Raw genomic sequence first — 144179 nt, forward strand, 5'->3', positions numbered from 1 at the left:
TTTGTCAAATAGCAATTATTTGAACATGCAGTCAACAATTTCTTTAAAATAAAGATAAAAAAAAGAAACTCAGAGGAATTAGTGGACTTGTTTTTGAACATGCTTTTTAAATCTTTAGATTAGAAACCTTGTAAAAAAGTGAAAAATATCAGGGGTGCCCAAATTTTTTAATCCACTGTAAATACCCGGAGTACACATTACTCTCAGTGGGCATCGAAATCCCCCTCTGACCAATATGTGCATTAAATAAAAATAAAGAGGTAAAAAAGTATTTGGGTTTTTAAAGACAATTTCTTTAACTGTCTATTCTGAGAATTTTTTAATGAAGAAATATCGGACAAAAAATGAACACTGTATTAATAGTATTTTAGTGGTGTGGACTTGAGTAGATGGGAGGGGAGACTGTATGGACATTTACAGGTAAGTTCCAGTGATTTTTATTTTATTTTATGTTTATTTTATTTAATTTTTTAATTTTAAGTTTTTATTTTTAAAAAATCAGTCATTTTATGTTTTATTTTATTATATGACTGCAATAAGGATACCTGCTACCTGATCTTAATCTATTTTTTTTTTTTGGTGAATGTTTACAATCAATTCATTAATCAATCAATCAAGCAACATTTATTTTGATTTGGAAGTACATTGAGGGCAACCCTCATTTTCAATGTAGCCGAACATTTACAAATACAGACTGACATAATAAAATATTAATTACATTTAATCATTTAAAACAACAGTAAATAAAATAATAAAAATAGATAAAATAAAAAAATGAATTAGTATAAAACTATGATAACAATATTAAAACTTGGTTCAATTGATAAGGAATTAAGATCAAAAGCAACTTTTACATAGTACAACAAAAATACAAATAAATAAATGAATTAAAAATAATAGTAATAATAATAAAATAAAGTTAAAACGCAATAATACAAAACAAAAAAGGAATCTTAACCTAAAATTTACAGATTTAAAGATTTTTCGCTTTTTACTTTTTTTTTTTTAACATTAATTTGTTTAATTTCCCAGTTACTGCTCCTTCTGTCCAGGACTTTTATCTTCTCACACGAATACGTAGAAGCCACTGGGTGTCACTAGTGCACCATGGGTGAGATTCTGCACAGGCCCAGCCATATACTTACTATATTACCCTTTAAAAATATACTATATTGTCCTTTAATAACTATATTATCCTTTTAACATAATATATTGTCCTTTTAACATACTATATTATCCTTTTAACATACTATATTATCCTTTTAACATACTATATTATCCTTTAACATACTATATTGTCCTTTTAACATACTAAATTGTCCTTTTAATATACTATATTGTCCTTTTAATATTATATATTGTCCTTTTAATATGCTATATTGTCCTTTTAATATATAAATTACTCAAAATGTGATATATTGTCCTTTTAATATACTATATTGTCCTTTTAATATACTATATTGTCCTTTTAATATTATGTATTGTCCTTTTAATATGATATATTGTCCTTTTAATATATAAATTATTCAAAATGTAATATCACTAATATCACTAATGTCACCCCGCTGCTCATTGAGCTCCATTGTCTACCAGTTGATGCTCGCATCAAATTCAAAGCTCTTACAATCGCCTACAAGGTGATGACAGAACAGCTCCTTCCTACCTGCACTCGCTCCTGAAGGCTTACGCTACCTCCCGGCCGCTGCGCTCCTCCAATGAACGTCGCCTCGCTTTACCAAACATTCACACAAAGCAATCCAGACTGTTCTCATACAGAGTTCCCCAATGGAGGAACAAACTACCTTCTACTACCAGATCAGGAGAATCTCTCACTATCTTTAATAAACTCCTGAAGACAGAGCTCTTCAAAGAGCACTTACTCTCTTAACACCTCTAACTAACTACCTTCTACTACCAGATCAGGAGAATCTCTCACTATCTTTAATAAACTCCTGAAGACAGAGCTCTTCAAAGAGCACTTACTCTCCTAACACCTCTAACACACTAACTACTTCTAACCTCATTTCCTTCTTCCTCTCCTTCACTCCTCTATCCTATTATTCCCCTTTGTCCTCCTTTTATCCCTATCCAAAGATGTTTTTCCTTTAAACTTATTTTACATTGTACTTGACTATTGTAAGTCGCTTTGGACAAAAGCGTCTGCCAAATGTAATGTAATGTAATGTAATGTAATGTAATGTAATGTAATGTAATGTAATATATGAAATAATATTTCTAAACACTGAAATTTAATTTAGGATTTTTTTCTACATTATTATTTTATTTCCTCATAGATATAAGTACCTCTTACCAGTTTGTTTTTCTGTAATTATCTTTATTGTAATTAAATAAACACTTACATTTTTTTATTTTAATTGTATTAATTTTATTTTTACCACCTTTCTGTGGTAAAGTTGTTGATGAGAAATGACGGATTGTAACTTTGTAACTGTATTTTATGGTAATTCTCATAGCAACAGTTGCCCCGCTGAGAGAGCGGATGGCGCTGTTGATTGGCTGCAGTAAAGAGTCGGTAGTAAACCCTGGAGCGGATTATTTAGTCCGGATCCGGATCTCCTGTAACTGTAGAAACACAGCGCGCGGGAGGAGGAGGCAGGATTTAGCAGGGCTCAGTTTTAGGCGCTGCTGCTGCTGCACTTGTTGTTCCGCTGATGCTGCTGGAGTGAGGAAGTGCTGAAGGAGCGACAGCGCGCGAGGAACCGCCGAACCGACACCAGAACCGGCTCCAGAACCGACACCAGAACCGGCTTCAGCACCAGATCCTGCTCCAGCGTCGGAACCAGCTCCAGGACCTGCACCTGCTCCTCTCGTATTCCTCCAGTACCTTCTACAGCACCAGAACCTGCTCCTGGACCTGCTCCGCTCGTATTGATCCAGAACCTTCTCCAGTATTAGAACCGACACCAGAACCGGCTTCAGGACCAGAACCACCTCCAGAATCTGTTTTAGCCCAGAACCTGTTTAGCTCATATTCATCCAGCTCATATTCCTCCAGAACCTGCTTTAGCACCAGAACCAGCACTAGAACCGGCATCAGGACTTTCTCCACAACCAAAACCTGTTACAGAACCAGAAACCAGCACTATAACCGGCCTCAGAACCTGCTCCAGCACCAGAACCTGCTCAGCTCATATTCCTTCAGAACCTGCTACAGTACCAAAACCTGCTCCAGAGCCTGGTACAGCACCGGAATCTGCTCCAGAACCTGCTCCAGACCCAGAACCTGCTCAGCTCATATTCATCCAAAACCTGCTACAGTACCAGAACCAGCACTAGAACCAGCATCAGGACCTTCTCCACCACCAGAACCTGCTCCAGAACCTGCTACAGCCTCAGAACCTGCTCCAGAATCGACGCCAGAACCTGCTTCAGCACCAGAACCAGCACTAGAACCGGCATCAGGACCTTCTCCACCACCAGAACCTGCTCCAGAACCTGCTACAGTCCCAGAACCAGCACTATAACTGGCCTCAGGACCTGCTACAGCCTCAGAACCTGCTCCAGAACCTGCTCCAGCACCAGAACCAGCACTAGAACCGGCCTCAGGACCTTCTCCACCACCAGAACCTGCTCCAGACCCGGGTCAAGTGTCAGGTAGCTCTGTGTTTGGGTGAAGGTTAAGGTCTGAGTGTGAGGGTGAAGGTGAGGGTGTTAAAGTGAAGGTGAATGAGGAGGTGAAGGTGAAGGTGTGGAGGTGCTGTTACAGTGATGGAGGCTATCGGGGTTTTGGAGTCGAACCCGCTGGAGGACTACGAGCTGCTTCACAGAATCGGGAGCGGAACCTACGGGGACGTGTTTAAGGTGGGTGATGGTCTGGAGGTCACAGTATTGGGCCAAATTCATATTAAAACATAAACAGAAACAAACAACAAACCTAAACAAACAGAAAAAAGAAAAGTGGGATTCAAATAATATTAAAAAGCTTCAAAATATCAATGGGTTTATGAAATTTCTCATGTTTTTTATTTGTCAAAACATTTGGTGTGTATAAAATTATATGAGGCCAAATAAAGTAATGTTTAGAACAAGGTTATCTTTTTAGCAATTTTTTTTAATTTGCTATGTAATATTTACCTAAAATTATAATTAAATTTGCTATAAATCTTTTCTTGTGGTCAAATAAATGGTCATCAAAAATATTAAGTCCACTTAAAAATGATGAGTTTCTTTGATTTTACCAAATTGAAAACAAGAGGAAGATGGATGATCACAAGGCAAGCCATCAATCCATTTTTTGCACCAGGAGTAAAGCAGCATAAAGTTATCCAAAAGCAGTGTGTAAAACTGGTGGAGGAGAACATGATGCCAAGATGCATGAAAAAAACTGTGATTAAAAACCAGGGTTATTCCACCAAATATTGATTATTTCTAACTTTATGAATATGAACTTGTTTTCCTTGCATTATTTGAGGTCTGAAAGTTCTGCATCTTTTTTTTGTTATTTCAGTCATTTCTCATTTTCTGTAAATAAATGCTCTAAATGAGAATATTTTTATTTGTAATTTGGGAGAAATGTTGTCTGTAGTTTATAGAATAAAACAACAATGTTCATTTTACTCAAACATAAACCTATAAATAGCAAAATAGCAAAAATAACGTGTGTGTGTTGTGTGTTGTGTGTGTGTGTGTGTATTGTGTGTTTGTGTGTGTGTTGTGTGTGTTGCTGTAATCAGGGCTTCCTGTGGTCTAACAGAAAGAACACACACTCATCTGAGTCTGACACTAAACAGACCAACTTTCACAGAATCACTGTTCTACTCTCCAACATTTCTCCCAAATATCCTCATTTAAACACGTTTAAATTAATTTAAAAACAATAATACTAAAGTTTTAAGAGTTCAGAAATCAATATTTAAATAACTAGTGATGGGACGATACACTTTTTTCAGCTCCGATCCGATACCGATATAAAACTGATATAAGATTGCCGATACCGATACAAATACCGATACTTTTAGTTTATTAATAGTACTATGATTAAGGTTAAATAATGAGGCTGAAACAGACCACACAGCCCTTTTAAGAGTATCCACAGGTGCATTTAATGTAAATGCATTCAAAAGTCATTTATTTGACACACAGGTGAGCTCTGACTTTGGTGGATTGCTATTGTAACGGTGCAGCTACCTGGACATGTCCAACAAACTCTTCTCAGCAGAGGAAACTGAGCTGCTAATGGAAATACTCTACAAATGGAGTAATAATACTACAGAGAGAGAGAGAGAGAGTGAGACTCTGGCTGCATTAACTCAATGGCCTATAGCCTGTAGTGTGTTTATAACTTCCTGCACGCTTTAAATCACGTGCAGAAACAGGAAAACACAAAGATAAGACCAAATAGGGCGTTTAGCAGAGTTGTTAACAGCGTGGGAAACACAAAACCCACAGCTGAAACAAATAAACTCACCATATACTACCAGTCAAAAGTTTGGGTACACCTCATTCAGCGTTTATCTTTATTTCTGTATTTAATATATTTTTAAATTTGTATTTTACACATATAGAATTCAGTAGTAAAGAGTATAAAAGTGTTATTCCTCCACATTATGATCACCCCTGATCTAAACCTGATAACCTGAGATAGTGATTTAATTGGGATGAGCTGGAGCTTCACAGACTGAAGGTACTGAAGTAATTGAATGTACTGAAGTTACTAAAGTTACTGATGGTACTGAACATACTGAAAGTACCGATGATACTGAAGTTACTGTAGGTACTGAAGTAAATGCAGTAACGAAAACACAGGTACTAAAGTTACTGAAGGTACTGCAGGTAGTGCAGATACTAAAGGTACTGAAAATACTGAAGTTACAGCAGGTTCTGAATGTATTGATGTTACTGAAGGTACTGTGCAGGTACAAAAGTTATTGAAGGTACTGGAGTTTCTGTAGGTACCGCAGGTACTGCAGGTGCTGAAGGTACTGAAATTACTAATGATACTGAATTTACTGAAGGTATTGTTGGTACTGAAAGTACTGCAGGTACTGATGGTACTGAATGTATTGATGGTACTGAAGTTACTGAAGGTACTCTAGGTTCTGAAATTACTAAATGCACTCCAGTTACTGAATTTACTGATGGTACTGAAAGTACTGCAGGTACTGATGGTACTGAATGTACTGCAGGTACTGAATGCATTGATGGTACTGAAGTTACTGAAGTTATTAAAGGTACTGAAGTTACTAAATGCACTCCAGTTACTGAATGTATTGATGGTACTGAAGTTATTAAAGGTACTGAAGTTACTGAATGTACTGCAGGTACTGACGGTACTGATGCTTCTGATGGTCCTGATGCTTCTGATGGTACTGAATGTACTGATGCTGCTGATGGTACTGAATGTACTGAAGTTACTGAATATACTGCAGGTACTGAAGTTACTAAAGGTACAGCAGGTACTGAATGTATTGATGGTACTGAATGTACTGCAGGTACTAAAGGTACTGATGGAGCTGAAGGTACTGAAAATATTGCAGGTACTGAAGTTACTAAAGTTACTGAGGGTACTGCATGTACTGATGGTACTGAAGATACTGAAAATATTGCAGTTACTGAAGTTACTAAAGGTACTTCAGGTACTCAGTGTTGTGTGCCTTCTTGCAGCTTAGCGCTGTGATGACGCCCTACAGTTAGTATCGCTCTGTGTGTTTTGATACTGAAAATACTGACGTTATTGAAGGTACTGAAGGTACTGAAAGTACTGAAGGTACTGAAAGTACTGAATGAACTGAGTGTCGTGTGCCGGCTGGCAGCTCGGCGCTGTGATGATGCCCTACAGTCAGTATCTCTCGGAGTGTTTTGATACTGAAAGTACTGAAGTTATTAAAGGTACTGAAGGTACTGAAGGTACTGAAGGTACTCAGTTTTGTGTGCAGGCTGGCAGCTCGGCGCTGTGATGACGCCCTACAGTCAGTATCTCTCTGTGTGTTTTGATACTGAAAGTACTGAAGGTACTGAAGATACTGAAGGTACTGATGGTACTGAAGGTCCTGAAAGTACTGAATGTACTGCAGGTACTCAGTGTTGTGTGCAGGCTGGCAGCTCGGTGCTGTGATGACGCCCTACAGTCAGTATCTCTGTGTTTTGATTTCTCAGAGAGAGAGAGATGTAACAGGATGCGATTCGCTCGAACAGGAAAGAAAACAGGAAATGAGTAAAGCTGCTCATATTCTCTCTCTCTCTCTATTTCACCTTTCCAAGCGTCTGATTGGCTGGCACTGTCGCTGTGGGTACAGGCTGGCAGCTTCCCACTCTCAGTGTGTCTCAGTGCCCGACGCCTGAACCAGGAGCCAATCAGGTCCTCGAGCTCAATACCGATACCTCACACACACCGTATACACATATATACACATATATACACACAGTATGCACCAACACAGTATATATAAACACACACAATGCAGTCACAGATCTGTTATCTCTACAATCAGTTCTTGAGACAGTATGCACACACACTCACAGTACACACACACACACACACACTGTACATATATACAAATACACAGTGTATTATATTGAAATACAGTCTTTTTTGGAGATTGTAATTATAAATACAGCACTATACCATATTATCATTTTAATATTGCATATAATGATATTTAAACATTGATCAAGTGTTTAAATATCTTATAATTATTAAAAAAACATTTTTATATTGTGATATTTTTAAGGGTGGGGCAAATTAGCGATATTGTGATATATCAGATCAGTTTTCATTTGGGATAAATAATTGATACGTGGCAAAAAAACGCATCCCATCTCATCCCAACCCAACCCAACTCCAAATCATCACAGCTCCAAATCATTTCAACCCAACACAGCCCCAACCCCACCCAACTCCTCCCATCCCAACCCCAACTCCAACCCAAACCTAACTTCAACCCAGCCCTAACCTAACCCAACTCATTCCAACCCCTCATCCCAACCCATCCCATCCCATTCAAACCCAGATCATCCCAACCCAACTCATCCCAACTCCAATCCATCCCATGCCAACCCATCCCCTCCCAACCCAACTCATCCCAACTCTAACCCATCCCAACCCAAATCATTCCAACTCCAAATCATTCCAACCCAAACCCAACTCATCCCAACCCAAACCTAACCACAACCCAGCCCCAACCCAACTCATCCCATTCCGACTCCAACCCAATTCATCTCAACTCCAAATCATCCCAACCCAACACATTCCATCTCATCCTATTCCAACTCCGACCCCAAACCCAACCGCAACTCAAACCCCAACCCAACTCAACTCATCCCATCCCAACTCCAACCCAAACCTAACTTCAACCCCGCCCTAACCCAACCCAACTCATCCCAACTCCAACCCCAAACCCAACCCAACCACTAACTAAGCAGGAAGGCGGAACTTGTTCAGACCAGAAAAACCAACTACTGGTGTAAAAACGCCCAAGTCAAATAAAAAGGCTTTTATTGTCATTATATCTGAGTACAGGAACACAGTGTAATTAAATTACGTTCCTCTGGAACCGACACAGGGTAACATAGAACAACAATACAATAGACTACAAAGTGCAGCTGTGTAATGAATGTTCAACATAGAACTACAACAATACAATAAAATACAATAAATACAGACAAGAGGCAATATATAACAGACAAATCGAGCGTTCCTGTGTGGACTCAATATGTCCCAGTGTGAGTTCCTGATTGGCTGAGGAATGCTGTGTGATATAAGCACTTATGCTTCATTAATAACCAGCTGGAATCAGGCTGTGTTTGTTTGCGGTCGGCTGATTTTCCTTTTTCACTAAAATAAGAATAACACAGTTACAGTAATAGTTACATTAGTCCATCTGACCCTGTGTTTCTGCAGTGCTGCACGGTGAAAGTAAGGTGGTGAAACGTGAGTTCCTCTTTACGTAGATCTTCTCTTTCATTCCGCTTTCAACATCACTGAACCTCTCAGTTCTGCTGCCACCAACCGCAGGCATCCAGCCAGCCGAGCAAAACACTGAAAATAAAGTGATTATTTACAGCATGCTTAAAAACATCAGTCAAACCAGCCTTCTGTAGATCAGCAGCTCTGTTTAACTATCACTAACATCAGAATTAAAGAGATTATATCATAAACATGTTAGATTTAGCTATTTATAGGTTTATGTTTGAGTAAAATGAAATTTGTTGTTTTATTCTATAAACTACAGACAACATTTCTCCCAAATTACAAATACAAATATTCTCATTTAGAGCATTTATTTACAGAAAATGAGAAATGACTGAAATAACAAAAAAGATGCAGAGCTTTCAGATCTCAAATAATGCAAAGAAAACAAGTTCATATTCATAAAGTTTTAAGAGTTCAGAAATCAATATTTGGTGGAATAACCCGGTTTTTAATCACAGTTTTTTTTTCATGCATCTTGGCATCATGTTCTCCTCCACCAGTCTTACACACTGCTTTTGGATAACTTTATGCTGCTTTACTCCTGGTGTAAAAATTCAAGCAGTTCAGTTTGGTGGTTTGATGGTTTGTGATCATCCGTCTTCCTCTTGATTATATTCCAGCTGTTTTAATTTGGTAAAATCACATTTTTAAGTGGTCGCTTTTTTTCCAGAGCTGTATATTCTGTATATATTATATATTCAATATTCTAAAAAATATTTACTGCATAAATGTTTTTTTTTAAGCACGGTATTGATTCTTAATTATATGTTTATATGTAAAGATTGGTGTCAGAAGTGGTTCATTCAGTTTAACCCCCACAGTATCAGTACAGTATCCCAACTTTTAAATATAATTTTTGTACAATGACTGTTTTTTTTTTGCTAAATTTTGTTTTAAACGATCACAATTTAACACAGTATATTGAATAATAAGACCTATATCGTATCAACAAAATCTTGCCAACACACAACCCTAATTTAAACAAATTTAGATGAACTTATTCTTATTATTTTTTATTAAATCACAGACAGAAAATAAGATATGCATAGCAGGTGCAGTGTTACAAAATGCTCATCTTATGCAACATAGTTTATATATATATATATATATATATATATATATATATATATATATATATATATATATATGTATTTAATGTATTTGTAGCTTGCCTAGCCCTTGTTATGTAATATCAATTTATTGTTTTCAAACAAAAAAATTAAAAATGACATAAAAAATTTATATATATATATATATATATATATATATATATATATATATATATATATATATATATATATATATATTAAGGACGACTGTTTTAAAATACAAAAATGTCTCATTTTTAAGTTAAGAATAGTGTTTACAGAAAGTGTTTACAGATATTTTGACCGGAAGTGCCAGTAATTAATAATAATTTACCCAAATATTTTTAATAATATTAATAATTTATTTTCATTCATATTAGCATCACTGCAATATTTGAGGACATGTAGGGAAAGCTTTCAAGTTCTGTTGTAGAATTTAATGCAAACTCATGATTAAAAGCCTCAGCAGACAGAAGAATGTAATAGTATCTTGATTATAATTATTAATCATGATATATCTGACTTGTTTTCTCCTGTTTGTTTTGTTTTCAGGCTCGAAGCATTAAAACATCCGTCATCTCAGCCATCAAGGTGGTCAAACTGGATCCCGGTGAGCCGTAATTGTGTTTAATCTGAAATGTTAATGCTTAAATAACTGTACATATACTCTCACTATACTGTAAACTCTGATGGGTGTAACCTGGTGTTTATGTGGGTCTGGTTTAGCAGCACAGCGCAATAGATATGGAGGAAGTAGTGAAGAAGTTCTGCACAGTTAGTGATTGTTGCAGAGGGTGCTAAACGTTTGTGCAAATGTATAATCGCCTTAAGGCCCTATCTTACCCCCCGCCAACAGTCTATTTTCTTAAACAGCAGCAGTTCTTCTGAATATATCTACACTGATGGGCGTGGTGTTCTGGAAATGAGGTGTGTTCAGGTACATTTCTGGAGTTTTGCTTGTTTATCTTGGTAACAGAAAACACAGGAGCTCCACTGACTGAATACAACCTAGACAGACGCCAACAGTCAGACGTTCATCGCTATCTCGGTAACACAGGCGCTGTGCCGAGCCGAGCGTACACCCCCACTTATTACACACACATGAACACACAGCAGCACAAACCCAACTTTTACATCAACAATAAACAGAATAGTAAATAAAATAACATTGCTGTTCCCGTAAATGAGCTGCTGGAGCTCCTTCACAGCGTCAACCAGCAGCTCAGTTTCCTCTGCTGAGAAGAGTTTGTTGAACACGTCCAGGTAGCTGCACTGTTACAATAGCAATCCACCAAAGTCAGAGCTCACCTGATCTACTCTTAAAGAGAATGATGAGCTCTTAATTAAAGAGACACTCTGATTGGCTTATTATTTCACGTTACGCCCAAAATTAACTAACCACGCCCATTATTAATTAATTAAGAGAATTAGTACATGACTTTTGCTTTGTTGTGTTTCGAGACGAGCAAGGTGTACTTTTCCCTTCGTTACAATAGCGAAGACACACTGACACACTGCCCTAAATCAAGCTGCACAGCTCACCTATAGGTCGATAATGTAGGTCGATAAATAGTCTGATTCCATAGTTTTTTTTGTTTCGTTCATTTTAAAATGTCTAAAAATAGTGTCTCTAGTATGAATGAATATCATGTGAGCTGGTTTTTGTCAAAAAAAAGTGCTCTGGTGATCCGGTATAACACTGTTTTAGGAAATAATAGGATTTCGGCTCTTGCTCATGAATAATCATACATGCAAAAACATATTGCCTCTGATTGGCTAACAGCACTCTGATACCAGAGAGACGGACAACAGTTAGAAATGTTTAAGATAAAGACATTTTAACACCAATAACAGTGTAACTTTGTAATGTCATATGTTACTTTACAACATGTGTAATAATGCCCTGCTAAGTGCAGTTCAGCCACTGACCTAGTCTTAGAGTCTCTGTAAAACACCAAATCCACCGGAGATCCTATTTAAACCTATAGTTACTTACACACAGAGGTGGGTAGAGTCCAGGTCCAAAAAGTAAAAATCCAAAATCTTTTAACTAGTGTAAACAGAACTGTTCTAAACATCTAAACACCTACCTATCTCAATAGTACTTGGCTGGTGGCGTTTTTCCTCCATAGACTAATTCTAACCATTTGTTCCTTAGCTCTGAATTACTGGGTAAACTATATAAACACTGATATTTTTATGTTAGGGTAAAATCTCCCAGACCTAGAATCAGATATGTTTTGATTGTTTTCTCCTCTTTTCCAGACTGTGGTCCGTTAATCCTGCTTTAACTCGGGTTAACAGGGCTTTGCTTTAAACAAAACATTACAGCAGGGGTTAATCAGCGCTGCTGAGCTCAGATTACAGATTACAGATTAACGCTTTCTCTGCCTGGTTCTCTGCAGGAGAGGACATTTCCAGCATTCAGCAGGAGATTACCATGATGAAGGACTGCACACATAAAAACATCGTGGCCTATTTCGGCAGCTACCTCAGGTTTGTTCTACTGTCACCCATCATCCTCAGCAGCAAAATGTGAATTTTATGGAGCTCAAAAGTTTTCACACCAGCACTGTTCAATCCGGTTTAACCCTTAGAACCAATTAGATTTTACATCCAAAATTGCACCTTGTGTTCTCATCTTATTTACTCAGGAATCCCTTCACACATAAACATAATCTATTAGCTAGGTTAGCTAATGTTAATTACTTTATTTCAGTGAGGAATATTTTAGCTAAAGTTAGCTAGGTTAGCTAATGCTAATTACTTTATTTCAGTGAGGAATGTCTTAGTTTACTTTAGCTAGGTTAGCTAATGTTAGCTACTTTATTTCAGTGAGGAATGTTTTAGCTAACATTAGCTAGGTTAGCTAATATTAGCTACTTTATTTCAGTGAGAAATGTTTTAGCAAATGTTAGCTAGGTTAGCTAATATTAGCTACTTTATTTCAGTGAGAAATGTTTTAGCTAACGATAGCTAGGTTAGCTAATGCTAATTACTTTATTTCAGTGAGGAATGTTTTAGCTAATGTTAGCTAGGTTAGCTAATGTTAATTACTTTATTTTAGTGGGGAATATTTTAGCTAACATTAGCTGGTTAGCAAATGTTAACTACTTTATTTCAGTGAGAAATGTTTTAGCTAACGATAGCTAGGTTAGCTAATGTTAACTACTTTATTTCAGTGAGAAATGTTTAAGCTAACGTTAGCTAGGTTAGCTAACGTTAGCTAATTTATTTCAGTGAGAAATGTTTAAGCTAACGTTAGCTAGGTTAGCTAACGTTAGCTAATTTATTTAAGTGAGGAATGTTTTAGCTAACATTAGCTAGGTTAGCTAATGTTAGCTACTTTATTTCAGTTTTAGCTAACGTTAGCTAGGTTAGCTAACGTTAGCTAATTTATTTAAGTGAGGAATGTTTTAGCTAACATTAGCTAGGTTAGCTAATGTTAGCTACTTTATTTCAGTGATGAATGTTTAAGCTAATGTTAGCTAGGTTAGCTAATGTTAGATACTTTATTTCAGTGAGGAATGTTTTAGCTAACATTAGCTAGGTTAGCTAATGTTAGCTACTTTATTTCAGTGATGAATGTTTAAGCTAATGTTAGCTAGGTTAGCTAATATTAGCTACTTTATTTCAGTGAGAAATGTTTTAGCTAACGTTAGCTACTTTATTTCAGTGGGAAATGTTTTAGCTAACGATAGCTAGGTATATTATTGGCCCTGATGTTAATATGCAAAATACTGAAAGGCATACTGTATTTCTGAGATTTGGATCAAAAAGGTTTAAATATCTGCATCAGATTTGTAAAATATTTTTTTCCAACATTAAATTTCACCACCATAGAAATTTAAAACTTGCAAACTTTTAAGCTCCATTAATTTGATCTTGTTTTATAAATTCAGATAATGATGATCTCCAATTTCCACAGAAACAACAAACTGTGGATCTGCATGGAGTTCTGTGGAGGAGGATCACTGCAAGATATCTACCACGGTAAAGATCCGTCTATCTGTCTGTCTATCTATCTATCTATCTATAGGTCTGTCTGTCTCTCTGTCTCTATATCTGTCTGTCCTTCTGTCTATCTGTCTGCCCGTCTGTCTGTCTGTCGGTTTGTCCTGCTGTCTCTCTCTTGCTCTGTCTGTCTGTCTCTATATCTGTCTGTCTCTCTGTCTGTTTTCTCTCTCTCTCTCTCTCTTTGTCTGTCTGTCTGCCTGCCTGCCTGTCTGTCTGTCAGTTTGTCCCTCTGTCTCTCTCTGTCTGTCTGTCTGTCTGTCTCTATATCTGTCTGTCCCTCTGTCTATCTGTCTGTCTGTCTCTCTGTCTGTGTATCTGTATGTTTGATGTGTTGTTTCCATGGTGATGTTCAGGTGTAGATCAGGTGGTTCAGGTGTATTTCAGGGTAACAGGATGGGAGGGACCATTAGACTGAATCCCACCCATCCGGCCGTGGTGACCTCGCAGGCTGGTGTGTGTGTGTGTGTGTGTGCGCCATGTGGGGGACCTTGTGACCATAAGAGGTTTTGTATTTCTGTACTTTACAAATTGAACAGGCTTTTCTGATCTGTAGGCGAGCTGTGCATAGTGTATCGTGATTTAGGGTGTCAGTGTGTCTTTGCTATCGTAACGACGGGAAAAGTACACCTTGTGTGTCCCGAAACACAAAGCAAAGCTCATGTACTAATTATAAGAATTGAATTGAATTAAATTGAATGTACTAATTCTCTTTATTAATCATGGGTGTGGTTAATTTTGGGCGTAATGTAAAATATGAAATGAGAGAAAACTATAAGCTTTCTTAGAGCGATCAGTGTAACTTCAGTATTACAATCAATCAAACATTTTCAGTCAGGAGTAGATTGAGGGTAACCCTCACTTTCACTGCAGCTGAGCATTTACAAAATTACTGGACACAAAAAATTAAAATTGTAATAAAATCAAGTATTTCATCACTTAAAATAGGGAGCTAAAATAAGGAACTTCATAAACAAAACTAAAAATAAAATATTGAATGACAAAAACTTAACAAAAAAAATGTAATTTAATTAGAAAGAATTAAAAGTATTATTAAAAATATGTATTTTTATTTAAAGCAGTCGTATTAAGAGATGCATAATTAGAAAAATAATAAATAACGAACACCCTTTTAAAACATTATACAAGACCAAACTTAATAAATAAAGTTAAATTAAACTTAAAGACTTGAAAGATGTAACAAACATGGTTGAATAAATTATGTTGTACCAAGTTCAAAATTAATACAAATATGTGTTTGAAAAAAATAAACTTAGTGTTTTATTTTATTTCTAAGATGTCAGTTATACAATTGTGATACAATATAATTGTAAATATAATTAGTTTTTAGAAGTTTATAGAAATAATGGCCCTTTACTTCATAACAGCTATAGTTTTAATAAGTTATATAGTTACGGAATCTATTGTATATATAAAGGGCTTAAATTAATACATTTACACTATATTATGTATATGCAACTTGCTGCCTCCTGTTTAACACAGTGGTTCGGACAGCAGCTGGACATCACTAATCTTATATTAAAGAGGATTAAATTTGTATGCTGATGATTTTCTCTCTCTAAATGAGGCCGTTGTTGTTTTTGCAGTAACTGGACCCCTGAAAGAGCGGCAGATAGCGTACGTATGCAGAGAGACACTTCAGGTAAGAACTGTGTTCCTTCTAGAACTGCTGGAACTTTTATTTTTAATGTGATATTACAAAAATCATACACACAGCTCTGTAAAAAATGAAGAGATCACTTCAGTTTCTGAATCAGTTTCTCTGATTTTGCTATTTATAGGTTTATGTTTGAGTAAAATGAACATTGTTGTTTTATTCTATAAACTACAGACAACATTTCTCCCAAATTACAAATAAAAATATTCTCATTTAGAGCATTTATTTACAGAAAATGAGAAATGACTGAAATAACAAAAAAGATGCAGAGCTTTCAGACCTCAAATAATGCAAATAATACAAAAAAATTCATATTCATAAAGTTTTTAATCACAGTTTTCTTCATGCATCTTGGCATCATGTTCTCCTCCACCAGTCTTACACACTGCTTTTGGATAACTTTATGCTGCTTTACTCCTGGTGTAAAAATTCAAGTAGTTCAGTTTGGTGGTTTGATGGTTTGTGATCATCCATCTTCCTCTTGATTATATTCCAGAGGTTATTAATTTGGTAACATCAAAGAAACTCGTCAATTTTAGTTGTTCTCTTATTGTTTTCCAAAGCTGAATATATATCCGCGCTATATTGTGTTATGGTGCGTACAATTTAATAACAATTTATCCCATTTCTTCTTTTACAGGGATTACATCATCTACATGAAACAGGGAAAATGCACAGAGATATAAAAGTAAGAGTAAAGATCAGTGTGTAAACAGTGTGTGAACAGTGTAGTGTGTAAAAAAAAATTCGTCCTGATCCGCCCCATAAACAATCACCATGAGCCAGAGCCTGATTTAAACCCCACATTATTTTAGTAAGTACAGAGTTAAAACTGAGCTCTTAAAACTTATAAAAGCCTACGTCCAAAAACACACTAAAAAAACAGCAGTACGGCTATACACTGCACAATCATTAAACTGAAATAGACCAACAACAATAATATAATTCACAATGACTTTCCTTTAATCTAATATAATTAACAAGGTTTAAGAATATAAAACAATTTCTTGGTAAAAACAATTAAACTAAAGTCTTTGTGAAGGTTAGAAATGAAAAGTTTTTTAATAATTTAGTGAGTTTTAGAGTTTGCTGTAGTGAATTCTCTGCTGCTCTGTAGTTAAAATCAGTAGTTAAAAAAATATTTTACTGATTTTAATTTAATAAAAACTCTAAAACTGATCTAAATCAGTGGACCAGATCTTATAGTTTAGTTCTTAGAGGTTTATATATATATATATATATATATATATATATATATATATATATATATATATATATATATATATATATATATATATATATACAGTACTGTGCAAACATGTTATGCACCTGTGTGAATTTTAAGTAAAGAAAAAGCTTCTTATCTGTTCAGTAAGTTTCTGTTTATTATCTCAGTAAAACACATTAACTCAGCATTACAATAAATACAGACAGCAATTTTACAAAAAGCAAAAAGTTTTCCTTAAAACATCAAAACATCTCCTAATCTCTCCTCCTCTTAATCTGAGTTTAATAAAGTTATTTATTTCTAGTTCTCATCATATTAATCAACACCTGGTTTGGTAAATTACTGATAAATGTGTTACAGTAAATCAGGTGAGCTGCTGGATGAGGAGCATCCAGGAGAAATCTGGAATCTCTACACTTTGTTCTTCAGCTTAATCGGCTCACAGGATATAAAACATACTTATAGTTAAAAATGAGAATTCCTTCTTACGTTTTACTGTATTTATGTGTATTTGCATCTGTTTAAATCATATGTGGTGCTTTTTATCCAGGTAAAAACACTCATATTGCTGAGATAAATGGATTAGTGTCATTTGCTTTGGTGCCTAAAACTTTTGCACAGTACTGTTTATGTTATAATCATGTGAGAGGCCAGAGCTGTGTGTTTATAACATTATTATAACTTGTGCAACTTTTATTTTAAACACAGTTTGATTTGTTACTTTGCTATACTGTGATTATCACAGTATATAAAATAAATATTATACGCATTAAAAAACAGACGCCTACGTCACAACTGTAGAAGTGTGTACCAGTCTGTGGTTGGTGCTGCCTGTGTTACAGGAGCACAGCGCTGCACTGTGTAGATTACAGATTAGTGTTGTGTAAGGATATAGCAGGATGATTTTACAAGTGAGTGAACTTCATTAGACAACAATAGGCGTGTGTGTGTTAGTGAGTGTGTGTGTGTAGCGTTGGTCTGATAGCGTGTCTGCGCTCATTGTGTCACTTTTGGTCTTTCGCAGGGAGCCAACATTCTTCTGACGGAGCGGGGAGATGTTAAACTGGGTCAGTATGGGTTTACCCCGTCTCAGACACACACCCCCATTACACACACACACTAATTCACACACACACACACACACACACACACACACCGACTCACACACACATACCATACAGCTAGAGCCGAGTTTGCGTCAAAAATTGCGTCTAGATTATTCCCACTTAGGTTGTGTCATTTTGTATCGTACACAATTAAAAAAATATGTATATTTTAGTTCTAATTTGTTCCCATTTTCTCCCTAATTGATACGGCCAATTACCCCACACACTGTATCAGCAGTGAACGGGGCATCACAGAGAGGGTTCTGATTGTCCTGTTCTCTACAAAGAGTCTGAGAGTCAGCCAATCAATTTTTAATGTGGGTGGGATGCGTTCAGGAGCATCCTGGATCCCATCAAAACTCATTTCACCTCACACTACTCTAAAGTATATCCATATCTGGTAAAAGCACAGCGATAGAGCACAGCGCTAACAGCGTTCGGAGGAAAGCGCAGCGACTCTGATATAGTGATTCTGATACATCAGCTCACAGATGCAGCCTTGTGCTAATGATCCACATCACCCTAGGAGTGATGAGGGATAAGACAGAGCACCATCTACTGTACTGTACCCACCCTGAGAGAAACAGCAAAGACAACTCTGCACTCTCAGTGCTCCGGCAGCTGATGGCAAGCTGCATGACCGGGATTCGAGCCAGCAATCTCCCGATCATAGTGGCAGCGCTTTAGACCGCTGGGCCACTCAGAGCCCCCTTCGTATGCACTTTTATCCTCAACATTTTTGAATATGGTTAACGATGCTAATATTATACCCTGAAATATGGTGCCATATAACCCCTAATTATTATCACATCAGGGTTCTACTTTTTTACTGTTTTACTGTTTTTATCAAAAGATTTTTTAGAAAAAATTCAACTTAAATCAACTTTATTTCTAGAGCACTTTAAAAACAACAACAGCTGCAACAAAGTGCTGTGCATAGCAAAAAAAAGGATAAAAACAAACACTAGAAACTATTTTAAGACAAATTAATATATAAGTATCAATAAAAATAGTTTACATAAATCTATAAGACAAGTAAAGTAAAAGTAAAACAGTAAAACAAAATAATAAAACCGAAATAAACACAAATAAAACAAATCAAACAAGAATAGAGTCTCAAATTGGGTTAAAAGCCAAGGAATAAAAACTAGTTTTTAGCCTGGTTTTAAAGTGGATATATATGGAGATATGTGGAGTTCTTTATTAGCATCATAACATTCTGGATCATTGACTTCTGATACTGTAAATCTGATAAAATTCTTATAATTTTTAACATTTTAGTTAGGGGTGTGTCATATCATATCATATTGTATGCAGTAATACAATTTAATTTTCATTTTGTTGCACTTTGGTGCATTCTTGATTTTTTTTTTCATTCAGCGTTTGTCTTATTAGTTAGATTATTAGTTAAATTACTCGTTACTGAAAAAAATGGTCAGATTATAGTAACACATTACTAGGTAAGTTACTGACATCACTGTTCAGGAACACCTGAGATTAAATACAGTGTAGATTGAACAAAAAAAAGACAAAAATGACCACGACTTTCTCAAGACTGAACTTTTAGCACTACAACACTACCAACTCAAACACACCAACTCAACTGATCCTCTTCTTAAATTTTACTTTTGCTTTTCTTTATTTTGTGTCCTGCAGCGGATTTTGGCGTGGCAGCGGAGATTAATGCGTCCGTCGCTAAGCGAAAGTCCTTTATCGGAACGCCGTACTGGTGAGTGATTGAAGAGACTATACAGTAGTAAAGTAATATATAATGTTCTTATTAATGTGACTTTTCTAATTAATCAGAACAGATAAAGATTTTGCAATGCTAAAATCACTATTACAAACTGTACAGCAGGCAAGACTTTCATTGTTTTTTACTTTTACCCGATATGGATATACTTTAGAGTAGTGTGAGGTGAAATGAGTTTTGATGGGATCCATGATGCTCCTGAACGCATCCCATCCACATTAAAAACTGATTGGCTGACTCTCAGACTCTTTGTAGAGAACAGGCCAATCAGATCCCTCTCTTTTTTGCATATGTTCATTAATATGCACATATGCACTCTCCAAACACTGTCTCACTGATTGGTGGAAACTTCACACTAGACCTCAAGCAGTTTGGACTGTGTGTCTCTCCACTCTTCCTCCAGACTCTGATCTCTTGATTTACTTTAAATGAAATGTAAAATTTACTGATGATCAGTGATGGTTTGGAGAGTCATGTCTGTCATCTGCTGGTGTTGATCCACTGTGTTTTATTATCAAGTCTAAAGTCAGTGCAGTTTTTGTTTTCCCACAAAATCTTACAGCACTTCATATCTTACAGCTTCCCTCTGCTGATAACAACTTTTACGAAGATGCAGATTTCATTTTTCAGCAGGACTTGGCACACTGCCCACACTGCCAAGAGTACCAATAGGTCTTACATAATATTAAAATTTTCTGAGACACTGATGTTTGGGTTTTCATTGGCTGTAAGCCATAATCATCAACAAGATAGATTACTCCACAGATTACACCACAGACAACACACTGACTTGACACAGAAGTGGATTTCCTTTTCCAGCAGGACTTAAATCATATTCAAATTTTCTGAGAAACTGACTTTTGTTTTTTTTATTGGTTGTAAGCCATAATCATCAACAATAAAATAAATAAACGATTAAAATAGATGTAAAATAGAGTTTTTTTGAACTGAATTACTAAAATTACAACTTTTCAATGATATGCAAATTTTTTGAGATACACTAAAAAGATATAATTTAAAAAAAAATAATTACATAACCAGGTTTACACGCCTGGTGTCGTATAAGTAAATTTAGTTAGCGATATAAATGCTAAATCATCTTCTGAGTTCAGAAGGTAGATTACTCTTTACTACACCACAGACAACACACTGACTCGACACAGAAGTGGATTTCATTTTCCAGCAGGACTTCTATAATATTAAAATTTTCTGAGACACTGATTTTTGGGTTTTCATTGGCTGTAAGCCATAATCATCAACAAGATAGATTACTCCACAGATTACACCACAGACAACACACTGACTCGACACAGAAGTGGATTTCATTTTCCAGCAGGACTTCTATAATATTCAAATTTTCTGAAATACTGACTTTTGGGTTTTTTATTGGCTGTAAGCCATAATCAATAATCAACAATAAAAGAAATAAATGCTTAAAATAGATCACTCTGTGTTTAATACATTAATATGTAATAGATTAAACTGAATTAAACTGAATTTCTGAAATAAAGCACATTTATAATGATATATACTAGTAAATATATTTTTTTATGTTTTTATTGAACATGTGTATTGTGCTGTGTGTGGTGTGTAAGGATGGCTCCGGAGGTGGCGGCGGTGGAGAGGAAGGGTGGGTATAATCAGCTGTGTGATATCTGGGCTGTGGGCATCACCGCCATCGAGCTGGCAGAGCTTCAGCCGCCCATGTTCGATCTGCACCCGATGAGGTGAGGAGGATTACTGTGATTACTGCATCACCCTCAGCATCACATTCAGCATCTACTCACCTACAAAATACACACTTATATCTTAACATATCGCTCTGTAAATCATACTAGAACAGGTTATATATTGAACATAAAAACATTTATTAAAGCATTTTAATGGTTAAATTATAGGAACAGAACTGTAAAAGCTAAATATTTAAAGACACTTCTAAAAAGAGCTAGGCTAGCTTGTTTAATTAGTAGTAAAATAAATTGTAATAAACACGACAGTATTCTCAGAGTAGTTTTGAGAAAGGTATAATGTGCTGAGTAAAAGTTTAATACAGAGCTTTAGCATCAAACATGAGGACGCTTTAAAGGGAAGAAATTAGTATTAGTCTAGCTCCATATTCCACATTCACATGATGTAAATAATAAATTGTTCTCTGCGTACTAGTGTTAACTTGCAAGTTTTTCACTCACATATACTCTGTGATGTGACAATTAATCTGCTTTGATTAGATTTTTATTTACTGTTAATAATGAATTTTTAAATCGCTGATTGTTTGTTTGCAATTTATATTAATGCGCTATATGTGCTTCATTTTAGTTTTGTGGTAGATTTTTTTTTTTGTTACACTATTATTACTTATTACATTGTACAAAATCTTGGTAAGTTACTGTTTATAAAATAGACAAACAGTGGTATATTGCGGTATGTTGAAGTAGTATGTTCTTGAAATGGATAAAAAAAAAACCCAGCATTTTGTCATATCACCAGTAGTATTGTTATCGCAAGAAATACCCTGAAATATTGTGATATTAATGCCATAATGCACTAACGTTAATTAATTGCATTAATAATGCAATACCGTTGCACTGATGTGTAAATTCTCTCTTCCAGAGCTTTAATGTTGATGTCCAAAAGCAGCTTTCAGCCGCCCAAACTGAAGGACAAGAACAAATGGTAAATATATATATACTCAGCTTTTTCCTGCTCTGTTAGATATATTTAGTATATGTTCTCTGATCGAGGATCATTTCTGCTTTATGAAGGTCCACAGAGTTCCACAACTTCCTGAAGAGTGCGCTGACCCGGAGTCCCCGGAAAAGACCCACAGCTGAGAAGCTTCTTCAGGTAAGTTCCATCAGTTCCATTATAAACCATGTTTATTATGTAAATGTATGCTAAAAATAGCAATTATGAGGTAAATGTATGATTAGAATAGCACTACTGATGTAAATGTATGATTAAAATAGCACTACTGAGGTAAATATATGATTAGAAGAGCACTGATGAGGTAAATTTAAAACAGAGTATCACGGCTGAGGTAAATGTATGATTATAATAGCAATTCTGAGGTAAATGTATGATGAGAATAGCAATTCTGAGGTAAATGAATGATTGGAATAGCAATTCTGAGGTAAATGTATGATCAATATAGCACTGATGAGGTACATGTATGATTAGAATAGCAATTCTGAGGTAAATGTATGATAAGAATAGCAATTCTGAGGTAAATGTATGATTAGAATAGCAATTCTGAGGTAAATATATGATAAGAATAGCAATTCTGAGGTAAATGTATGATTAGAATAGCAATTCTGAGGTAAATGCATGATTAGAATAGCAATTCTGAGGTAAATATATGATAAGAATAGCAATTAATAAATATATGATAAGAATAGCAATTCTGAGGTAAATGTATGATTAGAATAGCAATTCTGAGGTAAATGCATGATTAGAATAGCAATTCTGAGGTAAATATATGATAAGAATAGCAATTCTGAGGTAAATATATGATAAGAATAGCAATTCTGAGGTAAATGTATGATTAGAATAGCAATTCTGAGGTAAATGCATGATTAGAATAGCAATTCTGAGGTAAATGCATGATTAGAATAGCAATTCTGAGGTAAATGTATGATAAGAATAGCAATTCTGAGGTAAATGCATGATTAGAATAGCAATTCTGAGGTAAATATATGATAAGAATAGCAATTCTGAGGTAAATGTATGATTAGAATAGCAATTCTGAGGTAAATGCATGATTAGAATAGCAATTCTGAGGTAAATGCATGATTAGAATAGCAATTCTGAGGTAAATGTATGATAAGAATAGCAATTCTGAGGTAAATGTATGATTAGAATAGCAATTCTGAGGTAAATATATGATAAGAATAGCACCGCTAAGGTAAATGTATGATTAGAAAAGCACTGATGAGGTCAATTTATCAATAGAATAGAAATGTTGAGGTACAATATAATTTTTGAGTCATTTTAGTGTTTTCCCCTGTATTATATGAATACATGTGCATGAATTTGCACTGGACAAATATTTTTTGTATGATTTAATAATAGAATTCGCTCTATTATTCACTCTTTCTCTAAAGCACGCCTTCGTTACTCAACTCTTAACCCGTAACCTGGTCATCGAGCTGCTGGACTCCGCCAACAACCCTGATCTTCACCAGGCTCAGACTATGGACGACAGTGATCTTGATGTGAGTGTGTTTGAGGGTGTTTTCACACCTGTAGTTGGTTTATCTGGTCCGAATGAGTTAACGAGAGCATTTCCTCTGGGGTTGGGTTTGGTTTCACAGTAGGAAAACCACAAGTGCAACAATACACATCACAAAAAACACATGAGCATGTTCTCTCCTCTTATTGGTGAGAGATGTTTTCGGCGGGGTTAATAAAATAAATACAGGTTGACAGTTCTGTGTTCTGGTGTTGTGCCAAATTCAGCACCCCCGCCAGGAAAAGCACCCCCTCTTGGAGCGCATTTCTAAGTGAAGTTAAAACGCTTTTATCAGGAAGATGGTGCGTACAACTGCAGAGAGAGGGTGCTTTTTATGGCGGGGGTGCATATTTCAGCACTACTATGGAGCCGAATTCATGAATTCAGCACCCCCGCCAGGAAAAGCACCCCCTCTCGGAAGAGGCTGGAGGTGACATGACTATTTTTTATTATTTCTTAGGAGTCAGCGTAGCTTAGAACAGTATCTTGGGTATTTTAATTATTAAAAAGAAAAATTAAAGCCAAGAAGATGTATGTGCGCACTCCCAAGAGGAGGTGCTTTTTCTGGCTGGGGAGCTGATTACGGCACAACACCGACCTTTCACGTATTTAAAGTAATGGCATTAGTTAATAGTAGTGCTGGATAGTGCTGGGCGATATAACGATATCGATTTGTTTCGCGATAATTTTTCCCTCGATGACGATGATAAGCCTGTGCAATAGAATTCGATAAACATTCATTTCCATTTCCGTCTAAGTGGCGCGGCAAACAACGAAAACACAACGTGTAATCAATCCAGAAGACGCTGGAGCAAATTAATAAATAGTTAAGAAAATTGTAATAGTTATTCTCATGCATGCAACAAAAAACCCTAAAGAATAGTGGAGTATGGCCCGACACACGCAAACAACCATAGTGTTTGTACTTTGGGAATAAACGGCCGCACTGTTCAGCACGTTTTAAATAAATTTTAAGTAAATTTTAAGCACTAAATGTAATTAATTCAATTTATATTAGGACCTCGGGGCAGGTGCTGCAAAAATGTGTATGTGGGGCGCGGATTAAAGGAAGAGGTTTTTTTGCGGAGCGGTAACAGGACAAAAACACCTTAAGAATGATGTCTAAATGACTTTCCTCTAATCTAATATAATTTAACATGGTTTAAGGATATAAAATAATTTCTAAACAAACGAACTTTTTAATATTGAGCTTATGGCCCAAGTGCAAAAACACAAAATCATTTATCATTTAGATTATCTGCCTGAACGCGAGCCCGAACCCGAGCTTGAACGCCAGCCTGACTCAGGCGCTGCATGAACTCGGGCCGGTCGAGAACACCGCTTTCCTCTCAGATTAGGCGGAAGAAAATGGTCTTTTTTTTAATGTAACAAATCACACTGTGATTTTTGTGATATTTCCCCAATTACAGCTCAGCTGCGCGTTTAAAGCTCAACGCATGAATTAATCGGTGCGCTGTGCGCCGCGCGTGCTCGCGGGGGATTTGACGCGTCTGTCAAGCAAGTTAATGGACCGTTTTGGGGGCAGAGATTAAGAAGTACAGCAGGTACATCTCAGATTTGTAGTTTAATGCTCTACTAAATTACTGGCTTTAAAACTGGCTCATGATATGGTCGGTTCTGGCTGGATTTTTTCCTGCCTACAGGCTGCATTTGACGGAAAGCAGCTCCTCAGTCAGACAACAGTGTCAGCATACAAATCGTGTGCGTTTCCTACAGGACAAACCATTTAAAAGTGCAGATAAACTCATTAAAAAATCACACAGTGTCTGTCTGGCTTAAAATACTTTTAATAAGGTACAGCTTTTAAATTAATAAATCAACATTCATTAAAAATCCGTGAGAAGTTCTGTATGCTAAATGACAAGCTAAGCTAATAAGCTAATAACATTTAATAATAACAGAAAAATAGATATGAATTTGGAAAATAACCAACTAAAGTGAGCTCAAAATACAATAATAAATATAATCTAACGAATTTCAAAATATAAATTAGAAATATTGAACTTCAATATTAAATTCAACTTCAACTACAAAAAACGCAAGGACCGATAGAACATAACGAACAGAAAAAAATAAATTTGAAATTGGAAAAAAAGTTCAAAATGCTAAAAGAAATAAAACCTAACGAATTTCAGAATATAAAATCTAAATATTGCACTGCAGCAGTACAAAAGCCTAAGTGCTTAAACAAACAAACCAAAAAACAGCCTATCACAAATCATTTTTTGAGCCCGACCCAGCTGAGGAAAAGGTGGGAAATCTTTTTTTTTCCGGCTGGGTCTTGGAAAACTTTGTGGTGAATTAAAGGGGCCGAGTTGCAATTTTTGTTTTACTTTAATCAGTTTTTAATCCGTCTTTTTAAAAACAAATATTCCAATATTGGCTGCCAATCAGTGCCCAATATTCTGAGCTCAAAAAACGCTATTCGGGCCAGCCCTACTAATCTAATATAATTTAACATGGTTTAAGAATATAAAATAATTTCTAAACAAACGAAATATTTAATATTGAGCTTATAGCCCAAGTTTTTTTTTCAGTCATGGAAAATTGGAAAAAATTGGAAAAAAGCCCGAGTTCACTACTAGTATACTGCCAAATATCCGGAGCTCAAAAAATGCTATTCGGGCCAGCCCTAATAATTATGGAGATACAGAAAAAAATATTGTGATAAAACTTCCATCACTCCCTTATTCTCTCACTAATAAAAACAAACCTTTAAGTGTGACACAAAGTGATTTGATTTATATCGTGATACATATCGATATTGACTGATATGGAAAACTATATCGTGATAAGATTTTTTCCCATATCGCCCAGCTCTAGTGCTGGACGATATGGCCAAAATTTATATCACGATATATTCCTTAATTTCGGTCGATATGATATAATTTCGATATCGATGTAAATACTTTAAAGGCCTCAGAAAAACCGCTAAGAATAAATGGAATGCAAATGAAATCTGTACCGACTACTGTCTAAAAATGTAATTTAAGTCTTTAAAGCCTCCTCTCGCAAAATACTATATAATACTTTAGAAATAAAAAAAATCGAAATAAATCAATGCTTACTTTTATATAGGCTGTGGAGGCTGATTGTGTTCAGCTCTGCAGCCAAATGATGCCGGAAAAAACGCCTGTCCGTGACAGATTCTGTAAATAATTCATATCCATATATTACAAAAATGATATCACCGTTATTGAAACATTTCTTATCGCGATAAATACCGTTATCAAATTATTATCCAGGCCTAGTTAATAGCATATAGCGATTTTTGACACAAAAAAAAACTCTATTCTCTCTAGTTTTATCAAAACTTTTTGTTTTATTATTTACCATATTTACTTTTGTTTATTTGCAGTTTATATATATGCATGCAATAAATATGCCTCGCTTAGATTTGTGGTAGATTTTTTGCTGTTACATTACTACATTATTTTTGGTAAATTTTTTTATTTTGCTACACTATTATCATTTTATACAAAATCTATTGTGATTTTAAATTAAGATATCGGTGCCTGAGGTTTACCTACGCTATGGGATTTAAACAGTGGTTTTTCCAGATTCTACCAATGAAAAATGTGGAGCTACTTTGAGCTGGATAACGGGTAAAATATGCCCCATATCGCTCATTCTAAAAGCCTGTTTGGGCACAGTGCAGAGTTCTCCTTTAACTCTGACAGAACTGAAACAGCATGAATCAGAGCAGAGTCATAAGTGGAGCATCACGTGTCGTTGCATCAGATTAGTCAAAGCAGATTAAACTGTATGGGGTGGGTGTGGTTCAGTGTTTGAGTGAATAAGCTGTATTTTCCGTGTGTGTGTGTGTGTGTGTGTGTCCACAGACCTGCAGTGCTTTTCCTGATAAGATAACATCATTAGGGAAGCACCTGCCTGTTCAGAGAACTCTTTCTGAGGAACAGTGTAAGTATATCAACAGTTATATATTATATATATATATATATATATATATATATATATATATATATATATATATATATATATATATATGGATAATATAAATTATTTAAAAACATTTTTGGGTTTTAGGGCCAATTAAATGTATATATATATATATATATATACATTTATAAAGGAAAAAGCTGTTACAAAACTTCAGTATCATTAAAATATTGCTGCTGAGGTAAATGTGTGATTAGAATAGCACTGCTGAGGTAAATTTATGATTTCAATAGCACTGCAGAGGTTAATGTCCAAATATAAAAGGACTGCTCGGGTACATTAAGGATTTAGAATAGCACTGCTGACGTAAAGGCATGATTGAAATAGCACTGCCGAAGTAAATTTATGATTAGAATAGCACTGCTGACGTATTGTATGATTACAGTAGCACTGCTGAGGTAAATGTATGATTAGAATAGCACTGCCGAGATACACGTTTGAGTAGAATCAAACTGTCGAGGTAAATGTATGATTACAATAGCACTTCGGAGGTTAATGTGTATGATTAGAATAACACTGCTGAGGTAAATGTATGATTAGAATAGCACTGCTGAGGTAAATTTATGATTAGAATAGCACTGCTGAGGTGAATTTATGATTAGAATAGCAGTATTTTGGTTTGTTTAACACTTTTTAGTTACTACATGATTTCTTATGTGTTCCTTCATAATGTGGATCACACAAACTTTACTGATACTGTAAATTATTCAGTTTTTGCAGTTATTTGGCTGAAAAGGACAAAAAAGGAAATCAGCAAAATGCTGAATATTTGTTGAGTCCCTAAAATTATCCCCTTGAAAAAAAGCTTCTGTAATAAAATTGTTGTAAAATGACAATGATATCGCTATCACAATTATTTCTGAAAAATGTACAGTACCCTCCCTCACATTACTGATTTTTTCATGGTTGTGTGTACGTGCCAAATCCGTTTTTTTTTTTTTTTCTTTCAAATCAGATTTGAGTCACGTTCATATGTGTTCCTAAATCAAATACGTACCCAATCTACGGACATGCGACATGAATTTGAACGGTCTAATCATGCAGAATTCATGCATCTCTTTGCTTTTACGCATTAGCATTAGCATTAGCGCTACGTGCTTCTCTCTCGTACCCACACTGCATCTCTTGGTGCAGCTGTGCAGCTATAGCTGCAAAAAAAACAGCAAAAGCAAACCGCCTGTCCTTTTTTCTCCTCCTGGACCTGAGCATGAACTTCAGAGCAGCTGTTTACTCTCCACTCCAGCAAAAGATGCTCCACATATGAGCTGCTAACTCATCCATTTCCCTTTATAAAGCTACGAGTCTCTCCTCTCTCTAATATGAGGGGTTTTGTTGTTGGTGAAGAAGGAGGCGTTTATACAGGTATCAATGTGCAGCATGTGAGACGATTCAGGAACAGATTCGTTCACATTACACACAGATACAGATCACTTACATTTACAGTGAATGTGAACCGACAAGATCTGAGTAAATAATCAGATTTGAGCAACGTGGTTTGTAATGTGAACGCAGCCTATGATACTGTGCCTCATGTGTTTATATTCTACACTCAGTTTAATCAGTTTTAGTCCGTGTTCTCGGTTTGTAGTGACAGTGCTGCCAGCTGGGTGATATTACCGATATCATAGAGGCTAGCAGTGATAGGTCAGTGATGCCAGTGGGCGTGGCCTCTCTGAAAGGCAGGAATGTGGCATTATCTACTGAGAGGTGTGTGTTAGTGTTTGGGAGGATTACAGCGTGCCGTGGCGGCGTGCCAGAGCCATCAGGACACTGATCACTATTGTATCTGAGCGCCCACTCTAATGCCATGAAGGGAGGCATTGTGTGTGTGTGTGTGTGTGTGTGTGTGTGTGTGTGTGTGAGAGTGTGTATGTGTTTGTGTGTGTGTGTTAAAGAGACAGTATCACTGAAATTTACCTGCCTTTCTGAAGGACAACTTCACATAACACAATACATAAACTATTTATCTTATAGTGAGCCATCAACCGTACCGCACCGTGTAGCTTTGCTATCGTAACAACGGGAAAAGTACACCTTGCACGACTCGAAACACAAAGCAAAAGGCATGTACTAATTCTCTTAATTAATTAATCATGGGTGTGGCTTATTTTGGGCGTAACGTGAAATAATAAACCAATCAGAACCAGGTGAGCTCTGACTTTGGTGGATTGCTATTGTAACGGTGCAGCTACCTGGACGTGTTCAACAAACTCTTCTCAGCAGAGGAAACTGAGCTGCTGGTTGACGCTGTGAAGGAGCTCCAGCAGCTCATTTACGGGAACAGCAATGTTATTTTATTTACTATTCTGTTTATTGTTGATGTAAAAGTTGGGTTTGTGCTGCTGTGTGTTCATGTGTGTGTAATAAATGGGGGTGTACGCTCGGCTCGGCGCAGCGCCTGTGTTACCGAGATAGCGATGAACGTCTGACTGTTGGCGTCTGTCTAGGTTGTATTCAGTCAGTGGAGCTCCTGTGTTTTCTGTTACCAAGATAAACAAGATAAAACTCCAGAAATGTACCTGAACACACCTCATTTCCAGAACACCACGCCCATCAGTGTAGATATATTCAGAAGATCTGCTTTACAAAAGGTTTAAAAAGATTATTTATTATGAGCATTTATTAAATTGAATTGAAATAAAGTGCAGTTATTCTATATAATACTGTAATTTATTATTTGTACAGTAAAAGAAGAGAACCACACTTGTGTAGTGTGGTTTCTAAAAGTGTTTTTTGGTAAGAGTGAATAAAGAATTCACTGCAGTGACCTTAAACTCATATATGCTCCTCCCCCTCTTTCTCTAGTTGATCAGGTGAAGTTTGGACCGCCCATGCGTAAAGAAACAGACCCCTGCCCTGATTCTCTGGTGAGAAGAACACATGTAATGTTCATAACACATATAATACTTTTGCAAACTAGTCCTAGGATTTTTGTTCAATCCTCACAAGTTTTAAAGGTATCAAAATGCGAACCTCAATAATTATCAAAACAATGTTTTGGCCCACCGGGGCTCTATTCATAAATATATCATGTTTTTATGAATATCATCTCAGCGGACAGCAAAAATGACACTGATTGGCTAATGGGGGGCAATGTAGCGCACCAATTTACTCTTTAATGAATAACTTTTGAACCACAAGACCTACTCTCAAAATTCTCTTTATATGTGATTCACTTTGGACTATCAAGCTCTGCTGCAATTGTTCATAATATGCGTAACATATATAATACTTTTGCGAACTAGTCCTAGGTTTTTGGCCAATCCTTACAAGTTTCAAAGGTATCAAAATACTTAGCAAAGTGTGAACCTCAATAATTATCAAAGCAATGTTAAATTTTGTAATTTTGAGTGTTGGTTCTACAGGGCACTAGTAACAAACATCATGTATATCTCATTTAGAGTGTGATATTTTGACATATTAATGGTTGAACGTGAAGTGGATTTTTGTTTGATGACTTCAGATTTGGTACACAAAAAGAGTTTGTAAGTAAATAATTAACAAAATAACGTTGACATCTGTAAACAGTATGGTAGACATATGGAAATTTATCCTTCTGTGTCAGAATTTTTTTATTTAAGTAGCTGAAAACTTACAAACTGAATGATTAGGAAGATTTAAACAGAACATCTCAGTGGACAACCAAAAAATGACACTGATTTGCCAATAGGGGGGCGCTATAGCGCACCAATTTACGTTTTAATGAAAAACTTTTGAACCATAAAAACTACTCTTAATTTATATTTGTTTGTAATTCAGTGAAATAGAAAATACCAACAATGGTTAAACTTTTGACTATTAAGATCTGTCCCCAATTTTCCATAATAAGCGTAACACACATAATACTTTTGCGAACTAGTCCCAGGATTTTTGGCCAAGGCTTACAAGTTTCAAAAGTATAAAAATACTCAGCAAAGTGTGAACCTCAATAATTATTAAAACAATGTTGAAATTTCAATTTCGACAGTATTAGTTCTACAAGGCAGTATTCACAAATATCATGTATATCTCATTTAGAGTGTGATATTTTGACAAATCAATGGTTAAATATGTTTATAGGCCTCGATTTTACAAAGTTAGAAACTTTTGGTTCTATCAAAATATGAGATTGAAACAAGATAACATATTTAGTGCAAATCTAAAAAAAAAAAAAATGACCTGTTTTCAGCACTGATTCTCATTATGCTAAATGCAGATTGCTAATTATGGTTATATGTATTTTATTATAATAGTTTTTTAACATGTTTATGTTTCATTACTAGGGAGCGTATGATGAGTGGAGCTCTATGAGTGATGAAAAAGATTCTCCGTAAGTTCTCCTCTCCTCCCTTCTCTTCTTCCTCTGGCGTAGTTCTGTAGTAACTGATAAAGTATATACCTTTAATGTGTGTTTTATTGTTTTATTGCTTTATTTGGATCCTCATTAGCTGCTATCACAATGGCCGCTATTATTCATGAGTTCCAACTGATATAGCATACATAACAAATATTAATCACACATCATACTGTATTTTTCACAGTATAAGGCACATTTAAAATCCTTGGCTAGCACTGCTGGAGCAGTATTAGCATTACCTGCTAACCGTGCTAAGTGCTAGCTCTTTCCCCGTTCAGAGGTGAGTATTATAGGCCTGTAGTCTGCAGGTTTACACATGTACTGACTTACCTGAATACTCAGGGTTTCTAAGTGTAGTGCTGTCGGGCGGCATTAGACGCTAACCACGGCTAGCGCTATTCGTGGTTAGCCGCTATTGCTGATGCTAATGCTGCTCCTGCACCCAGCCTTAATGTAAATCTGGATATCTAAGCTTAGTGTAAATAAACAGATGTGCTTTATTCCCCCAAATAAACAGTTTTCAGTAGAGAAATGAGTGTAGATTAACATCCAGCACTCGATTAACTTTAAAATAAAGTAGTTTTTTAAGAATTATAGTTTTATTTACTGAACTAAGCATAGCTTTACAGGTCTCCCCACCCAGCGGTGAGACCTGCCGAATTAGAAGACAAAAAACATGGCGACACCCCTGTTCCTTACTAGTGTTCTAATCCAGTGAGCTTTATAATCCAAAAAATATGGTAGTTAAATGCACGTGACAAAAGAATACTAAATAAAAAAAATAATAAAAAAAGCTCTAAAAACAAAAAGAAAAAGACAACTATAACCTATAGTTGAACACTATATGTACACAAGTTCAGACACAATACATACACAACATAAGGATATTGTGTGTGTGTGTGTGTTCTTGAGGAATGTGTTCTGAACTCTGTTGTATTTGTGTGTTTTTTTATTGCAGGAGTCTTTTAGAATGTGTTGAGGAAGCGTTGCTTGAGAGGTAAGAGTATATTTTAATTTCAATTTCATTTCTATTTATTTAACCAATAGGCTTTTAGACAACATTGTGACAAAGCAACTTTGATCTAAATCAAAGTATCAGGTGTAAAAGGTGGTGTGAACTAGGGGTGGGTGCGATAACGATACTCTGGGCGATATGATAAAACACTGAATTAAAAAAATATATATTTTAAGAATACACTACTGCTTCAAAATGAAAATGAAATGTTATTATTGCATACGATACAATATGATATGGAACACCGCTAATAACTGAGACATTAAAAAAAAAACAATAATTTAATCAGATTTATCTGAACAGAAGTAAATAATCCAGAATGTCATAATAGTAATATTAATAATGCACTCCAAATAGGGGTGGGCGATATGGCCCTAAAATAATATCACGATATTTCATGGTATTTTCGCGATAACGATACTCTTGGCGATATGACAAAACACTGAATTAAAAAAAAAATTGAGAATACACTACTGCAACAAAATTTAAACGAAAATATATTATTGCATATATAGACCTTAAAAAATACAAGAATTTCATCAGATTTATAACAGAATTCAATGATCCAGAATGATCAGTCATGATACTTATAATAATAATAATAATACCCTTAAAATATCTTCATATATACAGGATTAAAGTAAACTAAAATATACATATATAGTCTCTAGATATATAATGGGAAATGAGAACATTATGATAATTTAAATTAGGTGTAGGTAATATGACATTATTTCAGGGTATGATATTATTAGCGATATTCAAAAATGTTGTTGATATTATTGTGTACGATACAATATTGCACAGCCCTACCTCCAAATACCTCCATATATTCAGGATTAAAGTAAAATAAATGATACTGGACATATATAATAATCTGTCTCTAGTAGATATGTAATGGGAAATTTTTCCCATACATTTTTCTTTTGATAAAAACAGTAAAAAAAAAAGTAGAACCCTGATGTGATAATTAGGGGGGGTGGGTGATAATGACACCATATTTCAGGGTATAATATTAGTAGCATTCACCATATTCAAAAATAATATGGTGTACATATATTGTATAATCATATCTAAAGGACCTGAGTTTTGTCCCAGAGACTGTAAAAAAAGATGGACGTTGTGTCTCCGTTCCCATTCATTCAAAGAAAATGAAGCCAAAGTCTTCCTCCATGTTGGGGATCCTGAAACCCGAGTCTGTAGAGCGCAGTAGAGACCAGAGGAGGGAGAAAGACTGTGGAGAGACAGCCTACTCATTTAAATAACCCCGCCCCTGAGGGCTGCCTCGAGGTCACAGGCTGCGGAGCGGAGCGGAGCTGACGGTCTGTTATTGGTCCCGCCCATAACCAGCCCTTTTACAATAACCACACCTTTTTGAATAGAGCTGAATAACGTTTTAAAAAACGAATTCTGTGGGATATAAAAATTTTACAATATAAGCAGAGGTTACACTAAAGCTGCTGCATTTAAATAAAGGAGGTAGAATTACAGTATATTAGAAAAAAACGTGATTGAAAGTTGTTCTGTTTTGCCATTGAAACCTATGGGGATGGGTGGGGTTACACAGCTTTCTGAAACCGAACAGCAGGGGGCGCCCGACCTGTGGTGCCTTCACTTTTGAGAGATGATGCTCTGTCCAGCTATACACAGTCTGTGTTTTGTCCAATCAAAAGCGATGTTTTCAGTCCGGATCTACTGGACCAGAATCTGGTTTGTCTGCAGTGTAAATCTGGTATTTAAAACCTTGTATTTCCTTGTTTTCAGGAGTCTGACTATGAAGAGAGCGCCCTCTGCTGATGTAGTGGATCTCGTAAGCCAATTTTTGTCTTTTGTTTGTATTTATGTTGTTTTTTATTGATATTTGCTGGTATATTTTAATAGTTAATAATAATAAATCCTACTGTGTGTGTTTGATATGCAGCGCTCTCTATCTGAAGATGATAATAAGTGTGGAACAGTGAAGAGGATGATCTCGCCGCCGCAGCCGGCTAATCATCCCCCGCCCGTCAAACAGGATAAACAACCCTCCGGCCTGTCTCTGGGTATCTGCAGATCCTTTAAAAAACTTAAAAACGCCTTAATTTCATGTAGCTTAAAAAAGAATAGGCCTTACCGTATTTAACAGACTATAAGGTGTACTGCATTAAATCACTACAAGTAAGGATGCTACATCGAAGTGAGCAAGTGAGTCGCCATGTTTCCCTTCTTATAGTGAAGCTGAGGAAGGTTCTAGGTAAACAAAACACTGTAATTCTTAAAAAATAAGGTTTCTTTTAAAGTTAAACAAGCACTGAATAATAATTTACACAGATTTCTCTCCTAAAAACTGTTTATTAGAGTAAGTAAAATGCTTCCGTTTACTTACAGTAAGCCTAGGTTGGCAGTATTTTGTCTAAGTTGAGTTTTCAGTGAAGTTTCTCCAGCACTAAGGCTTGGTGCAGCAGCATTAGCATTAGCCGCTAACTGCAGCGCTAGTTATCAATCAGCTATTGGTTTATACCATGTAGCTTTTTTTTAATAATGCAGTTAAATATACTTGCCTCTGAACGGCATAAAAACTAGCGCTGCGGATAGCGCTAATGCTAATGCTGATGCTAATGTTGCTGCACCCAGCCTTACTGAGGGAGAAACTTCATTGAAAACTCACCCTTATAACGCTTTTAATACTTAAGTGGAGTGTCTTTACTGCTTCTTAATACCTGACTGGTAGAATTCATACATAAGGAGCACCAGATTATAAGGAGCTCTGACCATTTTTGAGAAAATTTTAGGACTTAAAATGCGCCATATATTCCGAAAAATACGGTAATTTGTCTTAAATAAATCTCTCAAAAGTATTCCAAAGACAAAAACTATTATGGGACCCTTGGTTGTTTTTTTTATTACATTTTTAAATGTTTTCATTTCTTACGAGGCTCCCCTTACAGGACTGGAGGACATGTTAATTGCTAAAAGTAAAGGGTTCGTGCATTGCATTATTAAAAGTTAAATACAAAATAATAAAAAAATTAACTATTCTACACTAAAATAAGACAATACTGTGGTAAGTTAATTCACCAAATTTGCCAATTTTGCACTGGAACCTATGAACTGTTCTTTTTTTTTGTGTTCTCAGTTTTTGTTTGTGAAAATCTATAATAGTATATTAAATTATATTATATTTGTATTATTATTTTGGAATATTAGTTTGTCAGATAATACAAACAAGGAATCACAAGTCTTAATTTAGTTTTTTAATTTAAATTTATTATATTTATTTTTTCCTCTTCAGATTCTTTACCTCACATCGGCTCTACGCCTCACACAGACACTAAACCCAACCCACTGAGTGAATCGACGCTGCTGATTGGCTCAACACTGTCCGATCTCTCGCTCCTGGCTAACTCCAGCTTCTTTAGCGACTCCTCACTGTTCGATGATTCTTCCAGTCTTGGCTCCCTCTGCTCGACTCCAACTGAGGGTAAAGTGCAGCAAATGAAGTGGTCATGTAATGATTTACGCGATTGTCTACTTATTTTTATATATATATTTTCTCCTAAATCCTGCATGTGTGTCCATCAAAAGTGATTTCTGAGAGAGAATATACAGCATGAGCCTCTGTTCACACCTGATATGCATCCTGGGTGATTTGAATGGCTTTCAGTTAACAGCTGTGCTGAACTCATCAAGAGTTAATTACTTAAATTTCTTGTCTCTTTTTTCTTAATGTTTTCAGTGTAGCCAAGCATTTACAAATACTGGGATTGACATGGCAAAGGAAATAATAACAAAATTTAATCATTTTAAAATAACAGTAAATAAAAGACAAAAAATAGATAAAAATTTGAAGTAGAATAAAAAAAATGGTTTAATTGATAAGAAATTAATATTAAAATAAGATAAGATTAATACAACAAAAAAGCAGTTTAAATTAAAAAAGTTAAATCTAACGTTTACATTATATAATATAAATACAAATAAATAAATGAATAATGATTAAAAAAACTAATTATAATAATAGTATTAATAACCATAAATGAAAATCAAAATAAGTTAAAAAGCAATAGTACAAATCTATTTAAAAAATTAATATAAAATAAGGAAATAAAAGAACTAAGAGAAGAACTAAAGTTGAAAAAAAGTTAAAAATAAATAAGATTAAGTAAAACAGGTACTAAGAGGAGAGCTTAAATAAGGAATAAAAGTTATGAATTATATTTGGAAGTATATTGAATTACATTAAACTAAAAATGTAATATACTGTATTGTACTTTTTAAAAAGTATGATCAGAAGTTTTGAAGTTTACTATCAAAAATTTGATGAAAGCATAATATTAATGTGCTAAAATGTATTTTAAGTAAATACTTAAATCAATATGTTCAATTAAGTAGATTCTGCTCCTTAGAGCAGAGTGATACTCATGTTAATGTCAGGTGTGAACAGGATTTGTACCTGAGTGTGATCACTGATGTGTGTAATGATGTGGTGAACAGGATTATCACGAGGATCTGTAGCAGTTGATCCAGGAGGAAACAGGAGTCGCTCTCCTCCCCGTCAGCCTCTCTCACCTGAGTGGAGCACGCTCCGGAGGAAGACTGAAGACTCGGTGAGTATCAATCATCTGATCAGATCTGATTTATCTGATCAGATCTGATTCATCTGATTCATCTGATTAGATCTGATTCATCTGATTAATCTGATTAGATCTGGTTCATCTGATTAATCTGATTAGATCTGGTTCATCTGATTAGATCTGATTCATCTAAACAGATCATCAGAATGAATCTCCTACTGCAGGGGTTCTGAACCTGGTGGCAGTGTGCTGAGCAGTTTGGGTTATTCTCCTCTGTGGGAAGTAGCTGTATAGTTATACAAAAAACATTGCTAGATTGCTAGACTTGTTTTTTTGTGGAAATGACATTTAGAGAGAGTACAGTAGATTATTCTGCTGCTTCTCCATTAGCAGCCGGAGCAGGGTGCCAAATATACAATGATAATTGGGGGGGTCAGGTATTTCTTCGGGGTGTAAATGGAAAACAGTGCAGAGCAGGCTTTCACTAAACCTGTACTTCACTAAACTGAAGCCTTACAATCCTTACAGTGTCTCACGTGTCTACAGCACGTAAAAGATAAACCCATTACATCAGCTAATGTAGCACATATATACCACACAATAACCTTTATACTCATAAATATATATTATACACTAAAATCCACAGTTAATCCTGCACACACACACACACACACACACACACACACAATGCTACTGGCTACTATTTTTCATCAGCTTTCTCTCTATTACATTTGAATTCAAATTCAACAGGATCTCTCCCACAGGAATATTTTGTTATTTAGTTCTAAATAAAATAATAAAAAATAAAATAATAAAATAATAATAGAAAATAATAATGTAACTGAAAATCCCTGTAGATAAATAAGGATTTCATCCCTCATCTCATTCACATATTTTGACACTGGGACTACAGTATTAAATATTAAGGAGATATGTAGGAATGCATTTATATAGCCTGGCTATTGTTAATTATAGTAGCCTAATAAAAAGATAGAAACTAAATCTTACATTTAAAAATGTAATAAACCAGTTTAGTGTAAAACTGCTCATGTGAGTAATAATAATAATAATACTTTATTTTTATATAGCGCTTTTCTAAAACCCAAAGACGCTTACAATTATTGGTACAAAGATACAGATATACAATACACAGACAATACAGGTACAACATTTACAGTGGAGCTCCAACTCAGCAGTACTATAGTATGTGAGATCAAACATAATGTTAAGCAGAAGAGAGACCATAAGCAAGAGAGAATAGATGAGTTTTAAGATTTGATTTAAATATGGGAAGAGTGGGTTGGAGTGCAGTTGGAAGAGAATTCCATAGTCGGGGAGCGATCCTGGAGAAAGCCCGATCACCGAAACTACGACGATTGGATGACGGGACATTTAGAAGCCCAGCAGTAGAGGATCTGAGAGAGCGGGAAGGTTTGTAGGGATGAAGAAGGTCAGAGAGATAGGGAGGTGCCAGGTTATTTAAGGCTTTATAGGTAAGTAGGAGAATCCGGAAGCCAGTGAAGATCTTGAAGAACAGGTGTGATGTGATCGTGAGTGCGAGTGTAGGTGAGCAACCGAGCAGCAGAGTTTTGAATCATTTGGAGTTTGTGGACAGAAGAAGAGGTAATGCCAGCTAATAGGGCGTTGCAGTAGTCTACCCTGCTGGAGATGAATGCGTGAATGAGGAGCTCAGCAGCTGATTGAGAGAGGGACCGTCTAATCTTAGCTATGTTACGCAGATGGAAGAAGGCTGTTTTTACGACAGTGCTTACATGTGCTGTGAATGAAAGAGTGGAGTCGAGGACGACACCCAAATTTCGAACCAGTGCAGATGGTGAGAGCTGTATGTCACCAATTTTGAGGGAGAGAGGGGGAGTGTGGTTAAGGACCGACTTAGAGCCAATCAGTATGAGTTCAGTCTTATTGTCATTTAGCATGAGGAAGTTTTGCTTCATCCAGCTTTTGATCTCAGTTAGACAGCTTTCTATATGTGCAGTGGGTGGATTATTGATTGAACTGGTATTGATGTAAATTTGGGTATCGTCCGCATAGCAGTGGAAATTAATGTTGAAGTGATGCAATATACGTCCAAGGGGAAGTATATATATGATGAAGAGAAGAGGTCCAAGGACTGATCCTTGAGGAACCCCTTGTGTAATCACAGAGGCAGAGGAGGAATAGCCACAGAGTGTGATGTACTGTTTTCTGTTAGTTAGGTAGGATGAAAACCAATCCAGCGCAGTGCCAACAATGCCAAGTTCATGCAGCCGTGACAAGAGGATGGAATGGTTGATTGTGTCAAATGCTGCACTTAGGTCCAAGAGCAAAAGGATGCTGAGAGACCCAGCATCAGCAGCTACCAACAGATCATTCACGACCTTCACTAAAGCTGTTTCAGTACTGTGAAATGGTCGGAACCCAGATTGAAAAGGTTCAAAGAGACTGTTGGTTTCGAGATACTCTTGCAGTTGGCTGGCTATAGTTCTCTCAAGAATCTTAGACAGAAAGGGAAGATTGGAGATAGGATGGTAATTGTTAAGGTCCGAAGGTTCAAGACCAGGTTTTTTAAGTATGGTTTTAACTGCAGCAATTTTGTAAACAGATGGGACCTGTCCAAGGAGGAGTGACTGATTAATAAGAAGGGTGAGATGGGGAAGAAGTGAGGGTAGGCAGGCTTTAGTTAGGTTGGTAGGAAGTGGATCAAGGGCACATGTTGTAGTCTTGGAGGACCTAACAATGTTAGAGATGTAAGACGAGTCGACACAGTTAAAAGCACTCAGGGAGGAAGAAGATAGGCTGGACAGAGAGGGGCGGTTGGTATGAGAGTGATGGGAAAAGGGTTCAGAGGAATCTGAGATCAGAGATCTGTGTATATTTCCTAGTTTTGATTTAAATGAGTGTAAAAAAGCATTGCAGAGTGTTGTAGAGGGAACAAGGGTGTTGTCGGGGGCTTTAAAGAGTTTTGTAATTGTTGAAGAGAGGTACCACTGATTAGTACTATGCTGATTGTTTATGAGATTGGAGAAATAGCTTGTTTTAGCATCCTGAAGAGCATCTCTATAGGCAGACAAATGCTGCTTGTATGCATCTGCATGAACAGTAAGTCTGGACTTTTTATATAGCCGCTCAAGCTGGCGTCCAGCCTGCTTCATGGTACGAAGATCAGCAGTGTACCAGGGGGAGGACGTAGCGAAGGTCACTGTTTTTGTTTTCAGAGGGGCTAATGTTTCCAGTGATTCAGAGAGAGCAGTGTTTAGCATTAGTGCTTCAGGAGATGAGGGAGCCAAGGTAACAGGAAAGATAAGAGAAAGAGATTGGTTAAGAAGAAGAGGATCAATAGATTGAGTCTTGCGGAAAGAAATATGTTTTGTGGTAGAGCGGTGGGAAAAGGCCATCGGAGCTGTAAACAGGATAAGTTTATGATCAGAAAGTGGAAACAGTAAAGAATGAAGGTTGAGAATAGGCAGGGAATTTGAACAGGCCTTTATCATGTGTGGGAAAATGTACATGTTTCACTCCACAGTAAAATGCTAACAAAAGTAACTATTTCCTCACTAGGTGTATTTACTGCAGTGTATGAAGCTTTTAGTTTTTTGTTCACATATCCCTTCCACCTTAAACACATTTCATTCCACCTTAACAGTTTTCCTGTGTTAAAACTTTTTAGACTCGTTTACCTGACCAATGGTGTTTCAGCAGGCAGGTAAATGAGAGGAATGCTTATTAACATGAAAAGGTTTGATCCACTTTAGGGGGGGGCTTGAAATCGTATCACAATATTCTTCCAGGCACAGATACTGCGTTGTTTTTGTAGGATTAACAGTAATAACTTTTCTTTTCAGAGTAAATATATATTATTTAGCACATAAAGACATGAAGATTATTTAGCACATAAAATCAAGTGTTGTATTTTAAGGCAAGGAGATTTACTTCAACTTTAATCATCTTTTTCTTCAATATGTTTCTTCGTTTTTTAGAGAGCAGATGTTCATGGACTGCCACCCACACCTCACGTACATGTAAGCCTTATTTAATCCAATATTGCTACTAAATCTATTTAACACTGCTGAACTCCGGTGTTAAATTGATTTTTGTTGTAGTAAAACATGGTAAAAAGTTCTTACCTTTGTTGAATAGCCCACCTCCGCTCTCCTGCAGCTTTCCAAGATCCAGCAATTGTGTGCAGTTCCTTTAAACAGGCTAGAATGGGTTTTAATGGGGCATATTTTACCTTGCATATAATTCGCTTTTTACATCGTTATCCAACTCAAAGTAGCTCCACACTTCATTGGTAGAATCCGGAGAGCACTGACATTTAAAACGAGGCATTTAGAGCTTTAAAACTGCACAAGAAGTTTATTAAAAAACACTCTTAACAACCCGTAGCGTAACCTACGTCTCTGGGTGCAGCAGTGTAAAAAGATTTATCTGCAGGGTCAAAATATGCCCCAATAAATCCCATTCTAGCCTGTTTGAAGAAACTGCACAAAATTTCTGTATCTCAGAAAGCTGCAGGAGAGCGGAGGAGGGCTATTCAACAAAGGTAAGAACTTTTTATCATGTTTTACTACAACAAAAGTCCATTTTACACCAGAGTTCTCCTTTAACTCTTAAAGTGATGTTATATATTTGCATTATTGTATTATTTATTGCAGATGGGTGCCTGTTTCTCCAAGATATTTAACGGATGTCCTCTGAAGATTCACTGCGCCGTTACGTGGGTTTTACCAAAGACCAGAGGTAGGCTACACTCTAAGAAATATAAGTACAGATTTGTACTTAAAAGGGTACAAAGCTTGTCGCTGGGGCTGTACCTTATATTGAGGCACAAAAAAGTACCTTTCAGTGAAAGTCCTTTTTTGTACCCATGGTTTTTGTGGCAGTAAAGATCATAAAGATTATAAACATTATCATCAACTAAATATGGCTCAAAAACTTGATGATACAAAATTGTCTGGCTTTCAAATAAAAAAATGTGCAATTTAAATATATATTGTTTATTAGTACAGTGATGCAGAATACTGAATGTACCCTTTGGCTGGTTAAATGGTACAAATTTGTACTTATTGCTGTTAGAAATGACTTTGTACTTCAGAGGGAACAAATCTGACCCTGTAAAGACCAATATTGTACCTTTGAGGGTACAATTATAAAGAGTGTACCTTCGAGTACAAAAAAGTACTCGTATCGTACCTCTGTTTTTTAGAGTGTAGTTTCTCCTCTATAGGTCAATAATTTCTGATAGTTTATAAGGCTGCAATAATTCATCGATATAATAGACAGTTATTATATTATATATTTTAAATTAGTCAATTTTCAGTGTTGAGCACTGAATTTTCAGCAGGAGTTCAAAAAAATCCTAACATTAGAGCAAACAATGCAATTTGAAAATAAGTCATTTTTTGGGTACAAATTAGTTATTAATCTGCTAATTTACAGGTTGATTAAAGCAGATAATAACTGGATCTCTTCCCCCACAGACCAGCATCTGATCCTGGGTGCAGAGGAGGGAATTTATACCCTCAACCTCAATGAGCTCCACGAGGACACTATAGAGAAGGTAACATCATTACCTACATTATTAATGTATTTTTAGCTATTTGGCAGAACACTAAGTGTTTTTTTGTATTCCGGCTGAATAATGTCAGCAAGTAGTGAATAAATGAATATAACTGTAAAAAAATAAGAGAGCACTTGAAAAGTATGAGTTTCTTTGATAATGAAGGGAATATAATCAAGAGGAAGATGGATGATCACAAACCATCAAACCACCAAACTGAACTGCTTGAATTTTTACACCAGGAGTAAAGCAGCATAAAGTTATCCAAAAGCAGTGTGTAAGACTGGTGGAGGAGAACATGATGCCAAGATGCATGAAAAAAACTGTGATTAAAAACCAGAGCCAGGGTTATTCCACCAAATATTGATTATTTCTGAACTCTTAAAACTTTATGAATATGAACTTGTTTTCTTTGCATTATTTGAGGTCTGAAAGCTCTGCATCTTTTTTGTTATTTCAGCCATTTCTCATTTTCTGTAAATAAATGCTCTAAATGAGAATATTTTTATTTGGAATTTGGGAGAAATGTTGTCTGTAGTTTATAGAATAAAACAAAAATGTTCATTTTACTCAAACATAAACCTATAAATAGCAAAATCAGAGAAACTGATTCAGAAACTGAAGTGCTTTTTCAGAGCTGTATATGTTTTAGTCAGAACAGTGAGTGTACAGTACCAGTCTACAGAGAAAAAAATATAGAATTATTATTTAGTAAACAAAAAAAAGTGTTGAACAAACCAGAATATTTTTTAAATTTTACATTCTTTAAAGTAGCTCCTCTTGTTTAGATGATCAGTTTTGCACATCTCTGCTGGATTTTCTCAGTCAGTTTTATGAGGTAGAGTCTCCTGGAATTCAGGCTTTCAGTTAACAGCTGTGCTGAACTCATCAAGAGTTAATTACTTGAATTTCTTGTCTCTTAATAAAGTGTTTGAGAGCATCAGTTAAAGTAAAGTAGTGAAGAGGTAGAGTTACAGGTATACAGTGAATAGTGAATATTTGAGTAATGTTCTAATCCAGATTATGAGAAGCAACAACTACTCAACTCAATAAAGAATTTAAAAATACTTTAAAGGTCAGTCAGTCTGAAAAAAAGAAGAACTTTGAAAGTATTCTCAAGCGCAGTCACCACAAAAAAGACCATCAAAAACATTTCATAATGATGAAACTGGCACTCATCAGCACCAGTAAAGGAAGAGCGAGAGTTTCCTCTGTTGTACAGGATAAGTTCATCAGAGTTTCCACCCTCAGAAACCACAAAGTTAACAAACAGCTCCCCAGATAAGAGCATCTAAATACTTCTTCACATTTTAGTTTATTTAACCCAGTTTTTAAGTTACTACATGATTCCTTATGTGTTCCTTCATTTATTTATTAGTTTTTGTTTTATTTTAGTTGCTTCCTCAGAGGTGCAGCTGGCTGTACGTCATGAATAACGTGCTGATGTCGGTCTCAGGTGAGTTTAACTCTTTCAGTGTTAGGTTATGTAAACCTGTGTAAATCTGCAGCATCAGTTTATTGTCTTGTTTTATCTTCTGATAATTTTATTGGCTCTCAGGAAAGTCGTCTCAGCTGACCTCACACAGCCTGCCCGCACTGTTCGAGCATCGCAGGAACATGCAGCGGCGCCAAGGACACCTGTCAATCAACGCTCATCGCCTCAGCACCAGAATCAACTCCAGGTATTTAGAGATTATACTCTTTATTCTACATAATCCAAGAACTACAGGACAACAGAGGTGGTATAAATGGTTAAACACAGAGATTACATGAGTCAAACAATAATCACATTTTTAGGACTGGCCCGAATAGCGTTTTTTGAGCTCTGGAAATTCTGCACTGTTTGTTAGCGAATATTCGAATATGTGTTTTTAGAAAGACGGATTAAAAAAAGTATTAAAGTACGGAAAAAATGCAAATCACACCCCCCTGAATCCACCGCAAAATTTCCACAGACCCCCGGCCCCCGAAAAAAAAAGATTTCCCAACCCTTTCCTCGGCCGGGTCGGGCTCAAGAAAATGATCTGTGATAGGATTTTTTTTAGTTTTCACCCCAGATTGTTTCGAGTTTTCACCGGGAATTTTCTGCTGCCCCACACCAAGGCCAAATTTGGTCCTACAAATCTTTGTATTTCAGTTTATCGATAGAGAAAATTTCAAGCTTCAAATACATCAGCTCAGAGTAAATACAATAATTTAACTCTACACACTGGAGTTCTCAGGATCTGACACAAGTTCTATTAAAGATTGTGTGTCAGATTCATTTTAGATCTACAATAATCTATTTTAATTATAGTTTTAGTTGATTTTTGGTTTCATTGTTCTTTATTGTCTGCATTGATGTTTTAAAAATCGTATTACCATGAAAATGTGCCTTGAAGCCATGGAAAAGTCATGAAAAACCCTGCGTAAGGTGCATCAAGATGCTCGTTGTTATCTTGCACCCCGTCAACAGTCTATTTTCATGCCTTGTGCCTATGCTCTTAAAATAGCTTCAGAGCTTCTGAATATATCTACACTGATGGGCGTGTTGGTCTGGAAATGAGGTGTGTTCAGGTACATTTCTGGAATTTATGCACCACTGACCAATTTAAACCCTGACAACAGTCAGACGTCCATACCTATCTTAGCTACACTCCGCTGATTTTACATCAACAATAAACAGAATAGTAAATAAAATAACATTGCTGAATCGCTCCTTCACAGCGTCAACCATCAGCTCAGTTTCCTCTGCTGAGAAGAGTTTGTTGAACACATCCAGGTAGCTGCACCGTTACAATAGCAATCCACCAAAGTCAGAGCTCACCTGGTTCTACTCTTAAAGAAAATGATGAGCTCTTAATTAAAAGAGATGCTCTGATTGGTTTATTTCACACCCATGATTAATTAAGAGAATCAGTACATGACTTTTGCTTTGCGCTTTGAACCAAGCAAGGTGTACTTTTCCTGTCGTTACGATAGCAAAGACACACTGACACGCCCTAAATCAAGCTGCACGGTTAATGGCTCTCCTATAGATCTTTAAGTGTTTGGACAGCGTCTCGCGGTGCTGTGCTGTTAAACACTGCTCACTTATTTACACTACTATGCTCTGTTTTCACTCATGCACAGACTGAGACATCCCAGAATACTACACACATGCACAAAGAAATCTTATAACCGATTCACTTTCATATGTGTTCCCAAATCAGATATGTATCCGATCCATGAACATGCGACATGAATGTGAACGGTCAAATTCATGTTATTCATGCGTTGTCCTTTTGCTTTTACGCATTAGCATTAGCGCTACATGCTTCTATCTCTCGTACCCACACTGCATCTCTTGGTGCAGCTGTGCAGCTATAGCTGCAAAAAAAACAGCAAAAGCAAACCACCTGTCCTTTTTTCTCCTCCTGGATCTGAGCATGAACTTCAGAGCAGCTGTTTACTCTCCACTCCAGCAAAAGATGCTCCACATATGAGCTGCTAACTCATCCATTTCCCTTTATAAAGCTACGAGTCTCTCCTCTCTCTAATATGAGGGTTTTTGTTGTTGGTGAAGAAGGAGACGTTTATACAGGTATCAATGTGCAGCATGTGAGACGATTCAGGAACAGATTCTGTGTTCACATTACACACAGATACAGATCACTTACATTTACACTGAATGAGAACCGACAAGATACACTAATCTGATCTGAGCAAAAAATCTGATTTAAACAAAGTGGATTGTTTTGAAATGTTAACGTAGCCTAAGAAATTAGAATAAACTGTCTATGTGACGTGTTGAATAGTATTATTGTAGAAGTGTATATGATATATTGAGTGTTGATGTGTTATATTAATGTGTTTGTCTGCAGGAAATATGCCATGTCTGTGAAGATTCCAGATACCAAGAGCTGTAGAAGATGCAGTGTAGGTAAGAAAAACTCCTGAACTCGTTTTCATAATGACTTTTAAATGATTATTTAATCCAAATCCCAGAGATGGGAACAAGCTACTAAGTTAAAATTGAACTAAAGATTACTAAGATTAAATTTAAACCAAAACTACATTATAACACTGTTTTTATGTGTACAAAACCAGACAAATAGCATATATTTAATTCTTTATTTTAATGTTTTATTGGTTTCAAAGCATTTGCAATGTCCAGGGAAACAGCACAATTATCGATCTCAGCAAACTTCTTGATAGCACACCAAGACGAATCAGCACAAGCGTTAATAAAAAGAAATTCTATAATAAACTGATAGATAGATAATTAATACAGAAGCATAAGGAATTTTAATCAGATTTAAATATTAAATATTCTGCCTTGTTAAAATGGAATGGAATTACCATAACAGTTCAGACACTCCTTCTCATTCAGTATTGTTTTATTTAATTAATTTTCTACATTGTAGATGAATATTAAAGACATAAAAACAGTTGAGGCACACATATCTGCATATGTCCCTCCTTAGCTGTAATATAGTCTTCAATATTAAATATTAATATGTAAAAAAACATAAAAAGAAAGAAAACGAAGAAAAAGAAGAATCTCCATTTTTGACAATTTTTAGTTTACTACATAATTTAAACAGACAAACTGTCCCTTACACTGTGCCAAAATTTCTTGATGATCGGACCAATACCTGAAATAAACTTTTTTTATATTGACTTTATATGGACAGAGACAATATGCACAGATCATTAATTACAAAATAAGTAATTTAAATGATCATATTCAGTTAAAAACACCTTAATCTTGGTCAACTTCATGCCACAATGGAATTCTGGAATTCACAAGTATTTTTTTGTGATTAAGACAGGAAGTGTGTGTGTATTTCTGTAGTGTGTATATATATATATATATATATATATATATATATATATATATATATATTTAGAATTTTAATATCCTGTGTCTCAGTGAGGAACCCCTACACAGACAGTGTGTTCCTGTGTGCTGTGGTTCCGTCTGGCCTGGTTCTTCTCATGTGGTACGAGCCCCTGCAGAAGTTCATGCAGCTCAAGGTAATTTTAATTTTATTTTAATTTGTCAGATATTTTAATCCCTCTTTCCTTCCTTTCTTTCTATAACAGATGTGTTTCTTTCAGTGGGGTAAAGATGTGAAATAACTACAATGAAGAATTAAGAATGTGCAGTTCTCTTTATAAAATTAAAATCATGTTTAAAAACAGGGCTGTAAACAAATTTATAACGGATAAATGGGCTGTCTATATATTGTGAATTTACAGATGATTAATATATATAAATATATATAGTGCTGGACGATATGACCAAAATTTATATCACAATATATTCCTTAATTTCGGTCGATACAATATAATTTCGATATCGATATAAATACTTTTAAGGCCTCTGAAAAACTGGAATAAATGGAATGCAATGGAAATCTGTACACTACTGTCTGATGAAATTTAAACTAAATTTAAAAACTATATAAAACTTTAGAAATAAAAATGGTCAGAATAAATCGATGCTTACTTTTATTTGCATATAGCAAAATAAAAACATTAAATCTCTATCAAACACAAAACTATAACCTATAAACATATTACCAATATAAATAACTTTACATTACAACAGAGGAAGAGCTTCTTATTCTTTTGTAAACATATTTAACAGATCAAAACAGAAGTGCTTCAACCAGAATAAAGAATATAAAAGCCTTCATATATATATATATATATATATATATATATATATATATATATATATAAGCAACATGATATCCTCGTCAAATAAATAATCCTATAGGCTTTATCAACTATAAATAAGTTAGTTACAACATAAACTACGAAATCGCAGGAGAATTTTGTATGTAGTGAAATTGCTTGAGGTGGTGGAACAGATTAGATGTATTACCGCTGCTAATAGTCGTCTCCACTTTTCGGCACAATTTGGAGCTGAACTCTGAAGTTTGTCAGACCTGCGAAAGCCGAACAATTTCCACACCACTGAATTAGTTCTCTCTCAACTATCTCTTCTGCTTCTACCTGTGGAAGCTTCAGGTGCGCTTATTCTGCATCTAAAATATCCCGCGCTGAAGCTGAGCGGAGGCTGATTGTGTTCAGCTCTGCAGTGAAGTGACACCGGTAAAAAAACACCTGTCCGTGAGAGATTCTGTAAATAATACATATCGATATAGCACAAAAATGATATCAATGTTATTGAAACATTTCTTATCGCGATAAATACCGATATCAAATTATTGTCCAGGCCTATATATATATATATTATAGGTTAAATGCATAGGCAAAGTAAGCTACCTTTTCAGTTTTTATTAATTGTTTAAATGCAAGATATAAAATGTGATTTTTTCTCTTTTTTATTATCTATTTTTTTATGTGTGTATATTTTTTGCAAAAAAATAAATAAACTAAAGTAACCTTTCTGATATGATTCTCTCTCTCTCTCTGTTTCAGCACGTAGCTTTAAGCCTCCCTGATTCGCTGCCGATCTTCGAGCTGCTGGTTCAGGAGTCTGAGGAGCTGCCGGAGGTGTGTGTTGGTGTGCACAGCAGCAACCAGAGCCCCGGGAGAGCCCCAGAACAGCTGGACTTTAATATCATACACCTCGATGATACACCCCGAGAACAGCCAGGTCAACACACACACACACTCGTAACACACACACACACACACCACCTTACTGTACAATCACACAATATATTCTGATTATTCAAATACGTTACTTAGCAACCACCTAGCAACACCTTATCAACCACCTAGTAACTGCTTAACAAAACACCATAGCAACCACCACAGACACCCCAGCAACACCTTAGCAACCACCTAGCAACTGCTTAGCAAAATCATAGCAACCACAACATATTCCATAGCAACACCTGATTTTGATATTTATAGGTTTATGTTTGAGTAAAATGAACATTGTTGTTTTATTGTATAAACTACAGACAACATTTCTCCCAAATTCCAAATAAGATGATTATTATTATGAATTATGAATAACAAGATTATTAACGAGATTATTAATGAGATCATTTTTATTTTGCAGGCGGCGAGGCTCTTAAAGTGAAACAAGTAACCCAGCTCGACCGAGACACGGTCCTCATCGCTCTGGAAAGTATGATCATGTAATCCTCTTCTAGATTTTAGCAGAGCTATTCTAACCATACATTGACCTCAGCAGTGCTATTCTTATTATACCTTTACCTCAGCCAGAGCTATTCTAACCATACATTTACCTCAGCAGTTCTATTTTAAACATACATTTAGCTCAGCAGAGCTATTTTAATCATACATTTACCCCAGTATTGCTATTTTAATTGTACATTTACTTCAGCAGTGCTACTCTAATCATACATTTACCTTAGTAGTGCTATTCTAATAATGAATCTACCTTAGCATTGTTACTGTAATCATAAATGTATCTCAATAGTGCAGCTGCTGTCATTGCTTTAAAAAGAACATCAAGAGACATTAGAGGAAACATTACAGTTTTTTCTTTAATTTTTTTTGGATATAATTTTTCGTCTATTTACTTTTTAAGTCACTCACCAATTTTTTTTTTTTTTTTTTTTTGCTTTTTTTGCCATTTGTGGCCGAATTGTATTATCAGTTCTGAAAAGTAAGGATGATTAAACAGCGTTTTGTTTATGTTTAATGTTTATATTTCAGTTTATTGTGTGTGTTGAGTAACTGTGTGTTGGTCTGTTGTTTTCAGACACTGTGAGAGCAGTGAATCTGCAGGGCCGTTGCAGTAAAGGCATGGTGTCTGAACTGAAGTTTGATTTCTCTGTTGAGACTCTGGGTAAGTGGGATTTATGAGCTTGAATGTGGTTCAGCCGCCGGATCTATTAAGTATTAAGTATTAATTTGCTGTTTCTCTGCAGTGTGTTTGCAGGATAGTGTTCTTGCCTTTTGGAAGCATGGGCTGAAGGGGAGGAGCATACAAACCAGTGAGGTACATTAATTATCAATCTAAATTTATTTATCCTCTTTTTCATCATAAAAGGAATTAAATATCATATACATATGGTTGTCTTACTTTACAAGGAACACCTTTTTATTTCCCATCAGACAAAGAACAAATCACTATACACACTATACACTGCAGTGCTATTCTAATCTTACTTTTACCTCAGCAGTGCTATTTAAATCATACATTTATCTCAGCAGTGCTGTTTTAATCATACATTTATCTCAGCAGTTCTATTCTAATCTTACATTTACCTCAGCAGTGCTGTTTTAATCATGCATTTACCTGAGCAGTGCTATTCTTATCAAACATTTACTCCAAGATTGGTTTTCTAATCATACATTTACCTCAGCAGTGCTATTCCAAACATGAATTTACTTCAAGATTGTTGTTATAATCATGAATGTAAAAATTATTTAAATGCTGGAATGTAGGAAATACAGTAATTGTGTTTTTGTATTCTGCAGGTCACACAGGAGATAACAGATGAGAGCCGGGTCTTCAGGGTCCTCGGAACAAACAGGTATATTTAATTTCCAAAATTTGGACAGTGACCGGATAGTTGACTATGACTTGATGGACAACAACAGGGTGGACAGTGATTGGATGGACAATGAGAGTGAACAGTGACAGGGTGTGAAATAACAGAGTGGACAATAAAAGAATGGACAATAAGAAGGTAGATAGTGACAGAATGACCAGTGACAGGATAGACAATGACAGGATGGACAATATCAGGGTGGACAATGAGAGTAAACAGTGACAATGTTCAAGATAACAGGATGTAAAATAACAGGATGTAAAATAACAGGATGTAAATAAACAGGATGGACAGTGACAGGATGTAAAATAACAGGATGTAAATAAACAGGATGGACAGTGACAGAGTGGACAGTAACAGGGTGGACAGTAACAGGATGGACAGTAACAGAGTGGACAGTAAAAGGATGGACAGTAACAGAGTGGACAGTAACAGGATGGACAGTAACAGCATGGACAGTGACAGAGTGGACAGTAACAGGGTGGACAGTAACAGGATGGACAGTAACAGAGTGGACAGTAACAGGGTGGACAGTAACAGCATGGACAGTAACAGGATGGACAGTAACAGAGTGGACAGTAACAGGATGGACAGTGACAGAGTGGACAGTAACAGGGTGGACAGTAACAGGATGGACAGTAACAGAGTGGACAGTAACAGGGTGGACAGTAACAGCATGGACAGTAACAGGATGGACAGTAACAGAGTGGACAGTAACAGGATGGACAGTAACAGGATGGACAGTGACAGGGTGGATTTTAGTGTAAAATATTATTTGACGTCACCTGTAATAACTAACATTCTCTGGTTCAGGGATATAATCTTACAGAGCACTCCAACAGACGACCCCACCGCCCCCAGCAACCTCTACATCCTCACAGGCCACGAGAGCAGCTACTGAAACCCCCCAGAACCACCCAGAACCCACCCGGAACCACCCGGAACCGAGGAACAGAACCTCACAGCGGGTCAGGAAGAGTCCTGAACCTGGAGCATCAGGAGCTTCACTGCCAGCCTCTCTGTCCTGAGAGACGCCCATCAGCATCACCCAAAGAGGAGGAGCCAGCGGGGCGGGGCGGGGCCTGGAGACGAGCTGCCCGAGACTCGGAACCAGCAGAACCAGCAGAACCATCTGAGGTTCTGTGAGAGGATGCAGACGGACTGATTCGGGCCGTACTGGAGCCCAACGTATGCTAACGAGAGGAGAACCTGTTTCAGAACCTGGACCTGAAGAGTTAACCGATACAGTACCTGATACAGTGAATGTAATCGTTATTGCTCTGCTCTGATTGGTTAATCCTATAATAATCCTTTTATGGATTGTTATAGTTTAGATATAGATTTTTTATTATTTTATTTTATTTTTTAAGGAGCATTGTTGATTAGTATTGTTAATTATTTAAAATATAATAATAAGTATGCTGGTCATTACACTATTAAACCTAAGAGAAAAAAATTAAGAAATGTAAATGATTAGGATCTATTTAAAAAAAATGAAAACACATTTATAAACTTCTGAGATTGTCTGATAGTGCTGTAGGTGGTGGGGGTGCCTTATTAACTATTTTTGTTTTAGTTATGATGTTTGTTTCTGTATTTATTTAATTACTAAGAATACATGTGAATAAGAATACACATTAAAATGGAATTGAATTTTGTGGTTATTAATGTATGTTGACACATTATGATTAAGCACATAATTATATAAGGCAAATTATGTCAACACAGTGCTAGTTGAATGAGTTAAAACGACGTTTTATAAAATAAAAGTAATTCCAAATACAGTAGCAGTCACGCCAAAATCTTTAAAACATTCATGATGTGGTAGCTCACTAGCAGGTAAGGGTGTTACCCACTGCACCACACCAACCACTTACTGTAAGGACACACTGGCTCTGCTGAAAACAGCTTCTAGTGTCTAAACACTGTATATTAGCTTAATAACCTAATTTTTGAGTTTTCCCACAAAAAAAATACAGATATATACATCTCTGGGAAAAGAATCTGATATAAAGATCATTAAATTATTGTTTTGTTCTATAAACTACAGACATTTCTCCTAAATTCCTAATAAAATATTCTCATTTAGAGCATTTATTTACAGAAAATGAGAAATGACTGAAATAACAAAAAAGATGCAGAACTTTCAGACCTCAAATAATGCAAAGAAAACAAGTTCATATTCATAAAGTTTTAAGAGTTCAGAAATAATCAATATTTGGTGGAATAATCCTGGTTTTTAATCACAGTTTTTTTTTTCATGCATCTTGGCATCATGTTCTCCTCCACCAGTCTTACACACTGCTTTTGGATAACTTTATGCTGCTTTACTCCTGGTGTAAAAATTCAAGCAGTTCAGTTTGGTGGTTTGATGGTTTGTGATCATCCATCTTCCTCTTGATTATATTCCAGAGTTTTTCAATTTGGTAAAATCAAAGAAACTGTATTTGTAGCAGACTAATAAGTTTTCATAAACTGCTCTAACTAAACTTCCTGTCTCAGAAGGCTGCCTAAGTAGGGAGCATGTGTTCGGTTTGGGACGCACCCTGTGTGTTTAGTGAACGCAGGGAGGCAGCAGAGTGTTTTTGGACGCGTTTTTTACTGGAAATGATCAGAGAAGAAGAAACTGAATCGTGTAAACAGCAGCGTTTCAGCAGTCTGATCATTTTATATTAAATGAAAGTTATATTTGGTTATTTGATCAGTTTATATTAATTATATAATGATAAATGCGTATTGATGTGGTTTAATGTATTCAGAAAAGCTCAGTTTATTAATGCAGGCTGGATTCTGAACAGATATGAACTCAAAAAATATGAACTCCGCTCTGAGTTAATCCGGATTATTGTTCGGGACTGATTCGCTTTAATCGCGATGCCGTTAGAAGTCGCGTGCTTGTCGTTCAGGCAGCCGTACGCGGGTCTGGTGCTGAACGGGGTGAAGCGCGTGGAGACGCGGTGGCGCCCCCTGTTGGCGGGACTGAGGAACTGCACGCTGGCGGTGCACGTGGCGCAGGTGGAGTGGGAGGGGGCGGAGTGGAGGGAGATCCTGCAGCACAGGTTCAGGATGGAGCCCCTGCAGGTGGAGCAGCTGCTGGAGTCCGGGGAGAGGTTCGGGAGGGGAGTCGTTGCAGGTGAGAACTGGGTCTGTGTTAGAAGGCTTGGTTTCAAATGTTCATATCCAAAATATCTAAATGAATATTTTTTTTGAACAATGTTCTTGTTATAAGACAAACTGTAAAATTTGGTGGAAAAATATGCAACCCTGTTACCGTAAATTACCAAATATATTGCATAATCTAATTTAAAAAACTGATTTGATACTTGAGCTTGACGAATAAAACTTTTTGATAGTCTATTACCTGTATTTAATAAATATATCACTAAAAATGATCAAATTGAAAATCAAATTTTCAGAAGTGACCACCCCTAAAATGTACCGAAATCCTGGAACGTCCCTGATATGAATCAAAGCCCACCCTATTGTGATGTAGAACCACTTATGTGGAATTCTTATTATTAGTTAAATTTAACCAAAGCTGACTTTACAACCTAAACATGTTACTCCACATTACATTTACTGCTGTTAGAAAAAAATATGCGTGCAATGCAAAACTGATAATATTTAACATAATATAAAAAAAACAGATTTGTTTATTATTATTATTATTATTATTATTATGTATTGGCATGTCAATTCTGTTGTATACTTACGTTTTTTCCACACTTTTTTAAAAAAACGGAAGCGTTGTGTCCTGTGTTTTAAAATTTTGTTCTAAAAAAGCACTTTTTACGATGATGTCCTTTTATCAAAAGAATGTAACTTAGCCTTTTGGAAGCAGTTAAAATAAACGTTATATAATCCAAACACTCCCAGTCTGTTAGCAGAACAAGCCATCATTAATGCGAGTTATTGCTCTCATCACTGACTGCTCGTGTAAAGCTGGTGAAATCCCTGAAAGCTCAGGTCAGTGAAGCTCTTGACTGCAGGACGTTTCTAAACAGGTGAAAGACCCCATGACAACAACCAGAGGCAGTTCCTAACAGCAAACACAGCACACAAATTACACTGGCTGACACACTTTCAAAGTAAAAGTTTATTTTAAAACAAATTCTACTTTTTCTGCGATATTATTTTTGAGGGACAAATCCACCTTTTTCTGAATTCCCCTGACCCTGTTGGTGATTAGCCTTCTAAATTGAGGAGAAAATAAGATAAAATTGAAAAAATAAATGATTAAAAAGGTTTTAAAATATTTTGTGCAGGTCTGGTGGATGTTGGGGAGACGTGGCAGTGTCCTGAAGATATTCCCGGAGAGGAGATAAAGGATCTGGAGGAAGCAGCGTGTCTGACAGGACTTAACCAGAAGTTCCTCACCAGACTGTCGAACCCGCGCTGGCTGACCGAGCCGCTGTATATGAGAGGACGTAAAGATGTTTGGACCGTGAGCATCCCAGAGCGCCTGCTGCCCTCCCATCAACACTGACCCATTAAATCCCACCCATCACTGCAGTGACCAATCAGAACCTTTCATTTCTGTTAAAATTAAGGGTCCAAAAATGTTACAGAATGATGAATCCAAATATTTCCACCAAATATTGACTGAATAAAGGCTGTTAAAAAGGTGTGTGTTGTGTCACATGACCAGAGCTGTTCAAACTGTTTAAAATGTCCAAAAAAAGAATTTGAAATACGTGTTAACCTAAATATATGGACATATATGTTTTTTTTGGTACAATATATAATAAATCAATTAGAATAAAAGTGCAATTACAGAATCTCAAAATATAAAAATCTTTTTTTATTTCAATTTTTATTTTTTTTTTCCTCAAAAACAAAAATAAATTGGATTATGCTGTGGGGGAAAAATTGCAAATCTGAAAATATAATTTCTTAAATTATGTTTGTGAAAGACAGAATTTGAGAAAGTAAAAATGGGAAAAAATAGATTAAAAAAAAACATTTTATTTCTACATTAAATGGAAAAAAGTGTTAAACCTACTTTAACGTTTTCGAATTTTAAATGTTAAACCGTTACAATATACAGTCACTATGCGGGGTGGTGCATTTTGGGTAATGTAGTCTAGTGTTTGGAATGCCGTCTTTTTTTTTTTAAAGAGACTGTTCTATTTTTTGGCTCGATTCACTAAAAAAGAGCCGAATCTTTTTGTTCTTTTTTTGTTGCTTAAATTTATATATTACCAAAGTCTGTGTAAAAACATACATTAATACATTCAAAATTACACGTTTTTTTGGTACATGCGACCTTAAAGATGTCTAGTAAAAATATATGTTTTTGGGAATATTTAATTTAGTGCAGTTAGACTTAGAGTACAGTAGAGTAAATAAGAGAGCACTTAAATATACTTATATAAATATTAAAATACCCCAGGAATATTCTACAAACTGAAACTGGAAAAAATAAAAACCTGTTTTGTTGTTTTTATATGTATTTTTTGTACATATTTTATATAAAAGAGGAGCAGTCTTAAACCCAGTTCGACAGAATATATTCTGTTTATAAATAAAAACATTTTTATCCTCACACAATTTTATATTTTTTACTGTTTATTTTATTTATTCATGAGATAAAGAATCATCAGTGATTTATCATTTATTAATTTCATTTATTTATCAACTGTAGGGAATTAAACTGGACACTAGATGGCAGCGTGGAGGCAGCTTCAATTTTTTCTATACATTTTCTATACATTTTTTATACATTGATCTCTGCAAAGTGAAATAGGAAAAATAAATAAATAAATATATATATAAAACATCTTAAATTATAAATTTGGATCTCAAAAAAAAAAACGTTTTAGTACCTGAAAATAATGAGATAATATCTCAAGGCAAATTAATTTATATAACACCTTTCATACACAACGATCATTCAAAGTGCTTTACAAATTAGAAAATACACAGAGAAAAACATTTAAGAGTATAACAATAAAAATGGAAATAAAATAAGAATAAAGCGTGAATAAAACATGATAAAAACAATACATTTAAAAGGACATTTAACAAAAAATATCTAGAATAATAGTGCCGTTACAGTATCTTAAATTAAACAAGATATTATCTTAACGACTATTTAAAATAATGAGACTTGGTATTTAAAAATAAAATCATAGTACATGCTGGATCTGGCAGGAATGGACTTCCATAACAATCATAATTGTAGAAAAAAGAAAAATTGTCCTTCAGATTTTTTTCTTAAAAATTAAATAAATTGGATTATATTGTGGGAGAAAAAAATGCAAATCTAAAAATATAATTCCTTAAATTATGTTTGTAAAAGGCAGAATTAAGAAACTAAAAATTGGAAAAATGGATGAAAACCATTTTTATTTTTACTACATTAAATGGAAAAAGTGTTCAACTTACTTTTACATTTGTGAATTTTAAACGTTACAACGTTACAATATACTGTTACTATGCGGGGTGGTGCATTTTGGGTAATGTAGTCTAGAGTTGGGAATTCCGGCGCTTTTTTTAAAGAGACGGTTCTGTTTGTTGCTCGATTCACTAAAAAGAGCCGAATCTTTCAGTTCCCAAGTGACTTCTCAGATTTTTTTTATTTGTTGTTGTTCCTTAAATTACTTTATTAACAAATTAGATGTAAAATTCGTTAGTAATGTAAAAAAAAAACATACATTAATACATTAAATATTAAATGTTTTTATTTATTTTATATTTATATACTCAACATGGAACAAAGTGCTACACAAATAAATAAAAGTACAAATAAATAAAGTAAAAAAATAAAAAATAAAATCATACCATCTAAAATAGACCCAAAAAATCCAATATCTGTTTTGATTTAAAAATAAATAAATAAATAAAAATAATAATCAGAAGTCGACTCCTCAGGTTGTTCAGTTCAAAGAGTCGGTTCTTAGAGTCGGTTCGTTCTAGACTGAACCATCAGTACTGCAAACATTAGGAAACCCGGGCGAGAGTGGAGCCACACACACACACACACACACACTGTACACACACACACACACACTGTACTCACTCACCGGGGGAGCAGATGGAGCAGCAGGCGGGCTGCGGCGGGTCGGAGCGGGGGCTGAGCCGGGGTCCGGCGGGGTCTCGGCCGGTCAGCGCGGAGACTCTGGAGAGGTGAGAGAAGCGCAGCTCCAGAATCAGCAGCTCAGATTATGAGGTTTTGGGTAAAATAAACAGTTTTTACTGCACTTTACTGCGGTTTGCTACGTGGCTGCTGACCCTGAGGCTACAGAGTTACACACACCTTTTATTATTTTACCCCGTTCTGTAATACTAGTTTTATTTTTTATTTACTGTACACTGTTTATATGCGTGCATATTTACACTGTTTAATTATTATATAACAGCTCTCTCTCACACTGTCTGTCTGACTGTATCAGTTATCTTCTCAATGTTTACAGTCATTTTAACTGGTTACATTCATGTTTTACTCTGTTTAACTGCATCTAGCCGTCTGTCTTTCTAAAGTGTCTGTCTGTCTATGTATCTAAAGTATCTGTCTGTCTGTCTGTCTATGTATGTAAAGTATCTGTCTGTCTGTCTGTCTGTCTATGTATGTAAAGTATCTGTCTGTCTAAAGAGTCTATCTGTTTGTCTGTCTATGTATGTAAAGTATCTGTCTGTCTGTCTGTCTATGTATGTAAAGTATCTGTCTGTCTGTCTGTCTGTCTATGTATGTAAAGTATCTGTCTGTCTGTCTGTCTATGTATGTAAAGTATATGTCTGTCTCTCTGTCTGTCTATGTATCTAAAGTATCAGTCTGTCTCTCTATGTATGTAAAGTATCTGTCTGTCTAAAGAGTCTATCTGTCTGTCTTTCTATGTATCTAAAGTATATGTCTGTCTGTCTGTCTTTCTATGTATGTAAAGTATATGTCTGCCTATGTATGTAAAGTATTGGTCCGTCTGTCTGTCTATGTATCTAAAGTATATGTCTGTCTGTCTGTCTTTCTATGTATGTAAAGTATCTGTCTGTCTATGTATGTAAAGTATTGGTCTGTCTGTCTGTCTATGTATCTAAAGAATCTGTCTCTGTCTAAAGTGTCTGTCTGTTTGTCTGTCTATCTGTCTATGCATGTATGTGTATTATCTGTAGTGTAATAGTAATTATTAGTGTTCAGTAGTGTTTAGTAGTGTTTAGTAGTGTTTAGTAGTGTTCAGTAGTGTTCAGTAGTGTTCAGTAGTGTTTAGTAGTGTACAGTAGTGTACAGTAGTGTACAGTAGTGTTTAGTAGTGTTCAGTAGTGTTTAGTAGTGTTTAGTAGTGTACAGTAGTGTTTAGTAGTGTTCAGTAGTGTTCAGTAGTGTTGAGTAGTGTTGAGTAGTGTTTAGTAGTGTTTAGTAGTGTACAGTAGTGTTTAGTAGTGTTCAGTAGTGTTCAGTAGTGTTTAGTAGTGTACAGTAGTGTTGAGTAGTGTTCAGTAGTGTTCAGTAGTGTACAGTAGTGTACAGTAGTGTTTAGTAGTGTACAGTAGTGTACAGTAGTGTTCAGTAGTGTTCAGTAGTGTTCAGTAGTGTTTAGTAGTGTACAGTAGTGTTCAGTAGTGTTCAGTAGTGTACAGTAGTGTACAGTAGTGTTTAGTAGTGTTCAGTAGTGTTTAGTAGTGTTTAGTAGTGTACAGTAGTGTTTAGTAGTGTTTAGTAGTGTTCAGTAGTGTTGAGTAGTGTTGAGTAGTGTTGAGTAGTGTTTAGTAGTGTTTAGTAGTGTTCAGTAGTGTTCAGTAGTGTTTAGTAGTGTACAGTAGTGTTGAGTAGTGTTTAGTAGTGTTTAGTAGTGTTTAGTAGTGTTCAGTAGTGTTTAGTAGTGTACAGTAGTGTTCAGTAGTGTTGAGTAGTGTTGAGTAGTGTTTAGTAGTGTACAGTAGTGTTTAGTAGTGTTTAGTAGTGTTTAGTAGTGTTCAGTAGTGTTTAGTAGTGTTTAGTAGTGTTTAGTAGTGTACAGTAGTGTTTAGTACTGTTTAGTAGTGTTTAGTAGTGTTGAGTAGTGTTTAGTAGTGTTTAGTAGTGTTCAGTAGTGTTGAGTAGTGTTGAGTAGTGTTGAGTAGTGTTTAGTAGTGTTTAGTAGTGTACAGTAGTGTTTAGTAGTGTTTAGTAGTGTTTAGTAGTGTTTAGTAGTGTTCAGTAGTGTTTAGTAGTGTTTAGTAGTGTACAGTAGTGTTTAGTACTGTTTAGTAGTGTTTAGTAGTGTACAGTAGTGTTGAGTAGTGTTGAGTAGTGTTTAGTTGTGTTCAGTAGTGTTCAGTAGTGTTCAGTAGTGTTCAGTAGTGTTCAGTAGTGTTCAGTAGTGTTTAGTAGTGTACAGTAGTGTTGAGTAGTGTTGAGTAGTGTTGAGTAGTGTTTAGTAGTGTTGAGTAGTGTTGAGTAGTGTTTAGTAGTGTACAGTAGTGTTCAGTAGTGTTGAGTAGTGTACAGTAGTGTTGAGTAGTGCTGTGTGTGTGTGTGTTCAGTCCGTCAGGTGCTCATGTTGAGTGGTGTAAGCAGCTCATCGCAGCGACGATGTCCAGTCAGATCTCAGGACCCGTCGCTTCAGACACCATCTCTCGAGATTATAAGGTCAGCACCTGATACAACAGTGCTTCTTCATCCTCTACCTCACTCTACTTCACTCTACCACACTCTACCTCACTCTACCACACTCTACCTCACTCTAAACTCGCTCTACCTCACTCTAAACTCGCTCTACCTCGCTCTACCTCACTCTACCTCACTCTACATCACTATAAACTCACTCTACCTCACTCTACCTCACTCTAAACTCACTCTACCTCACTCTACCTCACTCTACCTCACTCTACACTCACTCTACACTCACTCTACACTCACTCTACATCACTCTAAACTCACTCTACCTCACTCTAAACTCACTCTACCTCACTCTACCTCACTCTAAACTCACTCTACCTCACTCTACACTCACTCTACATCACTCTAAACTCACTCTACCTCACTCTAAACTCACTCTACCTCACTCTACACTCACTCTACATCACTCTAAACTCACTCTACCTCACTCTAAACTCACTCTACCTCACTCTACCTCACTCTACCTCACTCTACCTCACTCTACCTCACTCTAAACTCACTCTACCTCACTCTACCTCACTCTAAACTCACTCTACCTCACTCTACACTCACTCTACATCACTCTACACTCACTCTACATCACTCCAAACTCACTCTACCTCACTCTAAACTCACTCTACCTCACTCTACCTCACTCTAAACTCACTCTACCCTCACTCTACCTTACTCTAAACTCACTCTACCTCACTCTAAACTCACTCTACCTCACTTTACCTCACTCTAAACTCACTCTAAACTCACTCTACCTCATTCTAAATCACCCTAAACTTACTCTACCTCACTCTACATCACTCTAAACTCACTCTACCTCACTCTAAACCCACTCTACCTCATTCTAAATCACTCTAAACTTACTCTACCTCACTCTACATCACTCTAAACTCACTCTACCTCACTCTAAACCCACTCTACCTCATTCTAAATCACTCTAAACTTACTCTACCTCACTCTACATCACTCTAAACTCATTCTACCTCACTCTAAACTCACTCTAAACTCACTCTAAACTCACTCTACCTCACTCTACCTCACTCTACCTCACTCTACATCACTCTAAACTCACTTTACCTCACTCTAAACTCACTCTGCCTCATTCTAAATCACCCTAAACTTACTCTACCTCACTCTACATCACTCTAAACTCACTCTACCACACTCTAACCTCACTTTACCTCACTCTAAACTCACTCTACCTCACTTTATCATACTATAACTCACTCTATCTTACTCTAAACTCACTCTAAATTCACTCTACCTCACTTTATCTCACTCTAAACTCACTCTACCTCACTCTACATCACTCTAAACTCACACTACCTCACTCTAAACTCACACTACCTCACTCTAAACTCACTCTACCTCACTCTAAACTCACTCTTATCTCACTATTACTTCACGCTATCACTCTCTTACTTTATCTCACTTTGCATCCCTCTACCTCACTCTAACCTCATTTTACCTCACACTTATCTCACCATTATCTCACTCTAACCTCACACTAACTTCATCTTACCCCACTCTACCTCACACTAACCTCACTCTTACTTGACTCTATCATCAATTTACCTAATTTTCTTACTCTACCTTGCTTTGCATCACTCTACCTCACTCTAACCTCACTATTATCTTACACTTACTTCACTCTACTTTATTCTAACCTCACCTCACTCTACCTCACTTTACCTCACTCTAACCTCACTCTACCTCACTCTAACCTCGCTTAACCTAACTTTGCATCACTCTACCTCACGCTAAGCTCACTTTGCATCATTCTGCCTCACTCTAACCTTGCTTTACCTCACTCTAACCTCACTGTACCCTACTCTAAACTCACTCTGACTAACTCTTATCTCACTCTATCATTACTTTACCTCACTCTCTTACTTTACCTTGCTTTGCATCACTTTAACCTCCCTATTACCTCACTCTTAGTTCACTCTATCATCATTTTACCTCTCTACTACCTCACTATTACCTTACTCTAACTTTACTCTACCTCACTTTGCATCTCTTTACCTCATTCTTACTTCACTCTATCATCACTTTACCTCACTTTGCCTCACTCTACCTCACTCTGTCTCACCCTAGCTCAATGTGCCTCACTCTACCTGAGTCTAACCTAAATCTTCCTTATGTTACCTTACTTTATCTCACTTTACCTGGTTTTGCATAACTCTGTTGCTCAACTTAGTTGTATTTGCATTGTATCACTCTATCTCACTTCTTTACCCTGCATTGCATCACTCTACCTCTCTGTGCCTCAGTAGTAGAAAGAGAGAGAGGTAGAAAGAGACAGAAGAACAGAAGCAGTGTATCTGCTGAGGAAATCCATTACAGATGCTTTAAGAGCTTCCAACCACGAGAAGGATGAATTATCACAGTCTAACCCTGTGTTGTAATAACTGCATAACAGTATGAGTCATCACAGCAGTGTGAAGTGTGTTACTGAAGCGCAGCAGTAATACACACTCGCAGCGAGAGCAGCGGCTTTGTGAAAGCTTGTTTTTTGGCTGCGTTTAGCCTCACTCTGCTTCTAAACACAATTTCTATCCTCTTATGTGAGAGTCGGCTTTACTGCACACAGAGAGAGAGCAGTGCTGCCTCTTAAAGCAGAACTCCGGTGTAAAATGTACTTTTGTTGTAGTAAAACATGATAAAAAGTTCTTATCTTTGATGAATCCACACCTCCTTACTAGAATCTAAGATGAGAGCACTGATATTTAAAACAAGGCTTTAATAACTTAAAAAGTGCTTAAAAAGAAATTTATTAAAAAATTTACATCCTATAACACTACTAGCTTCAGCTCCGAGTGCCGCCATCACTGTACTGATAATAAAATAGACGTATATACACACAGATTCCGCATAGCGGAGCAGCCTGCGCCAGGAAGCAGACTATGCAGAGTCTATGTGTATATACGTCTATGTATGTTTGTCATTATCAGTACAGTGATGGCGGCGCTCGGAGCTGAAGCTAGTAGTGTTATAGGATGTAAACAGTGGTTTTTAATAAGCTTCTTTTTAAGCACTTTTTAAGTTATTAATGCCTGGTTTTAAATGTCAGGACTCTCCTCTTGGATTGTAGTAAGGAGGTGTGGAGCTACTTTGAGCTGGATAACGGTGTAAAAAGTGATTTATCAGGGTAAATTATGCCCCGTATCTCCCAGTCTGAAGGGTGTTTGTTGGATAAACTGTTAAGATTTCTGGATCTCTGAACGCTGAGGGAGAACGGAGGTGTGCTATTCATCAAAGATAAGAACTTTTTATCATGTTTTACAACAATAAAAGTACATTTTACACCAGAGTTCTCCTTTAAGACCCGTGTATACAAGCAGAACTAGCGTATGTGAACCCATTCACTCCACAAAGCACAAAAATGCAGATTTACGACCCCAGCCTCGACTGGAGTTCTCCCAGCTGCTGAGAAAGCACTCTTCTGGAGGCGCATGCTGAGTACAGTAGCTATAAAAGTTCAGATGTGGGCTGAATGTTGTGTTAATTCACTTTTAATGGCGGGTTTTAAAGGAAAGGATTATCAGTCACTGTTAAAGACAATAGCCACTTTTCTACTGCAGGGCAAAAGGGTTATTAAGGCCGTGCATATCCCCCAGAGCTGTATATCCCCTCCAACACCAGGAGGGTTAAGATGCAGCATTGCCGAGTAGCATCACAGCGCTAACGCTCGGAGGAAAGCACAGTCACTCTGGTGGTTCTGATACATCAGCTCACAGACGCAGCCTTGTGCTGATCCACATCACCCTAGGAGTGATGAGGGGAAAGAGAAGAGCGTCATCTACTGTACTGTACCCACCCAGAGAGATCAAGGACAACTGTGCTCTCTCAGGGCTCTGGCAGCTGATGGCAAGCTGCATGACAGGGATTCGAACCATAGTCGCAGTGCTTTAGACCGCTGGACCACTCGATGCCCTTATATTTGCTGCATGGTTTAATCCGGACTAACACATGCAGTGTGTCTTGTGGTTGGCATCTTTGTATCTTAACTTGTGAAACAGAGCTAGCTAGATGCTAACTAACTACACTAAGTGCAAACAAAAGCAAGTCTTAACGATGTGATGATGTTATTCCTCATTTAAAGTAAGAACATCATAAGTTTATGTAATTTCTTTGGTCGTTAACCTTTTATTTGCGACCAGATCTCACTGATCAATTGCCAATCTGATCAACACTCGATACACTTTTATCAGAATCACATTTTCCAGCAATAGAAATAATTATTGACATAAAAACATATATGCTGTGATTACAGTTACCAGCACAGCTGAGTTTAAAATGCTGGTTTATAACTGGTAAATGCTGACCATCTAATTGCCCGATTTTTAAAATGTATTTATTCTTTTTAGTTTGGAAGAACTTTTTAGTTCTTTTTAGTTTGTTATCTGTCTTATTCACTAGCCTGCCACTCTGTGAATCCTTTAAACGAGTCTGCATGTCTTTTCTTAAAGATGCTTCGCTGTTTGGAATGTGGTGTTGTTTCTTTGGTTTGCACAGGTTTAAAACATCTTTTGAAGACTGATTTAGATGTGAAATCTTTTGCAAGCTGAGGATGATGGGTAAAACTGCTGGTATTAGTTAGAAGTAGTGCCTGACTTTCTTTTCTAACTCGCAGAATACGCTGCCCTGCAGGGACGGGGGAGAAAGCTGTGTGCTGCACTCTGCCCCCCTGTGGCACTTATTGGAAAACCACTCTTATTTTAAAATGGGCTCATTCTTAAAGTATATGTACTAACTAAATGGGATATTGTACTGTAATTAATCAGTATACCATGCAACACCATGTCTGGGCTCGTCCAGCCCGGGTTGTGAGCACTCCGTGCCGAACCGTGTTAATGTGGAAAACCCACCCGAACCGCTCAGCCCTGCAGCAGAAAAGCGCCCGTGATCCGTCAGCACTTTCACTGGTTCTGGACTTGTTTTAGATTTGTATCCCGTTTTTGTCTTGGAAAACTAAACAGATTTTTGGTGCAGACCTCCCCTGCTCTCCCTCGGTACAGCATGTTTAACAGTGTGGTTTACAGCAGGCCTGTGACGACCTGGAAAACATATGGCAGTCTGAACAGCGAGGAGCTGTAAAACCAATCAGAAGTAAAAACAGAAGCTCTGAACCTGAGAAAACATGTAGTGGGATGTGAAACGCACTAGAACTGAGTTGACAGTTTCTGTCTTGTGTCGGGACGTACTATTAAAAGCACAGTTGGTAGTTTTACAGTAGGTGTGTACAATGTTATTATTATAAAATATAATACAATAATATCACACATAAAAAAATATATATTTTAGGGGTGGGCGATATGGCTCTAAAATAATATCACGGTATTTCATGGTATTTTCATGATAACGATACTTTTGGCGATATGACAAAACACTGAATTAGAAAAATTATTTAGAATTTTATTATTGCATGCAATATAATATGGCTAACTGAGATATTTAAAAAAATAATTTTATCAGATTTGTAACAAAAGTAAATGATCCAGAATGTCGTGATACTAGTAATGCACTCCAAATATCTCCATATATCCAGGATTAAAGTAAAATAAATGATACTGGACTGATATAATCTGTCTCTACTAGATATATATTGGGAAATAAGAAATGTGTGAATTGTTCTTTTGCTAAAAACAGCAAAAAAGTAGAACCCTGATGTGATAATTAGGGGTAGGTGATATGGCACCATATTTAAAGGTATAATATAATTCACGATATTCAACATTTTTGGCGATATTATCACCAACGATACGATATGGCACACCCCTAATACAATTTGAAACAATAAAATAAAAATATTGTGATAATGTTCTTTCTTCAAAGCAGTCCGTAATTTACCGTGAAACTTTAAGTGTAATTTGCGTTGTTGTTAGTTCATACTGTAGGTCATCGTAGGGGAGGAGCAAAGAATCTGACACTCATAGCTATTGGTCAGCATCGGGGAGCATGACGCAGAGCATGTCAAACTAGACGATAAAATACCCCAAAAAATTCTAACATGCTGTTAGACGGGCATCATAAAAATTGATTATAATTTTTTGACTATAAAAATTAAGAAAAAAAGAAATACATAGAAGTATCTTGAACTAAAATCCCATGAAAATAACATCCAGTCTGTGTGAATGTTTCCTATAATATACTTTGTAATTTTTAGTTTAAGATAAGATAAGATAATCCTTTATTAATCCCACAATGGGGAAATTTGCAATTTTACAGCAGTACAGAGGAAAGAACAGAGAAACAGGTCAGGAAAATATATAAACAAATAATGATAAATCTATATATAAAAAAACTACTACAGGAAATATATAAAAGATACTTAAAAATATATATATAATAAGAATACATATATACATCTAGTGCATAGAGATATGATTATGGTAGGGTGGACCAGTATTATTGCACAAAGAGTAACAGTGAATAAATATCAAATAAATAGTAGATAAAAAGGTGAGAAAATATAGGTAATATATTCGCAACTATTCAACTAATCGAACAAATAATCTGCAGATTAGTCGACTATTAAAATAGTCATTAGTTGCAGCCTTATTGTGAATAAGTGCTCATTTGGAACGCAGCCTGACTCTGTTTTCCACAGAAAGTCTCATTCTGAAACTCTACGACTTCTGACATTTGGTCCTCTGTTCCTCATTGTGTACTCTCGCTGTGATGCGTCAGATGTTCCTGAAGAGTCTGAATGGTCCTCACTGTCCTCACTGTCCTCGGGCTGTGTGGGACAGTCTGTTGAGCGATTTCTGAAACTGTCCTTCCGTCTTTTGTTCTCTCTCTTCTTCCTTTGGTCTGTTTTTTTCCTGTTGTTTTGCCGTTTTCCACTGTAGGCTGACTGTGATGTTGGCATTAAAGGATATCTCTTGGACGGAGATCCTCAGAACACACCCTCTTCCTTGGCAAGTCTCTCTGAATGTGTGTGTGTGTGTGTGTGTGTGTGTGTGTGTTTGTTGTCTGTCCGTGTGTATTTCCCCACACTCAGACCTGGATGTCCTAAAAATTTAACCAAATGTTGCTTTTGATCGAAAAGTTACAGAAAAGTTTGAATAAACAGTCATACAGATATAATACTCATTAGGGGTGGGCAATATGGCTCTAAAATAATATCACGATATTTCGGGGTATTTCTTGCGATAACGATATACTTGGTGATATAGGAAAACAGAAAAATAATTAATTAATTTCAGGAATATAGTATAATAGTATAACAGAATAATCATAATGTGGCAAAATAAATAATATAGCATAAAATAATATAATGCAGCAAATAATATTGCAGAATATTTAGTGCATGCATATAAACTGCAAACTAAAACAATTATACAATAAATACACCTAAAGCTTCACAGTAAATAATAGACTACTTTTAAGACAGAACATCTCTATTATCACGATATGGATTTTTAATATCATGATATTTCTGTGTCGCGATATATTGTATACGATATAATATTGCCCACCCCTAATACTCATAGAGCATCAGAACAAACAGCAGAACCTATCCTGTCTAAGTGTTCTAACCAGTGCAGTGCCATTAACCTGTCATCAACCATCAGTGAGTAATCCAGCTTGGAAAAACAGTTCATTTTTCGTTTCTCACCTAAGCTTCAACCCTATAGCTAACCCAGTCTAACACTAACGCTAAGGTCGGCTGCTATGTCCGTTAGCATTGTAGCTTTAAACCTGGGTAAGTCTGGCTGTTAGCATCACGGCTAACATACTATTTCCACACTTCACAGATTGATTGATGATCTGAGGAGCATCTCATACAGTGAGAGTCAGTCACTCCTAGTAGTGATAGCAGGATCACTAACAGTGATCTCAGTGATCTGTGCAAAACATCCTGTAGCTCTACACTCTGCAAATTTCTCTTTTATGGGTTTTTTTATCCTCTGTGATTTTATTCCCGTCCAGAACGATCATGTTCGTGTTTTTCTCAGACGTCCTCTGAGAAAATTACAGGCTGAATTATTTACTGTTTTTCTCTGAACTCCGTGCTCCTCCGCTAATTTTAGTCCCGTCCGGACGCACATCTCTGAGTTTCATCTCACTGCCGCACACCGTAGTTACTCTTAAACACTTTGGTCACATGTTTCCACGGAGATCCACGTTAAAAAACACAACAGCGAATGGAAATGGAGGAGCTACTGAACGCCGCAATGTCAAAAAAAAGCCTAAAAACTCACTGATCCTCCTGTTTTTTACAATTGCAGTCCAGATGCAGGAATTTTATCACTGAGTAGAAAGCCCCATCCAGATTGGATTAGTTTCCAGGGGGGTGTCTGTGTAAAATATTTTACACTTTTACTATTTAGTGATAAGACTCCTGCATTTGGACTGCAACTGAAAAAAACAGGAGGATCAGTGAGTTTTTAGGCTTTCTCTGTCACATGAAATCAGTAGCTTTCAGTGTTCAGTAGCTCCTCCATTTCCACTCACTGTTCTGTTTTTTTTTTAATGCGGATCTCCGTGGAAACCATGGCGCGCCCAAAGTGTAGTTACGGTGCGCGGCAGTGGACAAATATCTATTTGATTAGACGTGAGGAGATGAAACTCAGAGATGTGCGTCCCGACAGGATTAAAATTAGCGGAGGAGCACGGAGTTCAGAGAAAAACAGTAGATAATTCAGCCTGTAATTTTCTCAGAGGACGTCTGAGAAAAACACCTACATGATCGTTCTGGACGGGAATAAAATCACAGAAAATTACGTCAGAACCCCCTGGGATTCTCTTATTTTTAATCAGTTGAGCGTAATGTAGTCATGCAACCACCAGATGGTACAGGCAGTGTCTCTATATGAGGACAAATGGTTAAAATTTTTTAAAAATGCAGAATCATGATGCAGAAATGCAGAAATGTAATGTCCTAATAAGAGGACAAAAGGTCTCAAGAGGATATATTATATAATCTGTCGTACTTCTCTAAGCTCCAGCATGCAGTCTCTCTGTATCTCTGGTGTTAATAATGTGTACGGAGCTGCAGGGCGTCGCTGTGTGCCGGACAGTGACATCTCCGCTCCGGCCCCTGATGAACAGAGAGGCTGATTCTCCTCAGTGTTCTTCAGGCTGTGAGGTTTGGCAAAAAGCTTGCTGGTTGTGGGCGGGGTCGTCCTCCGAGTCTCTCGCTCATCTGTTGAGTCTCCGCTGGGTCTCTGCAGCAGAACCGAGTGATCTGGACTCATATGAATCCAGTCTTTCATAATTACTGTTCTGCTCTGAGACCAGATTCCACCCCGAACGCGTCTACACTCTACACTTTATAATAGTGCTGTCAACGAACGAGCGAGCAAACAATCGATGATTATTTACATTGTAGATTCTCACTGAAGCATCAAAACTATGAATGAACACATGTGGAGTTTTATGTTCTTAATAAAAAATGAGCTGAACCTCCACAGTCACCGGACCTGAACCCAATCCAGATGGTTTGGGGTGAGCTGGAGCACAGAGTGAAGAAGACAAAGGAGCAACAAGTGCTAATAAACACCTCTGGGAACTCCTTCCTTCCTTCAAGACTGCTGGAAAACTTTTCATTTCAGGTGGCCACCTCTTAAATGAAGCTCATTGAGAGAATGATGCCAAGAGTGTGCAAAGCAGTAATCAGAGCAAAGGGGGCTATTTTGAAGAAATTAGAATATAAAACATGTTTTTTTTTAGTTATTTCACCTTTTTTTATTAAGTACATAAAACTCCACGTGTTCATTCATAGTTTTGATGCTTCAGTGAGAATCTACAATGTAAATATCAGTCATGAAAATGAAAACGCATTGAAAAAGAGAAGGTGTGTCCAAACTTTTGGCCTGTACTGTAGATAGGTCACTTTATGGACACACACCCATCCCTTATATATATATATATATATAAATGTAATGCTTTATATTATTGTTTTTTATATGTATCATTATATCTTATCCTTCTTTTGTAACTTTTGTGTACAGAATAAATAAGGTATAAAGAAAGCAGGTATCAGCAGATACGACCATATCAAAAAATAAAAACCTGTGCAAGTATTATATTGTATTTAGTAGAATGCAAAAGTGTCCAGTAGTGCGAATGTACAGGGTGTACAGTAAAGTGTCAAATAGAGTCCTGGAGAGTAAATATAAAGGATGTACAGTAAAGTAATAAGTGTAGATGTACATGTTGAACAGTGAGAAAAAAAACAAACGAAACATATTTACACAATTTTTAATTGAGATATAACCATATTCTACCATTTCTACCATAATTCATGCCTAGTGAAGTATTTTCACTAATGCTGAGTTCAGGATTATAGTTTATTTATGTTAAAATATGGATGAATTCTTTCCAATATATTGAAAGTTTAGGGGATCTTGGGATCTTACTTCCATGCACAGGGCGCATCGGGATGCTCATTGCTATCTTACACCCCACCAACAGTTTATTTTTATTGCCAGAGGACTATTAATACTTTATTTGGTGTCTAGGCGTATGTCTTGGTGTGTGTGTGTGTGTGTGTGTGTGTGTGTGATGATTAGAACACCGATGTATTACGTGACCCGGCATGTCTGGAGAATTGAGCACAGGTGAATTATGGGAAATGGAGTCCGTCTCAATAGAACTAGAGTCTAGTCTAGAGTGGAGTAATTACAAAAGCTACACCTAGACTTCCTAAGCCTGGGTTTGTTAGGAGCTTTATAACCACTACTGAACAAAATCCTAATGTTAGACGAAACACTGTTTAACAATGTTTATGGCTTAAAATAAAATAATCTTTTCACTTATTTAGTCATAAAATGACAACCGTATATTTGACCACATGAATTTCTGGGGTGATATATTGTCCATTATACAACAGTTAGTTCCGACCTCACAATCTGATTGGTTGAGAAGTGTTCTAGCCGTGCTGATATTTGTGATAACATCACGGCCTTCTCACACTAAACCTGTATCACTCCGCCGACGCGTTGCCGAATAACAGCGTATTTATATACACAGTATATATCCCGCAGCGCTGGATGTCTTTTGTGGAAAAAAGGGAAGGAAAATCGCTCGGCTAATACCGTCTGACAGCCATAACGCTAACTTAACCAGCCAGGCTAGGCTAAGCTAAGCTAAGTTAATGCTGAGCAAAAGCAAGCTACGCTAACCTAACCACAGTCCAGCCGGCTAGCTAAAACCAACACCACCCAGCAAAATAAGCAGAAATGCTCAAAAACGCGCAGCGTTCACCTGAAGACGACTCCACGGAGCAGGAGAGGAGAGTATTAGCGTTATTTCACGCTCCTAACGTTACCATCTTCACTTATTCACAATTTTGATTTCCAGCTAACGTTCGTGGTGTTAGTCTGTATGAACCAAACACCGTTTTGTAGTTAAGTTTCAGTTCTGTTACAGTTGTGGTGGAACTACTTTTTGGCGGAAGGCACAGTCCATAATAATAATAATAATAATAATAATAATAATAATAATAATAATAATAATAATAAACTTTATTTATATAGCACCTTTCATACATAAAAATGCAGCTCAAAGTGCTTCACAATAAAATTAAATAAATCAGCAAAATGTAAAAGTAATATAATAAAATAGTAGGAAATAAGACATTTATGTTAGAATCAAATATAAAATAAAATAGGTTTAAACAAAAATTATAAAATAAGGATAAGAACAGCACAAACATTAAACACAAAAAAATTAAGTATAAGGGAAACAGAACTAGTAAAAAGCTAAACTAAAAAGGAACGTTTTTAGCTGCCTTTTAAAACTAGTGACACTCGATGCCTGACGAATATTAATTGTAAAGAGTTCCATATTTTTGGGGCATAAAAACAGAAAGCTGCTTCACCCGGTCTTACTGTGATTCATTCTGGGAATGTTTAATAGAGCAGCTCCTGATGATCTTAACATGTGATTTGGAACATATTCTGTCTGGCAATCAGAGATGATTGTAGGTGCTAACCCATTAAGAGATTTATAAACCAGTAAAAGAATTTTATTCATTTTGTAAAAAAAATAAACTGTTGTATAAAAGCAATAGAACACGAGAGAGAGTGTGTTATCACCAATAACATCACGGCTGTGATGATCTACAGTACTCGCCTTTGGGTGATGTTATTCGTGATAACACACTCCCTCTCGTGTTCTATTGCTTAAATACAATATATGGATATGTTGACGGGTCTAGAACAGACAGACGTCTGATTACTAGACAGAGCTCTAGACAGCAGTGTGGGATTTTCCTCAGGAAGCAGGAGAACAGTGAGGAACGGGAGTGGCTCAGAGGGAAACCTCATGTGCTATATTCTCATATATAACCAGTCATTAGCTAAACCAGATATATTTTAGTGAGCTGGAGACTTCACTCTAGAAACACTCGGCTGGTGTGTGTGTGTGTGTGTGTGTGTGTGTGTGTGTGTGTGTGTGGTGTTACAGTAATTTCGTAAGGAATGCTTCCTCATTTTTCATGCTCACGCCCATATTTCACTAATTGTTATTGTGTGTGTGTGTGTGTGTGTGTGTGTGTGTGTGTGTGTGTGTGTGCACTGACTCGCTGTGCTGTGGGAGTGTGTTCAGTTGTCTTCAGCTCCATTAATTTTCATTCCATTGTATCTGTGAATGCAATACAGATTACTTACACTAACATCAAGCATAACATTATGACCACCTTCTTTTTTTCAGCTCCACTGATCATATACAGCTCTGTAAATGAAGGTCGCACTTCAGTTTCTGAATCAGTTTCTGAATCAGTTTCTCTGATTTTGTTATTTATAGGTTTATGTTTGAGTAAAATGAACATTGTTGTTTTATTCTATAAACTACAGACAACATTTCTCCCAAATTACAAATAAAAATATTCTCATTTAGAGCATTTATTTACAGAAAATGAGAAATGACTGAAATAACAAAAAAGATGCAGAACTTTCAGACCTCAAATAATGCAAAGAAAACAAGTTCATATTCATAAAGTTTTAAGAGTTCAGAAATAATCAATATTTGGTGGAATAACCCTGGTTTTTAATCACAGTTTTTTTCATGCATCTTGGCGTGTTCAGGGCTGAGTCCTGTGGGCATTGTCCTGTGGGCGGCATGCTCTGGGCGTTGTCTTGTGGGTGATGTCCTGTGGGCGATGTCCTGTGTGTGGTTTCCTGAGGGCAGTATCCTATGGGCAGCATCCTTGGGGCAGTGCCCTGTGCTCATTGTCCTGTGAGTATCATCCTCAGGGCAGCATCCTGTGGGCACCAACCTCACAGTAGCGTCCTGTGGGCAGCATTCTGAGGGCATTGTCCTGTGGGCATTGTCCTGTGGGCATTGTCCTGTGGGCGTTGTCCTGTGGGCGTTGTCCTGTGGGCGTTGTCCTGAGGGCATTGTCCTGTGGGCATTGTCCTGTGGGCAACGTCCTTTGGGTGTTTTCCTGTGGGCGGTGTCTTGTGGGCAGTGTCCTGTAGGCAGTGTTCTGTGGACAGTGTCCTGTAGGCAGTGTCCTGTAGGCAGTGTCCTGTAGGCAGTGTTCTGTGGACAGTGTCCTGTAGGCAGTGTCCTGTAGGCAGTGTCCTGTAGGCAGTGTCCTGTGGACAGTGTCCTGTAGGCAGTGTCCTGTTGGCTGTGTCCTGTAGGCAGTGTCCTTTGGGCACAGTGAATAGCATCTAACAGGGAATCGCTTCTGATAATTAGTAGTACAGTTTCCCCATAAATGTAGATGTTCTTTGTGTGTGTGTGTGTGTGTGTGTAAATGATCATTAAGTCTAATTGGTGTGTGTGTGTGTGTGTAAATGATCATTAAGTCTAATTGGTGTGTGTGTGTGTGTGTGTGTGTGTAAGGCTCTGCGGGAGGGTAATAAACAGGCTCAGCTGGAGGAAGCTCCTCGTGTTCCCGGGGAGATCATCAAAGCTATAGGTAAGATTATTACATTACTGTGATAATCATGAATAATTATAATCATTATCATGCTAATATTTGTAATTATTAATATAATCAGGCTGTGAGCCTCTGCTACCTTCATGTTCCCCATAATTATAAATAACTTTGCTTAATTGTATTATCCTGCAATAATTATATAATTTTCAATGATTTAATGCAGATGATCTAGTGATCTAGGAGGGTGATATGGCCCTAAAATAATATCACAATATTTCAGATTGCTAAAGTGGGGAATATTAAGTGCTGTACATAAACAGCAAATATAAATAATCATATAAAATATATATATTTATAATTCTTTTTTGTTTCAGAAATTATAATAATATTATTGTGTATTCACTGAAAGGGTCCTATTTTAGTGAATCGTGCTCCGTGCAGCTTGATTTAGAAAGTGTCAGTATGTTTTTGCTATCGTAACGACGGGAAAAGTACACCGTGCACAACTCAAAATGCAAATCAAAAGTCATGTACTAATTATCTTAATGCAGATGTTCTTTCTGTTTACAGCTAAAGATGTGATGTACATCTGTCCGTTCTCTGGAGCTGTTAGTGGTACTCTCACCATCACCGACTACAAGCTGTACTTTAAAAGCCTGGCGCGGGTAAGCCTCCTACCATCCTGTTCCTAAAGAGCATCCTGAAATAAGATACCTCGTAAACCACCACCATGCTAATCATTGCTAATCACTGCAGTGCTGAGAATAAACACCCACCACCCAAATAATAATAGCTAATGTTTTAGTCAAAACCGGGGCCGGGAAAAAACGAGACGAAGAACGAGACAAGATTAAGATTTAACGATCTCATTCCATCCGGTGATCCGGTTTAACACTGCTTTAGTCCGGTGGAGGAGTGTCCAGGGGTAGTCCAGGTCTACGATTTGAATTAGCCAATAGCCTGCAAGTGTGTATGTGTGTGTATGAAGATACAGCCTGCACTTCCATAGACGTGTCCCGTCGTTCCGGCACGTGTGCCGTGAGGTCACCGCGTTTGTAGTTTCGTAAAGTGCTGGGGATTGTAGTCTTTGGGCCCATAGTCTCTCCCATGCTGAGCTGGAATAACGGGAGGCACAGAACGAGACAATGTCTTAATATTTATCTTATCATTTAGTTCTGTTCAGTAATAAATAAAAACTGTGACACTTTGATAAATGTGGTTTGAAGAGAAAGAAAATACAAAAAGATTAATACATAAATGTGTATATATATATATATTATGTTTTTTGTTTTTTTTTGTTGTTCCTTAAAATTTAAAAATTAATCTGCATTTAATCTGAGTACCCTGGGAATATTTTATGTGGAAATAAGTTTATAATTGTATTTGATAGATATGTTAACCACTAATACACGTTTAATAATCACAATTTGCAATCGCAATATTCTGTGTAAAATCGCAATGAGATATTTTGCCCAAATTGTGCAGCCCTAGTCTCTGTGGTGGTTTTCTCTCCTGTGGGTTTTGAGTATTGAAGAACAAAAAAAGAGGAAAATATTGAAGTATACAGAAAAACACAAACATAACTACAGTCTGGAATTATTACACAACTACAGAGTGAAATTTATAAGATAAAGATATATAGGATAAAGGAATAATGTGTGTAGAAATAAGTAAATGAGAGTTCTAGAGTTAATGCTGTGTGTTAACCGGGGGTTCTCTCTGGGTTCTGAAGGATCCACCGTTTGTTCTGGATGTGAATCTGGGAGCTGTTAGCAGATTAGAGACGATTGGAGTTCAGAGTCACGGAGAAAACACCCGAGGCCTCGAGATCGTCTGTAAAGTAAGAGTCTCTCTCTCTCTCTTTCTTGCTTTCTTTCTCTCTATCTCTCGCTGTTTTGCTTTATTTTTCTTTCTTTGTGTCACACTGCCCTTTTCTCTCTCTCTCTCTCTCTCTCTCTCTCTCTCTCTCTCTCTTTTTGGCTTTCTTTTTCTATCTCTCTCTGTCTCTCTTTCTTGCTTTATTTTTCTTTCTTTGTGTCACTCTTTCTCTCTCTCTCTATCTGTCTCTCTCTCTCTCTTTCTTGCTTTCTTTCTCTCTATCTCTCTCTGTCTTGCTTTATTTTTCTTTCTTTGTGTCACTCTGCCTTTCTCTCTCTCTCTCTCTCTCTCTCTCTCTCTTTCTGCTTTCTTTTTCTCTCTGTCTCTTTCTTGTTTTATTTTTCTTTATTTCTGTCACTCTTTCTTTCCCTCTCTATCTGTCTCTCTCTTTCTTGTTTTATTTTCTTTATTTCTGTCACTCTTTCTTTCCCTCTCTATCTGTCTGTCTCTCTCTCTCTCTTTCTTGCTTAGTTTTTTTCTTTGTGTCACTCTGCCTTTCTCTCTCTCTTTCTGCTTTCTTTTTTTCCCTGTCTCTCTTTTTGGTTTTATTTTTCGTTCTTTATGTCACTCTTTCTCTCTGTCTCGCTTTATTTTTATTTCTTTCTGTGTCACTCTGTCTCTCTGTCTCTCTCTGTGTCTCTTTCTTGCTTTCTTTTTCTCGATCTCCATGTCTCACTCTTTCTCTGTCTCTTTCTCTCTCTCTCTCAGTTCAGGTTTAGGTTTTATTGTCATGACTGTTACAATAAAATTGTTGCCAAAACACTCAAACATCAAAATGTGAAACTGTGAAACATTGATGTCAGAAACAATAATCAATTTCTACTATTCAGTGTGTTTTCTTCTTTTTATATATATATTTTTTTACATTGTAAATATTAGGGACTATATTAAAGCTCTACAGAAACACATGCTAAATTATTTTATTAAACGTTAAAAAGCATTAAATAAACCAGAATGTGTTTCATACTTTAGATTCTTTGAAGTACTATGTAATGTATAATGTATGTGTCCCTTAATCATATTTATATTTTTAATATTAATCTATAATGTAAGAAACACAGTAAATAAAGAAATAAAGCATAAAAACATTGAATGAGAATTCAGATGTTTGATTGGTGCTTTACTTCTATGTTTATAGGATCTGAGAAACCCGAGATTTGCCTATAAAAAGCAGGAACAAAGTAAACTGGAGATTTTTGAGATGTTGTCCAAGTATGCCTTCCCTCTCTCACACAACATGGTAAGACCTACAGCACTATTTACACCATTTACATGCTGATTATAATCTGATTAATCTGATCTATACTGCAGAATATAGAGCTGGTCAGTAATCCAATCAGATACGATGCGTTTATATGAACTTGTGTAATCAGATATTGGAAAATCTTAGTTTATTACCGCTATCACATCCCCTAATTATCACATAATATTACTTTTTTACTGTTTTTATCAAAAGAAAAATTCACACTGTTCTCATTTCTCATTATATATCTACTAGAGACTAAGAGATTATATCTGTTCAGTATCATTTATTTTACTTTAATCCTGGATATATGGAGATATTTGGAGTGCATGATTATTATTATTAGTATCATGACTGATCATTCTGGATCACTGACTTCTGTTACAAATCTGATAAAATTTGATGTATTTTTTATAGTTAAATCATATCGTATGCAATATTAAAATGTAATTTTCATTTTGTTGCAGTAGAGTATTCTTGAAATATATATATATTTTTTTAATTTAGCATTTCAGCATATCGCCAAGAGTATCGTTATCACAAAAATACCATAAAATATTGTGATAATATTTTAGGACCATATCGCCCAAACAAGGTAAACACTTGATTAAAATGTAATGATTTTTACTAAAGCAGAATATTATTTTATGGAATAAAAAGCTATTTTTATTAATAATATCATTACCATAGATCACCAGTAGTAGATTTAGTGATGTGTACATGTATAAATTATATATATAATATTCTAACAGGCACAATATATCCTGACATAATCTTATCATGATTTATTACTGATAATAACAGTATTCTGTCTTGAAAACAGTCTATTATTTAGTGTAAAGCTTTAAGGGTACAGTTTACTGCATATACATGTATATGCATGCACTAAATATTTAGTATTTTAAATATTTAGTAAATGCACTAAGCATTTTCAGTATTTTGCGAGATTTTAATGATTTTTTATTCTGTTTAATTAAGTTGGCTTGTCAAAGCCAACTTACTGTTCTTCTTCTTCTTATTATTATTATTATTATTATTATTCTACGCTAAAATTTGGTAGAACCCATAACCACTTGAGTTGCTCGTGCTTTTCTAAGCGATCGGAGAACCAGGGTTCTAGCACGGTTCCGTCAAAGTCACTTTTTTCCCCATAGACTTCCATTCACACTTTTTTTCAAACTGCTGTAAAAGTCACAATTTTCAAGCTAGAACCACGAGAACTTGCAGAGACGTTTCAGACGATATGCTGATCTCACCGATACAATTTACGGTTTTCGTAAAATTATCGTACGAACTTTCCCCATAGGAATGAATGGGCGGAATGTTGGCCATCTCACACACACCAGCCGATCCTGCGCACGGCCCCCCTCTCTGCCCTGCTCCTCAGTACTGTATCTGTATGGAGAAGAGACTGCTGAACACAACCCACACCAGAACCAATACAACACTACACACACACCACACCACACACCACACACCACACACACTCTACACACCACACACAGTCCACACCTCACACTACAAACACTCCACACCACACCCTACACACATTCCACACCACACACACCCCACACCAAACACACTCCACCCCACACACCACACATACCCCACACCACACACACTTCAAACCACACATACCCCACACCACACACAATCCACACCACACAAACCCCACACCACACACACTTTAAACCACACACACTCCACAGCTCACATAGCCCACACCACACACACTCCACCCCACACACACTTCATACCCCACACCACACACACTTTAAACCACACACACTCCACAGCTCACATACCCCACACCACACACACTCCACCCCACACATACCACACACAATTCACACAACACCACACACTCCACCCCACACATACCACACACAATTCACACAACACCACACACTCCACACCACGCATACCCCACACCACACACACTTTAAACCACACACACACTCGATAGCTCATATACCCCACACCACACACACTTCACACCACAAATACCCCACACCCCACACACTCCATACCACACACACACTCCACAGCTCACATACCTCACACCACGCACACTCCACCCCAAACATACCACACACTTCACACCCCACACCACACATACCCCACACTCTCCATACCACACACACTCCACAGCTCACATAGCCCACACCATACACACTCCACCCCACACACACTTCACACCACACATACCCCACACCACACACACTCCACCCCACACATACCACACACTTCACACCCCACACCACACATACCCCACACACTCCATACCACACACACACTCCACAGCTCACATACCTCACACCACACACACTCCACCCCAAACATACCACACACTTTACACCCCACACCACACATACCCCACACTCTCCATACCACACACACTCCACAGCTCACATACCCCACACCATACACACTCCACCCCACACATACCACACACACTTCACACCCCACACCACACAAACCCCACACTCTCCATACCACGCACACACTCCACAGCTCACATACCCCACACCATACACACTCCACCCCACACACACTTCACACCACACATACCCCACACCACACACACTCCACACCTGACACAAACCCCACACTCCACCACACATACACCACACCACACACACTCCACACCACACATACTCCACACACCACACCACACTCTCTACACACCACACCACACACACTCCACAACACACACACTCCACACCTGGTACACACAACTCACCCCACACTCCACCACACATACACCACACTCCACACCACATTCCAAACACACCACACCAAACACACTCCACAACCCACTCCACACCCCACACACTCCACACCCCACACACACTACACAACTATTTGACAAGTTCACGAACTTTGCCTTTTCTAGTTGTTATAGTTACATAAATTAAAACTATAACACTGATACTGTTGCATTAGTATATTCTTAAAATTAATAAAATATATAAATTGTTTTCTTATATCCCCAAGAATACAGCAAAAATATCATGATATTATTTCAGGGCAAATTATCCAATCAATTAGGGCAGATAATAATGTGCTGGTTAACCTGCAATAAACTATATTCACATCTTTATCCCCAATTATGTTATATTTAAACTAAACTACACTGAAGTATGATATAATATTTGATATTTTTATATGATATTATGTAAAAATAAATAATTATATATAATAAATATATAGTAGATTATAGATCCTGACGTATGCTCTCCTGCTCTGCAGACTCTTTTTGCCTTCAGGTACCAGGAGAAGTTTCCAGAAGATGGCTGGAAGGTGTATGATCCTGTAGCTGAATACAAGCGACAGGTATCTCACAGAGGAAATGATGTCACAGAACTTCCTGTCAGCCTGCACAGAATTATGCTGCAGTATTTTAATGCTACGTTCACACAGCAGCATGATTTATATTCATATCACGTCTGAACAATCCGTACTGATCATAACTAGTGCACTGGCGCTAAACAGCAGCGCTTCATGTTAAGTTTCCCTTTAATTTTTATCAGAATTTCTGTTTAAGAGCTATGAATGTTTTTAGTAGGGCAGCAGCTACCGATTATTTTAGCAATCGAGTACTCTACTGGAAAATCGTTTCGATTAATCGAGTAATCGAATAAAACATATTTGCTTGCGTAAAAAGCAATTAAAAAATACACAAGAGAAAACAATACATTTCACTTAATAATGAACAACTAATTGGTTGATTTTTTTTTATTCAGAACATACATTTCCAAACACAAATAAAATAAAATAAAAATAAAAATAAATAAAACATAAAATAGACATAAAATACCACAAGTAATAATTTAATAATTAATAATTTAATAAACTAAGTTAAATTATTTTAACTTACGATTTCTTGTAAGTATCAAAAATATAGGGCATTAATCAATAATTAAATAATAAAAGCATTAACATTGGCTTTATGTTGTGCTTCTCAGCTTGTAAACTGCAGAGACGTTTTGGGTAAACTCGCTAAATTCTTTTACCACTAAGTCACACACACATAGTATACAGTATTAATAATAATCAGCACAGTACTCCACAGCGCTGTCGTTCTGTTAATAAGGTACATTAATGTTAATCTTATTGATTTATTATAAGTTAAATTTACCTGCTCACTCCGCTCCAAAAACCTCCGCCTCCTCGTCCACTTCCTGCTTCCTGTTTGTGGGTGACGTAACGCTAAGAGCACTGTTTCACATTAAAAGTCCTCGCTAAATTCTGTGCTCTGCATTTAAAAATTAATTAAACAATTCTTCGAGGCACAGAAAATTAATCTATCCATTTTTTTAGTCGAGTAACTCAAATTACTCGAGTAATCATTTCACTTCTAGTTTTCAGTCTGGGATTTTTACCATTACGTTATTCTTAATTTTATACTTTAAGTAGTTTTGAAACCAGTACTTTTTTTTTTTATAATTTTATTTTAGGATTTTTCCATTTTCTCCCCAATTTAGCACAGCCAATTACCCACCCCCCTCATTAGGATGTATCACTAGTGTATGTATCACATTAGGATGTATCACTAGTGATACTCCAACACCAGGAGGGTGAAGGCTAGCACACGCCTCCTTCAAGTAGCATCACAGCGCTAACGCTCGGAGGAAGAAAGCAGCACAGCGACTCGGTTCTGATACATCAGCTCACAGACGCCCTGTGCTGCAGACATCACCCTAGGAGTGATGTGGGGAGAGAGCGCCATCTACTGTACTGTACCCACCTGGAGGGAGCAGGGACAGTTTTGCTCCATCTGAGCGCCGGCAGCTTGATGGTAAAGCTGCATGAGCGGGATTTGAACATGCGACCTCCTGCTCATAGTGGCAGCTCTTTAGACCGCTGGACCACTCAGTGCCCCAGTACTTTTTTAAACACTTTTACTTAAAGAGTGAAAAGATTGAGTTGATTCTTCAACAGTTCCTACAGAAGTATTTTATTAAACTCAAGTATCTCAAATATACTTTTACCTACAGAGTAATAAATGGAGATACTTTTGTTGATTCAGATGTGTATGTGTGTGTGTGTGTGTTCTGTAGGGTCTACCGAACGAGAGCTGGTTGATCAGTAAGATTAACAGTAGTTATGAGGTGTGTGAGACGTATCCGGCGCTGCTGGTTCTTCCCGCCAGTATCAGTGAGGACGAGCTGAAGCGAGTGGCGGCGTTTCGAGCCAAGCGTCGCTTCCCAGTGAGTATCATCACCTGCAGAACAACAGCCTGATCTAATGATCTGATGATTTTTAACAAAGTATATATCATTAAAAAATTAATGATTAATCATGATTGTTTACATTTTACTTCTTTACAAGGAAATAAATTCATATAAAATCATCACCCATGAAAACATGAGAATGAAAAAGAGAAACAAATGAACAAGAGAAAGAAAAACACACACCTGAATGAACAATGTAAAACAAAAAAGATACATGCAATAAATAATAAATAAGACACATAAAAACAGAGTAAGCTATGACAATAAATAAACAGCATATATTATAGTATAGATTAATTATTGGGTTTGATGGTAAGTAGTTTTATAGAGAAGGAACCTTTAAAAGATTTTATTCTTTGCTGCAACACAAATAATAAATAGGAAATTTTGCAAGTAAGCAGATCTGATCGACTTATATCGTAAACTGAGAAAGAGGGAGAGAGAGAAACAAAAAGAGAAAGAGAGAGAAACAGAAAGAAAGAGAAACAAAGAGAGAGTGGTTCTCGGAGAAGAAGCTGAGACCATAACACTATCAGCCAAATACATCTCAGCTCTACATCACCACAGAAATCAGCTTAATCAACAATCTAATCACAACTCTTCTTAAATAATTACAACATATAACACTGTTATTAATATCTTATTCATTTATCTTTTTATTGTTTATTTATAGGATTTACTTTTATATGTAAGATGTGTTAATGTATGTGTGTGTATGTTTGTATATATATTGTTATATATATTTTTTATTTTTTTTATTTTTTGTATATTAACTTCTTGTTTCATTGCTTTGGCAAAAGTTGTTAATTGCAATTCATGCCAATAAAGCTACTTTTAAATTGAAAATGAGAGTGACAGGCAGGAGAAAGTGAGAGAGACAAAGAGACAGGGAGGAGAGAGAGAGAGAGAGAGAGAGAGAGAGAGAGAGACAGGGAGAAAAAATGTGAGAGAGAGAGAGACAGGGAGGAGAGAGAGAAACAGAAAGAGAGAGAGAGAAAGAGATAGAGAGAGAAACAAAGATAGAGAGAATGGAGAGTGAGAGAGACAGGCAGTCGAAAGTGAGAGAGAGACAGAGAGAGAGGGAGGGAGAAACGGAAAGAGAGAGAGAGGAGAAAGTGTGTGAGAGAGAGACGGAGGGAGGAACAGAAAAAGTGTAAGAGATAAATAGAGAAAGTAAGAGGAGAGAGGAGAAAGTGAGAGGCAGGAAGGAGAAAGAGAAAGAGAGACAGAGAGAGAGTGAGAGTTTTAGCATAAATAAGAAGTAATCTACCTTCTGAACGTGAGCTGTGTTAACATCACTAAATAAAAGCATGCAGTATTACAGAAGGACACTGGGGTTAAACTTGGTGAAATTTTGTATCAAATGGATGATAATTAATTTTTTGGTGTTGGGTGGTTGCTCTGGTGTCTCTGGTGTTGGTCAGGTGTTATCGTGGATTCATCCTGAGAGTCAGGCGGCGATCGTGCGCTGTGGGCAGCCGCAGGTGGGTCCATCGGACCGGCGCTGCCGAGAGGACGAGAGATACCTGCAGACCGTCCTGGACGCCAACGCCCAGTCTCACAAACTCTGCATCTACGACGCCCGGCAGAGCAGCGTCGCCGACACCAACAAGGTGAGAGATAGCATTTAGCGTTTTTATCAGTCTGTTAACCCTAAAAATGAATAAATACCCTAAAAATGTATATTAATTAATATTAATAAAATTGTCCTTTTAATTATAATTACAAAATATGTGCCCGTAATATTGTTTAGCCGAAAATTTAGCTATTTCTAAATGTAATTGCAGCAGTGTCAGCATATACAGAGTTGTCGTTTGCTTACATTTTTTGTTACATTTTTTAAACCTATTAAAACAGAACAAAATAAAATGGAATTTGACAAAAAAATTGGTCCATTCATTAAGAGATTTGCACACAGTGTAAGGGACCCTGTTTTTGTGTTCAAATTAAGTCGTAAACTAAAAAAATCCACAAAAATGAATATACCGTATTTTTCGCACTATAAGGTGCACCAGATTATAAGGTGCACTATCAGTAAATGTCTATTTTCTGGTCTGTTTTCATGCATAAGGCGCATTATGCGACACTAGTAAGGAACAGGGGTTTCGCAGACCTGTAAAGCTAAGCTAAGTTAAGTAAAGTTACTTTTCTTTTAAATGTCTATTAAAGTTAAACGAGTCAAGCGTTTGATGTTAATCTACAAAGATTTCTCTTAAAAAAACTGTTATTTGGGTGAGTAAAGCCAGATTTACACTAAGGCTGGGTGCAGCAGCATTAGCTTTAGCAGCTAACCGCTAGCGCTAGGCACCTGACAGCGCTATACTGCGGAACCCTGAGTGTTCCAGTAAGCCAGGGTGATATTAGCTAGTGGTTTATCCCACGTAGCTTGTTTTAACAAAGTAAACGTGCAGACTACAGGCCAATATACTTAGCGCTGTGGTTAGCGGCTAATGCTAATACTGCTGGAGAACTAAAACTCCTGAAACTCCTGTATAACTCTGTACTTCAGTGGAGTGTCTTTACTGTTCCTTAATACCTGACTGATAGAATTCATACATAAGGAGCATCGGATTATAAGGTGCACTATCAGTAAATGTCTTATTTTCTGGTCTGTTTTCATACATAAGGCGCATTATGCGACGCTAGTAAGGAACAGGGGTGTCGCAGACCTGTAAAGCTAAGCTAAGTTAAGTAAAGCTAATTTTCTTTTAAATGTCTTTTAAAGTTAAACGAGCGCTTGATGTTAATCTACAAAGATTTCTCTCCTGAAAACTGTTTATTTTGGGCAAGTAAAGAGCTTAGATTTCCAAATTTACACTAAGGCTGGGTGCTTCAGCATTAGCTTTAGCAGCTAACTGCTAGCGCTAGGCACCTGACAGCGCTATACTGCGGAACCCTGAGTGTTTCAGTAAGCCAGGGTGATATTAGCTAGTGGTTTATCCCACGTAGCTTGTTTTAACACAGTAAACGTGCAGACTACAGGCCAATATACTTAGCGCTGTGGTTAGCGGATAAAGCTAATACTGCTGGAGAACTAAAACTCCTGAAACTCCTGTATAACTCTGTACTTCAGTGGAGTATCTTTACTGTTCCTTAATACCTGACTGATAGAATTCATACATAAGGAGCACCGGATTATAAGGAGCTCTGATGATTTTGGGGGAAATTAAAGGGTTTTATATGCGCCTTATAGTGCGAAAAATACAGTACAGTGGCGAAATGCAGTATGTTTTACTATGACAGCTCAGTTTGACATTTCACTCTCCTGAACTACAATAAGTACATGTTATAAAGTTATAAAGCAATGTTCTTTCTATATGAATAATACTAATATCATTGCGTATTATTAGATTATAACAGTATACTGTATGTAAACGGTTGCAGACAGAAGCACAGTGATTGTGATTGATGTTTTTCTCTAACAGGCTAAAGACGGCGGTTATGAGAACGAGAGTTTTTATCCTAATGTGGAGCTGAACTTCCTGGAGATTCCCAACATTCACGTGATGAGGGAATCCCTGCGGAAGCTGAAGGAGGTGGTGTATCCTGCTATAGACGAGCAGCGCTGGTTTTCCTCTGTAGACGCCACTCACTGGCTGGAGTACATCCGGGTGAGGGTCTGGGACTGTACACTTCTTAAAAAGGAGTTTGTCCACCGTTTCTTCTGCAGTTATTGTGATAGAAGTAGGGGTGGACGATATGGCCCTAAAATAATATCAATATATTTAATGGTATAGATGACAAAACACTGAATAAAAAAAAAAAATCAAGAATACACAAGAACACTGCAACAAAATGAAATTAAAACTTAATTACTGCATATGATATGATATGGCAAAAGTAAGCAAGGGTAATAATGTGAGTATATGAAGTATATACAGGAGCAGCATATGTATTATTGCAGTTGGACAAAAGGAACGACAGTAACTTGAGAGTGAAACTGTAGGGACACCAGATAAAAAAATAACATTAAAATGAGTGCATTAGATAATAATAGTAATACACGTAATTGTAATAAAGTAATAGCAGGAGGTTTAGATCAGCATAGCTCAGATAGTAGGAGATCTGTAATAAAAAAACAACATTTTTTTTAAGTTTAAACGAGTGCTGAATGTTAATCTACACAGATTTTTCTCCTGAAAACTTTAGTTTATTTGGGTGAGTAAAGCACTTCCATTTATTTACAGAAACCTTAGATTTACAGATTTCCACTAAAGTTGGAGGGTTAGCCTCAGCGGCTAACCGCTAGCGGGTATGCTAATGCTGTTCCAGCAGTGCTAGCCGGGTTTAGTGGCTCTGGGTGGCCAAAGAGCTAATGCTTAGTGCGGTTCGTGGCTTACGCTAATACTGCTGGAGAACTAAACTGAATCTCCTGTATAACTCTGTACTTCAGTGGAGTGTCTTTACTGCTCCTTAATACCTGACTGATAGAATTCATACATAAGGAGCACCAGATTATAAGGAGCTCTGATGATTTTGGGGGAAATGAAAGTATTTTAAGTGCATCTTATAGTTCTAAAGCTCTCTTATAACTGAATGCTTGTTGTGTGCAGCTGTTGCTGGCCGGCGCCGTGCGGATCGCGGACCGGATCGAGTCGGGGAAGACCTCGGTGGTGGTCCACTGCAGCGACGGGTGGGACCGGACCGCACAGCTCACCTCTCTGGCCATGCTGATGCTGGACTCGTACTACCGCTCGCTCAGGGGCTTCCAGGTCCTGCTGGAGAAGGAGTGGCTCAGCTTTGGACATCGCTTTGCCTCGGTTAGCATCCAATCAGAACGGTGGAATCTAACGACACTACAGTACAATCATACTACTAATGCCTCCGTTTGTTATTTCTATAAAGTAATTAGTCTTTAATTGAAATAACCATTACTTGGGTGCAAAGTGGTTGGGAGACCGCTGGTTCGAATCCCAGTCATGCAGCTTGCCATCAGCTGCCGGTGCCCCGAGAGAGCACAGTTGGCCTTGCTTTCTCTCTCTGGGTGGGATCAGCACAAGGCTGCGTCTGTGAGCTGAGGTATCAGAACCGAGTCGCTGCCCATTCCTCCGAGCGTTAGCGCTGTGATGCTACTCGGCTAAAGAGGTTCAAAAAGAGGCGGAGTCTGACTTCACATGTGTTGGCGGAGGCGTGTGCTAGCCTTCTTGTGAAATCACTAGTGATAGGGGGATATACACATATAGAATAGAAGCTAAATAAGTGAGAAAATTGTACTAGCTAAATTGGGAGAAAATGGGAAAAATAAGAAATAATAAAATAACCATTAATTACTAATTACGCTAATTATGCTAATTATGTGCTGATTATTTCTTGCTCCTCAGCGTGTCGGGCACGGCGATCAGAACCATGCTAACTCGGAGCGCTCTCCTCTGTTTGTGCAGTTTATAGACTGTGTTTGGCAAATGACCAGACAGGTAGGTATTATTTTCTTGTGTTACATAAATTATAGATTATTGATTGCCTTTTTGACTTTGTTATAAATCTTATAAAGGACTTATCATTTCCACAATGGAGAAAAAACACAGATGAAGAAAATTAGCATCGCCGATTAACTGCTTGCTAGACATTATGGCTTGTCCTTCATTTTGGACTTCATAATAAAAGCCCCAGGGCAGATAGTAAAGAATATACATGGTATATTTCACTGTCATAGAGCAACGTATTTCTGCTGTTAATGTAAAAAAAGAATGCATAAGAGTGTAGTAATTATTTAAGACATATCATATGAGTAGTGCAAATAACCTATATCATGTGTGAGCATCTGCCATAATAGTTTTTTTAAATATTTAGGTTGTAAGAGATATACAGTATTTACAGCATCTGTTCATTATAGGGAGATTTTAAGTCTATATAGATAATTATTAATTAATTCATTCATTTGCTCATAGAAAAATGATAAAATTAATCTGAAATGTACAGTTTAAATGCAAGTTATTTATATTAATTCAAATCACAGAACATGCAATAAATTGCTTTTTTTTATCGCCCGTCAACCTAAAAATCTTAAAACAAAACAAACAAACAAAAAATAAACAAATGAGTAAATAAATGAATAAATAAATATTGAAATGAACGAATGAATAAATGAATATATAAATGAATGAATGAATGAATATTTCAGATTTTGAGTGTATGGGTTAATTGGTGTGCTCTGATTGGTCAGCCAGTGTTTTTCTCTCATCAGTTCCCCTCAGCGTTTGAGTTCAATGAGCTGTTTCTCATTACCATGTTGGATCATCTCTACAGCTGCCTGTTTGGGACATTTCTCTACAACAGCGAACAGGAACGAGTTTCAAAGGTAAAAACTCACCTCAATTTACTAAACACACCCAATAAACAGTGATGAACTACAGTGCTGTAAAAATCATCTTCATTATCACCTTCTCAATCTCTACTTTTAGCATATTAGTCCCATTGTTAATGTGATAATGTGTAAATGCGCACGATTCATCTAAAAAAACCTTTGCGGATTAATTGTTTTTATTACGTTACATTACATTTAGCACTTTAATTCAAAGTGGCTTACAAATAATGATGCATATTACTAGGGGTGTCACGATTTTGATATTTTATCGAAATCGATCGAAATTATATAATGGTCTGAAGCCTCGAAGTCAAAAAGAGGATGGACGATCCCTCCCTCTAAGCTACGCTAATGGCGCAGCACACTGTAGCGACGCCGCGGACATTGTGACTGCTGAAAGAGCAGCTCTTTCTCCAGAGAATGTGGACATTCTCATCTTCTTAAAGAAAAACTTAAAGAAAATATAAAAGTAACAGTTGTTTTGTCTAGCCTCAAATATGTTAATAGTTTTGGTACCTTAAGGAGCATCTTTCTCTCAGATAAAGTTAGTAATATATCTTTATTAAAGAAAAAACTTCTCATTCTCAGAGACTGAAAAAGTCTTAAAGTCTTATTTTTCATGTTTAACTGTTATAGTAGGATAGAGTTCAGTTTGTTAAGGCTCTAATTGTTCTATTATTTTGTACATGACTGTTCCTGTATTTTTTATTATATATTTTGTTATGTTGCACATTGCTGTTTTAATAGTGCACACTGCTGCTACCAAAAAAAGCCACTAGATGGCATTACATATATATCTTAATTAAATTATTTTAATGTGGTGTATTACAGATCACTTGTATCACTTTGCATCACTTATATCAAGCCCACCTTCTGAAATAAGATATTGTAAATTTGATGAATCAAACCAATGACTGACCATAGACTAATCTAAAACTGGCATAGGCCTCTCTGCTGTAAAAAAAGAAAATCAAGAATCGAGAATCAAATCGAATCGTGACCCTAAAATCGGAAATCAAATCAAATCGAGGATTTAGAGAATCGTGAAACTCCTACTGTATAGATATATCCTTATCTGTGTCTATGGTTAATATTGTGTGTCTGTGTGTGTGTGTGTGTTTCTGCAGGAAGTGTTCAGTAAGACTGTGTCTCTGTGGTCGTATATAAACAGTCAGGTGGAGGACTTCTCCAACCCGCTGTATGTGAACTGTGAGCATCATGTGCTGTACCCGGTGGCCAGCCTGAGGAACCTGGAGCTCTGGGTGAGCTACTACGTACGCTGGAGCCCCCGAACCAGACCTCAGGTCAGTGCTGACCACGAGCCATCTAACCAAACTGAACTGCTTGAATTTTTACACCAGGAGTAAAGCAGCATAAAGTTATCCAAAAGCAGTGTGTAAGACTGGTGGAGGAGAACATGATGCCAAGATGCATGAAACAAACTGTGATTAAAAACCAGGTTTATTCCACCAAATATTGATTATTTCTGAACTCTTAAAACTTTATGAATATGAACTTGTTTTCTTTGCATTATTTGAGGTCTGAAAGTTCTGCATCTTTTTTGTTATTTCAGTCATTTCTCATTTTCTGTAAATAAATGCTCTAAATGAGAATATTTTTATTTGTAATTTAGGAGAAATGTTGTCTGTAGTTTATAGAATAAAACAACAATGTTCATTTTACTCAAACATAAACCTATAAATAGCAAAATCAGAGAAACTGGTTCAGAAACTGAAATCTCTTAATTTATTCCAGAGCTGTATATACATGAATTAAGCAAAATAAAAATCTGCCATTGGGGTGAGCAAATGTTTTAAATAAGATTACTTAAAATAAGCCATAATCACAAAGTCTCAAAATGAATAAAGTAAGACTTAAATCGAGCAACAATCCCGTATTTTCTGGCTTAAATTTGGACACAAGGATCAGAATAACTTAAAGCTCCACTAGGTAGGATTGAGATTTTGTGCTCGTGGGCTCCCCCTACAGTTGTAGAGTGTAATAAATGTTTCAGGCAGATTTTAGTTTCTCTTTCTCGTTTTCTGTCTTTCACAGACATATTCGGTCTCTTTCCAGCTTCTGCCAGAGTGTCTGTATGTTAGTTTGTAAAGAATGAACCAGTAGTCCTTGTAGAACTGTTAGAACTAAAGGTTGGAAAGCAGGTCGCAGTTCTCGCGAGCGTTGGTCGTCTGGTTTGAGCTCAGAGGAGCTCCGGCACAGACACGAGAGCACCGCTATTCCTCCTCTTACACCTCAATGCAGCGCTGCAGTGAGTTTCAAGCTGTAATTTTACTTCTTTAAAAAGATCAAAAATCAAGGAAATCCTACCTAGTGGGGCTTTAAGTGTTGATTTTTTGCGCTTATATAATCATAATAATAATAATAAAATCATTATTCCTAAACTAAGTAAAACAATTGTGCACTTACACAATGCTTACGAAGACAACAATTATTAAAAGAGAAAAAAATAATGATTTATTGCCTTGAAATCAGATCATTTCACTTGCAAAGAGTTTTTTTTTGCAGTGAAAAATTAACTAATAGAGGCACTAAACCATAAACCATATTTATTTCCATTAATAGCTGAAATGTGTTCCTTTAATGTAATGAAACGCACCAGTTCTGCTTCAAATTTTATAAACATTTCCTAACCTTTAAAAAACGCTTTTACTGCATTTATTTATTTTTTGCCTCTGCGTTGCCCTCTCACTAAAACGTTCATTTTACTCAAACATAAACCTAAAAATAACAAAATCAGAGAAACTGATTCAGAAACTGAAGTGATCTCTTCATTTTTTACAGTACCTGTTTATGATTTCATTGATGATTGTAAATTTAATATAAAATGAATATAAAATGTTATTATTATATATGTTATATATATATATATATATATATATATATATTGTTGTGTTTTAGGTGCCCGTTCACCACCATATGAAGGAGCTGTTGTTGATGAGGGCGGAGCTTCAGAGAAGAGTGGAAGAGCTGCAGAGGGAGGCGTCTTCATCCCGCTCGCTCTCCTCATCCTCAGATATGGGAGGAACAGCCATGCACACCACTGTATAACACATTTATACATTTATATACCAAATTAAACTAAATAAACCAGTATAGTACAGCAGGAGGGATTAACCTGTTATCACTGCGTGTCCCCTGTTTATTACGGGTTCAGGATATTTTGTCCTCCTGTATTAAACTGAAGCAGAAGGTCTGGTACAGTATAGTACAGAACAGGTTTCAGGTTCTGTAAGAGAGTTAGAATACTGACCATAATAGAGGAGTAATGGTACAGAAACGTCATGGTTTGATTCACACCTCAGTATAAACCCCACGGATCGGTGTGTTTTTGGTTCATTTGGTGTAAAAAAGCTCTTTTATTAAATGCTTGAAACCAGGGTTCACTACAGCATTACTTTAACTAAAACTGCTTAAACTACAAACATGTATTCTTTAGCATATTACTGGATGCATTTCAGTGTTTGAGGTTTTTTTTAAAGAAATATCAGCTTTAGATTAGCTTAATTTAATTATATTAGTGGTGTCAATAACTTAAAAATTACTTAAAAATGACTTAAAATCATGATTTATTTTTTGTGTGAGAATATCTCTATTATTGTGAGGGAGCAGTAATAATAGTGCAGTGTGGTTTAGATCTGGCAGACTAGAGATTTTTTACTGTATTATAATATCTCAGAGAGAGAGACAGCTAAGACAGACTAAGACAGCACGAGCAAAAGAGAGAGAGAGACAGACAGACACACAGCATGAGCAAAAGAGAGAGAGACAGACAGACAGCGCAAGTGAAAGAGAGGGAGAGAGATAGAGAAACAGACAGGGCGAGCAAAAGTGAGAGAGACAGACAGATGACACAAGCAAAAGAGAGAGACAGACAGACAGACAGAAAACCCAAACAAAAAAGAGAGACAGACAGACAGCGCAAGCAAAAGAGAGAGAGACAGACAGACAGACAGTGCAAGAAAAAGAGAGAGAGAGACAGACAGATGGTGCAAGCAAAAGAGAGAGAGACAGACAGACAGACAGTGCAAGCAAAAGAGAGAGAGAGAGACAGACAGATAAAAGAGAGACAGCGCGAGCAAAAGAGAGAGACAGACAGACAGACGGTGCAAGCAAAAGAGAGACGGTGCGAGCAAAAGAGAGAGACAGACAAACAGACGGCGCAAGCAAAAGAGAGAGAGAGACAGACAGACAAATGACATGAGCGAAAGAGAGAGACAGACAGACAGCGCGAGTAAAAAAGAGAGACAGACAGCGCAAGCAAAAGAGAGAGATAGAGAGACAAACAGACAGGCCAAGCAAAAGAGAGAGGGACAGACACAGACAGACGGCCCAAACGAAATAGAGAGTGAGAGAGAGAGAGTGAGAGAGAGAGAGACAGTACGAGCGCCTAACCCTGCGTTCACACTGGAAAGCAACAGGGTGATCATTAGTTTCCTATGGCAGGGCAGCGACGGTTGTGGACAGTTTGAATGATCCACGTTTCTGCGTGCGCTGTCTCTGCCTGCGTGCTTCAGCCTGTGTACCGGGTATTCTGCGTGCGTTTTTACGTGAACCGAACCGTGACCCGCGTACCTTGACAGTTCGGAAAGTATACACGTATCGTTACATCCCTAGACCATACATAAATATTATTAACTATAATATGTGCCTTTAGATTTCACTGTGTTTTCTAACTCTTAATGTACTTTTTAAGGAAAGAAATTATTTTTGATAATGTTGTGTTACTAAGATTTCACACAAACACACACACACTCATTTGTTCTTATCTAGGGTTTCTTAAATAGTAACAAACCCCCCTGATTTCTTATTTTAGCTGACTCAACGCTGACTAAAAGGGGGTACTTTGGTACACTTTACTAAGTGATGTATGGGTTTAGGGGCGGGGCAGGAGGAAGAGCCGATTGGGCTGAGCAGTGTTAGGAAATGTTTATACAAATTATTAAACAGGACTGTTATGTTTTAATACTTAAAAAAACACATTTAAGATATTAATAAAAATATATATGTTTTAGGATTTAGTGGATTTGGGTTGTAGTGAAACATTATTACAAATTCAAACTTTTGTCAAATAGTCCGTCTCCATTTACCCACAGCATTTTCTGAAATAAAACGTGTTTAGCCGATGCTCCCAACAGACCACAGTGCGAGTGATGGGGGCATAGAGTTACTTGTGCAAAGAAATCACTATTTTTAGTGATCTGATCATTGATTATAGATGAACGGTACACTGTGTGTAATTGGTCACGTTTCAGCATTGCTACGATTGATTTAAATATTGTGATATAAAGAAGACGTGAGACGTTCCACAACAAGCTTTTAAATTTTACTTTTAAATATTGCTTAATATATACAGTTTTGTAAGATTTAAGAAAAGTAAAATAAAGTCTATAATTTGTATGTCGGTGATTCTTTATGTTCTTTGATTTTATTAATGCTCTGTAAATATTTTTTTGTATAATCGTCCTAAATAAAAAGGTAAACTGATCTATAAAATATGTATAACTGTATGATTCCTGTGTTTTTTGTTGGCCGAAACATTATGTCCTTTATTTATGAGTTTTGAAGTAGGGCTGCACTATATTATAGAAAAAATTATATTGCAATATTTATTTCAATATTTATTCATTATATTGGAATCGCAACAGAGTGAGATTTTCACTGTACTATAGCTGTCTCAAAATATATTGAAAATATATATTGTTTAAGCTCTGTTAGCAAAATTGAATAAACCCTATGAGACCTTGTTATTAAAGGTGCACTAAACCCCATGATTTTAGCTGACTCCTCCCTCAGCTTTAATTTGAAAAATGTTTGGGAGGGGCTCTGGATGATGTATGGGTTTAGGGGAGGGGCAGGAAGGAGAGATGACTGGGCTGAGCAGTGTGCCTCTGTTAGCAGTGAGATGCAGATGGTTGGATGTCCCCAAGTGAGTGGGATTATTGATTGATTGATTAATTAATTAATTGATTGATTGATTTGCATATTGTTATGTGACTGCGTACCAAAGTGCACGGAAACATCATCCTCGCCTATAGTAGCACAGTTAAACCTGAGAGGGCGCTGCAGAGGCAGAAATTACCACAATAAAAGAGTTTCTTAAAGATAAGGAAATGTTTATAAAATTTTTAAGGAGGACTGTTTTGTTTTATTACTTTTAAGGAACATAATTCAGCTATTAATGTAAAAAAAAAAAATCTGGTTTATGGTTTAGTGCCTCTTTAATGATGAAGAGGAAGGCCACTGACTGGAGTATAAATGGCTATTCTCGTAATGCTAATCATGAAGCCCAAACCTGGATAAAGTCCCGCCTCTCAGCAAAAACAGCCAATCAGCTTGCTGCTTGTGTGTTCCAGCAAAACTCTATTTTTTTTCTAATAGACCACTAAAGTTGTGTGGTCTTTTGTAGTCGGCACCATGTTGTTTATGCCCACATTTGTGTACATTTACCTCCTGAACATCACTGGATCCTCTGAATTACCAGAGTCGTAATGAATAAAATGCTAATTTTAAGCTAATGCTAAAGCATGGGACTCTATTTCTCCTTCTGGCCCCCAACAAAAAAAGTTTGGACACCCCTGTTCTAGAGGGTCTGAAAAGTCGCTAAATTTGCAACACTGCGTCTCTGTAGAGACCCTGTAGAATAAGTTCACAAATCTGTATGTATTTACATTTCTATGGTCAACTGGTTTATATAAGCACATATAGATTTTCTTTTCTTTCCTTTTATTATTATTATTATTATTATTTTAATTTTCCACTTTGATTACTGTTTGTACAGCACTTCTGAAGTCGGACTTCACACTCCAGCTCAGTAGGGGGCGGTACTGCACCTATTGTTGGTCTGCCAACTGCCAAAAATCCAAAAGGAAAAGAAGAAGAAGAAGAACCATTAGTGCGGTTTGATTGATCAGGTGTAAAAACAGTAATCACTCTCAGGTTCAGATTAAAACAACCAGACTGAGACCTGCTAGAGGAGAGGATTCTCTGTCCCAATCGAACTCTGGAGCTCTGGTTCTCTTATGGTGTGAACGTGATCCGGTCTCGATCCGACCCAGATATCAAATATACTCCTTTTATTAGCGCTACACTGCTGATAAAGAGCAGTTTAATCTGATATATTAAGCAGATGATGCTGATTACCGCAGCTATTAACAAACACTGTATTTAGCTAAAACAGCTCTGACCAATCAGAGAAGACGATGTGCTCACGTGTACACGTGGTTTATTGGTGCGTATTTTGGTGCGTTTAGGTTTTTATGCCTGTGTGAAAACAAACCAAACAGAGGGAGAAACTGAAGCTCCAAATAAATGAAAAACTCATCAACTGATCCGGACCATAGACACTTTCACAACTACAGGTGTGAAAACGCTCTAATAAACCCGGAGTGATCCATATTCTGTTCCAGTTACAGACTACCAGAAAATATTAGAAATGCCCCAAATGTAAAAGTGTTCAAATCCAGGTTAAAAACTCTACTTTTTTCTTGTGCTTTTTAACTATAGAGCACTGCAATTTTTATTTGGTTTTACCTTATCTTATTATCTTACTTTATTTGTATTTTCATTATTGTTGTTTTATTTTTTTCTTTAGTTTTTAATGCACCTCATTTTTAATTTTCTTTGTCTTGTTGTTTTTATTTCTCATGTCATTTCTCATAGGCGATATAGTGAAGCAGCTCAGTGAGATATGGAACGGCACGTCCGACTCAGAGAAACAGCGTTATCTTCTTTCAGAAGCCAGCCGACCAGAGGAACAGTATCAGAAGGTAAAATCTCACATGCTTTTCATTTTTTAACGAATGAAATGGATTTATATCAAACTGAAAATCTGCGTACATCAGCTCACCGTCACTATCCTGCAGAAACTGCGTAGATCACGTTTGTGTTTTTTTTTTTACCTCCAATTTTTAACAAAATGGACCAAAATGACTTTGGGTTAGGGGTGGGCGACGTGGCCCTAAAGTAAGATTGCAATATTTTAGGGCATTTTGTTGGAAATAAGTGCACAAATAATAAATTAAAAATCTATTTTTATTCATTAAGAAATAAAAAAATATTTAAAAAAAAAAGCAAAATACCAAGAGTATTCAGATCTGTCCTCAAAGCATGCTGCCTCTTCATCAGCAGCCAAATTACAAATAAAAATATTCTCATTTAGAGCATTTATTTACAGAAAATGAGAAATGGCTGAAATAACAAAAAAGATGCAGAGCTTTCAGACCTCAAATAATGCAAAGAAAACAAAAAGTTCATATTCATAAAGTTTTAAGAGTTCAGAAATAATCAATATTTGGTGGAATAACCCTGATGGTTTTTAATCACAGTTTTGTTTTTATGCATCTTGGCATCATGTTCTCCTCCACCAGTCTTACACACTGCTTTTGGATAACTTTATGCTGCTTTACTCCTGGTGTAAAAATTCAAGCAGTTCAGTTTGGTGGTTTGATGGTTTGTGATCATCCATCTTCCTCTTGATTATATTCCAGAGGTTTTTAATTTGGTAAAATCAAAGAAACTCATCATTTTTAAGAGCTCTCTTATTTTTTCCAATGTGTGTGTATTTGTGTGTGTTGTGTGCAATAACATTAATGAACCACAAGAGGTCATAAAAGATTTCAGAAGAGTATTACAGTGTGTCTACATGTTTGTGAACACCGCTATAATAAATACATTCAGTTACTTTAAGCTGCACCCGTTACTGACACAGATGTACAAATGCACATAAACAAGCTTGTCTTTTTCCTGTAGAAGAGAAGTACTGCCAATAGAATAGGACCTCCTGAAATAGCTATATAAAAAGGGATGAGTTGAGGATGAGGTGTGCATTATTTGGGGATGAGTTGAGGATGAGGTGGGCATTATTTGGGGATGAGTTGAGGATGAGGTGGGCATTATTTGGGGATGAGTTGGGGATGAGGTGGGCATTATTTGGGGATGAGTTGAGGATGAGGTGGGCATTATTTGGGGATGAGTTGAGGATGAGGTGTGCATTATTTGGAGATGAGTTGAGGATGAGGTGTGCATTATTTGGGGATGAGTTGAGGATGAGGTGTGCATTATTTGTGGATGAGTTGAGGATGAGGTGGGCATTATTTGGGGATGAGTTAAGGGTGAGGTGGGCATTATTTGGGGATGAGTTGAGGATGAGGTGTGCATTATTTGGAGATGAGTTGAGGATGAGGTGGGCATGATTTGGGGATGAGTTGAGGATGAGGTGTGCATTATTTGTGGATGAGTTGAGGATGAGGTGTGCATTATTTGGGGATGAGTTAAGGGTGAGGTGGGCATTATTTGGGGATGAGTTAAGGGTGAGGTGGGCATTATTTGGGGATGAGTTGAGGATGAGGTGTGCATTATTTGGGGATGAGTTGAGGATGAGGTGTGCATTATTTGGGGATGAGTTGAGGGTGAGGTGGGCATTATTTGGGGATGAGTTAAGGGTGAGGTGGGCATTATTTGGGGATGAGTTAAGGGTGAGGTGGGCATTATTTGGGGATGAGTTAAGGGTGAGGTGGGCATTATTTGGGGATGAGTTGAGGATGAGGTGTGCATTATTTGGGGATGAGTTGAGGATGAGGTGTGCATTATTTGGGGATGAGTTGAGGGTGAGGTGGGCATTATTTGGGGATGAGTTAAGGGTGAGGTGGGCATTATTTGGGGATGAGTTAAGGGTGAGGTGGGCATTATTTGGGGATGAGTTGAGGATGAGGTGTGCATTATTTGGGGATGAGTTGAGGATGAGGTGGGCATTATTTGGGGATGAGTTGAGGATGAGGTGTGCATTATTTGGGGATGAGTTGAGGATGAGGTGTGCATTATTTGGGGATGAGTTGAGGATGAGGTGTGCATTATTTGGGGATGAGTTAAGGGTGAGGTGGGCATTATTTGGGGATGAGTTGAGGATGAGGTGTGCATTATTTGGAGATGAGTTGAGGATGAGGTGGGCATGATTTGGGGATGAGTTGAGGATGAGGTGTGCATTATTTGTGGATGAGTTGAGGATGAGGTGGGCATTATTTGGGGATGAGTTGAGGATGAGGTGGGCATTATTTGGGGATGAGTTAAGGGTGAGGTGGGCATTATTTGGGGATGAGTTAAGGGTGAGGTGGGCATTATTTGGGGATGAGTTGAGGGTGAGGTGGGCATTATTTGGGGATGAGTTAAGGGTGAGGTGGGCATTATTTGGGGATGAGTTAAGGGTGAGGTGGGCATTATTTGGGGATGAGTTGAGGGTGAGGTGGGCATTATTTGGGGATGAGTTGAGGATGAGGTGTGCATTATTTGGGGATGAGTTGAGGATGAGGTGTGCATTATTTGGGGATGAGTTGAGGATGAGGTGTGCATTATTTGGGGATGAGTTGAAGATGAGGTGTGCATTATTTGGGGATGAGTTGGGGATTAGTTAAGGATAAGATGGGGATTAGTTAAGGATGAGTTGGCATTTGATAGGACGTCTGTATGTTGGCTGTATACTGATTTGCAGACCCTATAATAGCCATTATGAGCAAGAAAAGCGTTTTTTAAAGGTTAGGAAAAGTTATTAAAGTATGAATGGTATGTTTCATTACGTTAATTGAACATATTATGGATATTAATTTAAAAATATAGTTTAGGGTTTAGTGACACTTTATTCCCCCCATCATAGCAAAAATTGGTGCACTCTCACTCTCTTATTGCACTATTGTCTCACGAATGTTTATATCTGTGACCTTGCTGTATTGTACTTTTAGTGTCTCTTATTTTTTTATGATTTATTTTTATTTTATTCTTTTATTTATTTATTTTTTATTTTTTTGCTGTAATTTTGGGTAGGAGAGTTAAGCAATTAATGCAGTATCGACAATAAAACAGCTTGGCTCGTTTTGATATCGACGTTTGTATTAATCTGAGCTGCATGTGTGCTTTTATAACGTGGGTTCAGTATAATCTCTGGCTCACATCTTCAGCGTTTTCAGCACAGAAACACAAATACTGTGCAAAAATGGACCCTATAATAGCCTTATGGTTTTAGCTATGTTATATGTTTTTTTTTTTACCAGTCTTAAGCTTTTATAGCTCTATATTTGCACTAATGTTTATACAGGTTCTGTTTATACTGGTACTGTAATTCCCTCTTTAAAGGGTGACTAACCCCATTGATTTTAGCTGACTCCTCCCTCAGCTCAAAACTGAAAACTGCAAAAAAAAAAAAAAAATGGGAGAAGTGGTTTGGAAGGGACACTGGGTGATGTATGGGTTTAGGGGCGGGGCTGTGTGCCTCTGATAGCCTATAGCACAGTCGAACCTAGTCAGGCCCTGCAGAGGCGGAAATTACCACAATAAAAGCTTTATTTTTTTTAAGTGTTAGGACATTTTTAGAAAGGTTTATAAAGCAGGACTGGTGGGTTTCATTATGTTTCATAAGTTACACATTTCAGATATTAATAAAAATATATAGTTTAGGGTTTAGTGACCATTTAATTCCCATCATAGGAAAAATTGGTGCACTCACGAATGTTTATATCTGTGACCTTGTTGTATTGTACTTTTAGTGTCTCTCATTCTTTTAATATTTATTTTTATTTTATTTTTTTATTTTATTGTTTTTTTTTTTTGCCGTAATTTTGGGTAGGAGAGTAACACAATTCATGCAGTATCGACAGTAAAACAGCGTGTCTTGTTCTGATATGGACGTTTGTATTAATCTGAGCTGCATGTGTGCTTTTATAACGGGGGTTTAGTATAATCTCAGACACGTTCTGCTAAAATAAACACGCTGCTGTATCTCACATCTTCAGCGTTTTCAGCACAGAGACACAAACACTGTGCAGATTTGAATTAGCTCCACAGCCAGAGGAAACATATCCATCAAAGCCCGGCAGCAATTAGCCTCAAGCCTGCCTAATTTCTGCTCCATGCATTCAGTGGAATTAACGTCTGTTAAAGCAAATTAGACTCATATTGAAAAAGCAACTGAACAGTGACTAATGGAGAACACAGTACAGCTCTGATACAGAATAATGAAATTTAAAGAGAGAACAGAGAGGTAGGGAATGAGCTTTACACTCACATTGTGTCACAAGAGGTGTGGAATATTTATGGTTGTATGTAAAAGTATGAGAACTTTGGCTAAATGTATGTATTTTAATTTTCTTCCATGGTGAAAAAAAGATTGTCCTTAAAATATATTGAGAAATGTCTAAGCATGCTGTAAATATACTAACAATTGAATGTACTTACTTAAAACATATTAAAAGCTCATTACTATTATGCTTTCTTCAAAAGTACAATATAGTGTATTTTAAACGTGTAAAAATAGACTGCTATGAAGTTCACTTTTAGTTTTTAATGTAATTAAATATGCTTCTAAAATATTTTAAAACTTCCAAATATACTTTTGTACATTTTTAGCAAAGTGTGTTAAAAACAGCTGTTACAGTAGTTCACTTAAAGTACAATGTATCATGCAAATTTTTCGAATGTAAATTAAATTACTACATTAATAAAATTTAAGTAAATTTGTAACACACCAAACACTGTAGTAGAGTATATTAAAATATATATTTTATATCAATCGAAGTATACTAGAAGTGTGCTACTTACAAAAGACAGGAATCAGTTTCATCATTATAACGTTTTATACTCTCAAAGTTCTTGAAATTCTTCTTTTCAGATTGACTGACCTTATTTCTTCTTAAAGTCATTTTTTAATTCTTTATTTAGTTGAGTAGTTGTTGCTTCTCATAATCTGGATTCGAACATTACTCAAATATTCACTATTCACTGTATACCTGTAACTCTACCTCTTCACTACTTTACTTTAACTGATGCTCTCAAACTTTACATTAAAGCCCCACTACATAGGATTTCCTTGATTTTTTAATCTTTTTAAATTAGTAAAATTACATCTTGAAACTCACTGCAGCGCTGCATTGAGGTGTAATAGGAGGAATAGCGGTGCTCTCGTGTCTGTGCCGGAGCTCCTCTGAGCTCAAACCAGACTCTGTAAGTTTTCAGAGGCGGCCGCGACCAACGCTCGCGAGAACTGCGACCTGCTTTCCGACCTTTAGTTCTAACAGTTCTACAAGGACTACTGGTTCATTCTTTACAAACTAACATACAGACACTCTGGCAGAAGCTGGAAAGGGACCGAATATGTCTATGAAAGACAGAAAACGAGAAAGAGAAACTAAAATCTGCCTGAAACATTTATTACACTCTACAACTGTAGGGGGAGCCCATGAGCACAAAATCTCAATCCTACCTAGTGGAGCTTTAAAAGACAAGAAATTCCAGTAATTATCCTCATTAAGTACGTGTATAAGCTCTGTGTGAAATGTGTGTGTGTGTGTGTGTGTGTGTGTGTGGTTTGAACCAGGCTCAGGTCATGGATGAAGATTGTGTTATCATGTGTGATGCATCGTGGATTTTTTGGCATTAGTCGGGTCCTGTGCCCTTTTAATTTTCACCCCTGACCTTTAAACAGTCTGAGTCTGCAGCCGGAGATCCGTAACTAATACTGACAGCGTCCTGATTCTGTACCCAACACCTGTCCGCTCTGTACCCCACACACCTGTCCGCTCTGTACCCCACACACCTGTCCACTCTGTACCCCCACACACCTGTCCGCTCTGTACCCCACACACCTGTCCGCTCTGTACCCCACACACCTGTCCGCTCTGTACCCCACACACCTGTCCGCTCTGTACCCCCACACACCTGTCCGCTCTGTACCCCCACACACCTGTCCGCTCTGTACCCCACACACCTGTCCGCTCTGTACCCCGCACACCTGTCCTCTCTGTACCCCCACACACCTGTCCGCTCTGTACCCCCACACACCTGTCCGCTCTGTACCCCACACACCTGTCCGCTCTGTACCCCCACACACCTGTCCACTCTGTACCCCCACACACCTGTCCGCTCTGTACCCCCACACACCTATCCGCTCTGTACCCCCACACACCTGTCCGCTCTGTACCCCACACACCTGTCCGCTCTGTACCCCACACACCTGTCCGCTCTGTACCCCCACACACCTGTCCTTTTACCTGTTACTCTGTTATACACTGACACTCAGCCCAACACACCTGACCTCCAGCACCGTCCACTGACTTTAAGGTCAAACACACACTACACACACACGCTCACACACACACACACACACACACACACACTACACACACACGCTCACACACAGACACACACTCACACACACACACAGAGAACAAAGTGACTGCTAAACTCTACACACACCTACACACTACACATTCACACTACACATACACTACACACACACACACACATACATATACACATATACACATACCCACACACACAAACGGAACAGAGTGACTACTAAATTCTACACACACACACACACCTTAGCTACACATGCACATACACACAGTACAGATACACACACACACACACACATATACAGAGACACAAATTAAAGTGACTGCTAAACCTCTCACACACACACACACACACACACACACACAGTAAGGGCAGTAACTGATGGTGAAGGGTTATGTAAGCAGTGTGTCAGTCTGGGTTTATCTGCTGATATAAAGGAAGTGATGTCAGAAAGATGTTCTGTTTCTGCATCAGCAGACTCACCTGTGTGAGACGGAGAGCTGGAGGGTGATGAGGACAGCAGGGCTGAAATAAAGTATCAGAAATAGATGGATAATTTATCGATCCCAGAGGGAGATTCAAAAACGCAGTATTGATTTTCTCACGAGACGAGACGAGAAACTATATTACTAATTGCTAATATTTACTGGTACATGTATTAGGGCTGTCTATTAGCAAAAAAAACTTGGTTATATAAAATAAAATACAATGCATTTATTACAATTCAAGATATCATTATCTTCTGTTTTTTAGGACCTTTTTATTTCTGTATGTTTCTGTGTTTTTTTGTATATTTTCTGTATTTTCTCACCATGTCTCACTATGAACAATTTAATGCACAACTTTTCTGACATTGCAAATGACAAATAAACATTAAAACCTAAATTAAAACTTAAAACAACACTTCAACAACTCAGACAGCCAGACAATGACGTACACTTGTATATTAGCTATAGCTATAGTAGAAAATATAAGGTTGTTTAAAGCATTAAAACGCTGTTTTATCTGATCGAGCTCACAGATTATGTTCTGTAGAACCCTTTGACCCATTTATAAGCTGTGTAATAGTGTCTCTCGTGGACTGAATGTTGGTATAACAGTAGTTTAGATAGCTTTTGTGTGAGAGTGAAAAGAGACATAAATGGATAAATGGCTCTCACTGCCTCTTTATAAAGGGCAGTTGAATGGAGCAGACTGCCGCTGGTCCAAGTATACACTTACATTTTCAGTTATAGTTATATATATACTACCAGTCAAAGGTTTGGACACACCTTTTCAATATTTAAAATTTTTAATTTTTTATCCTACATAGTAAATAAATAGTAAAGTGATCTATCAGATTATGAAGGAACACATAATGAATCATGTAGTAACTTAAAAACAGTGTTAAACAAACCTAAATACTCTTATATAATAATAATCTTATCTGGGGAGCTGTTAAACTTGCATTTTCTGAGGCTGGTAACTCTGATGAACTCTTGATCTTCCTTTCCTGGGGTGGTCCTGATGAGTGCCAGTTTCATCACAATGTTTTTTGATTGTCTTTGAGGTGTCTGCACTTGCACCAAGTCATTTTTTAAATTCTTTATTCAGTTGAGTAGTTGTTGCTTCTCATAACCTGGATTCGAACATTACTAAAATAGAGCTACTCACTGTTTACCTGTTAGTGCTGTGCGATATGATGATGAATATCGTGGGGACGATAGAAAAGTGTCTGTCGTGCTACTTACCTTCTATCGTCTCTATCGTTTCTACAGTAATTTCATCAATTATTCATGCAAATATATAAAGTAGGCTACAATGAAATGTATTGGCTGCACTAAGAGGTAGTAATTCTCATTTGTGAAAGTTGGGTTTAATGTCACTTTGAAATAAAGTTGGAAAAAAGTAAGCAATGATATTATTTTGTCATATTTTTTCGAAGAATAACTGAAAACATACTTAAATGTGGCATATTATGATATATATCGTTATCATGATATAAAAAATTTCCATATCGTGATATCTGATTTTTCCCATATCGCCCAGCACTAATACCTGTAACTCTACCTCTTCACTACTTTACTTTAACTGATGCTCTCAAACACTTTATTAAGAGACAAGAAATTCAAGTAATTAACTCTTGATGAGTTCAGCACAGCTGTTAACTGAAAGTTTTAAGGAATGCAGGCCAGCTGATACTTTTGGCAATATATATCCAATCAATCTAGGTTTTATATGTAGTTTGCATAGTTTGAAAGTAAGTAATTTTATTGTGTAATGCATCTCATAAAATCTAAATATCATTGAAAAGTTACTTTATTTCAGTAATTCAGTTCATTCAAAATGTGAAATTCATATATTATATAGATGTATTAAACACAGAGTGATCTATTTTAAGCCTTTATTTATTTAAAATCAGTGTCTCAGAAAATTTGAATATTATATAATAAGACCAATTGGTACTCAGTGTGGGCAGTGTGCCAAGTCCTGCTGGAAAATAAAAGTATTTTTTTTTTACTGATGATCAGTGATGGTTTGGAGAGTCATGTCTGTCATCTGCTGGTGTTGATCCACTGTGTTTTATTATCAAGTCTAAAGTCAGTGCAGTTTTGTTTTCCCACAAAATCTTACAGCACTTCATATCTTACAGCTTCCCTCTGCTGCTGACAACTTTTATGGAGATGAGGATTTCATTTTCCAGAAGGACTTGGCACACTGCCCACACTGAGCACACCAAAAGAACCAACCGGTCTTATACTGTATAATATTCTAATTTTCTGAGATACTGATTTTTGGGTTATAAATGATTGTTATTACCCATAATCATCAACAATAATAATAAAAAAATGCTTAAAATATTTCTTATGTTCCTTTGTGGTGTCCTCCCATTACCTTTATTCTTATTGATGTTTTCCTTATTGTAGATTTGTCAACAAAATGTTAGCATGTGCCAGATATGTCTGTATTCAGTCTTCAGCTGACACTCTTCCTCAGTGGATTCTTCCTCACCTCATTGATCATTTTGCGCTGCTGTGCTCTTACAGTCACCTTTACAGGACTTTATCACACCTAGAGAGAGTAGCTTTCCAGCTTCATACTTCAAGTCAACAATTCTTAAACGTAGGTCTTCTGAGAGCTTGATCTTTTGTGCTTTTTTGAGGCATGATTCACATCAAGCGATACTTCTTAAGAACAGCAAACTCAAAACTGCATATATTAAATTTGTGTAAGGCGGCCCATTACAAAAAAGGGAAAAATATATATGATTTGGTCTCTTTATGTTGAGTTAAAGCTACGACCTTAGTCTAAGAACAGAAACAGCAAATTCCCTCTTTAATGCAGAGCTGCAGATTGTCCACTAGACATGATGAATGGTACGACGGTGATATCGGTCTCACCGCAGAATTTAATTCAATTCAATTTCATTTTATTTCATTTCCTATTCCAGCAGGACTTGGCACACTGCCCACACTAAGTACCAAAAGTACCAAATGGTCTTTATATATAATATTCTAATTTTCTGAGATACTGATTTTTGGTGTTTCATTGGTTATACACCATAATCATCACCAATAAAAAAAATAAACGCTTAAACTAATTTTTATGTTCCTCCGGGGTGTCCTCCTCCCATTAACTCCATTCTTATTTAATGTTTTCCTTATTGTAGATTTGTCAACAAAATTTTAGCATGTGCCAGAGATTTCTGTATTCAGTCTTCAGCTGACACTCTTCCTCAGTGGATTCTTCCTCACCTCATTGATCGTTCTGCATGTGCTGTGCTCTTACAGTCACCTTTACAGGACTTTACCACGCCTAGGGAGAGTAGCAGCAACAGTGCTGAACTTTCTCCATTTGTAGAGCGTCTGTCTCACCGTGGAAACATGAACATCAAGACTTTTAGAGATACTTTTATAACCCTTTCCAGCTTCATGCTTCAAGTCAACAGTTCTTGAACGTAGGTCTTCTCAGAGGCATGATTCACATCAAGCAATGCTTCTTAAGAACAGCAAACTCAAAACTGCATACATTAAATTTGTGTTAGGTGGTCCATTAAAAAAAAAGGGAAAAATATATATGTTTTGGTCTCTTTATGTTGAGTTTAAAGCTACAATCTTAGTCTAAGAACAGAAACAGCAAATTTCTTCTTTAATGCAGAGCTGCAGATTATCCACTAGACATGATGAATGGTACGACGGTGATATCGGTCTCACCGCAGAATTTAATTCAATTCAATTCAATACCAAGTATCCAACCGATCACTCACAGATACTGACTGCAGCACTGCACCAGAGCATCACATCACTGCAATATCCTCCCCATTCCTCCCCATTCCTCCCGTTCCTCAACTCCGGCTTCAGGCCAGAGAAATAAAACATTTCTCCTATCAGCTGAGATACGGATCTGTAAATGAATATTGCATGTGACGGTTGGAGGAGTGTTGAGATAAGGAGGTGCGGTGCAGTGGTGTGGAAATCCGGCAGCTCGGAGGAGAGAATGAGCTTCACCGGGAGCTTACGGTGCCGGAGCGCTCAGCTAAACCCTTCTTAACAATATCACCCTGCTCTCACACAAACCCTTAGCAGCTCCGCTTAGCGTAAGAGAGGCTAATGCTAACAGACAAACGCTGTGCAGATTTCCGTTCAACATCCACAGATCCTCCAGCCACAAAAACTCACATCTCCTTTACTGACTCTTTCTTTATTTTACTTCTTTCATTAGAAACCCTGAAATAATCTTCCGTACCCATTAAATAATACATTTATTTAATAGGCACCTTTCTGTCACTTAACCCTTGTGTGGTGTTCATATTTTTGTTACTTGTTTACTTTGTTATTTGTATTTAATTCAGCAAAATTAAGCAATTTTACATTAAAATGCTTTACACATGCTCGCTTCACCTAAACTGCAAGCAATATAAACAGCTTACATGGTTAATATTTGCCCTTTACCTTTCTTATGTTACATTTCTTTTAAAAAGTGCTACTCTTTTTTTATTAGTTTTTTAATAAAATGTAAAAGAAAATGAATTAAACTCAAGATATGAGTAGAAAATTTGTTTAGTTTCAAATTTACAAATGAAGCAATGTTTATTAGCCTTTGGCCAAACATACTGTATGTAATATAAATGTGTGTGTGTGGGGGGGGGGGGGTATACAGTGTGTGTTTATCAAAAATGTGTTTTGATATTATGTTTTTCACAAAAAATGAGCCAATGCCAATGAGTTTGAGTTAGAAAAAATATTTTTTTAGTATCATTTGATGAAAAATGAAAACGGGTCCCACAGACCCGAACACCACACCTAGTGAAAAAAAGTAGATTAAAGTATACTAAGCATTATTATTTTTATGCTATAGTGCATTAAAGTGTTCTTGTAGCCACATTATTATTAAACATCAGTATACAGGATACTTTCAAAGTTCTTGAAAATTCTTCTTTTCAGATGAACCAACCTTCATTTCATTTTTTCTTAAAGTAATTTTTTATTCTTTATTTAGTTGAGTAGTTGTTGCTTCTCATAACCTGGATTAGAACATTACTGAAATATTCACTATTCACTGTATACCTGTAACTCTACCGCTTCACTACTTTACTTTAACTGATGCTCTCAAACACTTTATTAAGAGACAAGAAATTCAGGTAAATTTGCATTTTAACTTTGCTTGTGTGTTAGGTGGTAAAATTTGCAGCTGAAAATAAAATTCATAATTAATTTACTGATTAACTCCAATAGTTAATGTTTCAAAATGTTGAAACATGGGTTTGAATTTGTTATAGAATCTGAATTTGGTCAATTTTGTACAATTATGTATTTTTTAAACAGCAAATTTTACCTCCTCACAAAAAAACATTAAATTATTTCATGTAATATTTTAAATTTTGTTTTATTTAAAGTTAATTTGAATCTACGAAATTCTGCTTTAAATACATCAGTGTCAGACTGTAAGCTTCATTATGTGCAGCAATTAAATCTTAAATTGGATCTTTGTTTGAATTTTACTACCTATTTTCTCCATTTGTATTTTTTCCTCATTGGTTTCTGTATGTAAATTATGTTTACATTATGTTTAATTAATAAAAAAAACCCTGTTCATGTCCGCCGTTGATAATCGAGGTTGGAGCAGATTTCAGTATATGGGCGTACGCAGGACTGCGGGATGATGAACTGCTCGTCAGGAGGACAGTAGCAGGAGGATGAGTCTGCTGGTAATCTTGATCTGAATGATCAGAGTTTTATGATGGTTCTGCCTGATTACCAGAACGGCCTTGACTCCTATCTGACCTCCCTGAGTTTGGATATATGTGTAATATATGTGGAATACAAATCATATCTCAGCCTGAAGCTGTTTAAAGCCTCACATCAAACAGATATACTATAAATCCCAGCTTTAACCCACCCATTTACAAATATATACATACAAGATAAAAGATATTCTAAACCACTTAAAAATGATGAGTTTCTTTGATTTTACCAAATTAAAAACCTCTGGAATATAATCAAGAGGAAGATGGATGATCACAAACCATCAAACCACCAAACTGAACTGCTTGAATTTTTGCACCAGGAGTAAAGCAGCATAAAGTTATCCAAAAGCAGTGTGTAAGACTGGTGGAGGAGGAGAACATGATGCCAAGATGCATGAAAAAAAAAAAACTGTGATTATAAACCAATCAGGGTTATTCCACCAAATATTTAAAGATTTCTGAACTCTTAAAACTTTATGAATATGAACTTGTTTTCTTTGCATTATTTGAGGTCTGAAAGCTCTGCATCTATTTTGTTATTTCAGTCATTTCTCATTTTCTGTAAATAAATGCTCTAAATGAGAATATTTTTATTTGGAATTTGGGAGAAATGTTGTCTGTAGTTTATAGAATAAAACAACAATGTTCATTTTACTCAAACATAAACCTATAAATAGCAAAATCAGAGAAACTGATTCAGAAACAGAGCTTTCAGACCTCAAATAATGCAAATAAAACAAGTTCATATTCATAAAGTTTTAAGAGTTTAGAAATCAATATTTGGTGGAATAATCCTGGTGGTTTTTAATCACAGTTTTTTTCATGCATCTTGGCATCATGTTCTCCTCCACCAGTCTTACACACTGCTTTTGGATAACTTTATGCTGCTTTACTCCTGGTGCAAAAATTCAAGCAGTTCAGTTTGGTGGTTTGATGGTTTGTGATCATCCATCTTCCTCTTGATTATATTCCAGAGGTTTTTAATTTGGTAAAATCAAAGAAACTCATCATTTTTAAGTTCTCTCTTATTTTGTTGCAGGGCTGTATATAGTACCATTGATTGCACAAAACACAGAATAATTCTTTTATAATTCATTAGTCATTGAGACAGTAGCGCTCACCAGTCGTCCCAGTCCAACACGCCCAGTTACACTGGATTTATCACCAGCATCCTCGGTCATGGAGGACTGGTTTTCATGACGTTTCCATGGTTTTAGGGTTTTTCAGGCTTCTTCCAAATCCTATACATCACTCCTGACTGCTGTCATGGCCTCCCATGTGACCCACACACACACACACACACACTGCCGTATGCTAATCACAGACCCTTCAATTTAACATGCCAAGGCTGCTGTAAGCTATCAACCTCACACTCCAAACGGCACAGCACATGATGGATCAGCTGCCTCTATATTATCTGCAGTTGATTATGGGGTGTAAACGCCTGCTGGGATTGAAATCCACTGAGGACAATATATCATAGCTCACAGACACACACACACACACATATATATATACAGTGCCCTCCATAATTATTGGCACCCCTGGTTAAGATGTGTTCTTTAGCTTCTCATAAATTGAGTTTTGTTCAAAATAATATAGGACCACGATGGGAAAAAAAGTAAAGTCCAACCTTTAACTCAAGTAAATTTTAAGGGGGAAATAAAATCCCTGACTAAGAAATAATTATTCTTCATAAAATCACCTGTTCCACAATTATTGGCACCCCTAACAATTCTTAGGAAATAAATTTAATAAAAGTATTTCTGTCACTTCTACAGTAGTTTACGAAGTTGATCAGAGTATGTAGGAACATTTAATTAGTAATTCACAACTTCCTGTTTCCCTGGGGTATAAATATGACGTGACACAGAGGCCATTTATCTTCAACATGGGAAAGACAAAGGAACATACCATTCAAGTGAGGCAGATGTGTGTTGACCTTCACAAGTCAGGCAATGGCTACAAGAAAATCGCTACTCGCCTACACCTGTCCATATCTACTGTCAGAGGAATTATTAAGAAGTTTAAAACAACTGGAACAGTGGTAAACAAGCCTGGACGAGGACGCAAGTTTATTTTGCCACCACGCACAGTGAGGAGGATGATAAGAGAAATAAAAAGTTCTCCAAAGCTCACTGTTACAGAATTGCAACAAATGGTAGCTTCTTGGGGTCACAAAGTCTCCAAAACAACCATCAGGCGCTATCTACATGCCAACAAGCTGTTTGGGAGGCATGCACGGAAGAAACCATTTCTCCCTCACAATCATAAACGCAAACGTTTGGAGTTTGCTAAGCGGTACTGGGACTTCAACTGGGACCGTGTGCTTTGGTCAGATGAAACAAAGATAGAGCTTTTTGGAAACAAATGCTCTAAGTGGGTCTGGCGTAACACAAGAGCTGAGTATGCAGAAAAGCACCTCATGCCCACTGTGAAATACGGCGGGGGATCAGTGATGCTGTGGGCCTGTTTCTCTTCTAAAGGCCCTGGGAACCTTGTTAGGGTGCATGGCATCATGAATGCTCTAAAATACCAGGACATTTTAAAACAAAATCTGGTGGCTTCTGCCCGAAAGCTGAAGATGGGTCGTCACTGGGTCTTTCAGCAAGATAATGACCCTAAACATTGGCCAAATCTACACAGAAATGGTTCACCGCACACAGAATCAAGCTCCTCCCATGGCCATCTCAGTCCCCAGACCTCAACCCCATTGAAAAGCTGTGGGGTGAGCTGAAGAGGAGAGTGCAGAGGAGAGGACCCAGGTCGTTGGATGATTTAGAGAGAATGTGCAAAGAGGAATGGTCAAAGATCCCTCTTTCTGTATTCTCCCATCTTGTGAAACATTACAGGAGAAGATTAGGTGCTGTTTTGTTGGCAAAAGGGGGTTGTACAAAGTATTAACATCAGGGGTGCTAATAATTGTGGCACACATGATTTGATGTTAAATAATTATTTCTTAATGTGGGATTTTTTTCCTACTGAATAAATTCACTTGAGTTAAAGGTTGTATTTTACTCTTTTTTTCCATCGTGGTCCTATATTATTTTGAACAAAACTCAATTTATGAGAAGCTAAAGAACACATCTTAACCAGGGGTGCCAATAATTATGGAGGGCACTGTATATATACATTCAATATATACAGGCTTGGGAACCCATTCCATGAGTCTCTCTACACAGCAAATTCTGTTTTTTTGGAATAAACTCCCTGAGAGTTATTATCTCTCATTTTAAGAGTATATACGTGACCACTGAATATTGAATATACTCTATAACAGAGTTAAAGTAACTCTTTTCTGGGAGTTTTAACTCTTTTAACTCTGTTCACTGTTGTGGAAGTTAAAATACTAAAATCCCATCTAGAGTAAAATAAAATACAGCTCTCGGCTGCTAGAGTTCATTATACCATAAACTCACTTCACAGTGTTAACAAAAATGCAAAAAAACATTGTAATATTTTAAAACCCTGGAACACTCAAAACCCTGGAACATAACAAAAAAAAGCATCATTACTGATTACAACAATTTTAATACTCAACAAGTGAATGCCAGTATATATTTCTATTGCATGGCAACTTTAATTCTGTCACGCTCCTCAAAACATTGGAATAACTCTGAAAAACTACACCGCCAACGAGTTCCCCTCAACTCAACTTGTAGTTTAATTCATATATATATTTATTTATTTACATCTTTATCAGTGACTTTATTACTGCAGTTCTTAACCTGTCAATTAATTCTAATTCTAATTCTTCTCTTCAGTTCTGCTGAAACTGAGACTCAGTTCTTAATCATGTTAATCTGAGCTAAAGGCTAAAGCTGCTGTTTCCATGTGGGTCAGCCAGACGTCTTCCTGTAGCAGTTTTTTTTCTCCAGTTTCTAAGAGTCTTTATTTGAAGGTGTAGGAAACAGTACTCACCGCTCTCTGACTTCATCTGTAATTTCTTATATGTCACATACTGCACAAATTTCTAAAAAAAAAAAAGTAAATTTCTATAGTGTTGTTCCATTAAAAGATTGTGAAGATGTGTCTGACCGTTTACAAACGTCTGCCCATTCACAGGCTTCTGCCCATTCACAGGCTTCTGTCCTTTCACAGGCTTCTGTCCATTCACAGGCTTCTGCCCGTTCACAGGCTTCTGTCCGTTCACGGCTTCTGTCCGTTTACAGGCTTTTGCCCGTTTACAGGCTTCTCTGCCCGTTCACAGGCTTCTCTGTCTGTTCACAGGCTACTGCTCATTCACAGGCTTCTCTGTCTGTTCACAGGCTACTGCCCATTCACAGGCTTCTGTCCATTCACAGGCTTCTGTCCATTCACAGGCTTCTGTCCGTTCACAGGCTTCTGTCCATTCACAGGCTTCTGCCTGTTCACAGGCTTCTGTCCATTCACAGGCTTCTGTCCGTTTACAGGCTTCTGTCCATTCACATGCTTCTGTCCGTTTACAGGCTTCTGCCCCTTCACAGGCTTCTGCCCACTCACAGGCTTCTGCCCATTCACAGGCTTCTGCCCACTCACAGGCTTTTTCCCACTCACAGGCTTCTGCCCATTCACAGGCTTCTGCTTACTTCAAATGGTTTTAAGATTACAGCTTTTAATTCCATATGCATTTGTGTCTCACTGGTTTTGTATGTTGCACAGTACTCTTCTTAGTTGGCTAGTACTCCTTCTACATAGTTAGCCTAGCGTATCTTAGCTACCCATTTAACAAATTAGTGCCCATTCCACCAGTACAAATCTTATATCCGTACCAATATCCAAATGTGTAGCACTCCTCCAGAGTCTAATCAATCTTTCTTAGGGTCTTGAAGTCAACGAGAGAATTTGATTGGTCTGTTTAGGAATAATATGAGCAGTTCTTCCTGAAGTCTTGAAGACCTTAGCTTGACCTCCACCATGCCTGAGACATCATGCAGTGAATTTTGGATAATTAACCCTTTCTTACATTCTTTTATTCAGTTAATTCGTTCTTGGTTATGTCTTTTGTATGGTGGAGTAAACCTTAATGTAAGTTTAAACCAGAAAATGAGAAATGTCTGAAATAACAAAAAAAAAGATTCAGAGATTTCAGACCTCAAATAATGCAAAGAAAACAAAAAAAAAAAATCATATTCATAAAGTTTTAAGAGATCAGAAATCAGAAATCAATATTTGGTGGAATAACCCTGATGGTTTTTTAATCACAGTTTTTTTCATGCATCTTGGCATCATGTTCTCCTCCACCAGTCTTACACACTGCTTTTGGATAACTTTATGCTGCTTTACTCCTGGTGTAAAAATTCAAGCAGTTCAGTTTGGTGGTTTGATGGTTTGTGATCATCCATCTTCCTCTTGATTATATTCCAGAGGATTTTAATTTGGTAAAATCAAAGAAACTCATCATTTGTAAGTGACCTTTTATTTTTATACAGAGCTGTATGCAGGAATCATACAGTTTAAAATGCATTAATGATTCTTTATAATCACATCATATCATATTTATGATTTATCACCAGGTCAAGGCTGGAATAGATTCAGTTTCTATTAATGAAAGATACTCTCTCTCTCTCTCTCTCTTTCTTTCTCACACAAGAGGTTGTTGTTGTCCTCTGTGTGCTATGCCGAGGTGTGTGTGTGTGTGTGTGTGTGTGTGTAATGGCTTTATTGATCACAGACCCCGTGTCTCTGTCATCACCTGCCGTGATTACATTTGGTACCATCCACTGCTCTTAACGGACCTAACACCCCCCCCAAGCTTCCCCCCCAACATCCTCCCCCAAACCAACACACACACACACACACACACACACAGGGTTTTCTTTACCCCTTTCATGCATGAATTATTAAATAATTGAAGTGGATTTTTTTCCCCCACAAAAAAGACTTAAAGCCCCACTACATAGGATTTCCTTGATTTTTGATCTTTTTAAATTAGTAAAATTACAGCTTGAATCTCACTGCAGCGCTGCATTGAGGTGTAATAGGAGGAATAGCGGTGCTCTCGTGTCTGTGCCGGAGCTCCTCTGAGCTCAAACCAGACTCTGTCAGTTTTCAGAGGCGGCCGCGACCAACGCTCGCGAGAACTGCGACCTGCTTTCCGACCTTTAGTTCTAACAGTTCTACAAGGACTACTGGTTCATTCTTTACAAACTAACATACAGACACTCTGGCAGAAGCTGGAAAGAGACCGAATATGTCTGTGAAAGACAGAAAACGAGAAAGAGAAACTAAAATCTGCCTGAAACATTTATTACACTCTACAACTGTAGGGGGAGCCCACGAGCACAAAATCTCAATCCTACCTAGTGGAGCTTTAAAACTCATAATAAGTTTTATTTTTTTTTATTATTTATTCTGTTGGAGATACACAACAGTCCACTTTAGTAGACACCATGCACTAACGGGATTAAAATGCAATTTAGTAGAAAATGTTCTATTTCATGTTTTTAGCTCAAAGAAAAAATATATGATGGGAACTGTTTAAATACAAAAGCTTCAATGTAAATACAGCTTAGATAAAAGTATCAATAATACTTGACTAGTATTAATACTACAACAATATAATATAATAATAATAATAATAAAATATCTATAATAGTATTATAATATGAATAATATATTAAAATAACAATAATTAGAGCTAATTTAGCAAATTCACTCATAGTGTCCTTATTATCTAAATGTTACCATTGGTGCATGATGTCCATTATAGTGGACAGTTACATTTGGTTACATCACCAATTTTGATTAAACTTAATAATCAAATAAAAGTGTTCCTTACTACATTCTTAATAAAAAATATATATAAAATGTATACCGGCATATTTCTTTCATGATAAAATTATTTGACCGATATTCCAGAGTTCATATTGTCATTTCCACTGTTGGTCGCCATCTTGGATTTCTGCAATATCTTAATATTAATTAAGATAGTGGGTTTACAAGACAGCGCCCTGGTGGTTTGGAGTATGTATTGCAAATCTTTTGTCTTTTAAATGTGTTTAAATATGCGTCCACTGTAGTGTACACCATGGAAACCACTGGTAACACCCTGCAACAGAAAGCCCAGGCAAGAAAAGCCCAGCACTATAATTAATTTGTTAAATCAGACTGTGGTTGGTTTGCAATTTTGGTGCGGCCCGTTTCAGCAGGTTCTATCCTAAAACAAATCCAGAGCAGTTCTGTTTGTAGTGAAGTGAGAACGTGAACCAACCTCAGTCCGACCCGACTATCAAATCTACTCCTCATGTTTGAGCTGATTGGCTGTTCAGGTGCAGTTTAACCTGTTTTATTACAGAGATAATAACTTCTACAGCTATTATCTAATGCTAATCTCTGCTGCTGCTCCATGCTAAACTACACTGAAATAGTACACAGAACCTTCTTCCTGTATTTACTTTATTAACCCCGCCCCCCACAGATCTGACTAATCAGCGGTGAGAAAGTAGAATTACCTTCTAGAATTAATCATGTTAAATATGATCAGAGAGTAATGATTTCTGGAATATTTGTAGTTTATTCATGTGTATTATAGCTGTCAAATAGACTGTATTAACAGTGGTAACCGTTTTTTTTTTTGTAGCATACTTTGGTATGAAAATGTGCATAACTTATTATGCTATTAGGAAGGGAACTTCAGTGACCCAGACTGTGTAATATTAAAATAATCTTAAATACACTGCATAAAATACACTGGCATTACCTAGGCCAGGGATGGGCAACTGGCGGCCCGGGGGCCGCACACGGCCCTCGTCATCACTCAGTGCGGCCCGCGAATAGATCAAAAATAATTTCATAATTTCATAACAAAAACAAACAAAAAAAACAAAACAAAACAAAAAAAAACGTAATTCTACTTTTGACCGCTAGAGGGCGCTGCCAAACAACCACGAAAATTGACATTGACATCCAGTCCATTGTGAGCCAGCAGGCCAAACCACAGCTCTCTCATTAGCTTCAATAAATGTTGGGCCTCTGTGGTCTAGTTTTCTGCTATTATTGAATGAGCTATTTGCAATCAGTTTTTAAATCTTTTTTGTTCTTTGTTATAAATGAGTTCAAATGCCTTTTGCACTTTTATAAGCAAATGTTTTGTCCTTGTTGCTTATGAAGGACTTGTTATAATGAACTTATTTTACACAGAGGAACTACTGTATTTGCAATCAGTTTTTTAAGCAAACTTTTTGTTCTTTGATATGAAGGACTTCCTTTTTGCACTTTTTTTAAGCAAACGGTTTGTCTTTTGCCGTATTAAAATGCATTAATATGCAGAAAATAGTTGTTGATAAATGTTGGTGCTGTAAACATACAGATATAAATTCATATAAAATTTGTTCTTATTGAAAATCATTTGTAGCGTTTTTCATATTCAATTATTTGAAGTGCGAGGTCATGTGGCCCTCCAATGGTCATGCTGAAAAAAATGTGGCCCTCTCCATCATGGAAGTTGCCCATCCCTGACCTAGGCAAAATATATGTAAAAATATATGCTTATATTTAGCAGGTCAAGCTAATTATTATTATATATATATAGTAATATTTCTAAAAATAAGCAATCGGAAAGTCTAAAAATGAGTGGAGTAAGATTTAAATCAAGATAAAATCTCAGATTTTTGTCTTAAATTTGGACAAAATAATCAGAATAATGTGCTTTTAATTTTTATTCAAATAAGGTAAAATTAAGACTGATTAAGATTATTATTTCTAAACTAAACAAAATAATCGTACCCTTACCCAATGCTTAGTAAGACAAACTAAGACTAAGACAAAAAAAAGATTTATTGCCTTGAAATTAGATATTTTTACTTGCTAAGATTTTGTTATTGGCATTGATTATTGGCGAGATTGTTTATGTAATGCTTATTTATCTATATTTGATTTAATAATTATCAGTTTTCTGCATTTTAAAAACTTAAATGAACCACAACACAACTACTACACTAAAACCCGTCTTCTTCTACACTGATGATGTAATGTGAATATTTTTTATTTATGTAGTTCTTTTAATACTTTATTTTTGTTGAGAATGCAGGTTTTGAACACTTCCTCTACTCCTGGTGTCTATATAAAAATATCATATAGTTATATAACATAATGTAATTATTTGTAATTTTAATTATATTTATCATTTTGTTTATTATGATTATGTTAATTTGGTAGGGTAACATCATTATAACCATGATATTTCCTGAAATATCATTTCATAAAAATCTCAACTCTAATTATACTATAGAAAGGGGCTTTTCTGACAAATTCTTTCATTTTTAACCTGCTGTCTAAATCTTCTGTTTTAAAATCCGGTTCTGAAGGGTTTGTTTGAAGAAAAGCTGATAAAAGGTGATAAATCTGGGAGGGTATCAATAAAACGACGAGCTGTGGAGGATTTTAAAGCACACATGGGATAATAGAGTGGAGATGTTCTGGGAAAGAACCGCCATATTGTTTATTATGACACAAACAGTAAGAAAGAAGTCAGGGATGCGGGAGGTGATAAATTAGCTGTTAGGTTTTGCTGAAGCTGAAATACACAAAAATCTCACATGAATCTGCAAGGAGGTGAAAGATAATATCAAAATAATTTAATAATATTAAAACATGCTTCACAATACATGACTTTTGAGTCAAAAAACAATTTTCTTTTTTAGTTTTTTCAAGTCTTGTTCTGGCTGCTGCACTTGCACAGATCTCCAATATGTGATAAACACAGCTTTTTTGCATAACAGTGACAGAGCCCTTAAACGGCTCGTTCTGAAAGGAACTGAAACTGGTAAGAAACTGGTAGAGCTGGTGAGATCTTTATCTTTATCTTTACGGAAGAGTAAATTTAGTATAAAGAACTTCATGAACATTTTTATATAGAACATAGACTTTATAGATATTGTAATTTGTGTAAAAAGATGTTTAATATGTCCCCTCAGACTGATAGATAGATAGATAGATAGATAGATAGATAGATAGATAGATAGATAGATAGATAGATAGATAGATAGATAAATCTGTGACAGATACTCGGACAGTACACTTCAGGATTAGCCAGCAGACTTTTTCTGAGGGAGGGATCTGTACTTACTGTCTGTGGCAAGTCAGCAGATGAGGAAGATGTGAGAACTTTTAAATAGTGAGTTTTGTTTCATATTGAGGAAAGGCAACGTAGCCTAAGTTGCACGCATTGTTGACACAAATATGCAAATGCACACACCTTGTCTAATACCTGGTTTTGTCTAAACTTAACATTATAACAGATATTTTCTATAAAACCAGATATATTATGCTAAATAAACTCATTTTTGTATGCTTTTTTTGGTGTGTTTTTCCACTTCTCAACTGTCTCGACTGCCTCTATAAACACTATAAACACTTTAAACCCTTATAAAAACCCTTCCATCTCAGCTGAAAGGGTGGCTTAGTGGCTCCTCCCTTATTATGACATCACAATAAACCAGGAAACCTGGCTCCATCCCTCACCTGTCAACCCACACCAGAGCTCCACCCACTAGATCAGGTGGAGAAACTTTTAGGTAATTTCGATTTGCTGGTTAAGAACCTAAGGCAGTACACAGCAAGATTAGCCAGCAGACTTTGTCTGAGGGAGGGATCTGTACCTAAACCGTCCGTGGCAAGTCAGCAGATGAGGGAGATGTAAGATGTTACTTTCCAATAATCAGTTTTATGAGGTGCTTCTATTGCAGTTAAGCATGAACTGGCTTGTTAGTTTTTTTGCCATTTTTTAGCACAAGCTAAAACTAATTGGTGATAAAAACAGCTTATTTGAATAAAAGTGACAGAGCACTTAAACGGCTCGTTCTGAAAAGGACTGAAAAGGTAAGAATAGAGCTGTGAGATCTTTATCTTTATGTGAGAGAGGTTTTGTTTAAAGAACTTCAGGAACATGTTTTATATAGAACATCGACTTTACAGATATTCTGACTTGTGTAAAAAGATGTTTAATATGTCCCCTCAGATAGATAGATAGATAGATAGATAGATAGATAGATAGATAGATAGATAGATAGATAGATAGATAGATAGATCTGTGACAGATACTCAAACAGTACACTGCAGGATTAGCCAGCAGACTTCGTCTGAGGGAGGGATCTGTACCTACTGTCCGTGGCAAGTCAACAGATGAGAGTTTTGTGTTCTACATTAAGCACAAGCTAACATTAACATGTGGCTCGTTCTGAAAGAGCTAGCAGACTTTGTCTGAGGGAGGGATCTGTACCTACTGTTTGTGGCAATTCAGCAGATGAGGGAATGTGAGTACTTTTAAATAATGAGTTTTGTGTTGAGCACAAGCCAACATTAGCATGTGGTAAATGCTCAGTGTAAGCATGGGGCATGGCCAGCAACAGCTTATTTGCATAAAAGTGACAGAGCCCTTAAACGACTCGTTCTAAAAGGGACAGAAACTGGGAAGAATAGAGCTGTGAGATATCTCTTTATTTTTATGTGAGAGTGATTTTGTATAAAAACACTTTATAAATATTTTTTATATAGAACATAGACTTTAAGTATATATTCTAACTTGTATAAAAAGAGGTATAATGTTACACATCAGAGCTTTATCTCCTTTGTTCCTCTCCTCTATAGATGCAGGATGTGTGGTAGATATGAGGTGGTGTTTTCTTCACATGCTGCAGACTGAACTGCATGTTCTGCAGCACAGCGTCTCCATTTGTTCTCCTGAAGTGACGGTAATGACTCTCTGTCAGCTCTGCAGATCAATCCAACCTAATGAGGCAATGCATATCTCTACCCCCCCAAACCCAAACCCAAACCCAAACTACACTTCCTGCTCACGCCATTTCTCTCCGTCCTGCTGTGATAATATTGTGATTTCTGTGAGTGAGATGCTACTGAATCTCTGTGTCCCCCAGCTTTACTTCAATCATTTTCACTGTGATAAATAACATGGTGCTGCTGTCCTCGCTAAATATGGAATTATAGCTACTGTAAGCTAATAAAAATTCAATTCCTTTAGACACAACCCCGTCACACTCAACCCTGACACAATCAACCCCGACAGGCTCAACCCCAACACACTCAACCCCGTCACACTCAACCCCGACACGCTCAACCCCGACATGCTCAACTCCGACAGGCTCAACCCCGACATGCTCAACCCCGACAGGCTCAACCCCGAAACACTCAACCCGTCACGCTCAACCCCGACACGCTCGACCCCGACACGCTCGACCCCGACACACTCAACCCCCGACACACTCAACCCCGACACGCTCAACACCCCGACACGCTCTACTTCGACACACTCAACCCCAACACTATACCCCGACAAAATTAACCCCGACACACTCAACCCCGACACAATCAACAGAATCAACCCCGACACACTCAACCCCAACACTCTCAACCCCGCCACACTCAAACCCATCACACTCAGCTCCCTTTATATTTAGCCCCATCACACTCAACCCCCGACACACTCAACCCCGTCACACTCAACTCTGACACACTCAACTCCAACACACTCAACTCTGACACACTCAGCTCCAACACATTCAACCCTGACACACTCAACTCCGACACATTCAACTCCGAAACACTTAACTCCAACACACTCAACCCCGACACACTCAGCCCCGTCAGACTCAACCCCCTTAAGATTTAACCCTGTCACACTTAACCCCCTTTAATTAAACCCCGTCACACACAACTCCCTTAAGATTTAACCCCGTCATACTCAACCCAACCAAGTTCAACTCTATCACAGATACCCCCCTCTCATTCAACCCTGTCACACTCTGTCACACCAGGAAGGTTTGTGTATAATTTACAGGACACTCAGAAAAATATAAAAGCCTTATAAACATGAAACATCTCGTCAGACAGTTGTGCTTCATTCTATTTGCATTTTTAGTTTTTACTTTTAGCAGCGTCTCACACAAACTGATTAGAGATTATTTCACGTGCTCTTATAAACATGCTCTCTGGGTTTTACTGCAGATTGATTAAGTGCTTCACAATCAGATTATGGGCATGAGCTCGTGCAGGAATGAGGAGCAGCGACAGCACAGAATTCCCCGGACCGCCGTCTGTCGGCTGGCAGGACGCGTCCGTATTGATCTGAGCTGAAGCGTCCGGCGGCGGAGACGCTCTGGAAGACGCTGCCGCTCTCAGATAGCTGCTGCTTCCATTATGTTTTAGCACAGAGCATTGATATCCTCCTGCTTTAATGATTATAGAGCTCTCAGGAGACGCGACACTATTCATTTAGACACAACGGCTGATGGTGGTTCTGATGGTTCTGAGGGTTCTGAAGGTTCTGCTAGTTTGGTATGAGGTTCATAAAATAAAATCTGGACATTTGGATGGTTTTCGTGATTTTGCCTCTATGTAAACTGCCTTATTTCATTTTAAATCAATCAATCAATTAATCAATCGCCCAAAATTAGCCACACTCAGAGAGAATTAGTACATGCCTTTCGCTTTGTGTTTCGAGCTGAGCAAGGTGTACTTTTCCCGTCATTACGATAGCAAAGACACACTGACACAACTGCCCTAAATCAAGCTGCACAGTGCAGTACGGTTGGCGTCTCATCTATAAATAGATATAGATAAAATCTGGACATTTGGATGGTTTTCGTGATTTTGCCTCTCTGTAAACTGCCTTATTTCATTTTAAATCAATTAATCAATTCAATTAATTCAAATCAACCGCCCAAAATTAACCACACCCATGATTAATTAAGAGAATTAGTAAATTTCTTTTTGCTTTGTGTTTTGAGCTGCGCAAGGTGTACTTTTCCCGTAGTTACGATAGCAAAGACACACTGACACGCCTTAAATCATACTGCATGATGCAGTAGAGTATAGATATAGATAAAATCTGGACATTTGGATGTTTTTTGTAATTTTCCCTCTCTGTAAACTGCCTTATTTCATTTTAAATCAATCAATCAATGAATCACCCACCCACCCAAAATTAACCACACCCCTGATTAATTAAGAGAATTAATACATTTATTGTATGCATTTTTACATTTTTATTTTTTATTTGTGTTTTGAGCCACGCAAGGTGTACTTTTCCCGTCATTACGATAGCAAAGACACAATGACACAACTGCCCTAAATCAAGCTGCACAGTGCAGTACGGTTGGCGTCTCATCTATATATAGATATAGATAAAATCTGAACATTTGGATGGTTTTCGTGATTTTGCCTCTATGTAAACTGCCTTATTTCATTTTAAATCAATCAATCAATTAATCAACAGCCCAAAGTTAACCACACCCATGATTAATTAAGATAATGAATACATTTCTTTTTGCTTTGTGTTTTGAGCCATGCGAGGTGTACTTTTCCCGTCGTTACGATAGCAAAGACACACTGACACACCCTAAATCAAACTGCAAACTCTTTTTCGTAATTTTGCCTCTATGTTAACGGCCTTATTTCATTTTAAATCAATCAATCAATTAATCAACCTTTATTTCCACTTGGTATTACCTTTTTACCCCTTACATTCCTTTACTTTTATACTTTAAGTAGTTTTAAAACCAGTACTTTTACTCTTTTACTTAAAGACTAAAAGCTTGCTATGTATAGAGTCTCATAGGTCTGATAGTAGACAGCAACTGAGAAATAAAATCAAATTTTATTAAAATAAATACTGATGCAAGAGACTTGAAATGTTTTAAAGCTTTATCGTTTTAAAGAAAATGTTCAGTCTGCTGTAAAACTGTGGTATTTTTACTCTTTTGATTCTTTGCTGCAGTTATTGTGCTAATATTAAAGGAGCAGATTTTTTTTTGATGTTTTACGTCAGTCTGTTCTGACCTTTCTTGAATGTTACCAGTGTTTTTCATTTAGAAGAAAACCCCTCCTTATTCACATTCAGGAAGCTATCTGTTGACTGTAGCCTCCTCAGCACTTTCAATCAACCCCAGACCTTTTATCCCCTCTATTCATCATGAAAGAACAAGGGAAGAGTCCATACCACGCCATAAAGCTGCTAATCAATCAACTGTCCAATTACATTTCAGCCTGTGAAAACAGCACAGGTAAATAAAAACAGCTTTATTTATGTAGCACCTTTCATACATCAGAGATGAAGCTCAAAAATCAAAAAATCTAATCAACGATAATGGATAAACAGATCAAACTCGAAGCACAGCGAATAAAAACAGGGAAATAATAATATAAAAACAAAAACTTCCTCCTGTCTGGTTTAAACAGCAGCAGATCTTCTGAATATATCTACACTGATGGGCGTGGTGTTCTGGAAATGAGGTGTGTTCAGGTACATTTCTGGAGTTTTATCTTGTTTATCTTGGTAACAGAAAACACAGGAGCTCCACTGACTGAATACAACCTAGACAGACGCTAACAGTCAGACGTTCATCGCTATCTCGGTAACACGGGCGCCGTGCCGAGCCGAGCGTACTCCCCCACTTATTACACACACATGAACACACAGCAGCACAAACCCAACTTTTACATCAACAATAAACAGAATAGTAAATAAAATAACATTGCTGTTCCCGTAAATGAGCTGCTGGAGCTCCTTCACAGCGTCAACCAGCAGCTCAGTTTCCTCTGCTGAGAAGAGTTTGTTGAACACGTCCAGGTAGCTGCACCGGTACAATAGCAATCCACCAAAGTCAGAGCTCATCTGATCTACTCTTAAAGAGAATGATGAGCTCTTAATTAAAGAGACACTCTGATTGGTTTATTATTTCACGTTATGCCCAAAACATGATTAAGCACACCCATGATTAATTAATTAAGAGGATTAGTACATGACTTTCACTAGGTGTACTTTTCCTGTGGTTATGATAGCAAAGACACACTGCCCTAAATCAAGCTGCACGGTGCAGTACAGTTAATGGCTCGTCTATAGATAGATATGTAGCATTTCACAGCATTTAATATTCTCCACATCACTGTATTCAGATATTAACCCACAGCGATTATAAATAAAGTGGGAATGTGATTTTGATTTTGTAGTAAATGCTTCTGAGAGACCATCATTCTCATTAATATTAACTACAGGATGATTAGATTAACAGGACAAAAAAAAATCAGGCAGGGCCTTCAGTCTGTTAGATAATCTGCATTATCTGTTTCATCCAGCAGAAAACATCCATTCATTTACAATCAGTTTATGTATTTAGTGAAATTGCATTTAAACAATTGACTGATATTTCCCCTATCATTTAATCAAATCTAATCAAATCAAATCGAAGGGAAAAAAGGACTGTCCAGCCATTTAAAACAATAGGATGAAATAGAAAATATATAAATATATATACACAACTCTGCAAAACATGAAGAGAGCACTTTAGTTTCTCTGATTTTGCTATTTATAGGTTTATGTTTGAGTAAAATAAACATTGTCGTTTTATTCTATAAACTACAGACAACATTTCTCCCAAATTCCAAATAAAAATATTATAGTCATTTAGAGCATTTATTTACAGAAAATGAGAAATGGCTGAAACAATAATAATAAAAAAGAGGCAGAGCTTTTAGAAGGGTTCAGACATAATCAATATTTGGTGGAATAACCCTGGTTGGTTTTTAATCACACTTTTTTCATGCATCTTGGCATCATGTTCTCCTCCACCAGTCTTACACACTGCTTTTGGATAACTTTATGCTGCTTTACTCCTGGTGCAAAAATTCAAGCAGTTCAGTTTGGTGGTTTGATGGTTTGTGATCATCCATCTTCCTCTTGATTATATTCCAGAGGTTTTTAATTTGGTAAAATCAAAGAAACTTTTTTAGTGCTCTCTAATTTTTTTCAGAGCTGTATTTTGTCTATTTTTTGCCAATTGATTTTTTTGCAGTGTTTTTCCAGTAGTAAATTCAGTGAGTGAATCAGAAAAGACGTAACGTAAAAGCCGCTAAAGTATCGAGTTCTATGGCTACAAAGGCGCGACAGAGGTCAGGCCGTTATAAAAGAGCAGCGCTCGGCTACTGACTGAATGGCAGTGTTAAGTGTGAGTGGTCAGAGAGGCGCGAGAATAAAGACGTTAGAAGCTGTGCCCGGCGGTGGCGCGAATTGTAAAGGATTTGACTCAGGCGGCACGCCGCCACAATCGGCTTAGACTGTCACAGGCATGTCTGGAAATCTCTGGCTCTCGTCGTGCCAAGGAATATATCAAGCAGCCGCTGGCACTGAAACCGCAGACGGAGCAGCGCCGGAAAAAAGCAGAAAAATATCCACGCTGAGCTCAGAGCGGCGACAGCGACCCCGGCACTCGCTCTACTGAGGGATTGTGGGCTTGTGCTGAATGATATACAGAATAAAAATTGGGAATTAAAGGGAATTATCTCACGATACGATATTATTATATCCCTTTTTGGTTTTCAAAGTTTTCCCATATTCTCCCAATTTATCTGGCCATCTATCTTATCCCACCCATTCAGCTGCTACTCAGCTGTAAATCCCCCTATCACTAGTGATGCTCCAACACCAGTAGGGTTAAGAATACCAGCACACGCCTCCTCCGATACATGTGAAGTCAGACTCCGCCTCTTTTTAAATCTCTTTTACCGAGTAGCATCACAGCGCTAACGCTCGGAGGAAAGCACAGCGACTCTGGTGGTTCTGATACATCAGCTCACAGACGCAGCACTGTGCTGATCCACATCACCCTAGGAGTGATGAGGGGAAAGAGAGAGCGCCATCTACTGTACTGTACCCACCCAGATAGAGTAAGACCAACTGTGCTCTCTCCGGGCTCCGGCAGCTGATGGCAAGCTGCATGACCGGTGATATCCTGATTACAATGGCAGTGCTTTTTTATTGTTATCATAATCATAATACTGTGTTTCTGTGACACTCAATATATCACAGAACGAAGTGCCTCTCTGGTGAGAATGGGTAATTGCACCGAGTATGGGGAAGAATCATTTTAAACTGGGCTGGTGTGATGCGGTGTCCTTTCAGAGAGAATAAATCCGATTCCAGGTTATGTTCAGTCAGAGAGAGAGAGAGAGAGAGAGAGAGAGAGAGAGGTTTTACTATGGGTGAATGAGCTACTGAGCTCTGAGTTTACTCTTCTGAAGTCTCCATTGCTCCACCAGCCGATCACGTTCAGTAAAACTGAGCTGGATCCTCTTTTAGAGGCTGTACGTGTGATGTAAGTACGTAAAAATGCGTGACGTGGCCAGAAGAAGAAGAAGAACTCCCGCGGAAAGCAACCCGACACCCCAGGTTTTAGAATATATAAATATGAATATATTAGGCTTATCAGGGATGGTGGTTCAGCACACTGGTATCATTAAACCCAATATTTTATCCATATTCTTCTCCACTCAGAAATGCTTCTGCTTCCAATCTAGAAACTAAATAATACAGACTGATCATTTAAAAATCATTAATTTCTGTTTCTGTGTTTTGATTTTCTACATCTGGTGGACCATCTGCTGTACACCCCCCTGTGATCTATCGATCAATCGATCTATCTATCTATCTATCTATCTATCTATCTATCTATCTATCTATCTATCTATCTATCTATCTATCTATCTATCTATCTAGCTATCTATCTATCTATCTATCTATCTATCTATCTAAGATGAATTGTAAAATAGAAAATAAGAAACATAAAGAAATTAAAATAAAGCAATGGATATAATAAAAAGTCGGTTTAAATTAGGGCTGGGGCGACGCGTCGACATAATCGACGTCATCGATTACGAAAATACATCGATTTGCATAACGTGCGTCGGCGCGTCGTAAATATGTTAATTAACACGGTAACATAGAAGCATAGAACTATTATTTAATTAAAATGATTTTTAAGAACAGCTAAACACAGTTCTGCAAGTCAAACGCGGAGGAGTTCACGTGCGAGAGAGAGAGAGAGAGAGAGAGAGACACACAGAGACACAGAGAGAGAGAGAGAGAGAGAGAGAGAGAGAGAGAGAGAGAGATTCGCTTGTTCTGGTGAGAGCTCATATTCTAGTCCCATACATAATTCTGCAGCTCCCTCAGTGTTTTCTGCCGTGTTTTGCGGCTAGCGCGAGCGCTTACAACTGACACCGCGGACCGCGAGGTGCTGCCGCGCTTGTGCCGAATCCGACTCTCTGCTGAATCTGACTCCCGCTTCGCGGACAGAATCGGCACAACACCCCCGCTGTAGAACTGCGGTAGTGAAAACAGCTACAAAAAAACGCCAGCGGGCATCTAAAGTTTGGGAGCATTTCACGCAAAAGGGCAACAATGTGGTCCTCTGCCATATGTGCAAAAGGAGCACTTGAAGCGCAAACATCCAGGAGCACTATGTCAACAGGGTCACACAGTAAGTTACCGTTTACATCAGGGTCTCCACGGGTGTCCTTAAAAAGACTTAAGGCCGTCTACCAAAGGTTTTAAACCTGCCACAGACAAAAAATATACATTTTTGGTTTATATTTGTGCATGGCATTTCACAGTTTCCAGAAACAGTAGCATTATTCATAAGTTCAGGTGTTTAGCTAAGCTAGCTGCCTTAAGTTATTTTAGCTAGCGCCGTCGGCGCTGCGGTGTTACACCGTTTTCTGTCACCGTCGGAATTTTGTGACCAGTGCTCACGGTTATGAGCGTTCATTGGCAAAACGGAAGCTTTCTATACCTACACCTTACCCTCAGCCCTAAACTGAACCGTTTTGGCCAGTCGGGGTAAACATTAGAAACGAACACGTTTCGAATCGGCCAGTGCACCGGTCTGCTGAGAACTACTTGCCCGTGGTCACAAAATCTAGCGGTCACAGAAAACAGTGCAACACACGGAGGTGGTGTATGGGAGCTTATCCATTTTTAGCGTTATAGATCTAAACGTGTTGTACATGTAAGTGATTATAAGTGTGGGGTTTGGTTTAGTAGGCTTGTGTTGCTGTTGTTGTTATTATATATAAATATAGTATTTTATCGTTTGCTTTAAAACGTAAAATAATAATTATTTAAATATGTTTCTCAATAAATAGATTAGTCGACTAATCGAAAAAAATAATCGTTAGAATAATCGTTTAAAAAAATAATCGTTAGGGACAGCCCTAGTTTAAATAAATGGTAAAGATAAAAAAATACATAACATAAAAAGGTTAAATAAATAAATAAATGAGCAAAAAGCTAAAAAGATAAGAGATAAAGAACAGATAAGAGTGAGGGATGTACAGAAGAGCAGAAGATGCTGCTGCAGTAACAGGAGGGTTCAGTAAAACACTCATCAGAAACCTTCACACCCCTCGTTCCTCCCAGGAGTCCTGCACCAATCTGCACTATGACCCTGAGGGGAGGGGGGGGGGTAATAGTGCAGGAGTAACAGAACAAATCCATATATTATGAATACTGCAGCTCACGACCACAGGAGCCCTGCTGAAGAACCTCAGATACTCACACTGTGCTTTATAATAAACCTCTTACCTTCATTATACATTATACATTACACTCACTCTATACTCAAACACAGCACGCTCAACTACATACAGCTCTGTATAAAATAAGAGACACTTAAAAATGATGAGTTTATTTGATTTTACCAAATTAAAAACCTCTGGAATATAATCAAGAGGAAGATGGATGATCACAAACCATCAAACCACCAAACTGAACTGCTTGAATTTTTGCACCAGGAGTAAAGCAGCATAAAGTTATCCAAAAGCAGTGTGTAAGACTGGTGGAGGAGAAGAACATGATGCCAAGATGCATGAAATTAAAACTGTGATTAAAAACCACCAGGGTTATTCCACCAAATATTGATTATTTCTGAACTCTTAAAACTTTATGAATATGAACTTGTTTTCTTTGCATTATTTGAGGTCTGAAAGCTCTGCATCTTTTTTGTTATTTCAGTCATTTCTCATTTTCTGTAAATAAATGCTCTAAATGAGAATATTTTTATTTGGAATTTGGGAGAAATGTTGTCTGTAGTTTATAGAATAAAACAACAATGTTCATTTTACTCAAACATAAACCTATAAATAGCAAAATCAGAGAAACTGATTCAGAAACTGAAGTGCTCTCTTCATTTTTACAGAGCTGGATATTATTATTATTTTTGCTCACATTACTTAGAATATTTTAACATCTGAAAGTGATGAAATAACAGTGATATAATGACTTATCATTTAAAAATAATGATTTAGTATCTTTATGAGGTAGAGTCTCCTGGAATTCAGGCTTTCAGTTAACAGCTGTGCTGAACTCATCAAGAGTTAATTACTTGAATTTCTTGTCTCTTAATCTATCTATCTCACATATGTATACTCCTACATACATACTCTTATATACATAACACAGACACTCTGTCTCTCTCTCTCTCTATCACACACACACACTCAATCTCTCTCTCACACACACCACTTACACTCTTGTACATACAATCACAGACACACACACTCACACACACTCTCTCTCTCTCTCTCTCTCTTTCTCTTTCTCTCTCTGTGATCCAGTGTGTGTGTGTGTGTGTGTTCAGTGTGTGTGTATAAATGAGCAGAGCTGCACGCTTGTCGTGTTTTTGAGGAGGGTCTGTGTTGACGGCTGGAACGCACCTGCTCTCTAACAGCCGAACCCACTGAGACTCTCGTGCTGCGGAGCTGAGAGAGAGAGAGAGAGAGAGAGAGACAGAGAGAGAGAGAGACAGAGAGACATGCTCTCGATGAAAGACACTAATGACGGCTCCAGCCTGAACCCAGAGAGAGGGGTGTCAGGAGAGAATTAGGGTGCGACAGGAGGAGACGGGTCTCAGGGGTGCGCTGGAGGCAGGTATAGCGTACCGGTGGAGCCCCGGCGGAACACCGGCGGAGCCCCCGGCGCAGGAGAGCGGCGGATGCTGTCACATTCAACAAGGGTTTAGGAGATTGGGGGAAAGCGAGCTGACAAGACGAGCAAAAAACAACCTGATGTGGAGGAGCAGGAGCGGAGGGAGGGAGGAGGAGGAGGAGGGAGGAGGAGGGAACGGGGGAGAGGGTACTGCTGCATAGAGAGAGAACGCGAGAGAGAGAGAGAGGGATGAGAGAGAGAATCGGGTGAGAGAGCTGTAGATAACGACAGACAAAAGAAGGAGAAGAACAGACAGAAGGAAGAGGGAAAAAAAGCAAAAAAAAAACGAGATGACAATTTTCATAGGCGAGCCAGCCAGGAGTAACGCCTGCCACCGCCGCTGCCACAGCCACAGCCACAGCCGCCACTGAGGCCACTCTGCATCCGGCAACCATGACAACGGATGCAAGCACGCATCCAAGGCAGGCGAGCCCCCAGCATTCTGGCTCTGGCTCTCTCTCTCTCCGACGCCGCCAATGAGGGGGGTATGAACCTCGATGAGACGAGGAACGAGAAACGAGGAGCGCAAGACGACAAGAGAGAAAACAGAAAACAGACAGAAGACACGGAGGAGAGCGGAGAACGTGAGCATCTTTCTTCACAAGCAAGAAAGAAAAAAACAACCCAGAAATATATAGCGGCTACTCCCTGATTCAATTTGATTTTTCGTTTTTCCATTTTTCCATTTTTCCATTTTTCCATTTTTTCGCCAATTTTCGCCATTTTTCAACCAAATCAGCTGGATTTCTACAGCATTTTCATTAGAGAGCACCATTCCTCCACCGGATGGAGCCGGCACAGAGCCAGTCACCGCCGCAGGTCTCCAGGATGCGCTCCCCTGATTGCCGGGGACCGAAGCTGAGGAGCTTTACCCAGGAACCTGCCAACCTTGACCCATCCATGGAGTCCCTGAGGAGGGCTTAGAACAACACCTCCCCTCCCTCATTCCCTCCCTCCATCCATCCCTCCCTCCCTCCCTCCATCCCTTCTTTTCCCTTTGCTCCTCATGTTTCCCTTCTGGAACAAACAACAGAACTACTGCCTGCCCCAAAACTGGAGGAGAACCGACACCGGAGAACCGACTCATCCAGCAGAGAAACCATGTAAAACCTCATAGAGCCATCTAATGGCTTCAGGTGAGTCCAGCCTTTTGTGGATAACGACACGTGTCGTTTCTGGATGTGAAATATTAAATATGCTGCTGCTGCAGTACAAGAATATATGTATAGTATAGCTTTTGCGCCTTGTGTTAATATTTCTTACAAAAATATATTTATTTTTATTTTATTTTAAGCCATTTTTATCCATGCTTTTACTCATGTTTATTCGATAAAGTGACAGTGTTTAGTGTTGTTATTTGTTATGCTGTAGATATACACAAAGGATGCAGTGAGGAAAGGAACATTTTATTAATGGAACAAACAAAACAGTTTTTATTAAAAGTTAAATTGTGTAAAATATATAAAAATATATCCAACAAAACATGCAAGGTAAGTTCAAAGTGCAAGAGAGTTCAGTGCAACCAATCAGAACAAGATCAGCAGTAAACAAGTGTAATATATGAACATACTGTATATGCATATATATGTGCAAAAAATATATGTTAGGAATTGGTACAAATTCATATCTTGATATATATATATATATATATATATATATACACTCTACCTCATAATAAATATAATTATGCTCATGCTGTTTGAGAAATACACTTTTTGCAATATACAGTGTGTCACACATACTGTATATGTGTATGCAATCTACTGTATGTATGGTCATGGGTGTGAAATACATTCTTTGAAATATTACATATCATACATGCAGAGCAAGCACAGATTAATGTGTAATGTATTGTATATGTATGTCTAACAAGCAAACCATATGAGTGTAAAGTATGAATCCAAAATATAATGTTTATTATAATGTAATGTACATATGATGAGTAAACATATATATGCTATACATTTATAAATATCTACATATATCCAGAGGACGTGTCTCACAGTGTCTCCTGACATAAAAAGCTGAATATATTATACAGCACTTAAGAGTGATGATTTTCTTTGATTTTACCAAATTGAAAATCTCTGGAATATAATCAAGAGGAAGATGGATGATCACAAACCATCAAACCACCAAACTGAACTGCTTGAATTTTTACACCAGGAGTAAAGCAGCATAAAGTTATCCAAAAGCAGTGTGTAAGACTGGTGGAGGAGAACATGATGCCAAGATGCATGAAAAAAAACTGTGATTAAAAATCAGGGTTATTCCACCAAATATTGATTTCTGAACTTGGAATTTGGGAGAAATGTTGTCTGTAGTTTATAGAATATATATATACACATGTGTCCTGCTGCCCGGGTCTGACCGGCCTCCCTCACTCCGTCCCTCGTCCTCAACCTTTCCTAAAGGACACAAACACAATTAAGTGCTGTACTCATCAGTTACTGTCTACAGGTTATTAACAGCGTAATGAATCTGTAACGGCGGCGCTCGCTAAAGACCACTCAGGCACCAGAAAGCCTGGAGACGTAATTTATGGGTGTGTGGGGGACAGACATGTCCCCTCTCCATTCATTTGCAGTACATTTAATCAATTAATGCAGCCTGAAGACGTCCTCAGAGGACAGCGCAACTGTACAGTACAGATGTACCGATTCTGCAATTAAAGAAAACCAACAGTTCACTCCAGCTCCGGCTCAGGGAACCATACACTCAACTAACCAGATTAAAGCTGAACACGGGTCTTTTTAACCCTTTCAGACAGAAATACACAGAATTTATCCCTATAAATATGTTGCATTTACTGATTTACTAATCTGGACAAAATACAAACAAAATAAAATTACATTAAAACCCTTACAGACGCAGTGGACATGCTGTGTTTTCTTCTTTTTGTGTTTTCTTTCACTTTACACATTTAAAGACCTATTATTACTCAGAATGGACATTTATTAGCAGACCAGATTAGCCCCGCCCACTGCACTGGAAAAATAAAACTCAGCTCACTGAATTAAAGCATGGTAGCATCAGTTTCTCTGATTTTGCTATTTATAGGTTTATGTTTGAGTAAAATGAACATTGTTGTTTTATTCTATAAACTACAGACAACATTTCTCCCCAATTACAAATAAAAATATTCTCATTTAGAGCATTTATTTACAGAAAATGAGAAATGACTGAAATAACAAAAAAGATGCAGAGCTTTCAGACCTCAAATAATGCAAAGAAAACAAACAAGTTCATATTCATAAAGTTTTAAGAAATAATCAATATATTTACTGGAATAACCCTGATGGTTTTTAATCACAGTTTTTTTCATGCATCTTGGCATCATGTTCTCCTCCACCAGTCTTACACACTGATTTTGGATAACTTTATGCTGCTTTACTCCTGGTGTAAAAATTCAAGCAGTTCAGTTTGGTGGTTTGATGGTTTGTGATCATCCATCTTCCTCTTGATTATATTCCAGAGGTTTTCAATTTGGTAAAATCAAAGAAACTCATCATTTTTAAGTGAAATCTTATTTTTTTCCAGAGCTGTATATTACACACATATATCATCGCTGTCCAATGATGAACAAGCATCTCCAAAACAGCAACTTTACAGGAGAGAGAAAAACCTTCTTAACTTTTAATTTGTATCCGTTTTTATCGATTATCCTCACTGATAAGAGCTTTTCTTAAAACTACACAGCTGTTTGGTCCATTTAATCCAATCAGTTCCCTTCACTGCAGTGTGTGTGTGTGGGAAAGCTCTTACTTTCACTATTAAACATCATATCCTTGAGTTCTCGTGCTGTTTTTATACCATTTGATTTCACCAAACCACCTTCAGACCACATTTCTTCCAGTAAGGTGATGTTCCTCCACTGTACTTCCACTGTTAAATAATGCGTCTCTCTTAACCTGATTTCAGTAGTTATAGTAGTTTATCTCCTTAGATGTTTTCTCAGCATTATCGATTCATGCCAATAATTTGACTTTTTGATTTACAGCTTCTTAAATCCTAGGTCATCTTTATGTAGAGCAACAATTCTGTTTCTCATATCCTCCGATAGTTCTTTACCATGAGGTGCCACAGTGAATATCCAGTGGCTAGTACGAGAGAACTGAACCTAAAACTCCAAATTTACCTGGTCCTCCATTCACACCTGAGACCTCGTTACTCTAACGAGTCACATGACACAACAGAGAGACAACGACATAATTGTGCAGACAGACATACAGCTAGAGAGACAGATAGATAGACAAAGAGATAGGTAAAGGCAGACAGAGAGACAGACATATGGATAGATAGATAGATAGATAGATAGATAGATAGATAGATAGATAGATAGATAGATAGATAGATAGATAGACTGACAAAAGGATAGATAGATAGATAGATAGATAGATAGATAGATAGATAGATAGATAGATAGATAGATAGATAGATAGACTGACAAAAGGACAGATAGATAGATAGACTGACAAAATGATAGATATATATATAGATAGATAGACAGACATATGAATAGATGGATAGATAGATAGATACAGTTGTGGTCAAAAGTTTACATACACTTGTAAAAAAACATAATGTTATGGCTGTCTTGAGTTTTCAATAAGTTCTACAACTCTTATTTTTCTGTGATAGAGTGATCGGAACACATACATGTTTGTCACAAAAAACAGTCATAAAATTTGGTTCTTTCATAAATTTATTATGGGTCTGCTGAAAATGTCACCAAATCTGCTGGGTCAAAAATATACATACAGCAACAAAATTTGTCAATTTTGGTGATGTAGCGAGTTGTGTCAATCAAATTAGCTTCATGTCATGGCCTCTTCACTTCTTGTAAGTGATTCTGATTGACTACAGCTGTTGACTTCTCATGAGCCCATTTAAATAGGGCTCATTTGACCCAGTGATTAGACTCAGCTACAAAAGCTACAATGGGAAAGTCAAAGGAACTCAGTGTGGATCTGAAAAAGCGAATTATTGACTTGAACAAGTCAGGGAAGTCACTTGGAGCCATTTCAAAGCAGCTACAGGTCCCAAGAGCAACTGTGCAGACAATTATACGCAAGTATAAAGTGCATGGAACAGTTGTGTCACTGCCACGATCAGGAAGAAAACGCAAGCTATCACATGCTGCCGAGAGGAGATTGGTCAGGATGGTCAAGAGTCAACCAAGAATCACCAAGAAGCAGGTCTGCAAGGATTTGGAAGCTGATGGAACACAGGTGTCAGTCTCCACAGTCAAGCGTGTTTTACATCGCCATGGACTGAGAGGCTGCCGTGCAAGAAAGAAGCCCTTGCTCCAGAAAAGGCACCTTAAGACTCGGCTGAAGTTTGCTGCTGATCACATGGACAAAGATAAAACCTTCTGGAGGAAAGTTCTCTGGTCAGACGAAACAAAAATTGAGCTGTTTGGCCACAACACCCAGCAATATGTTTGGAGGAGAAAAGGTGAGGCCTTTAATCCCAGGAACACCATGCCTACTGTCAAGCATGGCGGTGGTAGTATTATGCTCTGGGGATGTTTTGCTGCCAGTGGAACTGGTTCTTTGCAGAAAGTAAATGGGATAATGAAGAAGGATGATTACCTCCAAATTCTGCAGGAAAACATAAAACCATCAGCCCGAAGGTTGGGTCTTGGGCGCAGTTGGGTGTTCCAACAAGACAATGACCCAAAACACACATCAAAAGTGGTAAAGGAATGGCTAAACCAGGCTAGAATTAAGGTTTTAGAATGGCCTTCCCAAAGTCCTGACTTAAACCCCATTGAGAACATGTGGACAGTGCTAAAGAAACGGGTTCATGCAAGAAAACCATCACATTTAGCTGAACTGCACCAATTCTGTCAAGAAGAGTGGTCAAACATTCGACCTGAAGCTTGCCAGGAGCTTGTGGATGGCTACCAAAAGCGCCTAGTTGCCGTGAAAATGGCCAAGGGACATGTAACCAAATACTAATGTTGCTGTATGTATATTTTTGACCCAGCAGATTTGGTGACATTTTCAGCAGACCCATAATAAATTTATGAAAGAACCAAATTTTATGACTGTTTTTTGTGACAAACATGTATGTGTTCCGATCACTCTATCACAGAAAAATAAGAGTTGTAGAACTTATTGAAAACTCAAGACAGCCATAACATTATGTTTTTTTTACAAGTGTATGTAAACTTTTGACCACAACTGTAGATAGATAGATAGACAGACAGACAGACAGACAGGCATATAGACAGACAGACAGACAGGCAGGCAGACATATATATATATATATATATATATATATATATATATATATATATATATATATATATATATATATATATATATATATATATATATATATATATATATATATATATATATATATATATATATATATATATATATAGATAGATAGATAGATAGATAGATAGATAGATAGACAAATAAAAATTGTACACTACTTCAAGTTATATGCAAATTTAAGTTCTATAGTTTTGTCCCATGATAAGATATAATAAAATATTTGCAGAAATATAAGAGCTGTGTTCACTGTTGTTGGATACTGTACTGTATAATAAATCAGTAAGGTAATTAAGAAAAACTAGATAAAAAAATCTAGTAAAAATCAAAATCAAAATCAAATTTCACCCAGAATGCCGGGCTGGTTTGTAGCAGCGGTACAGATGTATAAATATATAAGCTCGTCTGTGTGAAAATGAAGGGATGGTGTGTTAGTAGTGTTTGGAGGCGGGGTTATAGTGGTGAATAGGAGCACAGCTGTGAAAGGCTGATTTCTGAGGGGAGCTGTAGGCATGTGAGGAGCTATGCGGTTGATTGAATGCTGCCCGCAGGCTGTGCTCTTTCCTCATGGATAAACTCAGCTGTGTTCTGATGCAGCACCTGTAGTAATGCACCTGATGCACGCAGCGTACACGCTTTAATCCCACACTCATTAACTCATGCCCTCATGAAGACACGTGTCACGCCTGTGTTCATAAATGTCCTCTGCTTATCACACGCTGCACACATTCTTATATATACATAATTTTATATTTCCGGTCATTAGTTTCGTACACCAAGAAATTAAATCAGACATTATGACCGAGGCTACCAATATCATGCCATTATTACATAATCCATATATTTTAATCATGGATATTAATCTGAACCAAAGGAAAGAAAACAATACAAACCTGACCTTGATTGTTTTCACATTATTACTCACACAGAAATGAATTGTATGACCAGAGGTGGAAAGTAATGAATTACATTTACTCAAATTACTGTAATTGAGTAGATTTTGTGCATAATTTGTAATTTTTTAAGTAGTTTTTAAAATAGGTAATTTTACTTTTACTCAAGTACATTAGAAAACTCCCCATTACTGAGTAAATAATGAAATGCTGAGGAAAAAAACTAATTGTCTGAATTAAAAAAAAAAAATTAGTTTTGTTCTCCATGTTCGCGCAGCTGAACTTTTCCCAGCAGTGTTTATTTTACGGTTAGGGGGAGAGACGCTGTGTGAATCAGCTGTGCTCGGGGGAACCGGTGTTCTGTCGAGTTATGCTACCCATCAATATGTGCTTCTTTACGGCACTGCGCATGCGCCGACCAACATTATTTTTTGTAAGATTTCATGTTTTTAATGATAATTCCTTAATTTTTTTGGGAAACAGTAAACAATCTGCTTAAATGTAAAAAAAATAACATGTAAATAGCAGTTAAAGCATAGCAAGTTAAACAATTATAATGAACTGTAAAACTATAAAAATACAGTTTATAGTCGCTTATATGACCATAACCTTTTAACAGTAAAGAAAAAAATGATCATAGGAACCTATACCACTTGTTCTTGAAAATGTTTTATGGGGTTTGAGCAAATACTGCCTGAAAAAGGTCCAAATTATTATTTGGAATAATAGTTTATTTAAAAGATTTAATTTATGATTTGTACTTTTTTACACCAAATAATTAAAAGTAACTATGTAACTTTTACTCAGAGTAAATTTTAAATTGAGTACTTTTTTTTACTTTTACTCGAGTAGATTTTTAGATGGGTACTTTTACTTTTACTTGAGTAGAATTTTAGCAAAGTAAAGGTACTTTTACATAATTAAATTTTTTCAGTACTATATATATTAAGCTAAATGCTAAAGCTGCCGTTTCCATGTGGGTCAGCCAGACGTCTTCCTGTAGCTGTTTTTTTTCTTCCAGTTTCCAAGTGTCTTTTTTTTGAAGGTGTAGGAAAGATAAACAATATCAATAAATAACAATCAATAAATCAATAGATAACAATAAATCAGTAACCTAATTATCACGACAATTCTAGTAAAAATGTAATTCCAATCAAAAACACACAGAATGATAACTCCTCTGTAAATATATGAAACAATGGCTGTAGGAATACGTAAAAAATGTGTTTGTAGTGTTTGGAGGCGTAATTGTGGTAAATAGGTTAAAGGAGCACAGCTGTGAAACATATAGTCTACTATGAAGTACACTTTTAGTTTAATATAATTCAACATACTTCTAATATACTTATTTCCAAATATACTTTTGAACATTTTTAGCAAAGTGTGTTAAAAACAACTGTTACAGTCCTTCACTTAAAGTGCAATGTATCATATAACTTTTTAGAAAGTAAATTAAATTACTACATTTGTAAATAAAAAAAGTATATTTACGTATTACATTAATGTAACCGTTAAAAAGTATTTCAGTCCTCTGTAATGTTATTTCAATGCTTTGAAAATATAAATATTAGAAAATAATAGGATACAGTGTTAAATAACATTTAAATGTAAATTTGTAATATATATAATTTATAAATATATTTTTATACCCAACAAAGTGTCCAAAGAAGTGTCCTTCTTACAAAAGACAGGAACAAGGAGCATGTATATTTGTACTCTAATGTAAATACTGTAGATCACATATATTTGACATACATTTTTAGTACATTTCGAGTATACCTGTTGTATAATTATAATAGTGATACATTTGTAATACTCATTGTTATATATATATTAGAGGTGTGCCAAAAAATCGATTCACATAAGAATCTTGATTCTCATTTACTACGATTCAGAATCGATTTAAAATGTCCCAAAATCGATTCTGAGGGGCGGGGTTTAGACTGATTTTGGGCTGGGTATTTTTGTTGGACCTGGCAACCCTGGGGATAGCGCTTGTCCCTTTGGAGATCTTCCAGACACACACAGAGCGTAGGTGTTTGAGAATCACCGGTAAGATGGCAGAACAAGCACTATATTACCTTAGATTAACGTGTAGTTTCAATGTTTTATGGCAGAATGCTTCATAACAAGCATAAAAAAGATCGCTAGTAGTTAGTTTCAGTAACTGTTAGCTAGCTAACTAGCTAACTTTCCAGTTCCACCTTAAATAACGCTACAGGTGGCAGCGGGCTGCAGCATTTAAGGCGGAACGGAAAAATAACAATAAGCTAATCAGAGCTAATTTCAGCTCCTCATCACAGAGGAATTAAGGAATGGACAATATGAATTAATTTCTCCACCTCCTGCCCCCTTTCTGAAGAAATACAACGACCTTAAATTAACTAGTTAATCAGCAGCTGCTCCTGAACTTTAGCGCTCCACTGCTATCATCACATCAGCCCAGCAGCGTCACCTACACACCACCGCTAGTAGCCTGGTAATAAAGCAGTGTTATTTATTTATGTATTTATTGTTCATTAACGTCATTGTGATATCCCAGTGATTCCTCTGTCACTGAGGACCCACATTCCTGCACATTTTATTGTTTTTGTAACACATTACTTGCTCCAGGACCAGTGTATATTATGGAGGGTTTTTTTTCAATACGATTCATAAGCCAGAAGCAGAAATATTTATAATTCAAATCGTTTTGAATCAAAAATCGATTTTGAATCGAATCGTGGCCCCCAAAATCGGAATCGAATCGAATCGTGAGATAGTAATCGATTCCCACCCCTAATATATATATATATATATATATATATATATATTATAATTGTACTGTAAGCATATTTAAAATATGGGGTTATATACATAAAGTAGTTTAAATGTTTAAATGTTACTTAAATAAATCTAAAATAGTTCAATTTTAGTACAGTTAATTACACTTAGCACAATTTAAGTAAGATTTTTGTACTATTTTTATACAATTAAATTCGTTGTTTTATTTTAGCACTCTTTAAATATATACTGAATAATAATGTGGCTACAAGAACACTTTAGTGCACTATAGCATAATAATGCTACATTAATAATGCTACATTAATAATGCTACATTAATAATGCTACATTAATAATGCTACATTAATAATGCTACATTAATAATGCTACATTAATTATGGACATTAAAAGCTTTCTAAAAGGGAGTGAAGATAGTACACAGTGTGATTTGTATTTAAAATGGCAATATAGAGAAAATATATTACATTCAAACAACGCAAGGGACACAAGAAACTAGTGTTTTTTAATAATACATAAAGTATATATCTGTACCAAAGCAGTGCTGAAATATAGCTCAAAATAGCAGCTTTAAAACCATTGCAATATAATATATATAATATAATATTCAGCTAGACATTTTGGATTTAACAAACTTGTTATTCTTGCAATTAAAAAGTAGCTGTAATGATTTTAAGAATAAATATGCTCTAAAACCTACCGAAATTATGCTAACTACTGCTAAAAACTTTTCCGAACTCAAGAGTTGTATACCCTTAGAAAAAATATCTAATCAATTAAAGAACAACACTAAAGTATTTTATAAAACCTGGCAGCAATTTATTGACTATATCAAGGACATGACACTGGACCAGATATAAAATATATATTTTACTTTATTATTTTTATTTAATATTATTATTATTACTATTATTATTTTTATTGTCATTGTGCTATTTATATTTCTTTTTCTCACTTTAATGTATGTTTGTCATGTGTTTTTATTTGTATTATGTTTATAAACTTACTAAAATCTAAATAAAATAATAAAAAAAAAGTAGCTGTAATAGATGCTATTACAGATGCTGTGAATATATTTTTTTGTTTCATGTTTAAATTGTGATTTTTTTTTTTGTTTTGTTTGTTTGTTTTGATGTTATATTTGTTATAATAGATTTTGATATCATTTAGGTAGAGGCATTTTTTAAGCCCATGTTAGGTTTTTGCCTCTACCTGCACTATTTTGTTTATTGCTATTTGCAGTTTGTGTTTATTGTTCTTTATTGGTGCAAAAAAAATAAATAAATAAAAATGCTATAGATGTGACAAATACCAATTCAGTTCAATTCAGTTCAATTCAATTCAATGTATCTTTATTAGCATGACTGCAAGTTACAGTGTTGCCAAAGCATTTTAACAATTAACAACAAAGATATGAACATACATAACAGACACAATAATAACATTTATAACAAAAAGAATCATTATGATTGTTATAATAATAATTATACTTTTAATCAATAATTATAATGATATAATAATAATCACTTTCTCTGGGATGGGGTCTGCAGAATTTTAAGGGGTTTTATTTTGAGGTGTTACCCACTGTCTCTCAGGCTGTGACATGTGCTGAGGTATTTGGCAGCGAGGGGGGCGGTGTGCCCCTCCCCCAGAGTGATCCGTAATTTTTCTGATAGTGAGATTTTTTTCAAAATTTGGAATTAAATCTTTAAATTTGTTAATGAAGAAATTTCGTGTTTCTTTGAATTTGTCACAGTGTAGAAGGAAGTGCATCTCCGTCTCGACCTCACCTGTCGTACAGTGAGCACACAGTCTCTCCTCTCTGGGCTGCAGGACTGTTTATACCTGCCGGTCTCTACGGCCAGTCTGTGGTCACTGAGTCTGTACTTGGTCAGGATCGGTCTCTGCTTTCTATCTCTGACAGTCAGGACTCTGTTTTTAGGGCCCGATAGCATTCCAGTTTGTTTTGAGTTTGGATTTCTTTTTGCCAGTGTTCCAGATAATCATACAGACTGTGTTTGGTGATTTGCCTGACGTTGAGTTTGGGTGTTAAAGCAGTGCTTAA

At 36.9% G+C, this 144179-nt stretch overlaps 4 protein-coding genes across 5 annotated transcripts in view; all 4 read left to right on the top strand.

Moving 5' to 3' along the window:
- Positions 1-3694: 3694 nt before the first annotated feature.
- Positions 3695-53596, top strand: map4k6 (mitogen-activated protein kinase kinase kinase kinase 6). Its single transcript, XM_049466740.1, has 33 exons — positions 3695-3822; positions 10573-10630; positions 12426-12516; positions 13949-14013; positions 15642-15697; positions 16353-16400; positions 17965-18007; positions 19703-19775; positions 21395-21526; positions 22410-22472; positions 22562-22643; positions 23900-24010; positions 27891-27969; positions 30814-30875; positions 32271-32317; positions 33303-33341; positions 35124-35169; positions 35281-35401; positions 36631-36819; positions 37833-37945; positions 41890-41931; positions 42568-42652; positions 43393-43472; positions 44868-44928; positions 45031-45154; positions 47315-47373; positions 48367-48470; positions 49887-50064; positions 50479-50547; positions 51148-51234; positions 51317-51387; positions 51870-51925; positions 52757-53596. The coding sequence occupies exons 1-33, from the start codon at positions 3730-3732 to the stop codon at positions 52842-52844; spliced, it is 2715 nt and encodes a 904-aa protein (XP_049322697.1). The 5' UTR covers positions 3695-3729; the 3' UTR covers positions 52845-53596.
- A 952-nt stretch (positions 53597-54548) lies between these two features.
- Positions 54549-56568, top strand: zgc:110222 (ASCH domain-containing protein). Its single transcript, XM_022666535.2, has 2 exons — positions 54549-55076; positions 56209-56568. Exons 1-2 carry the CDS (start codon positions 54818-54820, stop codon positions 56427-56429), a joined length of 480 nt encoding a protein of 159 aa, XP_022522256.1. The 5' UTR covers positions 54549-54817; the 3' UTR covers positions 56430-56568.
- Positions 56569-58841: 2273 nt separating this feature from the next.
- On the top strand, positions 58842-93432 carry mtmr1b (myotubularin related protein 1b). Of its 2 annotated transcripts, XM_022666506.2 has the most exons (16): positions 58842-59071; positions 61403-61508; positions 68384-68452; positions 75336-75411; positions 75943-76037; positions 77105-77212; positions 78389-78490; positions 81746-81829; positions 83557-83706; positions 85155-85343; positions 87156-87341; positions 88284-88490; positions 89052-89144; positions 89915-90028; positions 91162-91338; positions 92954-93432. In XM_022666506.2, the coding sequence occupies exons 1-16, from the start codon at positions 58980-58982 to the stop codon at positions 93101-93103; spliced, it is 1998 nt and encodes a 665-aa protein (XP_022522227.2). In that variant the 5' UTR covers positions 58842-58979; the 3' UTR covers positions 93104-93432. The 2 variants fall into 2 exon arrangements, with proteins under 2 accessions (XP_022522227.2, XP_022522228.2); XM_022666507.2 differs by lacking the exon at positions 68384-68452 and having other exon boundaries at positions 58843-59071.
- Positions 93433-132296: 38864 nt separating this feature from the next.
- LOC111191472 (short transient receptor potential channel 5-like) overlaps positions 132297-144179 on the top strand; it is a 68576-nt gene continuing 56693 nt past the window's right edge. Inside the window, exon 1 of the mRNA XM_049466762.1 lies at positions 132297-133289. The gene's annotated coding sequence lies outside the window, so the exon portion shown is untranslated. The remainder of the gene's footprint in view (positions 133290-144179) is intronic.

This window comes from Astyanax mexicanus, chromosome 17, assembly GCF_023375975.1.
Source record: "Astyanax mexicanus isolate ESR-SI-001 chromosome 17, AstMex3_surface, whole genome shotgun sequence".
In the NCBI taxonomy this organism is placed as follows: Eukaryota; Metazoa; Chordata; class Actinopteri; order Characiformes; family Acestrorhamphidae; genus Astyanax; species Astyanax mexicanus.

Excerpts from the sequence above, each read along its gene's own strand:
- map4k6 (XM_049466740.1), top strand. The coding sequence starts at position 3,730 with ATGGAGGCTATCGGGGTTTTGGAGTCGAACCCGCTGGAGGACTACGAG. Across the intron at positions 10,631-12,425 it reads GGTGGTCAAACTGGATCCCG|GAGAGGACATTTCCAGCATT; the intron begins GTGAGCCGTAAT and ends GGTTCTCTGCAG. Across the intron at positions 21,527-22,409 it reads TTCGATCTGCACCCGATGAG|AGCTTTAATGTTGATGTCCA; the intron begins GTGAGGAGGATT and ends TCTCTCTTCCAG.
- zgc:110222 (XM_022666535.2), top strand. The coding sequence starts at position 54,818 with ATGCCGTTAGAAGTCGCGTGCTTGTCGTTCAGGCAGCCGTACGCGGGT. Across the intron at positions 55,077-56,208 it reads CGGGAGGGGAGTCGTTGCAG|GTCTGGTGGATGTTGGGGAG; the intron begins GTGAGAACTGGG and ends TATTTTGTGCAG.
- mtmr1b (XM_022666506.2), top strand. The coding sequence starts at position 58,980 with ATGGAGCAGCAGGCGGGCTGCGGCGGGTCGGAGCGGGGGCTGAGCCGG. Across the intron at positions 83,707-85,154 it reads GAGCCAAGCGTCGCTTCCCA|GTGTTATCGTGGATTCATCC; the intron begins GTGAGTATCATC and ends GGTGTTGGTCAG. Across the intron at positions 85,344-87,155 it reads GCGTCGCCGACACCAACAAG|GCTAAAGACGGCGGTTATGA; the intron begins GTGAGAGATAGC and ends TTTCTCTAACAG.